Below are 144179 nucleotides of genomic sequence, written 5' to 3' on the forward strand. Positions count from 1 at the left end.
TAAAGCCGTGTATGGCCACTTAATTCAGAGATTATGCTTGTTTTTCCACAAAGAGGCTTTAATGAAATTCAGTAAAGGCATATCAATTGTTACCAGAGGTCTTGAACCAGTCACACAGACAGCGTGCAGATTTGGGCAATTTTCAAATTTAGGTTAAAGAACTAATCGTTTCTTAAAGGTAGGGCAAGTGGTTGGTTAAAACAAAAAGTTTAACTAAAATCAAAGCTCTATATTCTGATAGTAATGGTTGCTATATAGTTTGTTCAGTAACAGGCGTAATCAGGAAACAGTACCATTTATCATGCAGCTTCAATTTTATAGCATTCTAGTTCCAATTTAAAATTTGTCTGCACATTTCTTTGTGTCATCTCTTCCAATTTCATTTGTTTATCCTGTATGAGTTCTCCCTCCTAATTGCATAAAATTGGCATCCCAACCTGAAAATGCATTTCTGTTTACTAAAGAGCAGGAGAGACATGCAGGGAGACCCCCGTTACTGAACAAACAATCTATAGCAATGATTGCTATCACAATATAGAGCCTTTTAACACTTATTCTAACATAAGAGAATCCCTTACTGCACCTTTAGTTTAGTTGCAAGGATGCATTGACCTCATATCACTGTTTTGCAGTTAATTCATGATTAAAATCTATCTCTAAACATATAATTCATGTGATATTAGTACATATTCTGTCTGTTGAAGCAGATTCTATTGTTAAACTGATTAGGATTCCTACTATTCCTGTGAAGAACAGGTTTCTCTAAACTCTGTGGTATTCCACACATTCCATGATCCGTGGGAAGCCAGGGTGTGACACATGATATGTGGTGTGTGAACAACGAGCATCTCCCAAAGCGAGAAACAAGAGAGGCTTCTTTGCGATGATCCCAAAAAGAAGTGATCCACTGACAGTGTCGACAATATTTGTGGACACAGTGATAGCAGGCCTGTAGTAGGTACTTTTCCAGGGTTATGGGCACATTTTAGTTTCGATATAAAGTGTGAATACAAGATTCAGTGTGTCCAAAATGTCAACGTCTGATGCACTACAGGTTTTGCCTGTCAGACATGCAGCTTCCCGATTTCTTTCTTTAGATCTCCCTCTCTCATGATTGAACACGAAATAGGAATACATTTTTTATTATTATACCTATTGTAACACCACAGATTAGGGCGAAGCAATGTCAAAAGACAGTGTAACATATCAAATCTGTTTTCGGATGGGTTTGAAATTTTCTTACAAAAATAGTTATGAATCAGATAATTGTCTTGCTTTTTAATTAACACGTTTATTGACATCTACAAAACACAGTTAAAAGGTAGCATAAATTACAAAATGCTACTTACCGGTAGATTTAAACACACATCACATTATTTGTGAGAAAGGTGACTTTTCTAATATAAAACACAAATCATGTATATTATTTGCAGACAAAGAAAACAGATCAGATACCTGGGGTGCAGGGCCTGCACCCCAACACCGGTAATGAAATCAGACATCAAATGAAAGGGTGAAGTAAAGTGAGGTAAAAAAAAAAGAGAAGAAAAAGAGAAAAAACACTGCTTAGATTTGGTTCAATTAATACAATATCATACCAGATTTGTCTGAATTTCAAGCAAACGCCCACAGATTTGTGGAACAGATGATATCTTAATGTGGAGATCAATTAACATCAGTCACTTACAGTAGAAACATATAGTGTCATCAGCAGTGTCAATGGCCTATAATTAAATGTCCTCCCTTCATCAAATGGGGCCTGCGTTTAGTTGTTCACAGTATTAGCCAATGGCACTTGAGGAGTGCAACTAACAAGGTAGTTAAAGAGGTGAAAGCAGGATTAAGGTCCTGGCTGGCTCTAAGCATCTGAATTAGTTGGCTTGGTTATCCATGACCATGAGCACAAACACACAGCTGCTAATACATAAAGATCAACTCACAGGCAAGCACTGCCCCTTTCACACATAAACAGAATGTCAATAGAATAACTGCAATACATAATCATTGTGAGAGGAAAATGTAACCCAGCCATGCTCAGATATATTTTCCACTCTCAAAATCGTTATGCATCGGTAATAACAGTCTTCACGTTTTGAGAGATTGTAAAATACCTGTAGGTGATACATCTGGGAATAGCCGAAACTTTTCAGACTGAAACACAGAGAATGTGCTAATGAAAACAATATGCATGATGGTACATCTAATGAGATGAAAATGTATAAATGTACTATTCTTTATACAACAAGAAGTGTCACATCAGTGTAAGGCATATTTCCTTTCAAGGGTCTCATATGAATATATTGCTACCTGTACCCTGTTACAGAATAACAAGAGGATTATTTAATGCATTGTTACCGTACATATTCATTCCTAAGGCAAATACATGACAATAAGGCCTGTCTATACTTCGACCGAAATGTTCGGTGAGTTGTGTTTTCCGATGTGTACATTTCCGAACTCTCATTCGGTCTAATGCTTTTCAGAAGTCCCGAGGTACATAATTTTATGGTCGAAAAGGACCTTTTGACCGAAATCTTCGGTTTTGGTCGAATGTATGGACAGGGCTTTACAGACTTTGTGAAGAGAATAAACCCACTTGCTGCCCAATTTAGAAACATCACTGGGGCTGTCTGCATACTTTGCCACAGAGTTGAATTGAATATACGTAAACACACACACTAATTACAATGCATTAGAAGAAAGAAAGTGGCTTACATAAAGTTCCAGCAAACCTTTCTGCATCAACAAGCAAACTCTATTGTTTGTTGGTTTCTAAAAATGTTATATATGGAAAAAAAAAGGATACAGATCAGAAGATTGTTAACCACTCGAACCCTTTATACTTTGTTGTATGTCAAATAGCGGAAATAGCTAATCCACAAACTCACAATGTGTTCCAATTGCGTGAGTTTCTATATCTGCAATTTCTTCAAAATGTTTGCCTATTTTTGCCATATTTTCCCTGAATGTTATTTTTTGCAAATTATGACATGCCCAGAACATGGGCATGTTTGTACTAGGGTTCATATGGTTAAGGTCAATTAAATAGTGAACTTTCTTTCTCCATGAAAAAGATTAAGGATTAACACACAGTCTACAAATACAATGACAGAAAGATGGCATGTCATTTCTTACAAAGCCAGAACTCAATGGTCTACCTAAAACACTAAGTGCACAATTCTATACGCTTCACTGGAAACCGCATGGCAATTCCATATCTTTATAAACAGAATTAAATGCTTTTTTAAAACAATAGATCTTAAAGCAACTGACCAGAAATCCAGCAGCGGGGGTCTGACTCTGCACGTCACTGGCATTGACCTTTACCCTTTCCATTTCTCTCCTATAGCATCTCTCCTTGTAACATCAGTGTGATTTACTAGTCCACCGGTCCAACAACAGCAGATTGTTATCTTTAGCTCAATTTACGCAGAGCGGTGCTCATTATCGGTGACACAAAAAAACTCAGATGAACTCTTTTCAAAACAACAAATTAGGGCGGGGTCTGAAGAGTGAAAGCTGAAAGACTAGAGATTTAGTGGTCTTGTTTAACTGTCTGCTGCGATGGTTGGGGATTCAGGAACTCCCCCATCCAGACCAAAGATCTTTTCAGCAGGGTCATCGGGTCCTTCTAGACCAGGGTTCCCCAATTAGTTTTCCCCAAGGGCCGAATTATGTCTAGGGTACCAAGCCGAGGGCCACAGCGTTGCTTGGGGCGATGGTGGCGTTCCCGCTACTCCAGCGCCTGCGACATATCAGAATTCGTCGTTGGCGGGTGAAAATCTTGTATGTCCAAAACCATTCGTTTTGCATTTATCATTTAAAACATTATTTAAACTAGTGAAAACAGCCGATCTACAAGCACACAACGCCTCGCACCGTGAGGCGTTGTGTGCTTGTAGATCTGCTGTTTTCACTACTTTTGTGCGACAGCCTTGTATGATTTGCGAAAGAACCTACAAATTTGGAGATACGAGATTTCCACCCGACAACGGCGATATACTAGTGTTGTTGCTGCTCTTATACCACCATTATTACTGGGGTTGGTGTGGGCCAGACAGTAGCCCCCCGCGGGCCGCAAATGGCCCGCGGGCCGCCTATTGGGGAACCCTGTTCTAGACAGTGGTGGAAAAAGTACTCAAATGTTTTACTTAAGTAAAAGTATCGATACTGCATTGTAAGTGGTTCATGTAGGTTTTATAATATTATAATTTATATCTGCAAAGTAACTAGTAACTGTAAAAGTACAATATTTGGATCACAGATGTAGTGTAGTAGAAGTAATAGTATTGGAAATTGGTAATACTCAAGTAAAGTACAAATACCTCAAAATTGTACTTAAGTAATTGTACTTAGTTACTTTGCACCACTGCCTTCTAGACCACGCCAGATGACACCAGTCAGCTGCAACACTAACCTTTATTCACCTCCGTTTGGACTAAAGCTTTGTTCCAGCCAACAGCTTCTGACGTCTCTCCCTGTTCTGTACTGGCGCTCTTTGGTGTAAGTGGTATGTGACTGAATGGCAGGGACACAGAATACGTTCCTTAGCAATCTGCAAAGGCATGTGAAACCACATCGGTCGGGTAACCGGAAAAGGTGGAGGTGGAATTGGCCTTAAGGCAAGTTGTGTTCAATAAAACTATCACTTTCTTCCCTATGATAAAAAAAAAAAAAAAAAACAATAGCACAAGTTCAGGTGTTCTACTACAATATAGCACATGGCTTTTTGTCTTTGAAAGGGTTTTCCGAGGCAGGGATGCCCATAAGTAGTGGGTCGTACTTGGCTTGCTCTCCACAATAGTGCATCAGGTCTGAGGAAGCCTTGGACACCTGTGAACGAGTCAATGCATTCATTTACAATACATGAACACACACTTAAATTTGATTGGGAATGTGTTGAGAATGAGTGAAAGTAAGCAGACCGGTACCTTTATCCTCTCGATGCTGGCCTCTATTCTCAGCTGCTGAACTGTCCTTCTGGCCTGGGCTATGCTGTTGGAGTTCTGCATCTTCGATGACATTTCACGTCTTTACAAACCTGTGTTCCAAAAACAAGCACATAGTGAATTATGTGTAGATTACTTGGTGTATGTCATACACCAGGTAATGTATGTGCAACATAGATTGTTGCCCAAAACATTGCCTGGTGTATGTCATACACCAGGTAATGTATGTGCAACATAGATTGTTTCCCAAAACATTGCCCTACGTATCAGCCTTTCCAAAAGCTAGCATATAGTGTGTAGACGCAATTGTAGTCCTTAACGGCCATTTCTTGGGTCAAAACACAGGTGTTTCAATTGTTTGATTGCATAGAACTAATGCTATAGTCTAATCAGAACACCTGTGTAAGGCTGTGTTGACCCAAGAAATGGCCGCTCTTAGAACTACATTTGGCACACCCTATATAGCCTATATCTATCTATCTATCTATCTATCTATCTATCTACGGTATATATATATATATATATATATATATATATATATATATATATATATATATATATATATATATAGACAGACAGACAGACAGATACAGACGGACAGACGGACAGACAGACAGACAGACAGACAGACAGACAGACAGACAGACAGACAGAGATAGACAGATAGAGAGAGTTTCTTAAAGCGTGGCCAGCGCGTGGTGTAACTCTGTATGAGCACTCGTCCGGCAATTGTTTCCCACGCAATAGTATGTTTGCACAATTTGACGGTAAGTCTAAAAGAGGCTCAGTAAATGGCAAACCCAGAGTCCAGCAGATGTTATTGCACTACGCAACTTCTCAAAAGTGACAGTTGATTTACTCTGGAAGTACACCAACCTACGTAAGAGAAGGGGCTACTACTATGGCCCAATCACATTACAGACTCCAGTTTCACAACTCACACTTTCAGGACAGGAAGGTTTGCATCACTTGCAGCAAAGACAAGTCAGTGCCTGAGCATTCTCTCAAGAGGGACAACCCGAGTGGGCGTTCCCTTTTCTTTGACGATGGCTAGCCAGATTGGTGCCTGAGTGTTTCCAACAAGACAACAAGCAAAGGCAGGGGGAGTGGGGTGTTCCCTTGCAGGACAGGAAACTCCAGATGCTGAGAAGAAATGATCTCCCCACATCTGTGTGAGCAACAGCTATTGATCTGTAACATGTTGCTCTCTTATGCTGTGCTATTCAATTCATAAACAAATTACACAATAATACATGTCAACAACAAAAACAAACAATATATTTACAAAAGAGATGCAACATTTACATGTGTGTGTGGGTTGGGGGGGGGGGGGGGTCTTGGGTGTGTGTGTGTGTGTGTGTGTATGTATGTTTCTTTTCTTTTTCTTTGGGGGGGGGGGGGGGGGGGGGATGAAACAAGGACAGCTACGGTCCACAGCACAGAGAGCAGACGAGAGCATACATCTCTCTAATCCCCCCACCCACTCCTTTCCGCTTCCTCCACAGGAAGCAGCATCGCCCGTTCCCCTCAGAAGTATAAATGATTAAATATGGTGCGGCTGCTTTAAAAATAGAATCCGGGCAGAGCGCCGCAGAGGCAACCCCGTATGACCACCAGAGCAACACAAAAGCCATGTTGTAACCAACAAGCACTAGTACATTCGTATTGCATGACTTCTGGAATCTGGTGAAACTATTACATGTTACTGGCACAATGTCCTCGCGGTTGTCCTGAACTTGGAACAGTGACTTTGTACCACACGGACGTCCACTCATACGCAATCTAACTCTTGCATGTGGTTGTGCACTCATGGTACAAGTCCACTTCAAAGCACCTAAAGTCTCCGTCCCCTACGCAACAGTGGGCCGTCTTAACCGTCCGCTGTTCAGCCACCGCTCTGACCAGTCGAGAGTGGACACAGTAAGGGAAATGCAATCCGCTGGTTGCGTCAGAGAAGGGATGGGTCCCACCCATCCCGACGTGGACAGTGCCACTGCGTGACGGCAGCAACTATTCCTCTACAAGTCTGAGAGGAGGCACTTGAAGTGTAACGATCTGTGAGGGAGCGGCGACATTCCTAGCGAGGCTATTGTCTTGACAACCTCAGCGCTAAGTGTTTCATGTTTTACGAGGCTATTACTGTGGCTTGCAGCCTCTAATCGTGACCCCGAGAGTGACACGGGTGTACTGTATATGAATAACCTCGCCTACCAGGCTTTCTGGGGGAAAGCCTGGTGTTCGTTCACAACAGGCTGTTTGGTTTCCGCCTAAAGCGCGGAAACCACTAGAAGAAGCGGTGTCGCTTTGATTTGGTTCCCTCAGTTTGTTTCCCCAATCCCTATTAAAATGCTCGAGTAGCCTAGTGTAGTCTTGCCAGTCGGCAGTCGCTAACAGTTGGACTAAAAGACATATACCAAACAAAATTTTCAAAAGCAAAACTACTCCGCATCAAGGAGTTTATTAGGTAGGCCCTAAAAGTATGTCCTTGAGCGCAGGGGAATTATTTTGGGTTAAAACTGTTTCCGGTGGATAGTTCCGGCCAAATTGTAGTCCTTTGAGTACTACAAGATGACGTGTTGTGGTTTCCGCTCCAGACCGGTTACAAGCCCGAAAAGTGAAGTGATCCCAGACTAGTATATGAATAGTAAAGTTTTGGTTTGCGTTTCCAAGTTTTTTCCACTGCCCTTTACCCTTTTGAAAGATGCAAAATGGCAAGTGACGAGGTGGACTTCCTGCATCAAAGGCAAAAATTATCTAAAGAGAGATTTAAGTTTGATACCACAAACTTGACGGAACCGTTGGACTTTACTATTGAATTACGTCCAACACTTAGGTCAAAGCAGTTAGTAAAAAAATTATATTAGTTGCACATTTTATACAATAAAATGCATGCACTGCAATGCTGTTCAAATAAAATAAAATGAAATGGAACAATAAGTAAATTAAAGGTATTTGAAATTAAACCTAATACTGGTTTTATAGGTCAGTGGTTCTCAACTTGGGGTCTGGGGACCCCAGGGGGTCCCCACGCTAAATGATTGATAGTTATTGTAGGAACCAAATGGACCTTTATGGATCTGTTACTCAGAGAGTGTACAAATGGACAATTAAGACTTTGGGGTCCCAGAGATAAAAAGTCTAATCCATACTAATCCAGACTAATCAAACTGGGCGTCCTTAAAATAAAAAAATAGGTTGAGAATCATTGTTTTAGGTGGTGTTTGTCAGGAGTGGTAGGAGTAGCAGTTGTTCTGACTATGATGCCCTTCAGCTGAGGTACTGTATGCCACATGGTACTCAGTGGTCTGGCCTGGCAGAAGTGGCTGTCAGAACGCACACCAGGCTGCACCATCATGTTTCCTCCACCTGCAGACTTCACTGAATGTGTTCTTATCGTGGAGCTGTCTGATCCAGTGAGTCTCCATAGCCTTGAACCTGTGGCCCTTCAAATGAGCCACTGTTCTCCGGTGCAGGAGGGGCCATGGCAGACAGGGACGCCCCAAAACTATTTAACACGGCCACTTCTGAGGGACTGTAAACGTCTCACCTTACAAATAAACAACACTGGCGACCACCTCTGGCTTTAAAGCCTAGTTCAGACCAAAGAGTCGCCGACGAGACGACACCGCTTTGAGCCCGGTTTATACTTTGACGTACGACAGTGTTGCACACATACATATTCCGACATACAAGCTTGCAACACGTTGCATCCAGAACATAAACTGAGCATTGGACTGTTGCAGAGACAAATCTCAGTGGTGTGAATTAGGCCCAAAAAAAGCCTGGATGCAGCCACCCTCCAAAACCATCAAAGCAGGCAATAATAATGCAGAGCCATAATGTGTTTATATACACATAAGTGTGAGTTGACATAGAAGAAACCATACAAGGTCCTACAAAACAAACTACAGACAATATGTGCCCCCCCCCCCCCCAGTCCAAAGGCTGGACTGAGCCTTTTAAAACCATTCCAAGAAGCACAGCTAGACCCCTGTCTGCATCCCAGTGCCCAGGCAGTACCCTCTATCGTGCACGCGGCATGAAGCGACGCGTTGTGCGCTTATAGATCGGCTATTTTCACTACTTCTAATTATTATTATTTTGTATTTATGGAATTTCTTAGATGTGTTTGTTTTAAAATGTATACAATTATTAAAAAAAACTGTTTGGGAAAGAGTGCTCTATCGCAGTGATGTGATGTGAACAGTGTGTAGCACAGAGCAGCCATTGATACGAGTCATATTCATATTCATAGGTTTACCACAGAGCTGCTGCTTTCATGTGGTCGTGGTGTGAGCACAGGTGGCTTTCCACCGTAGTAACAAGAAGCAGGTCCTGAGGAGTTCAAAACGCCAGTGAACACATTGTATTACACTGTGAAATCAGGGGTGTTGTTCATTTCACAGTAACCCTGGTGTCCCTATTGTTATCGTTTTCAAAATAAATAAATAAATAAATCGTATACTTGCACCAGCAGAGCGTGCAAGTACTACTTTCGGTGCCGTCTGTTTCTGGTCGACAGTACAAAGGCAGGGCCATTAGCCAATGAGGGAGCAGCGTTCTTAGCGACGTCACCACCAACAAGTGTGACCTGAGATAACAAATATAAAGAAGGAAACAAGGCGCAAGTTGGCACCTCGACAGAGTGCCAACTTGCCCACCCACATACCGGTACATACAGACAGCACCGAACAGTACCGAAAGTAGTACTTCCATGCTCACAAGTATACAGTATGGCCACGAGTGCACAAGGCGGAAGTTGGCACAGAGTGCAGTCTAGTTAAGATAATTTTCGAAAATAACAGATCCACAAGCTCACAACGTGTCTCAAGCTCCAGTGTGATCTTATGGAAAGGCTATTATTTACTCTATCATCAGTGGGAATACCAGGCTAACCCTTCTCTTTCTGGACTGGAATAGAGGCCATTGTAATGGCATCAATAAAAGAAAAGTTTGAAATTACCGCACTGATGATGTATTTGGTTTCTGAACTGTTCACAGCCCACATCCGAGACGCAGAGCGAGTAGGCAGAAATGGTGCCATCTTATGATGAGCATTAAGAAGATAAGGTTGAAAAATAAGTGCTCCTTTAAGTGGTTTACTCTGAGAGCGGTAAAATGTACCTATAAGGGCCAAGGCTGGATCCCCTAATGACCTCTGCAACCAGGTTAACAGTGGCAAGATATGGGGTCATGCACACGTTAATGCGCTAGTTAGTGCACTGAGCACATGCCTTGTGAGTTGCAAGGTTTGAATCCGACTCCAGTCATACTGAATGTAGCATGTCTCCCCTATCTCTACCCTTAGTCTCTGTACACTCACTCTCCTATATAAATAAGACAAGAAGAAACACATTTGCATTCGTGCACCTCTATAATCGGAGAAAAGGCGCCTATCTAATGCAAACGAGCACAGTATCTGTTATAGGCACAAGAAGCTGTATTATCTAAAATAACAGACAAGTGTGCAACCAGGCCAGGATGCTGTTTTGGTTCACGAGGTGTTAATCAGTGACTTGACTCAGTGAAGACAGACCTGTCTGGGAAGCGAAGGCTAAACAATCAGTTATCAGCTGACCCACCGGTTCCAAACTGCCGTGGCCATGGGAGAGTAAGCAGCTCCATTATCTGTCCCTACCGCGCACTGCAAAACTGCTTAGCAACAAGGACAGCACTGGGCTCCCCGGTCCTTTGCGGGGCCAGGAACTCTGGACTCCACAATAAGCTCTCTGGCTTTAGGCGACAACTGAGAGGCATGGTGACAATGCCAGACATGCTATCGGTATTGCAGCACACTCAGGGCAGTATTTAGGGGGCATTGTGTGCAGAGTGGAGGCATGTTTAACAGCACCCTCATGAGCACTGATCTCAGACAGCCTGATGCTATCTGGGGAGACAGGTCCGCCCCCAGAAGTGCGGGTCCAGCCAGGCGTGCAAGAGCAGAGAAACAAGACTTTCTCGCAGGGTTCCATTTGTAAAGAGAAATAAAGGGGGGACAATGGGACATTTGACCTCAACACTTAAACCAAATAGCAAAAATAGCGGTTCTACAGCCTCAGGGGGGGGGGGTCTGACCAGAAGCAGTGATCAAACATATCCCTACCAGCCATGAAACTGATGACCAGAGGGCGGATATCAAAGGCAGAGGCATGGAGCCCACCCCCCCTCCCCCATAACCCCCAGCAAATCGAACCCTGCAACCAGGCATGCAATAGAAGAGAAGAGAGAGCGAGAGACTTTCTCGAACCTCCCACCACGAGAGAGACAAACAGCAGCGAGCGCCTCTCACTCAGAGACCGCCTGTATGACTAAATGCTATAACATCTCCGGCCAGCCTGTCATCGATTATGAGTTCTGGAAGGTTGACATGCTTTCAAAAGGCGCCGCGCGCCCTATTCAAATAAGCCCCCGGAGGACCTGCCGTGTGAAGGCAGGCGACATGAAAAGAGACACAGAGGGGAGTCGTGTTTACGCTGTGGACTGAAGCAGGGATTGGAGCCTTCCAAGCTATTGAGTCAGAGAGGTTGGGAGTTTCTGTCGAGACTCCACTGAGGCGCGGCCTGGAGCCTTTCCCTTCAGCACTGTACAGACACGCAACGCAACACCTTCTCACCCACGGTGGGGTCAGGCACAGGACAATTGATTTTAACACCGGTTTCTTGTCTGTCAACCAGTCCCCTCTTTTCCCACCTGCGCCCTTTGTGTAAACAGGTTTCCTTTATGTGTGTGTGTGTGTGTGTGTGTGTGTGTGTGTCTGCGTGCGCGTGTGCGCATGTGTGTGTACGCGCGCGCGCGTGTGTGTGCGTACGTGTGTGTGTGGTTGTGAGCGCACGTGTGCCTGTGTGTGCAACTGTGCATTCAGTCACATGTTGCATACGGTGCCTCAGTAAAAGTTCAAAGCTCTGTGAGTAATATCCCTTTGATTTCCAGAGAAATTAGTCCATGTATGCGCTTTCTCTCTCTCTGTGTGTCACAAACACACGCACGCACGCACGCACGCACGCACGCACGCACGCACGCACGCACGCACGCACGCACGCACGCACGCACGCACGCACGCACGCACGCACGCACGCACGCACGCACGCACGCACGCACGCACGCACGCACGCACGCACGCACGCACGCACGCACGCACGCACGCACGCACACACACACACACACACACACACACACACACACACACACACACACACACACACACACACACACACACACACACACACACACACACACCCACACACTCCAAGAAGTACAGTTGCTAACGTCCATGGATTAAAGTTCTCTTTGAAGTCTAGGCTGCTACCCTCTTTCATGTCCCATAGGAAGTCGGTGGAAGAATGACGAGTAAAAAAAAAAAAAAGCCCCCAAAACCAGGTGCTGCATAGTAAAATTCTCAGTTTTCATTGAACTCCGACAGTGTACTTTTCACACTCTCCCGGGTTAAATAAACACTAAGGTTTTTTACAGTCCGGCTGCTCCACTCTACAGTACCACACATCATCATCATCATCATCATGCATCAAGCATGTGCTCACATTCTCTTATGCGGCTCTCCTTTGATTGTTGTCCAGAAACTGCTGCCATTTGGCATTCTGTGAGGCCGCTTTGATTTGACAGAGTGAGGACAGAGGGAGAAAAACAAAGAAGAGAATAGAATTTGACAAAGAAAAGAAGTGAAGAAGAGCAAAAGAGAAATACAGTGTGCATGAGTACAAAAAGAATGAAAAAAGAAAAAGAAGCCTGTATGGCCAGATGCAAGGAAACATCCCACCAGCTGCAGCTGCTTCTATTAATAGTGCTCACAAATGCACACACAGCCTGCAATAGTGCTATACGCCGAAAATAGCTGATCTACAAGATCACAACATGTCGCATTGCACTGCGTTGTAGAGCTTGTAGATCTGCTATTATCGGCGTACCACACTACAGTCCAGCTAAATTAAGCCTCAGAGGAAGGGGTGTGGTGGGTGGGGGCTGTCTGTCCTGCCGCAGTCCTTGCATGCAGAGCAGTTCACTTTGAAAGCGTGCAATAAAAACAGCTATGCACGCAAAACAGTTGCCAGATCTCTTAACAGCTTTTTTTTCTTCTTAAAATACGTGCAGAGGGCTTTCTTTAGTATAATAATTCATAACAGAGATGAAAACGAGACCTTTTTAACATCACTGCTGCGGAGACATAAGCGCTCAGAGCATGGACACGTTCAACCCTGAGTGCTTGAGTGACATCCGTCTCTGTCCCTCCTCTTCCCAGTATCTTAATCTCCAAACGTGAAAAGCACACATAATAAACACCTCATAACCTTGCTGTCATCGGGACGGCCCGTCTCAAAATGAGGCGGTAGGCACTGGGCTCAGACGGAGCCTGTGTGCGTGCGGCTCCAGCAGAGAGCCCCGAGGGCTACGGCTGAACGCAACAGTTAATGAACCCTCAGTCAACCCTGTCTCCCGTCTGAGCCCGCCACACTGTCAGCCGCCCCGCCGCCTGTCTGTGCCTTATCTGGTGCATGCAGTCCAGCTAAAGACAACACAGCCTTGGCAAGCTGGCTCCGCTTGCCCAAGGGCTCATTGTTTAATCAATTTTTGTTCACCTTTTAATCTATGCACTCGTGGTGTTGAGAGGTCGAAAGTTGAACGTCTTGACAACTGTGACAAACAATGGCTCATCATACATGACTGAGTGTCAGTGTCTGCAGCTCTGCCATGAATGTGTCCCCAAAGCACCCATGAATACATGTGTGTCGAGCGTGGCCGTGGCTTTGCTGATGGAGCCAGTCAAAAAAAAAAAAAAAGCTGCAGAGTGCTGCGGACCTTCTGATAAATGCTTACTGTGCAAGGCGGGTCAGACAGCCTACTATATTTCCTGTCGAGTGGGAGACTTGAAAGCAAGAAGTGGAGATCTTTTGCTCCACTGCAACAAAATGCACCGAGCTGTCTCCACCCTATCATGGGAGAAAAACTCCCACCACAGAAAAAAAGGAAGAAGGAAAAAAATAAAAAGAAGAAGCTAGCAGCAGTTGACCCCATTTGTTTAAAAACCCCCAAGGAACGAGAAGTAAGCAGAAAGAGAGAGAGAGGGAGAGAGAGCAAAAAGTCCCCTCTCCCCACCAATGCTTCCTGGTGCCTAGAGCAGTCCTGGCGCTGCCTGGGTCTCCCCGACAACTGAGCTTTGTCTAGACAGAAGCCACGGCTCAGCTCACTGGATAGGAATTCAGCAAACCCACAGCCCCTCATTCTCACAGACTACCTTTAGCCTGCCTCTCGAATAGCGCCAAACAACTAACTCACAGCTCTCATTGTTGCAATAATCCAGCGCTTACCCGCAGCCAAATGCACCACCCTGTCATTCCCTACAATAACCGACAGTATAACTATACCATTATGAAAATTGGTCCATCTCGCTGAGCAGCGAAATTCTCAGCAAATCCGATGGTCTTTTCTTTTTCTAGCGATGAGACAATGTAAAAAGGGGTGCATCGAGGCTGAATGACTGTCTGGGAATGACATGTACTGGACCACACGTAGTGCAGTTTCCTGTATTAACCGGGATTAGCCCTTCAAGCCCATTCTGCAGCGTGAAACATGCAGCAAGCAGTTTGCGTTCATGTGCATCTTTCAGGGCCAGGAATGTGCGATTACAATAGAACTGCAGGATGGGGTGGGGTGAACTGAACAGTATCAATCCAGGAGGCTCACATGCTTAATGCACACAGTCAACTGCTAAAAGATTACCAGCAACTGTATTTGGCACCGGCCCAGCCGTAAAGTCCCATGCAAAGTTAAGATTCCTGCACAATCTCTTCAAGGTTACTAACACAAAGTGCAACCTTTTCCCTATTTACCCCCATACACACAGTCCTGGTTCTTACAAAACATTAGTAATGTTGTGTAATGTACACAAGGCTTTTTACGGCATGGCTCCTATACTGTATGGGCTGAGCCATCTACAGGAGGGTCTGTCTGCCTTTGTGTCTGTGGGAGTCAGGGGCTAATCTCGCAAACAATTTCTTTGCACTCTGTCAGTAGGCCAATGAAATAATTTTCACAAGACAAAGGGGAGGAAAATAACTCCATAATTGGAAGTAAATATGAGGCCACAGCGACATGACGTAACATTGATAACATGACATCATAACACGTCCAAGAGCCACATGACAGTTATAGATAGACCTTGTCTTGCCTTTACTTTTTGCCAGACCCATGAAATGGGTAGGCCTACATAAGCAAATGTCGGTCTGTCCTGTTTTTCTCCATAGATGGTCATGATGATGACATGATGATGTCATGAGGGAGGGATAGACCGACAGACAAAGCCTTCATGTCATCACAATGACATGAGGGAGGGACAGACCGACAGACAAAGCAAAAGGCTTTGTCTGTCGGTCTGTCCCTCCCTCTTTTCTCCATATTTGGTCACAATGATGTCACAAATGATGATGACATGAGGGAGGGACAGACAGCCTATAAAGGGACAGACAGCCTATAAATGTACCATTAAATTTATAGGCCCAGAGGGTTGGCAGAACCGGGGTCTGGCACAACCAGGTTGACCTGGTCTAGTTTATAGTCATTATCCCTGTAGAGTGACTTGTGAATGACTTCATTATGAACAATGGCAGTGCTAATGGTAGTAATAAGTTATACATGACAACTGTCCTATTATTATTAACCAAGTTGTGAACAACCCACCATAAATTCATTCCATGGGAAGACTTTCAGGTGCAGTGAAAGCACGTTCGTGGCAATGCTGCAAACTGTTAATTGTAGCACTGAAATAGACAAACATGCATGTACACAGGCACACATGCAAACATGCATGTATACTATGCAGACATGCTTGAAATCATGCTTGTACGCAGGCTCACATGCAAACATGCATGTTTGTGCACAGACACGCATACAGGGACACGTTCTTATCAGTTAGTCATCGTTTCATATGCATGCTCGGGTGCCTCATGTTCCTTTACCTTATCTCTCATGATGAGATACTATCTATCAGCTATATAGCACCACGAACTGCAATGTCCAGGTGAACTTGCCACAAAATGTTGACCGTGTTGGTGACTGTGATTTTTCCCATTCTGATGACAAAAGCCCACAGACACCAATGAGCAGAAAAACTGCTGGAAAACAAACACTGTCTCTTTTCAAGAGGTGTCGTCACTGTCATGGTTAAGTCAGACGGAGGATGATCTAATCATACAATGCAGGGTACTGTAGCCCAAACACTGCACCCAGTAAAATCCTAGGTGTTCATTTATCTATCTGCAACTGTGAAAGTTTACAAATGTAACCCTGCAAATGTATCCTGGACGAAAAATGTATTTTCTTTTTACTAGAGAGCTGAAGAGATGGGGAGAGCCCTGTCACTGAGCAATATACTAAGAATAGAGCGCTTTAACGCTTTCAAACAACAACAAAAATCCAAAAACACATCACTTTGATTGAACTTCTTTAAATGAACAATGAGGTTTTATTGTACAGTGAGGGGCCATGTTGATGGGATGAAATGCATGCAACCTGACTACTCCTTACTTACCAAAGACAGAGAGGAGGAGGACAAAGGTGAAAAAGAAAACCCTGCTTTTTCTCCCTCCTATCTGAACTTGGAACTTCCCAGAGACGAATATGTGTGCTAAATAATGCTTCTTAAGTTGTAATTCTTGGTGTGTGTGTGGGGGGGGGGGCGGACTTAAGAGCCACTCAGGGTGGATACCTCATCCAGAGAATGTCCTTTTAGGGGAGGAAGGAGCTCCGATTTCAGTGACATCTCCCTTGCTGCCAGGAAGCCAGCTGACCGTGACAATGCGTCAGTAGTCTGCCCTTCGGCCCAATGCCTCCAACTACAGCACAAGACAAGAGCTCCTCTCTGCTCTCAGAAGCAGTGCGAACACGTAGCATGGACATTGAGCTGAGAGATACAGAACAGTGACACAAACACCATCCCAGGAAATTTCAAAAAGCATCCCAACCATCCACCCGTTCCAGACAGGCATGAGGGTTATGCACACAAGGTGCAAATTTGCAACGTCTTCATTTAGGAAGGCTGTGACCTACTGGCCTTCAGTCTGTGAATGCTGCCTTTCATTCCAGCATTAAAGCTGACAAGATTGACATGCAGCATGCATACTGAATACTGATATTAGATAACTATCTTGGGGTGTGTGTGCCTGTGCTTGACTGCCTGTGCCTCAGTTGTGTAAAGGGCACTGTGCTGGGTGGTAATGCTATTCTCAGCTACAACTGGGTTGGACTCCCTGCCCATGCAATGCAGCTGCACTACATTTCACTGTGCATTCATGACAAATCAATAACAACAACAACATCATCATCAACAACAGCAACAATATAAAACGAACAATAATAAAAAAAAAATCAAACCTCGGTTCGAAGTGAAGCGGTGAATGTTTATTCTATGTGTTCTAGAGCTATGAATCTGTGTTCTACATTCTTCTGTGTTCTAGATCTATACTTTCTATGTGCTTCAGTTCTATATTTTTATGAATTCTGAATTCTGAATGATTTTATCTGGAGGGCCGAATTGTCATGTGAAGCTTGACCAATCCTCAATTCTGGACGCACGGGACATACATATTTTTCTAAAAAAAAAAGAATTGTCATGTGAAGCTTCAAAGTATGGTCTCATTGGACATTTTTAATCATCCAATCATCAGACCGGGACGGACGGGACACAAATATTCTGGATGTACGGGACAGATAAAACCTGTTCATTCTGGACCACTCCTTGGAAGCGGCTTTCACCGCTTCAGAAATAATGTTTTGGTGGATTTGCACACTTTTGCATGGTCTGAACAAAATGGATCTCTCGCTCTCCTTCCCCTCTTTCTTTCCCTGTCCATCTCAACCCTCTCTTCCTCTTGATTTGTGTAGGTTCATCATGTCCAATCAATACATATCTTTAATATTGTATGCGTGCATGTCCCACCATTAAACCTGTCTCTAACTCAACATCCGGGGACCCCTTCCCTGGAGTTTATGTGACTGTAATCACAGACCCCGGTAGCGGATCAAGGATATTATTTTGAACCTCTGGCTGCGAATCTAGGGTTTCCATTGAACACTGTTGACCACTATATTATATTATACCATTAAATTACAGTATATATAATATTATACTATTGTTATACCTACTATTGTTGCAATAATTATATTACTTGTTATTACTGTTATTGCTGTCACCCCTCTATCTTTTGCCCTCCCTCTTTCTTACCCCAAAATGGTCAAGGCAGATGACCACCCAAGGTTTCTTCCAGTTAAAGGGGCTTTTCCTTGGGGGTAAAAGTATGTATATGTAAAGTGCCTTGAGACAACTTGTGATTTGGCACTATAAGAAAAGTGAATTAAATTGAACTGACTGTAGTTAATATACAGCAGGATGATCTTTGGAATGTCCTGTTATGGATGCATGCCATGTGATTTCCGGCTCTTTTCTTGGAACAGAACCGTGTCAAGATGAAAATGAAAGTCCTTAAGTTTAGTTCCTAAGGTTGGGCAAAGTTCAATTTCCTTGAGATAAATATGAGTTAAACAAGCAGTGTGTGTGTGTGTGTGTGTGTGTGTGTGTGTGTGTGTGTGTGTGTGTGTGTGTGTGTGTGTGTGTGTGTGTGTGTGTGTGTGTGTGTGTGCGTGCGTGTGCGTGCGTGCGTGCCTGCGTGCGCATGTCTGTGTGCACGGCACGCGTGTGTGCATGTCCGTGTATGTGCCTATCCTTCAATGTAGGCCGTGGTGCAGAGTAATTGACTCCCACTCTAATGAGGTGCGACATAAACACGTGTACAGGTCTTGAGGAGTTCTTTCCTGTCAGATCAGATGCAGATCCATACAATACAGACAAACATTCAGGACACTCAGCTGCACAACACATGGTGTGCATCTGTACTGTCAGTTGAAAGAGAACAAATTAGAACTTGAGCACATAAACAAGAAAGGAATACTGCAGAAAATCTGCAGAATCTCTAGATAGTGCATGGTTGGGGGCAATGGTCCTTGATATGCCAATAAAAACAGAAATATATGCAGATAAATAACAGCGTGCTCACAAGCACAGGCCTGCACAACACATGCATGCATTCTAAGCTCCGAGGACAGGGACATCCAGTAACTGCTGTATGTTTGTTTAAACTTGCTGCTAGCTTACCAACCAGGAAGAGGGAACGCTTAACAGCTCAGTTCCTCGAAAAGCTCACATTGTCATATGCTACAGTAAATCATTCACCTGAGAGACGTGAATATGATCCTTGAGCAGAACAGAAACAAAGGGCCAGAGATCTCTGCATCGCATGGCATTGTTAAACCTGCTAATCTCCCAAAAGGAAATGAATAAGCCATTCACCTTCCCAAGACCGGTTCCCTACATGACCCAGGTTAACAGACTGTGAATGCAATTCAGACTGCACAGCAGAGAGGTCAAACAAGTCCTTTTCAAATGGTGGGCATTTTGGAACGTTATAATGCCGTATTCATTGAAAGCATCTACCAGGATCTCACAGGGAAGGTATTTGAGAGTCGGTTGCAGCGGTTTGTTTGGAGAACAGTGTAACTCCAATGGAACGCGGCTGCAATGCTGAGCAGAATACCGCCCTGTTCCTCCCCTAATGAACATCAATCAAAGGCACATTTTTACAGCACTTCAGACCACCAACTGCACTCGCTAAGCAATGCAATTAAAACTAACTTATTTCTGGCCTGGGCAAATATTTCCTTTTCCCCTGTCTGGCAGAGAAAAAAGGCTGCAGACGGACTTAGAGAAAAAAAAGAGAGAACTCAAAAGGCAACAGAAAAGGCAGTTTACAACAAGAATTCCAAGCATGTAACTAGTGGCTGGGCACATTTTTCCAGGCAGAGCCACACTTTCAGCTTCTCGCCACTTGCCGTTCTGTAGGAGCCAGAGTCATGAGTGTCTGTTCAGCGAAAGCCAACATTCCCTGAACGACTAGACTCCCACACTGAAGATGACTCCAAGTCTGTCTGGAAACCTCCTCTCAGACACGTGGCAGAGGTATCTCCCACTCCCAGTGCACAATGTTCACAGATAAAATAATGTGCACAGATAATAATTTAAAAAAAAAGTACAGATAAAGTGCTTGTGCATTCTGTTTACTGTCAAGGGAATGCAATAACAAACAGTAGTCAAACACAAGCGTGCGCCACACACACACACACGCACACAGCAACGCACGCATGCACGCACGCACGCACGCGCCACACACACACACACACACAGCAACGCACGCATGCACGCACGCACGCACGCACACACACGCAGACACACACCAAGTAACCTGGCTTTGCAAGGTCGCAAAGACCTTTAGGTAATCATTATCATAAGCGATGGAAAACAACATCGAAATGTCAAAGGAGTTTTCAATCATGCACAGAGGTCCAGTCATCCCCTGGTCCAGCAGGTTATTGTCATCAGATCTCCTGGAAACTAGATCTGCTCTGACACGTAGGTGTTTAGATAACATGGTGCAGGGAGGCAACAAGTGCATGGGGCCCATTTCCCCAGTTAACACTCTCCAGACCATGAATGCAGTTTTTACTATGGTGAATGAAATGCAAATGCCCTCTTTCCATGCCATACCTGAAGGCAGCATTCAAGAGAATTGCCTTAAGTCTCTCCTGAACTTGAATGCAGCATCTTATATTAAAAGAATGCGTGATTCCTCAACCCACCAGGGTTCAGTTAGGTTCTTGAAAGGAGCGTTAGCGAGCGAGTACGAGCGAGTACCGTGTCGAGCATTGCGACAGTCGCATGAGCCGACTCAGCGCCGTTACCGACTTAAGTGCCGTTATGGACAGAATAGTAAATCTTCACCCCCCCCCCCTACCTCCGGTTCAGCCAATTCAGTTAAGATCCATGGGGCGGATCTTAACTGAAGCCTGGTGTGAATTAGATACACGCTAAAAGAATTGTCCTCTCTCTGTGTAGTAATCTATGTTGTTACGCCACATCTCCAGTGTTCACTTGATTATGCTTAGTTCAGTGTGGTATCACGCACCGAAAATAGCCGACCTCCAAGCTCACAACGCGTCGCAGCGCTACGCGTTGTCACCGTTGTGAGCTTGGAGGTCTGCTATTTTTGATGTTTTCACCAAAAGGCCCTTTTCGAAATTTCAGCCCCTGCCTCTCTAACATTCTCTGCACGTCCCTGGTCTCTACATGTAGAGAATGCATTCACAGTTCACACCACTACCATTGTGCAGCTGGCACAATGTTATTTAAAATGCATCAGATACATACTAACAATTCTGGCACTGTTTACAGACTATATATGCTCTTTGGTTGTGAATACGCGTTTTGATAAGAATTTTCAGCGGAACCGAAAACAATAAAAGACTGTCTGGCTAATGGGGACTTCAGCTGTGATTAGAAGGAGAGAGAGAAAAAAGTGCTGTCCCAAATAGATTCTGTCTCTACTGCTGTAGCCTGACGGTGGCACTTTTTATGCGCTGTGGCGTTAAGATTGATGAAGCTGCTTTGTTCTACATTAGGCCCCTCATACTATAGGTCTATATTACAGCTGTGCAGAATGATGTAGCAGGCCATAACAGGCATGAGCTGCATAAATTAAGAGTGCCCGGAGAGAGAGGGAGAGAGAGAGAGAGAGGGGGGGGGTCTATCTGAGCCACAAACACACAAGGTCTGCAGCCTGCATCTCCAGAGAACCTGGCACTTCTGGCGAATGAATACCGTTAATCTTGTAAACCTCTAGATTAGAACAATGATTTTCAGAGTGGGTCCAGGGTTCCAATGCTTGTGTGTGTGGGGGGGTTTCACTACCATTTACATTGGTTCATCTAATCCATCTAATCTAACAAACAACTCCAGAGAAAATCTTTTCAAATGGTGGTCTATGGCGGTGTGTGGCCTAATATGAATTTGGGAGTCCTTGACATGAAAAAGGGAGCCACTGAGCCGAACTCTGAAAAGCTTTCTTAAAAGCCACATGTTGCACATCTATGTAGCCAGAAGCATGCCGGTTTTGTGCATGTGTGCGTGTGGGTGTGGGTGAGGGTGGGGTGTTGGCGTGGCCTTGCATTTGAGTGAACCACATGCTAAAGGCTAAAGTCTTCTATATACTGTGGTTTACACTCACTGGAACAAAGAGCACCACTGCTTGAGGGGCTGGCTGTGGTAGAGACTAGTGCATCCATTGCCTGTGTTACACTATCCCCTGAAATCAGAACAGGTTTTCCCAGCACCATTTCCAAGAAAGAGGGAAGCTTGGAATTACACGGACAGTTCTCAGAGGTGCTCAGCTGCACGTGAAGCAGCAGAGACCCCCCCCCCCCCCCCCCCCCCCTCCTCTGCTCAAAAACAAAACCAAAGTGTTGGCTCACAGACGTGATCAGAACAGGCCATCAAACAAATATTAACCACATTACTTCCTGCAATGGTGTGAGAGCCACTCCTGCCTGCAAGCCTTGGCTAACCAGCGTGAGGAGTAGAGTGTGGGAGGTGGAAAGGCTTGTTCAGGAAACGGATGTAGCGGAACCGAGCCAACAAAGCAGAGGTAGGAAGATGCCCATATATGAACAGATGCTTATGAAACAGGATGGAAGTCAGGGCTTCAAATCTTCCATTGAGTGAATGTAAATGTATACAATACAGTGCATTCTACATGCAGGCGCATCAATAACACACTCAAAATGACTCAAGTTCCATTTAGCCTGGGAGAGACTTTGATTTCACCCACTGACACTTATACCACAGTCTGTGCTGTTCAGAATGAATTGTTCACAGAAACCATTCTATTATGTAACGGTCACAACAATCAGGCCTTTCAGACACCAGAGATAATTGAGGAGATTATCGGCCTCAGGTAAACAACACAAACAATAGACCTCACCATCCTCTGGGGATGGTGCATTATTATTTATTTATATATACAGTATTTGTAAATACTTCTCATTTCAACAATGCTCCTTGAGAAATATCAACTAATTGGTTAGCAAAGAACCCTCTGGGCCCTTATTTTATTTCATAAATGAATGAATCATATGAATCTCTGTTTAATTTTAGATAAAGAAACATTTATTGGCTCCTCTTTAGGTGAAAAGACTATGTTGTACTCGTCAACAGAGAGTGCAGTGTCTGTTCCTTGCAGAGTGTGCAGAAGCCACAGAGGCTCTGCAGTCAATTAGCATCACACCTGCCCAGCACGAGAAAAGGAGCCTTTGTTAAACACCTGGTACTGGCACCGGGGCTGTAGATATTTTTCTACAATCTTGCTAAAATCAAATGAAATATTCTCACTCTCCACATGCCCATGGAGTGTTACTAAATGAGTGGGTTGGCACCCAAAAGGTGGTGTTTGGACAGGAGTGCAGGCAAAGAAATTTGGGTAGGGCTGGTGTGCCAGTTGTGTTTTCAAAAGATTTTGCCTTCTGTCCTAAAATGTATTGTGTTGGGAAATATACATCTAAAAGAATCAACCCGTTTAGTGACCAACTAAGGACATGATATTTTAAATGTACCTTTGGAGCAAGATAATCACCTACAGTACATCACATTCTATTCGCACTGCATGAGAAGATATAGCTGTGATATGCCATTGTGATTTAAACTGCATGGGTCAACTGAGGTGTTCAGCCATCCACCAGTTCATGCCACAAGACTGTGTCTTTATCAATAACAGGTTATAAGGATAAGGGCAAGGTTTTTTGGATAATAATCTCAGTAAACCAAACCAGGAGCAGATATGCTGTAGACTAGTGTAAACTGTATGTAGTTTCTTTCTTCCTTTCTATTTTTGTGGGGAGCAAAGAGAATACTGTATGTTACCCAATACTGCCATCATTTGGATGAAGGAATGCATAACAGTAAAACAGTAAAACAATTTTGTTCTGGCTTCTACATTATTCACACTACACATTAACACACTATAATAACCCTATATGACTAAACAACTTTATATTGATAACACGTTTTATATTGATCAAACAGTAGAACATCATGCCATGGACTGATCTGAGGTATTATCAAGGTATGAATGCCACAGATTTGCTAGAACCTTGTACTATTTCAAAAGGCAACTTGATGTCTGTAAATAAAGTAAACACCAAATAAATGGCTGGAGTACATTTTTAACAGCTTTGGATGTTGGTTGGTGTTATAACTAATTTGGGTCTACCAATAAAAAAGGGGAATAATGACAAGCCAGCTCACCCTCTGACCCCTCATGTCTGTCAAGTACATCACGTGCTCACAATGTCAAAGCCAGACAAACGTCTGTTATTGGCAGGCTGTTTCCGTTGTGTTAACCTGTCAAATTAGGCAGTAGATGTCCATCATGGCACGGACACACCACACTGTTATTCTACCTATCAGGGTGGATTCTGCCAATGCATTTCAATGGGAATGGATTTTTGTGGGGAAAGAAAAGTGTGCAGTGTGACCGTGCCCTCAGACTGGACATTGACAATATATGCTTTAGGAAGAACAAGGATAAAACATGTATAGTTACTGTTTAGTTTCAGTGAAACCTTCACAACACATTTTTGGGTCTTGTGACTATCAACAATATCACACAATGCCGCTTGAATTATTTGACCTGTTGATGCCTTTGCTGTTAATCTATCATCACTTCCATTTCTGTCAGCAGAGGGCAGCATATCATAGGGAACTCAGCAATGAAGTAAAACAGTGAAAGACATGCAAATAATGGGTGTGATTATTAATAATTCATGGATTGATGAAGTAATGTTTGAAACGACTACTTAGCTGTAATAATAGTTGAGTGACAAGCAAGCCTTTCAATGCGGGACAGGGACTGCCCTGTTTGAGAAGAGATAACGCATTTGTCCTATGCATTTATCCATCCTAACTATTAGGAGCAGTGGACCCTATAGCGCCAGCTGGAGAAGTTAGGGGTTAATTGCATTGGGTGAGCCGAGGGTCAAACCTGCATCCTTCCAATCCCCAGACATCCTCTTTGCCCTTTATTCAGCTACACAGCCGCTGTGTGAAATGGACAGAGTGTTTATGATTTGAGACTAGTGTAAAAACTGACCCTGTTTTTACACTCTAAGATAAAGTGAACATGTAGGATTTTACTGGGTTGCACCATTGATTTCTCAGCCACAACTACTAGCAGATACCACTTTCCTTTGTTCTTTCCTCTCATCAGGCTCAGCTAACGAAAATGATTCATGTAAACACAGTGATTAGTTCCCCCAGGAGAGGACAACCAGCAGCCTGCGTGCACACTGCACAGCCTCCCCACAGACTGTCTAATGTGTTTGATGAATGCCTAGATGAAACAGGTTTTCCCACAATTTACAAGGAGGGAATCTCAGAATCATGCTGTTAGTTCTAAGGAAGGTGCTCAGCTGTACATGCAGAAGCAAAGATCTGACCCCCCCGCCCCCTGTATTTCCACCCTGCTAAAGGCCAAAACCAAAGTGTTGGCTCATGGACTCTGATTGCCAGGCATAAGAACAGGCGATCACATTTTCTTTAACCACATTACTTCCTGCCAAGCAATTGCTAAACAGGGTGAGGAGGAGTATGGGAAATGGAGGAGTGGGTGAACGGATGCTTGTTATGAAACAGGGTGGAAGACAAGGCTATGTCTTCCCTTGAGTTAAACAACAATGGGTAAATGTATACAACTGTAAAATAAACACCCAAAATGACTCAAGTTCCGTAGCTTTCCAGGGACTTTGATTTCACCCACTGACACTTATACCACAGTCTGTGTTGTTCAGAACGGATTGTTCACAGAAACCATTCCAATTATGTAACGATCACAACAATCAGGCCTTTCACACACCAGAGATAACTGCGGAGATTATGACCCTCAGGTAAACAACACAAACAACAATAGATCTCACATTCCTCTTGGGATGTAGTTCTTTAATTGATGAACTGAAACAACTATGTTCATTGTGAAGTATGAACTATTGATTAGCGTAAACTCTCTGGACCCTTTTTTTTATTTCATAAAGAAATGTAAATCTATGAAAATAGACTTGACTGCAGACTGCCCATCAACAGAGAGTACAATGTCTGTTCCTGCCAGTGGTGGAAAAAGTACTCACATTCTTTTCTCAAGCAAAAGTAATACTTCAAAATAGAAATACTCTGTTAGGGTGCCCTCACACCAAAGTACCTATGAGAGTGGAATCCGCGTTCCGCCAATGCATTTCAATGAGAGTGAAGCGGTTTCATGCCAGCAGAGGATTTCTGCAAAAAAACGCTCCCTTCTCATTGAAATGCATTGGCGGAACGCGGATTCCACTCTCAGTGTGAGGTCACCCTTACAAGTAAAAGTCCGGTATTCAAAATGTACCAAGAGTAAAAGTACAAATGTGACACGTTGTGAGCTTGTAGATGGGCTACAGTGGTTAATGCATGTTTTATAATACTATCATTTATATCTGCAAAGTAACAAGTAACTAAAGTTGTCAAATAATTGTAGTGGAGTAAAAGTACAATATTTGGATCCGAGTTGTAGTGGAGTAGAAGTAAAAGTATTGGAAATTGGAAATACTAGTAAAGTACAAATACCTTAAAATTGTACTTAAAGGTGTAGTTCCCCCCCAAAATGTCCTGCTTTCTATTGATTACGCACACCGTGGAGACTTGAGTTGAATAATATCTTAGTTTTTTGTTGCATTCCTAAGACAATGTATTAATAAATGTACCGCTATTGATTCTGGATGGGGATCCGAATGCATTTGGGTCCCCATCCGGAATCAATGTATCCAGAATCAATGGGGTTAAATTCAATACAATCAAATTTTTGTCTTAGGAATGCGACATTTTGGGGGTGAACTACTCCTTTAAGTAAATGTACTAAAGTTACTTCACACCACTGGTTCCTTGCAGACTGTGCAGAAGCCACAGAGGCCCTGCAGTCAATTAGCATCACACCTGCACTGCTCCAGAAAAGGAGCCATTGTTAGACACCTGGCACTGGCATCGGGGCTGTGGATCAATTTCAATGGTGCTGCAACTAAATGGAATGTTTTCACTTTCCACATGCCCCTGAAATGTTTCTAAACCAGTGAGTTGGCACCCACAACGTGGTGTTTGGCCAGGGGTGGAGGCAAATAAATTCAGGGGAGGACTATGTCTCATTCAAGAATCAAGAATTCATGTTATGATAGATAGTAGATAATATAAATTGCCTTATGTCCCAAAACTGATTTTGCTGGGCAATATGGAGGCCCATCAGATAGAATTTACCCAGTTTTGTGTTGTTTGCTTTTCTTCTTTTTTCTTTTTACTGACCAATGACATCACATTTTAAATACTGTACGTTTGGAGCAAAATAGTCACCTACATCCCTTATCTTCTAACTACATTAGACATATAGCAGTGATGAGCCAATGTACTTTAAACTGGGTCAACTGAGGTAGTTTAATTTGTTTATTTATTTGTTTATTTACCACCCAGCCTACATACAGCCTTTCTCCAGTATATTATGGAATACTAGAATACAATTGAATACTATCAAACACATTGATGCGAATTCAGTTGCAAACACCCACCTGTTAATGTCACATAACTGTCCTACTCTATAACACAGGTTATAAGGATAAGAGCATTGTTTTTGCATATACTGTCAGTATGTCTAATGTCAGTATGTCAGTGTCAGGAGCAGATATGCAGTAAACTCAACTGTACATGGATTTCTTGGGCCAAGGGATTGATATGGTGCCCTATACTGCCATCATTTGGATGAAAAATGCATCACAGTAAAACAGCAGTTATAATTCAGGTTCCTTGAAGAAAAGTATGTAAATTAAGAATCAGAATAGAAAAATTGCTCTGGCTTTTCTACACCACACATCAACTAAAATAACCCCATATACTTACCAACTTCATTTATGCAAAAGAAATAATTCCAAACAATATTGACGTCATAGATATACCAGTAGCAAACTTTACTTTGACCAGCATTTGGATGTTGGCTGGTGTTAGGGCTCCATTGGGGAATAATACAGTGTTCCTACCAATAAACAAGGAAAATTAATTACGACAACAAACCGACGTGTTGAAAATAAGCCCACTGTCCTTTCGACCCCTCCCTATGCCTCCCCATCCCTTGTCTATAAAAAATTAAAAACATAACATCATGTACACAATGGACTATAGGATAGCAGCAAAAGCCAGACAAACTTAGCCATCTACAAGATGTTTCAGCTGTATTATCATGTCATGTCAAGTGAAGCGCTTGTAGAGATATTTTAAATGAACACAGTGTCCAGACCGGATTTTGACAGTACACGTCCCCCAAAGCATGGGGGGAAAAAACATGCATAGGTAGTGTTAACATGCATTTCTGTCAGCAGAGGGCAGCATCTTACAGAGAGCTGTAATGAAGGCAAACATGAATGAAAGACATACAAGGAATGGGCATGATAATTAATAATGCATGGAGTGTTGAGGTATGTTTGAAACTTGATTATGCCCTCTCTCAATTACAGTTTGGGCTGTGGTCACTAGTTGTAATAATAGTGACAAACAAGCCTTTCAACTGGGGACCAGGACTGACCTGTTTGAGAAGAGTCAAAGAATGTAGTCAAATGAAAGTCACAGTCAGATTTTCCAGTGAATGTGTATAGAAGGATTGTTGGGGGCGAGTGGGTGAAAGCTATTAGAAAAATATGTACAGCAACTTCCTGTGTGTTACAGGATTTGAGTGTAAAATGGTTGATTGACAATGTTATTTGAGATACATAAAGGTTTCCTGTGTAAAAAAGCTGGATCCCCTTTTAGTTGACCTGTACCAGTGAACTGTACCGTAGTGAAACTGTACCTTCCCTATAAAAACTACTAATAAAGTCTTCAATCAATCAATCAATCAACGATTTGTCTACCACAACTAGAAGAAATGAGTTTCCTTTGTTCTTTACTCTCATCAATTACAACTAATAAAAATGGTTTATGTAAACAGAGGGAATGGTTATAGGCCTTGTGGACCAGAGCTTTGGACAAATCAAGCTTACTTTACCAGTGATTAGTCCTTTCAGGAGAGGACAACCAACAGCCTGTCTATTGCACTGGTTCTCAAAGAGGTGTGCAGGGACCCCCAGGGGAAACAATTTAAATACGAGAGTCCCTAGCACAAATTATTATGAGATGGGGGTCTGTGGCTAAATACATACCAATTAGGGGGTCCTTGACGTGAAAAAGTTTGAGAACCCCTGGTTCTAATTGGACATGATATTGATGCTGATGTATTGCTTATTGTAAATGGCTCTGGATTAAGAGCATCTGCCAAATGCTTAAATTGTAAATTGAATTCATCACCAAACCACAGTATTTTGCATTCCAACTATTCTTGGTCATCCTGGGGAGCTGGTGACCACGGGTGGTGCTGTACTGTGGTGGGTGGAGGCGGCCATGGTTGCCAGTCAGCTGGTTAGTCAGACGACCAGCATTCTTTACCACATTCCTGTGAAACCAGTGCAATGTTTACGCCTGTGGTCTAAGTATCCTGTGTGGTTTTAATGCCTATATTTTCTATAGAAACAGCACATTCTGATATAGAATGCAGGAGAGGTTTCACAGCAGACGCAATATTTGTGCATGCTCACTTATCCAACATAGACATTTGCACATTGACTCATTAAGAACTGGGCATCAAGCCAGGGCACCGTGGCTCTTTCTACCACTTTTTCGAGTCACGTGTTCAAATACTGGATTCTTATTGGCTAAATTCCGGAGGTTATGACAGAACAACTGCCGCAAAGTTGTGTGAGGACTTGTCCGAGATCAATGCGCCTCAGTGTACATCCGGGGACTTCAGGAGGTAGTCGGAACACCTTTCCCCCAACCAACAAATGACCGTGGCAACGGTCCTATGTTTACTAACGTGCATGCTATAGTCGCCGATTTATTTGGATCCAATGCAATCCGCCAACTTTAAAGCCCCTTTTCTCTGAACCTATGCCTTTCTGGAAGCGAACAGCCTCTATTTACGGCCGGAACGGTACTTCTAACTGACGTTAGCTTAGCTGTAAGCTAGACGCATGGATTAGTATGGAGTTGGCGCCATCTGTTGGTGAGTAGAAGATGTTGTTGGTGGAACTATCTGCTGTCTCGCGGAAGTTTTATAGGCAATAATGATTGTAACTTAAGATCCTTGCAAGTTACAACTATGTGTTTTCTTTCATGTATAAGGGAAAAAGTGGTAGAAAAGCTATTTACCACTCGGGGTCGGACATTATGCTCTCATAATGTCCTGAGTGATGGTGTTATCGGACTCGGCTTCGCCTCGTCCGATCACCCCCTCACACAGGACATTATCAGAGCATAATGTCCTCTCACTCGGGGTAAATTGCTTACATATATCACTTCTGATTATAATTTCCCAATTTATTCACTGTTATCCAGAGCGACTTGCAAAGTCTGTAATTGAGCTATTTGAGTTGAATAGCCTCAAATGAGCCAGCCTTGAGAGCCAGTATTCCAATTTATAGAGTGATCTATGTAGCCAAGTTTATACTGTAGCACCCAAGGCAGAGATTACATACAAGAACATTCCTTACAGTACATCAAACTCATATATCAAAGTGACTGCTTAACGAGCAGCATTTTGCTACATGGGTTGCTACACTGCCTTTGAAAGGGACCCTATTTGACCCGGAATGCTGCTGTATGATGTTACAGATGGCTTTGGTCAGGGAAGTGTAGGGGTTGCTAAGAGACAGGGTGACAATTAGCTAAATAGTGACTTATATAAGCAGATGAGTGACAGCAAATCATCTGGTAAAAGATATTAGTGCTATGTAACATGCAAGGAAACATATAAGGCTAAGAGTCATCACAACCTTCTGGTGAAGACATTTCAGGGAGAATTCAGCACAGGTACAAGCACACAACATCCGATGATTATAAGCAGGAAAGCAAAGCACCCAATCAGTTAAATAATTCAGCTTCAATAATGATTAATGTGCAGACAGCACATCTATAAGCCAGTAGATGAAATGGTGTGTACAAGCAAGACAGACAAAGCTAGTGTGCCCACTTGGAGGACAGGAGCCATACTGTATTGGCTAATGCATAATTTATACTTAGCCGCCACCTTTTGTGTCACCATCGTACGACAAAATATAAACCGGGCTTTACTATTCAATGCCTGGCAAGTGGCAACAGACAAACAACCTGTCATAAAGATCTGAAACATGGCTGACATTGGCTGTCTGGCCAGCGGAACTGTCCATTGCTGACATGATCCAACCACTTTCACCATTCTCACTACAAGCTCAAAGAGGGATTTGGTGTTCTCTGTATACAGACCAAAATGGTAGGGAAAACAGATTCAACATTTTGGTCTCCAATTATGTCAATTTCCTAAGTGCCAGAGTAAATATGGGTTTATAAACTATTCAACGGTTTTGAATATAGTAGGTTCACACATTAGTAACAGACAAAACTGTACATTTTCCATGTCCATCTTATTGCTAATAGCCTAGGCTATTTCTGATTTTAAACCCCAAAATGGATATGGTTGGCTAATATGGCGGGTGGTCCCCAGACCTGATGTTAAGAACCAGTGCCTTGAACTGCGAGTGAGGGGTCTGTTATTTTACAAAGCTGAAACCAAAGATGTTTTATTACACACTGTGTCTCCCAGTTGCTAAGCAACCTCTTACTTCCTTGTCCGGCATATAATTTGCCAGAGGTGCAGTCCAATCTTGGTGTGGGTTGGTGGGGAATGTCGGTGTAAACGGCACTGTAACCACATGGCAACTACCTTCCCTATAATATAGACCCAGGCATCTATATATGTAGCAAGCAGCAAGCACTATACGATATTTGCATGGTTAGAAGTAATCCTACTGTACCAAGGAGTTACATAACATATATTTATCCAAAGCCTCACTAGCAGCAAAGTTATAGCCAAACTAAGTAGCTGCCCTCTCGCGTAACAGACACAATTGCTGTGCAGTTAAAGGTTGTTGTCTGTTATCTGAGCAGAGCCAACATCAATTAGAAGTGCTCATTACATGACTTGCCCGCTTTAGACAGCTCTAAGCTTTCGAATGGCTGATTTATACTTCGACAATAACTGATTTGCAACAAAGTAAAAGTATAAAGCTAAAAGATCCACAAAGACCAAACTGCACATGGGTGCTAAGCGAGTCTCACAGGGAGGCAATGTACCAGTTAACCGCCTCAGGGGTGAAAAGGACATGGAGGAGGGAATGTGATTAACCACTTAAGCCCTATTTCTGAAAATACCCAAAATAGCCAATTTATAAGCTCACAAGCATGTAGATCTGCTATTTTTGAAATTTTCAGACAATGTCTGGGGCGACCCGACAGCCGAGTGCATACCACATAGGCTCTGATGCCTGACTGAACCCCCCCGTTTGACTCCAGGGCCAGACAGACCATTTGCTGAATGTGACTCCCCTATGCTCCCTCTCACTGACCATCAATAAATGGAGGAAAAGTCCCCAAAATCAGGAAATATCATTTGAAATGTATCCACAATTTTCCCCGGGGGTTTACTGGAGACTATCAGGACCAAACATCCGGGTTTAACAGCAGACATACAAGCTCACGTCGCGTCGCAGATGCAACCCGTTGTGAGCTTGTAAATCGGCGGCGGAAGATCGGTGCAAACGTCTGCGCAATGCACTATGGGGCGTAGGAAAATCGTGGATAGATTTTTTTTTCTTTTTTTTTTTATTATTCTAAATTCTTGCTGATATGCCCAACATCAAGTTGAATGTAATTAAACTGAATGACTCTATGCTTCAGGAGACTCATTCCCTGGACTGTGGACACTGTGAAAACACACCTTGGAGATGCACCTGCAGGGAGGAACTGTATTCTAGAGGCCAGAGAGCACACAGAGGATACGTAGGCTCAGATAAGGACAAGTCTATAAATATTCTGTTGCGTTAACACGACGCGGTCCACATTGTCATTTTCATGGACTTGGTGACATCATACCATGGGGTGACTTTACATGTTCCCACACTGAGCAGGTGACAGAATGACCCACGACCACAAGGACATCATGCCAAGAGGAGATTTGCCGAGGCAGCATAATGCCACTTCTCCTTGAAAGTATCAATAGTTCAAACATTGACAAAGTATGACAAAAAGACAAACATATGATATAAGGATCTATCAGCTCATAGTCACATGGAGAGAGAGAGAAAGAGAGAGAGAGAGAGAGAGAGAGAGAGAGAGAGAGAGAGAGAGAGAGAGAGAGAGAGAGAGAGAGAGAGAGAGAGAGAGAGAGAGAAAGATTACATCCCGGCTTTCTTTGTCGCTGCTCAATGGACAACCGTGAACAATTGTTAATATATCCATACAACACCGCCTCCTCCGACACAAGGACGCACATGCTTTAATTGGTGCTTTAAATGAAGAACATAACTGAGAATGCGCAAGTGATTATTAAGTTATATGTCACAAGTGCACCTAGCCAAAGCGCAAGACTAATTCAATGGGAATAGACACTTTTATTGGTTTAATTAATGCAACGCCCCAAACACTCCCAAGACTAATTCAGAGCCTTAACACCAACCATTTCCCAGCGCTATAAAATAAAGCTGATAAATACATCTAACTGAATTACCCAAATCAATTAAAGGGGGATTCTATAAAAGGGAAGATACATTCTTGGACTGTCTGTGTGAATACTTAATAACTAAACCTTGCCTACGTTAAATGGATAACAGACTCCAAAAATAACATGTGTTCGTCATTCTCTCCCCTGTCTCCAATATGACAGACGAAACACTCCCAGGGGAGTAAGTCCTTTCAAGAGCATTCATCCCACAAAGCAATTTGCAGGTGCCTCTCACTGGGTGAGGCATAACATATGTCACTCTGTAGCTCCTGGCATTTCTAAGAGCTCCCCTGCAGAACAAAGAAATGCATTAAAATTAAATGGTCCAGCTATATTTAGATTGTGACACTTCTTAGTCCATGCTGTTTTCAGGCCAGCAGTTTTCTATTCATTTTAATCGGTTAGTGAGTCTAATCAAGAATGTCATTTATCAGAACATACTGTATGTGGCTGAACTTCATTCTTCTCCCATTAGCGTATGGGCAGACAGACAATTTGCATGTGATGACGGGTGTTTACAGAGACCAGCGCTAGCTATCGTGCTGGGTGCCAGCGTGAATAAATCGGCAGCATCCTGCTAACCCAATAACATGGACGCGGTGCCTTAATTCTGTCTATGCCACTCGGTTGTCCAGGCAACCCGCGTCTCGTTGACGTCATCACCCCATCCCTGTCCACCAGACCTTTCATTCTGGAGCAAAAAAAACACAACAAAAACATTGGGGGAATGCCCCTGCCTCCACCCACCTTCATGACTCGAGAATGAACTCTTGAACCCAGATGTATAGTCCGTCGTACGACAGTGTTGCATGCCACAAATAGCTGATCGGCAAGCTCACAACATGTCACATCCACAATGTGAAATGAGCTTGAAGACATGCAATTTTTGGCGCGAGACACAGTCGTCACCTTTGAAGGAGTAATAAATGAAGCATTACATCTATGACCCTGGTAACTAACTGGCCCCTTTTGTAAACCTCCTACCAAATGACCTGACAGCGCAACACTTTTTTCAATGTTTAGTAGTACTAATACGAAATACTAAAACATACTTGTATAATAGATCAAATCAGCCCACTCTGAGTCTGTTCTCACCTTCCAATTCAGATGCCGTCATTTTGAAAAGGGAACATCGACGGAGAACAAGTCCACTGAGAACAACAAGCCACCATGAATGCTTTTCATCAAGTGTTAATATTCAGGCTTCAGGGCATCCCGGTGAGGTGCTGGCATACCCAACAAGCCTGTTGGTATTTTCCTCAGATTCTGAGCCAGAGTCATAATAGCTGTTGTCACTTGTGTTCTAATGAGGACGGCTGACAGGGCTTTTGTCTGTTCCAAAGCAAGACATGTTGGCCAAGCATTGGGGGCTTGATGATGCAAGTTGATGATGGCAATTTCAATGTGTCGGCGAGAAGCATATTCTCTGAGGGGCTTTGTGACCTGGCTAGTGACGCAAAGACAAGCTCCCCAGAGGCCAGGCATGGAATTTGAGTAGACGGGTAAGGGGGGGTGGAACGGGGGGTTGCGCTCTCACCAGATTAACCCACACACTACGGTCTGCAAACTGTAACCAGGCAACATGACTAACCCCACGTCATCACCAAAAACCCAATCAGGTGGTCAGAGTGATTTGTTAGGGACTGGACAAAAATGGATCACCTCACTGTCATCTTCATAGACCATGCCTAGTAGTGAAAATGTCAATAACTCTCAAACTTAAAAACATATATATTGAAAAGTTCTGAGACAATGGGAGCTTTCGGGGCTGTCAGAAATCCTGTTAGGGCTAACCCTAACCCATTTTTACACAAGTTAAATTAACACACAGTATTTGGTGTGTGCTTTGTCTCTCTACCGATTGCTCACATTGAACGTTGAGCATTGGTTGTGGAATGGCATTCCTGAAATGCAGTGGACATAGATTTGATGATTAGTGCCTCGGTGAGTGCAGGGGCTGTTTTTGTGTTTATGCACTTTCCGAAGGTGATATGATAAGACAAGGAGGCAGAAGAGAGATGTCAGTGGTAAATGGTAGCCTAATGTAATCCACAGGTACAGACTGAAACTCATCAGACCACACTTAAATGCAGGGGTAGGCAACCTCAGGCACGGGTGCCAACATTGGCACAGGGCGGGGAAGTGATCATTGTCACACTGGCAGAAGTGTGAGAGATTGGATTTTTCTTTTAAAATCAATTAAATTAAGTCACCTAATTTGCAGCAAAGTACATCCTGCACATAATTCTACATTCATTAAAACTCAGAACTCTGACTGGGGAGGGAGTCGAGGGAGATAGGTGGGTTATTGCTAATGATCGTTATAACAATGTCCAGGCAATCAAAATATGTCTAAATTTTTGATGGGGTGTCATTAAAATGTATGTTGACATGGCACACTGACTATCTAGAAAATAAAAACAGTGCACTTCATTTCAAAAAGGTTGCTGACCCCTGCTTTGATGCCATGATCACAGTTTCTACTGACTCTGAAACAGAAAAAGCTCTGAGACGGCAAAGACAGATTTGAACATAGACCAGCAGGGATGCATGATTAAGAAGACCAGTTGCAATTAACCACTGTACTCTGTCACTGCCTTTTTCATAAGGCAGGGCATTATGGACAAAATCATTTTTTTTACCAAATGATATACAGGTATCGATATTGTGACCATATTGTTCCAAAATAAAAAAAAATTGAAGATCTACAAGCTCAAAACATGCATGTCACGATGCCATGCATCGTGAGCTTGTAGTTCGGTATTTTAGCCAATTATTTTAACCCCTTTTTCGTCCAATTTTGTCTTATGCCAACTAATTCCTTCCACTGCTGTTGTGCCCTTACTGGCTCACCTGCCAGTGAGGAGCTCCCACCAGAGGAGGACCTCTCCATCCTAACCGTTCAACAATCTCTGCTGACAGGTGCCACCCCAGCCCGTAGGACTATGTGCAGTGACAAACCCCCCCCCAGCCCACGCCCAGCTTCCCTCTCTCAAACATTGTATCCGTGTAAATGCTCAGACTCTGTGGTGGAGTGTGAACTTGAAGCTACTTTACCGCCTGAACCACCTGAGCACCTACTGTAAATATTCTTTGCTATTTCTGATGGTTTTTGACCATTTTGGAATATATAAAACAAGGCTTGATTGTGATTAAAGCCAGGAAAAGACAACACTTATGACATATCACAATATCTTTACCTCCAAAATCCCAGATGATATCCATTTAGTCTCATGATATTAATAATAATTATATTTTGCCCAGCACTGCATTTTCCAAAAAATCAGTGTGTTGAAAAAGGTATTAACGGATCAACACCATCTTGTGTAAATGACATAATATGTCTCGGTTAATGGCCTTGGATATAAAATAGTCGTTTTTTAGCCATGTTTATTTTGGTGTTAGTGACCAAAAGCAGCTCAAACCACCTCAGCTGAACTCAGTCCAGAGACAGTAAGATTCATCATAACTCAAAACTAAGACAAAGGCAGTGGTTAAACATGAGCGAAGACCAAGACTTTAACTTTGTCAAACCTTTAGTCACAAAATTGACTAAACCCTTCAAACGATGCATTAAAGAAGAATAACATTAGACAAAATGGATGAGCGAGAGACAAAAATACATCGATGTACATAGACAATCATAAAACTACACATATTATAACTAAAACAAAACTTTAAACTAAGGCTGGACCAAAGTCCAAGTGCCGAACAAGTAACAACAGATTGTTGTTATAGCCCCACCAATGATTCATTACATTATAAGGCTATGTGATGATGTGATGAAGGCTTGTGAGGATGAGCTATTGTACAACTGTGAGAAGTTGTGCATTGAGAAGGCAGGGTTCATGAAATTGAACATTTAATTGGAAAATCTCAAAGAAGTGCTCACACATAGCTGGTAGACACTTTGTTTTTCAGTGAAAACTAATGTTATTCATCATGTTGTCCAGACATTTTGTCCAGACCAAGAAGAGGATATATTTGTCCGGAATTCAACATTTATTTGAGTAGGTCCAAGAAGTATAAAAGTATTGGTATCAAAATTACTAAAAGTAGGCCTAATCATTATGCAGAATGTAGCCTACAATTTCACGTTTTTAAAATGTAGGCCTAAAAATGTATTTATTTGGCCTAAATGTATAGCCTATAGGACTGAAGTGGTTAATTTATGTTTTGTAGTAATAATCAAAATCTACAAAGTAACACACTTGAAACTAAAGTTTTCAAAAGAATGTAGTGGAAAAAGTGAAATATTTGTAGTAGAAATTGGAAATGCTCAAGTAATAATACCTCAAAATTGTAAAGTAAATGTAGTCTACTTAGTTACTTTCCACCACTTGAGAAGTCGTGGAAGAGACTTTGTCAATTCTAGTTAGGTCTATGAATAGGACAGCAGTACGGTAGGCCTACCTGTCTACTAGTGTCTACTCAGTCACGTGAACGAACCTGAATGAATGCGATAGCAATGCAATGCCAACTCCATCATCATGTAAATGTCTAATTCAACTCACCTGTCCGTTTATAGATCCAGCACTAGCAGAGACGTTATTGTTTCTGACGATAGGTTGTCTTATGAATTCGTTCGGAAGACCGCTCTCAAAATGACTTATGTGTTATGTTACAAAGGTTTGTAACAATTATAACAAAGTGATTGAATTCAGTCCTCCTGGCTGCTGTTCAGCTCCGCTGCATTTGGTGACCAACTGAAATCCTGGGAAGCCTTTTCACTGACTCTGTCTGCTCTCATCTGTTGAATGGAGGCGAATGCGTTTCATTTGGTAAAATAGAGGTACAAGAGCGTCCTCTGTTGGTCTGACCAATTATTGTGGTGGAAAAAGTAGGCCTACTCAAATGTTTTCCTTTAGTAAAAGTATCAATACATGCTGCAATGTAGAAATACTCTGCCAATTAAAAGTAAAAGTCCAGAATCAAAAATATACTTGAGTAAAAATAGGATACAAAAGTATTTGTATCAAATGTAGCCTACTTAAAGGGTTAGTTCACCCCCAAAATCACTTTTATTCTATCAATTACTCACCCCATGAAGACTTGAGTTCAAATATATAACAATAATATTTTTTGGTATTTGTTGCATTTCTAAGACAATAATTTGATAACAATAAATGTACCCCCATTCCGGATGATCTGGAATAAATGGGGGTACATTTACTATAATCAACTTTTTTTGTTGTAGGAATTTGACAAATACCAAAATGTTTTATTGAACTCAAGTCTCCATGGTGTGAATAAATGATAGAAAAGTCATTATGGGGGTGAACTACTCCTTTAAAGTACCAAAAGTAGAAAGTAGCCTACTTATTATATATACAAATGTATTAAAATGTTTTGAAAATAACAGATCTACAAGCTCACAATGTGTCGCATCGTGAGGCATTGTGAGCTTGTAGATCGGCTATTTTCAAATGACCAAAATTTATATAGGGCAAATAATAATCCAAATCTACAAAGTAACTATCCAAAGTTTTCTAATTATTGAAGTGGAGTAAAAGTACAATATTTGGATCTGAGATGTAGTGGAGTAGAAGTACAAGTATTGGAAATTGGAAATACTTGAGTAAAGTACAAATACCTCAAAATTGTACTTAAGCACTATACTTAAATGTACTTTGGCCTAGCCTTTGTAGTAGTAGTGGCCTTCATCACAATAAATTGGACATGTTCAGTATAGTCAAATGATGGACATAGCAGCCCACGCTGTCAGTAATCTGTGCAGTAACCAACATAGCCTACATTATAATAAATCTTAGGTGTATTAGCTCTGATCCAGATGTCATCTCCCTGAAAAGTCCATAGAGCTGTAACTTTCACAGGTTGAAAAAAAAAGGAAAGAAAATCCAGCTGTAGATTCTACAGGAATATTTCACAGGTTATCCATACTATTGTGTCAAAGGTCACGTCAATAAAAAATAAATACGTTTTCCCAGTGAAGTAGAATTTGTTTCTGACTTACAATATAATATAGGCGATTTGAGCATTGGTTACATGGGCGACACCGCAAGATGACCCAGAGACCAGGCAACTGCAGATGTTATTCAAGGGCCTCCAGTTTATTAGGCCACAGATGGTCAGTCCCATTTGAACCTTTTTTTTTTTTTAATCTCTGGTGGGTTCTCAATCTACACTGTAAATCCTCAGTCAGTGTTAATTTAACTTGTAACCTTGAACCCATTTGGTTACATTTTTACACTTTCAGACACACACAAGAGTCCATTTGTTTCCAAACTATTAATCATTTAGCTGGGGACCCCCTGGAACCTCTCAAGGAGGAGGACCCTTGTGACCCCAGACCCCACATGAGAAACAATGACGATGTGAGACTAATTTCACCCTTTTCTTTACACCTGTAAATCTGTGATGTCACGTGACAATAAAGTTAATTCTAACAATATGTGTGTGTGTGTGTGTGTGTGTGTGTGTGTGTGTGTGTGTGTGTGCGTGTGTGTGCACTAGGGCATTCACCAAATATTCGAATATCAAAGTCACTATTCGACGTTGTTCACCCAAGTCAAATATTCTCTTTTTTTTTTTTATTGTTTTCTCTTTAAAAAGTATATAGTTTATAAAGCTTGGCTAGATAGGAAGTCATAAGAATGAGTTGTCAATGCCCCTGGTGAATGAATTTGTTAATGCTCTATACCAGGGGTTCTCAAACCTTTTTAGGCCGTGACCCCCAAAATAAACATATTTGAACTGGGGACCCCCACCCTGACAAGCACTTGGAATTGTAGGTATTACATTTAAAGGTGTATTCAGTGATAATGAAAGTGGCCGGGGGTCATCTTGTCACAGCGTGGAAATGTTTAGTTTTTTATAGATTTTCTACACCATTATAATGTTCTCATTTTGATCATTAGACCCAATCACTGAATATCGGTAGGCCTACGTCTCCAGCTTCAGGATATGTATGATACTGATTTACTACGAGACTGTGGCATTTTATGAGTTCAGTAGTTTACAATCTAGACATTTAGCAGATTAATTCAGAGCGACTGTGGTTCTCAAAACTTTTATTTTGACCATCATAACTAAACATCATAACATAACTACGGCCATACTCTACCCTGATTGGTCGAGGACTGGCTGGCCACCTCTGAAAACGGAATATGCTCGCAACACAGGCCATGGTGGAAGTCCTTATATAGAGCTGAAGCAGTCCAGCCCATTGTTGGAGTTGCTGGGGTCCTTCAGAATCGGAATCAACTTCATTATTACATCACAGGTTTACAGGTGTAAAGAAGTGGGGGGTGCTCAGTTGTTTTCAGGAGGAAAAAAAGGTTGGGGGCACAGGGAGAGCAATGAGAAAAATAAATAAAACCGTAAAGAGAAACATGTCTATACTGTTGTTTATTTATGTAAAGCACTTTATGAATTGCCTTGTTGAAATGTGCTATACAAATAAACATGCCATGCCAAAAAGAACTGCTTCTCTGGAAATTAGGCAGATTCTCCCACACTTCAAAACTATAGCTCCAAACATCCAGGTGTGAGACAACCTTAATGCTGATCCATACATCAGAACAGACCATGTTGTGATGGATGCCCTTGTAAAGGAGAGATAATATATGTTTATATCAGTCAGTCAAGAATATTATGATCAAGTAATAGTATGTATATTATCTGTGCATTTAGAAGGGTTATTTAGGTGCCCTCACACCAAAATACATAGAGTGGAATCCGCCAATGCATTTCAATGAGAATGGAGCGTATTTTGCCAGTAGAGGATTTCTGCAAAAAAAAAAAGAAAAAGAAAACGCTCCATTCTCATTGAAATGCATTGACGGATTCCACTCTAGGTATTTTGGTGTGAGGGCACCCTTAAACTTCATCCATAAAAAAGTCAAAACTAGTAAATACATCGTGACTGGGAGCTAACAAAGAAACCAGGATGAATTTTCAATACTATATGAATGCAGTAACCTTTTATATTAAGCGGCTGCTTCTGTAAAGTTGGCAAGAGTAGGACATGAATCAACATGAAAATGCACATAAAATATTACTCCAGTTTGTTCAATCTGCATAACAGGTGAAATGTGAAACATTAGGATTCAATAACTACAGTATAAAGAGAAAGTAAAGAGGTGTCTCTATAAAACATGTTTCCTTTATTGCTTAAAGAATACAACTTTGTAATCAAATGAATGTGTATCAATTACAACTAGGTTATCCATATTTATATTAAGGATTTACCACACAGTCGCATTGCAAATGTTTGATAATACACCAGAGGTGGGCAAAAGAACAAATTCAGCCCAGATATCAAAGCATTTTACAAAGTGAAAGTTAACATCCTTAACATTGTGTACATTTGCTTGGATGCACTCTGCAGCCAAGCATCACATACAGTAGCACCTACACCTTAGAAAATCACTACTCAGGGGGTGTTAGCCTGATTCATACTTCGTCACACAACAGCATCGTATGACAACAATAGCCGACCTACAAGTTCACAACGCGTCCATTTGAGATGCAGTGTGAGCTTGTAGGTCTGTTATTTTTGCCATGAGACGGAGCATACATTAGGCACTAATCTATCCTGTCTTTGGTTCTATAAGTCAAACATAGTCTGATTCTGTAAGGTGTAGCTAGCTAATTAACAATACTGTGGTGGAAGATAAGAAGAGAAAATGCATCACAGACTGTGAACTAAAATAAAACAAAATATCCTTTTCATTTTACCAAAGAAATCAAATACATATTCACAACCCCTCCAAAGAACCCTCTGGTAAAGAAATATATCAGGAGGGGGATTAAAGAAACCTTTTTTTTTTAAATTACAGACAAAAAGGACCACAAGAAAGGTGTAATCGATTGCTCTAAAACAATTCCTGGAGCTGTTCTCTTCACCCACCAAAAGTAATCTAGCAAAACGGATAACAAACTTAATCTAAAGAAGCAGTACCCGAAGAATTGAACACTTGCTGCATTAAAGCCCAAAATTCACTGATATATCCTGCACACTTCATTCTTCAGTGTATCCATAATTCATCTCTAAATCTACAAATCACTCACAACATAAACAATTCCAAGACAAAATGAACATAACCAACTGGAAAAAAGGAAAAGATGAGATGAATCGAAAACTTCATAACAGCATCTTGAATCCAATTATTCGTGTGTTCAGGTACTGCTTTCCAAATAACACGTCAAGGCTAGTTAGGAATTCCCCTCAACGTTGATGACACTGTCCATGCCTGAAAGTGCATGTTTGATGCTGGACTGATGTACAACAGGTGTCCAAACGGATTTCACATCTTTCCGCCAACAGCAGTAGTAGGAGAATTGACGAAAACTGCCAGAGGAAAGGGATTTGGCCAGGTTTTTAAAACGGTGTCTGTCCTGGGGTCACATGTCATCCTCTTCATCTTCATCCTGGGAGGAACCGGCTTGCTGGGCAGCACTGGCTGATGCTGCAGCCATTTGTGCTTGCTGGGCAGCCTGTTGCATCTGCAGCCACTCCTGCTGAGCTAGCTCCGCTTGCTGCTGGCGTGCCTGTCATAAGAGACACATTCATGACATCAAACAGGGCCATTGAGATACACTAAGGCTTAGGGCTGTCACAATTATTACATAATCGTCTAATCGTGATTTTTGACATTATCGCAATTATTTTATTATAATTGTCATAATCGTGAATGTTGAAAAATGACAGAAATAGTGGAAATAGCAGATCTACAAGCTCACAGCGAGATGCGACGCGTTGTGAGCTTGTAGATCGGCTATTTCCACTATCAATGTTCTTTTTTAAGTAGTAAGTTGTCAAATATGTCAGTAATGTATTTGTTGGGTTGCCCTTCGGGCGGCCCAGCGTCTAGTCGGCGACCTGGCCAACTCGGGAACGATGTAAATAGAGAATGAATGCCCCGCCCTTTAATGCAAACCCCATTATACCTGTTGTCATAGGACCCGTTTTGACCATCTGTTTGCCTGTGTCCATTTATGCCCATATATGGAGATATCTGTATCTGTCTGTCTGTCGGCGTCCATTTTATGTCCATATATGGAGATCACTGCAGATATAGTTCTGGGTCCATTTTATGCCCATATGCCCATATATGGAGATATCTGTCTATTTGCGTCCATTTTATGCCTGCCCCACCCTTTAATGCAAACCCCAATATACCTGTTGTCATAGGACCCGTTTTGACCATCTGTTAGCCTTTGTCCCCACCCTTTAATGCAAACCCCAATATACCTGTTGTCATAGGACCCGTTTTGACCATCTGTTTGCCATTGTCCCCTTATGCCCATATATGGAGATCTCTGCACACACAGTACCGGTTGCGGAAAACTCTGATGTCAGACATCAGTTCCGCATACGGGCATTCATTTTATGCCCATATATGGAGAACGTGGGAAGAATGGTTTAGAGATACTCGGATTACATACATACATACACATTCACAGAGATTTTTTGTTGACTCATGTGGCGTACGTGATGTCAGAGCCTTTTATGAAGTGATGTCACAATGAGTCAGCGCTTCCTCCGGAACAGCCTGATGTCAACAATCAGCTCCGCATAAGGAGATTCCGAACGTTTCGCGCCGGTTTCGGAAAACCGCGAGTCGGGTCGGGTCGAGGCCCGGCACTGCACTCCGCGCGGCGGCGGGGAACGCGCGTGCCGAATCTGAAGCCGGTGGGACGAACGGTTCTCGAGATACGCGGATTACAAACAAACAAACAGACAGACAGACAGAGATTTGTCGCATTTATAGATAGATTTAGGTTATGTGTCATATCTGCCATTATGCAACTTCAAAGCCTAAAAGCCAAACAGAAATGTAATTATCAACGACAAAAACACAATTAAAAAGTTAATCGCCAATTATTTAAGTGATAATTAATCGTCATGTAAAATGTCATATCGTGACAGCCCTACTAAAGCCCTTTGCACACAGGCGCGTTTAACCGCACGGATAAAACGGACAATATAATTTTTGGAAAAGAAAACAATGATTCTCTATGACCTCATGCACACCGGCTCCGAATTAGCCGTGCGACGAGTGGCTGCCGCCGTGCGTTTTTTTCTCGATCGAACCCAGTTCGATTCGTGCGTCTTGTCGCATGCGGTAAAAAACTCATCACTCCTTTTATGACTCCTTTTTGGATCCGCAGCGCCGATTCCGCACAGCCTTGCACACCAAATCCAATGCGTTTTATTCATGCCGCAAACGAAAAAAACGCAACTGTCCTGTGTGCAAAGGGCTTAAGGCTTGGCAATTAACTGAAAATATATCGAAACCGATATTTAGAACCAATAAACCAACTTATAACCAAATAATCGAGAAGCAATGTTTTTTTTACATTATACATTTGTTTGTTATCTGTCAACGAATCAACACTGAACGATTCTGATTTGTTATTATTGACTAAATGAATTAGTCTGATTAACCACTTAAGCCTGTATTATGATTTTCTGTACAAGTGTGTGTAACATACAAAAATTGTGGAAATGGTAGCTGATCTACTCTGCAGGCTCACGGCTCTGTAGATCTGCTATTTTCACTGTATAGTCGTTTATTAATCTGAGGAACAATGTTTAAAAATGTATCGTGATATTCACTTGAAATCATATTGCCCAGCCTGAAATGCATGGCACACACACATTCAAATTAGAAGAACTGTGACCAACCCAAAACGAAGATATGCTCATACATTTATATCTTTCTTAAATTCTAAGACCGCACCTTGGCAAATAATTCCTGCTGTTGTCTGAGCAGCTCTTCCTCTGGAATGCCAAGATTCTCTAGGCGAGAGCTCGCCTTCCTCCTCTTCAGCGCAACGGTTTTACACTCTGCCAGGACATCTTTCACCTCTGTGATGTATGACGCGAAACCCAGGCTCTCCAGCGCTACAACGAGAAGGACACACACACACACACACACACACACACAGGAACTGAAAAACCACGATCAAAGACATTTATGAAAACGAGTTGCATGGCTTCACAGTAAAAATCCCCAGTGTCAATTTATTTGTGTGTACTACTGTGTACACGCTCGCATTTAAATCAACACTGTGAGAGCGACAGGAGCCACACCCCCCTGCCAACTGTCAACTGCACTACCTTAATGTGATTCCCCTGTCACACAATACTGTATTTTTCATGGGTTTATTGTATTTATTCTGCTTCATTGTATTTATTTTGCCGTATACTGTTGTGTTTTTGTTATAATTGATTGAATGAATATTTTATTAACAAGTTGCAAACAGTATAGCAAGTATAATCACACAAGCAATGCTAAAAGGATAACCCAAAAAGACTTGGTGGCTTGTTGTGTCCATTGTGGTCCTAAATTTTGGATTTAAAGCCTCAGTGACTCCCATTTGGAGTGGTATTTGGGAGTCTGGATGCATGTTTGTTTTATGTAGTTTTGTCTTGTTTGGTCCATTTTATGCATGGACCATGTGTAACATGTCTGCCTCTTGGACAGTGTATACTTTCAAAATAAACGTTGTTCCAGTCTTTACTCTTTACTGGTTAAATGACGGTTAGATAGGTATGGGAAGCAAGCGAACAAGGACTGACCATTGATGACATGCTCGGGAGATATGGTCTTCTTCTCGGACTTGTTGCATATCTCATTGGCCTCTGACGATATGAGGTGGATGAACTCCGTGCAGCAGTTCACCACCAGCTCCCTGGCGTCGTTGGCAACCCGCACATTGGGGAGGGTCTCTTTGATCATCTTGTTGATAGCTGCCCTGGGGATGGTCAGGTCATCATCGTTTCCAGAGGAAGAAGCCATCGTGGCAAACAAAACTACAGCAATAGGTGTTTAAAAGAAACAGCCCAGAGGCTCACAGCTGACCGAGCGGGTCCTCGGTGTTTCACGTTTATCTACACTACACAGATATCAAAACTACAGCAGTCTGGTGGTGGTCAAGTTGAAGTTAGCTCAGATGCTGGAGAACATGGCTAGGCTAACAATGATGAACGCTCCCCTGAGTCTTCGTGGATCACCATGTGAGACGCCGACCGCACCAGACCGCCGCCAGAATACTGTGGGTTTGTTCTTTCTACCGCGGGCCCAAAAGAACCGACCGTATCACCCCAACCTCACTACTAATTCATCTCTGATGTTATTCCATTGTGGGCAACATTAGCCCGAAATTTGTCCGGATGCAACGTCACACAAAAGGCGGATATGCTTCAGGGGTCTTTGACTAATTTGCTTCGTGTGTGATACCGCCATCTAGTGACCATTCGAATGCAGCAGCAAGATTTGTGAACTGTTGCGATAAAAAAGGATAGAGTGGAACACAACCACGGATAGAGCTGCTACCTTTAAATGCATTTAAACTGTGTATTGTTCCCCATTTTCAACTGTTTTTATTTTTGACACATGCTTTGGCAATGTATTATGTTTTCTCATGCCAATAAAGCTCCTTTGAATTGAAAATGTAATTGACCATTCACAGAATATTTAGTGTGGTTGCCCTGTACTTGTTCTTTCTAAAATTACTCATGCAGAATGTCCCATTTCAAATTTTCAAATGTATAAAAATATTTTGAAAATGTTCAGTGTTGAAATGGTTCATGTATGTTTTGTAATAATAAATCAAAATCTAAGAAGTAGCCTAACTAAAGATTTCAAATAATTGTAGTGGAGTAAAAGTACAATATTTGGATCCGAGATGTAGTGGAGTAGAAGTAAAAGTATTGGAAATACTGAAGTAAAGTACAAATACTCAAGTAAAGTACAAATACCTCAAAATTGTATTTAAGTAAATGTACTTGGTTACTTTGCCAACACTGTTTATGTTGTATGTAAACCGAACTGTGTTAGGCCATGTTTCCAAGACGGTCATCTGTCATGTATCAGGGCTAGTAAACTCAATTCTATGTTGTCTGACTTTATATATTCCTATTCTTAATATAAAATAGATAATGATTAAAACTACAGAAATAAACGAAACAGAAAATAAATGTTACCCAACATGTTTAAACAATTTTAAAAAAACAAGAAGTTTGTGATAAGTGCATATTACTGTATGTCAGCACCAGCCCCCAGAAGACCTTTTACGTGTCCGTAACATGAAGGTTGGTTAGCAAAAAAGAAAAATATTAAAAACTTTTATTTCTGAGTGTCACCCTCTTTATTTTTAACGTTGTGTTTTTAGGACCAGAGTGCAGTGCTAGCACATAAACAGAAACAACACATTTTTCATCAAAAGTAAGACATAGGAACAACACAGGAAATACAAAATTAGGAAAATAAATTCTCAGGAAAGCCTCCATTATGAACATTTGGAAGACACTGCAAAACATTAAGGCCTCAACACAAATCAAGAAGGCATAAAACCTTTAGACCTCCTTCCATGACATAACTAAATTTATAGATGAGTCTAACAAACGCAACTTAGAGCTGGTCACTATTTAACAAGAGGTCCCTAATGCACACTCAAACATATTTCAACAAACATTAGTAGAGACTGGATATATATCTGATATCAACATTGTGAACATTTTCTTCGAGTCTCTCAGGGGCTCCTAAAGTAGTTCCAGGCCCCGTCTGTAGTTCTTCAGGACCCTCACTAGAACAGGTCCTCAAGGAAGCTGGACCTGGTGGAGGTTTGACGAGTGGACTGCAAACCAAAGAGGAACAATTAATTAGTTGTACATAAAGTGGGGGGTTTTATACTTTTTCCATATCAAGGATTGTCATATGGACTTTCATTAGGCCATGGACCCCCCCATGTCAAATGACAATGTCCTTCAGACCCTGAAATGGAAAGATTACATACGTATATATCATCCGCCATGTCAATATATACTGTAGTGTTAATAACTAGTGTTAATAACAGGGTGAAAATATACATTCCCTGTTGGGTGGAGAAATTGGAGAGGTGGCTATGATTGGTTGGACCTTGGTGCACTAGCAGCAAAGTTGAGGTTTTCTTGAAGCTACACCTTGTGTCCCGATGCAGTAGAAAGTGGCAAGAAGCTCATCTTGCATTGAAACTTGATGCACACTCTGAACATAAAAGTGAACATTTAAACCTGTGCTTCTGGAGGTCCCTTGCACAAAAATCCTTTCAGATGGGGGTCCGCGGCCATGATGTGCCGTTTCTCATTCTAAACTGCGACCTTCGGTCGCAACAAGTACATATTTACACACAGCCATGCATTACCAGTGTATGTCCACTGCAGTGATATGTGATATGGATTTTTGAAGTGGTGGCCGTCTAAATTCATGACGTCACGTGCGCGTGAGCGATTTAAACTCTTTATTTCAACACGCTGCTTCGTTTTTCTTCCACGCTTGAGAAGTAAACAGATGAGAGACCAGTATAGGACCTTTACTTTTTGGATAAAATGTTCACAAAAAGGTAACAAGTGTTCGCGAACGGCGGAGCTTCCACGCAACGGACCGATTGTGGATGACAAGAGTGAGGACTGAGAAACCTCATCTCTGAGCTGCATAGCGGAGGGAGAGGTTCCGAAAGGAGCTAAAAGTCTGCAAAGAATGCAAGGCGAACGTGCTGCTGGCCGTATATACAAGTGTAAATGAGGAGAGTATTGTTATGCAAACAGCCAGGTAGGGGATTGAAGTGTAGTGTTGACCGCGGCGTCACACAACTTGACGACGTGCGTGCACATGCGCGCGTGTGTGTGCGTGCATGTGGGGCGTGCGTGTGCGTGCAGCTTGATAAGTCTGGGCTCACAACCCAGCCCACGGCATCTCACCCCTGGTCCACTGTCAGAGTTGTTATCGATGTCTTCAATTGTAGGTTGCTCTTCTTCCAAATCGTCAAAATCCTCAATCATAGGTTCCTCTTCTTCCAGATCTTCATCTTCCTCAATCAGAGACAGCCTGGAAAGCAAAACACAAATCTGGCATCGATTGTTTGCTGACCACCCGAGTGCAGTGATGCAGAGTATGTTTCCAGAAACCATGATTTATATATGAAGAATCTCCAAAATGACAGATCTTATATTTGGAAATAATATAAAACATTTTGGAATTACATTTAGAGAATTTAAAACTGACAAGATAATTTATAACACAGGCGTAAGACATTTTAGTGGTAGTAGCTTTGAACACAACTTAAGCCGTTCACCAACAACATGACATTCAAAGACTAACAAGTTGCTAATGCCCCCTCTTACATTGTGACCTCCTTGGAGAGAGATTCAGGTAGTCTTTGGGTATTTGCACTGCGCATCTGGGACCTAAAAAAACAACATGAAAACACATAATAATAATATAATTTTGCAATCTAAAAAAGAAAAGAAAAACGACATCAGAAAATACTTGATTTCATGGATTGTATATGAAATCCACTCTAGGATACATGATTCGTTTTAATTTAATTATGTACTTATTAACAGGCCATTTGTCATGACCAACGTGAAGAGGACGGCTACTTCTCCTCAGTCCTCTCCTCATACACACACAAATTCCACCTCCAACACTGACAGAACAAGCAGCAACGCAAGATAACACACAAGCCCTTGCAGAAGCTGAGGCACACAAAGCCGAGTTCATAAACAATTTACTTAATTATGTTCAATATGAGTGGATGGCACAAAATAAAAACATGTATAAGGGCAACGGGTCCATTTGGTTCCATCTGAACCCTCACAGAGTTTTGAGATTTGAGATTGCGACAATGTAACGTTAACAAGCAGGGAGATAATACTCAAAGACAGATGGCCTGTTACTGCGGCTCACGTTACCGCAGTAACCAGTTACCAACAGCTGCCATGATAGCGAAAAACGCCACAAATAAAATCGAGAGTTGGATCAAGAAACTGTGGTGGTTCTGGGCTAGGATTGCAAATCCAATATTTTGCTACACTTCTAGCAAATGTGAGTACAGAACTACCTTCATTTTATTGATATCGTAGCATTTTAGTGCCTGCGGGTGTGTGTGTGGGCCCCTGCACTACACTATTAAAAAACAAAACATACCCCTCAACGAACTCTTCTTCAGACTCGGGTTCGGAGCTGTGTCCGTCCAAGCCTAAGAGATTTGTTGGCTGTGGTTGGAGAACGGTGGAGCTGAAAGGTGGACTTCCCAGGCTGCTCGGCAATGAGCTACTACTGGAAGCCCCATCCTCTGCCCCATTGAGCAAAGTGGAAGTAAAGTTTGGCATTTCCACGACGCTCGGGAATGGGATACTGCTCTCTGACCCAGAAGCAGCCCTTGGAGTACTGGGTTCTTGGGGATAAAATGACAATACAATGACTTATACATGTATGTGATCCCTTAAGAACAGAATTATTGAATGCTTTAACCAGTGAAAAATAGCAGATATACAAGCTCACAGCGCGGCACCGAGTGCCGCGCTGCGAGCTTGTAAATCTGCTATTTTTGAAAAAGTCGTGAAAATGTGTGCAAATATTTGAATATATGTATTTTCAAAGCGAACGTTTGTAACTCAAATTTTGCTTCTGGGTGGTCCCTGGAACTAGATATTTTGAAATGGGGGTCCGTGGCCAAATAAATATCATTTTGGGGGTCCTTCACATGAAAAGGTTTGAGAACCACTGACATAGTAGTCTCTCAAGAACAGACTAACTGAGCTCCAGTTAAGTGAAAAGGACCTTTTCTTTGACGATGGCTGGCCAGATTGCTGGCATAGAAACATAGGTTTTTTCCAAAAATCTTAGAAGGATTCAAAAGACACTTATAGAATCGGGTCAAAATTCTAATTTTCAAGATTTTTCAAAAATAGCAGATCTACAAGCTCGCAGCGCGGCACTCGGTATATCTGCTATTCTTTTATATTTAAAGCATAAAATATTGCGTCATAATGTGTTCAGGCCTAAATGGGTTAAGACAAATCATGCGCCTCCTTCTCACCTGGGCTGGCGGCCCTCCTGCGTTTGGGCTTGGTAGGGCTCGTTGTGGAGCTGCTCAAGGAGCGATGGTACTTTCTGACAGATGGCCAGCGGAGGGCAGGCCTGGAGCACTTGGCCTTAAGGGCGGCAACTCTGTTAGCATAATAAGGCAAGTGAAAAAAACAAACAAAAGACTCTTGGTTTAGAAATGTCATTTCCATCCTTGTTAAAAGTAATTACCGTAGTACTTTGCAACAATTGGAATGAAGAAAATGATGCACGTTTCTATGTAGAATTGGGAATTTTTACAGAGTGGAGCTTTGGTTGTCATCCTGTCAATATGCAAGTACACAGTGGAACGAAATTGCTTTCCTCCAGGACTACATATAGTCGATGGCAACTTGTGTATAACCTTTTTCTAAACTATTAAAGCTTGGGACAACAGACTTCCAAATTCAGTGACTTCTGGATTTGTCAAAAAGGAAAGAACCTTGGATGTTATTCACTGAGCATGTAAAGGTGTATTCATTTTTATAATAAAAGTGACTGAAAACATGGGGCACAGCCACACATGGTAATGCAAGTGATAATGAGTGTATAATGTGTGTCCTTAGCTTCCTTTGATGAGTGTGCGTGTTGTGTGTGTGTCTCCTCACACATGGGTTCGGTTCTGGTGGAGAACTTTAAAGCTGAATTCACTGAGGATCTCCAGAAACAGCAGCTTTATGGGCTGGAGCCCTCCTTCCACCTCCTGTATGTCATGGAATGCAAAGCGTATACCCTCCCTAAAGCACATGCACACACGCGCGCGCACACACACGCACACGCACACACACACACACACACACACACACACACACACACACACACACACACACACACACACACACACACACACACAAACACAAAATAAAAATTGATGGTGTTTTTTGTTAGAAATAGGCCATGCTATTAATTTTGTTCAACTAATTACATTTTATTACACTAAATATATTCAAAAACATTTTTGAAGGCTATTGTAAGATGATGCATGAAAGCATTTGTGCCAAATAATTTAGTTAAACAAAAAAAATGTGGGGCAGATCGGACATTGGTCGTTTTAGTTTTCACTGTATTTGGTGCCATCAATCAGTTCTTAGTTTTTCCAGGTGGAAAGACCTGCTGCTACATTGTTAACCACTTAAGGCCCTGACATTACAAGCGTCACACGTGCGTTAACAATGGCTGCAGCCACACTGAAGGCATCAAGTGGATGCGTCAACCTGGGGAAACATCTTTCAGAGCTTGGTTCTATGCTGGAGCGTCGACATAAGGTACAGGCCAGAGAGAGAGAAGAATAAGAGAGTTAATTGAACGAAGAGACCAGTCCGGACTCTGTGCATGTGTGTGTTTTGTCACTTAATTAGGGTCTGTGTGACATGGTTCAAATGATCAGTAACTGCAGTCTGTATTATTTGCATATGCATATTTTATCTGTATAAAAACATTACAGATTGAGCTTGCACAAAAACAAATGTCACCCATTTCATAACACCTGTATACCTGTGATGTGACAACAACATTGATTCTTCTATACTAGGCCCTCTTTTTACCTCTACAACAAACCTCTTCACGTCAAATAACCGATCTACAAACTCACAATGTGTCACATTGATGCGTGTTGTGAGCGTGTAGATTTGCTACTTGTTGAACGTTTGTTTGAAAGTGTACTAGGGCAGTGGTTCTCAATCTTTTCAGGCTGTGACTCCCCAAAATAACCAGATTTGAACTGGGGACCTCCCAACCCCCTGATAAGCACTTGGAATTGTAGGCATTACATTTTGCTTGACTCGGTTCCACAGATAATTATTGTGAAAATAGCAGATCTACAAGCTCAAAACGCCTCGCAAATATTTGCAAAAAAATTGCCTCTTTCTTATATTATTTAACAATTTGGCCAATGTTTGACCAGGTTTTATAGTTTAGATTGTTATTTACTTTTGATGCAGTAATGGTCTTTTTCTTTTTTCAGGTATTGAAACGGTCTTAAAAGACATTTCTATTCACTATCATCTGGGGACTCCCTAAAAAAGAATAAGAAATCATGTGCAGGTTGAGAACCACTTGTGCTAGGGTGTGTTTGAGTCTCTGTGGAGAACATCATCAGCTAAATGCAGAACAAGGACAGAGGAGGAGGGACTAACGTGTGCAGGGCCTGCAGTGGCTCCTGGATGCGAGGTAGGTTGACACCCAGGCTCATGGCAAACTTCTTGGCCAAGTCTGTGATCTCTTCAAACTCCCTCCCAGCGTTCTCCGTAGGTTCCATGGAATTGAACATCTGGAACGAATGCGCGCGCACACGCACACATTTTTTACATTTAACAACCCTAGTGCTTGTTATCATTGTTTTAACCCATTAAGACCTGAGGCAGAGTCTACAAATGTCTTCTAAATACTAGAGATGAGGCCGAATATTCGGCGGCGAGAATTTTCGGCCGAAAATCGCTAAAAATGCATTTTCGGTTTTCGGCTGAATAGTTTTTAACGCCGAAGAAATATAACCGAATATTGAATTAGAAGACACAAACAGCAAAATCCAAGAATCAGTGAAACGCGATGCAGAGAAGCATAGAGCAGCAGCCGCAGCTCCACAGTGGCCGCACGGAGGCACAGACACGCTGCCTCTGTAGTGTAGCCTGTTGAATGGAGACGTACACACAGAAACGGTGCGCTCTCTCCAGGCTTCATTCCACCCCGCCCCACCTCCTAATATCATGGAGCCATAGTGATTATACGTTTTGCCATAATCATGTAGCTCTACAGCAGAGGCAGAGCCAAGACAGCATTATTTCCCCCTTTTTTTTTAAGTATATAGAGCCTATATATTATTCGGCTATTCGGTATTCGGTTTTCGGCGAAATGTTTCCAGTATTCGGTATTCGGTTTCGGCCAAGAATTTTGCTTTCGGCACATCCCTACCAGTTTTCTGAAAATGTATGTTGCTATTTCAGTGGTGCTAAAACCTTTTCATGTCAAGGACCCACAGAATTCCATGCATTAAGACTTTGTTCCAGGGACAAAAAATATATATAGTCTAAGATTTGCGCTAATGTTCGTGATTTTTCAAAAATAGCAGATCTACAAGCTCATGTTAACCACTAATGTCAACCACTTAGGCACTATTTTATAAGTCGGTTATTTGAAAATAGACGATCTACAAGCTGACAACGCATCAGTTAAATTTGTTTTGGAACTTTCCATAAATACTGACATACCTAAAACTGGGAAGCCAGGATTAGTGAGGTTAAGAATCACCATCTCTAAACAAAAAACACTAATCTCTTACAAGCATTATTTGCGGTATGTGTCCATTGGTGAAATACAAATGTACTATTCAAACCAGTTACGCACATCAATAATAAATAAACACACACTCACCTGCTGCAGGCAGAGACACAAAGTCATGGCACTCTGGACTGGATCGATGGACTTGCTCTTGTTTAGAAACAGTTTGATGATGTCACCAAAGTCATTGTAGAACTATAGTGGAGAAGGAATGTAGGAAAGGAGGTTTGTCATTATTCATTTCCCATTCACCTTCCTCTGTCATCTTGGCCATGTAGGGCAATCAACTAAATGCTGTAGACACAATCTTGGCTTTATTTTACCAGGCACACTTGTAATACTAGTTTCTTGACCGGCGTTTATTTTGTTGGGTTGCTCATTATATCAAACATTTATTAGTCTTATCTTGGATAATTCTCGATACAAAAGATCTGTTGATTCCAATTAATCTCAAATTCAGAGCAGAAATATTTGTTCTCACTCCCCTCCTCTTTAGGGCGGATTCACACTGTGGTCTCGGGTGCGTACTCGAGACTACATGACAGATGTTTTGATAGGTTGAAGGCTGCATACTGTTACCCGAAACACCGTACCCGAGACCACCTCCGAAGGTAGTCTGGAGACCGCATGATGCGTCCTCGAGAACGGTGCGCTGCAATGTGAAGCTATCATTCCATAAACAAGGAAGTGGTGACACTTCTGTTAGGAGTCCAGGCTTAGAAGAATTTTTGCCAATGCGAATGCTGGTCAGCAGGGACCAGGCAACTGTTTTCGGGAACAGTTCGAATCAATCGGACCTCAGTGTGAATCCGCCCTAAATCACAGCTTCCTTCATTCCTTAATTATCTCACTTTTTTTTGCCTTGATCTCATCTGTTTATTTCCCACTGATCACATCACCAGTATTGAGAAAGCTGGTTTCCAATTTAAAAGGTCAATAATTACATTGCATACGGAAGAGGACTCATGTAGCACAGAACATACGAGTTGCTTTTTGGCATTTTCTCCACCTTGTCATAATACTTGAAGACATCTGTTGCAGCCTTGAGGTCCAGCACTCCGAAGAGGATCAGTTTGCAGTAGCCAGCCAGCTGGTTGCGTTTCCGTTGGATAGCGGCTAGCTTCAATTCCTCCTCCTCATCTGGGTAGGGGAGGATAGGAAGACCGAGGGTTAATCACCAGAGAACTGCTGATTGGGCTGCAGTTTTCCTGACAGAGAGAAACCTGTAGGAGTCCGAGTCAACACTGGTCAATATTGGCCAATATTGGTGATGAACCGTGTAGCCCAGTGCTGTGTGCTACTAAAGGGCGAGGTCGCTTGTCGCCCTGAGGCGTCTTACTAGTACTTGGATATACGCTGTATGCTGTGAAGATTTTTTTTAGAAGGAGCATATGCCCTCGTGAACCTTTCAAAGTAGCGTATCTGATAGGCATTATGCACTGGCGTATGCCCTGGCAACAGGAATAGCCACGGAGCGTATGCCCTCAAATAGTCACCTGAAGGAGGAAAAGATGGAGGCGAAGGAGAGAGATGATCAAAGCAACAGATGAGGTATGAGGAATCGATAAGGTTTGAATATATATAAATAAATATAATATATAGAATGGACATTTCTATTCATAGCTATGATGTGCTTCCATGTCTAGCACGAAGAGGACGTAATCCATCTATTGGGGCCTTTGCGATTCACTTGTTCGATATGTCATAAGCGCCATTGTGTCTCCCAGAAAAATATGAAGTAGAGCGTTAATGAATTACTTATACTTTACATACATTGCCGTAGACTATCAAGTTAAAAGGAAATCACATGTTCAAATCTGGCAACAAAAGTATACAGTACAACAAAAATATAAGAGAAAAAAAGAACAAAGCCGTAAACGGTCATAGACAGGCCCTGTTTTACACGTGGGCGCACCAGCATGCTCGTCGTCTTGGGGGTCGGTGAAGATGAAGTCGATGAGGAAGCCAGACATCTCACATCGGAGGGTTTGAGGGCAAGAACAGCTTGGCATGTTGGGGTCTGCCTTGGAACGAACCACATACCCGCTGTACAGTACCAGCATGTCACACAGCATTTCAAAGGCCTGGAGGACGGTGCACACACACACACGCACGCACACACACACACACACACACACACACACACAATAATTTTGGTTATGTCTTTTTTTGTTGTCGCAGTTTTTACTTCATAGATAGAATAGAAAAGAGACCAGGAACGATGCAAGTACTGTATGTGGCACATCTGGAGATATACCGGCAAGCCCCCCCCCCCCCCAGTTTGGGCTATGTCTCTAAAGTGTCCTTTACTACGACCCATCCAACATTTTAACTGCCCAAAAGTAATCAAGATTTGATTCTACAGTGAAGGTCTGACCTTGTCTCTGATCTCTGCCTGGTTGGAGGACAGGCATTTCTCAGACACTCTGTAGAAAGACTTCACCGCCTTCTTCAGTTGCATTGGCTCCATCTGGAAAAGAGGAGGAGTTGGGCAATTGTTGTGACTGATTAACACAGCTTAACCACTGGAGTCCATACTTTGGCCAACCTGGAGTCCCTACTTAGGCAAAAACGGTGCAAGTAGCAGCAACTGCAGCAGACGATGGCATTTTATTTTCCACTGTGAAAAGATTTGGCTTCTGAATAATCATTCTGTATTGAGTAATTTTAAGGTTATTAGTTTATTTATTACTTAGTTATTAGTGTGTGCGTGCGTGCGTGTGTGTGTGTGTGTGTGTGTGTGTGTGTGTGTGTGTGTGTGTGTGTGTGTGTGTGTGTGTGTTTGTGTGTGTTGATTACCACGGCAGGAGAGGCTGGCACCCTGGCCCAGTACAGGTGGGAGGCAGCAAGGTGCAGAGCTGCAACCATCAGCTGGAATCATATGGAGGAAGTCAGGTGTCACACAGTGTGTTTGTGTGTGTTTGTGTTTGTGTGTGTGTGTGTGTGTGTGTGTGTGTGTGTGTGTGTGTGTGTGTGTGTGTGTGTGTGTGTGTGTGTGTGTGTGTGTGAGAGAGACAAAGGACAAATCCAAACAACTTGCCAAATACTGTGCCGTTTCATCTGGCTTGGCTGTGTGTAGAAGCTATGCATAATTGTAATTGTAAATTATTTCAATTTTAGGTTAATTAGTTCTAAACTGATAGCGATTTGTTTTCAGTTTAAATGTAACCACTTAAACCCTCTATACTTAGTAAACTGGACCTGAGTTGGTTCTCTACTCTGAGCACCCCCCCATCTAAAATGGCCAAACGTGTGCTTGAAGATCGTCTATTAATGTTTGCCTCAGAATATGGACCAACCACTCAAAATTGACTAGAATGTGAATGGTGGCTGAGGTCAACGTCCCACTATGTGTATGACTGTAATGAAGTATGAGTGAAAACAGTCAGGCAGACACCTGCTTGTTCATGTCTCCGGACTTCACACCCTTGTTCAGCAGCTGAAGGCAGGGCTCCAAGTGCTGTCCCTCGATTATATTAAATGATCTGGAACATGACACACACACACACACACACACACACACACACACAATTGTAACACACACCTTGTGACATACTTGGATGCAAACATGCACACACACTTACTGCTTTTATTTACCTGCTGAGAGCAGCAATCTTGGTCAAAGCCGCGGCAGCAGCATACTGGTCATCTTCATTAGCAGTCCCCTAAAACACAGTCACTTTCACGCTTCACAAATTTCATGACTATGTGCAAGGTCTAAGACAGCGACAGTGGGCTACAGTATGAGGATATTGAAAGTGGGTCCCCAACTAATTGGCAAAACACTGTGTCACTGTGTTAAGTGGTCAGATGGGTGAGCCTCGAACACTCACTTTTATTCGGATGGAGTTAAACTACGTGAGATGTGAGATGTTGTGGTCGCTATCATGTGCATGAACTTCCACTAGAGGCCAGCAAGGAGAACAGATCCTAAGTGCCAGTTGGGGTTGCTTTCAAGTAACCATCAAATGTAATATTTCACCATTATGTAGTGCAAGTCTTAAAGATTTGGTGTTTGGTGTCAGTCATGGTGATGGAAGGCAAGTAGTTTTCAGTAAAAACCTTTTAATACACGTTTGAAGCTCTAAACATGTTACTGTCCAACTACTGAGGCATTTTCTTTACTTTGCTATTTTATTATGTAAAGTAGCATGTGATGTGTGTGTGTGTGTGTGTGTGTGTGTGTGTGTGTGTGTGTGTGTGTGTGTGTGTGTGTGTGTGTACGGTACCTCCAGCACGATGCTGAGTAAGGGGTTGAGGCGGTCTGCCAGGCTGTCCAGCAGACGGCTGATGGCCGTCTTGGAGCGAGCACAGAAAGAGTATTGCTCTGAGCACAGGGATCTGAACAGACATGCGCACGCCTCCAGCACACTGGCATCAGTGTGTTTCATCACAATGTCACACATCTGCTCCAGCAGAAGATCCAGGTACTGTACACAGAGACAGATGGAAGATATATACAGTACCGGTATATATAGAGAGAAAGAGACAGGATAGAGGAACTGTCAAGTCACCCAAACAATTACTAATTTTCTATCAATTACACTACCCATGGAGGAATCGCTTCGTTTTTGTCGCATAACTAAGCCGATAATTTAGGAGACGGTAGGAGACTCTAAATAAGAGTATTCTGTGAGCCTCCTATTGACTGATGTCAACTAATTATTGGCCCAGGAATGCGACAAAACCAAATAGATCTCCATGAATGCAAGGCTTCATGGGGTGTGTAATTGATGGAAAATAAGTCAGTTTTTGGGTGAACTACTCCTTTTTTTAAGATTTGTTTTTGGGGCTTTTATGCCTTTATTGATAGGACAGTAGACTGACAGGAAATGGGGGAGAGATGGGGAGTGACACGCACACGCGGCAAAGGTAGTCCGGATCGGGAATCAAACCAGCGACAACGCCAGGCATCCATGCCTATGTGGCAATGCCTAAATGGTATGTGCCTGGACCAGTAGGCCAGCGGGCGCCCCCGGTGAACTACTCCTTTAAGCCAAACTGCGTCACCAGGGAACCTGACTTTGTGGGTGAACAGTTTGTTCACCTTGTCAAGTTGTCCATTGGTGCTGTAGGTCTGCAGGTCAAAGTAGAGAGGGACTTCCAGGAGGAGGCTCACATTCTTAGCGTCTGCAGAGTACTGGAGGACAGAGGTAAAGGAAAGGATTAGTGTAGCCCACTGGTTCCCAAACACTGGGTCGGGACCCATTTTCATGGTCCCTTAATTAAGATTTTCGTGAATTTAAAAACAAATTCAATTATCTTTTCAGTAATTTCATGACGAAATAAAAGAAAATTCCTTAAATTAGAAAACAAATGTTATAGCTGATCTAAAAGCTCACAAGGCAGCGCAAAGCATTGCCTTGTGAGCTCGCAGATCGGCTTCATGCAGAAAGAGAGGGGGCTGACACTCTGTTTACTGGGGTACCATGGAGGAATCAAAAACATCTCTACTGTGGTGGTACTTCAGCCCCGCTCTACCCAGATACTTCCACTCTCTCTTGTGTACCTTGGTCAGTAGCTGTGGCAGGACTGGGATGAAATGGCTGGTGATTCGCCTCCTGTCTTGATCATGGCTTTGCTTATCCTTCTTGCTTAAGACCTGATCACACACACAGCAATGCAATGGTAACATGACAACAGATGTACAGTGTAGAGCAAGGGTCTTCAACAGGGGGTCCTCAGAGTTACTACAGGGGGTTCTCCAGATCTTTGTGTAATAGAAACTATTTTTTCTCCTTTTTTATATTAACCACTTGAACCCTAGCGTCCATATTCTGAGATCTTTAGACAAATATAGCAGATATACAAGCTCACAACGCCTCGTGCTGCGAGGCTTGTAGATCGTCTATTTTTGGCAAAGAGGTTTGGTCTGAGGGGAAAAAGAGTAGCAGTAGTAAGTACAGAGTGAAAGGTCAAGTTTATAAAGTATTGACGGTTCAAGTGGTTAAATATTTGAAAACACAAATTGAGATGAATCCAAAATACACTGATGATTTTGCTGTCAAACGAGGAAACTATATGGAATCTATGAAAAAGTTGTGGGGGTCCCTGCTCAAGTAAGGGGTCCTTGGCCTGAAAACGTGGAAGACCCCTGGTGTAGAGCAAAAGATACAAAACGTATGCTACAGGCCATTGAGGAGAACACAGAAATTGTGTGTGTGTGTGTGTGTGTGTGTGTGTGTGTGTGTGTGTGTGTGTGTGTGTGTGTCGTGTCACTCCACCTTCTTGGCCTGCTCTCTCCCAACAGGGCGTTTAGCCTCAGCAGCCTGTCTGATAGCACATATCATGAGATCTATCAGAGCACCCTCCTCTTCATACTGCAGACCTGGCACACACAGACAGATAATCAGACCAACTGTACATTTAAAGCTATTAGGAGAAGAGGGAAGGGGGATAGGATGGATATTTCTAGGCCTTTTTCTAACCCACTCTGAGGATGTTTCTGTGTGTGTATATAGTACCAGGCTCATGCAGTAGCAGGGAGGTCATGGTGTTCCAGTCCCTCAGCTCTGGGACGCCCCACAGACTGTCCACTAGGTAAGATCCATGCTCATGGAACTGGAAGGGAAGGAGGGAGAGAGAGAGATCAAAATGTAATGTCCAATTGCCTGTTCGCTATCTGGCCACTATGTTGAATGTTAGCAGCGAGAAACATGAGTGAAGAAGAAAGAGGGATGGGCGGTGGTGGGCTGCTTTTCTTTAAATATTTAGTATTTAGACTTGGGAAATTCATTTTCTTTGCACTGTGGTGTTAATTAGAATATGAATGACGTAGCTTGTGATACATGTGAGAAGACTCCATTTCACCCAGCAAAAGAACTAGAGAGCAATAATGACAGAGAGATGGATAGAGAGACAAGGACAGAGGACTTACCTCAGACTGCAGGAAGAAGGTCACCAGGAAGTGATAAAATTCCTTGGTGTCAATTTCGTCTCCAGCAACCCGCCGTTTCCATCTGACAAACACACACAAACACACACTTAAAACTAGAAAGAATTACAAAGAATGGTACCGGTATGTTGCAGATTTACACTTAATTTGTATTATATATTGTATTGTATATTATATATTATATTGCAAATGACCTAAAACTAGAATAGTGTTGTACTACTGACACATATACATATTAGCATTGTAAATATTGACAATATTGACTTATTGTTCTATACTGTAAAAGGGAGGGATGTCATGTTAGCATACATACATGTTGTAGAGGATAGTACCAGCACCAGATGTCATGTTAGCATACATACATGTTGTAGAGGATAGTACCAGCACCAGCGGCCAGTCCTCTGTTGGAGGCAAAGACCATGGAATACAAGTGGACACACTCTGTGTCTGTCAGGCCTCCCTCTGTCTGCCTACAACACACATAGACAAGAGCAGTATGATATGCAAATCCCCAGCTTTATACATGGTGCTGGATCCAAAAACGCTCACGTGAATAAAAAAGGAAATGTCCGCACTCGATAAGGATGCTCTCCCGTCTTGTTTTATTTTTTCAACCAAACAACATGTCGCCACTCCGACAGTGACTTCTTATTGTCGGAGTGGGAACACTTCCATAGAGGTTAAGGTTAGGGTTAGGGTAAGAGATAGAGTTAGTGTCTGTCGGAAAGGAGACATGTCGGAATGGAGAGATGCACCCTATATATATATATATATATATATATATATATATATATATATATATATATATATAAATGCTAAATCGAAAATATTAAAAGAGTTATATTCCGTGAGCAAAATTCTAATTTCTATTATTTTAAAAAGATAATGTTCATGATAAGAGTTTTTGTCAATTTCATCCAAGATTGATTTCCATTGTTTGTTCCAGTTCGCTTTCATTTACTTCTGGAGTTTGAGTTCCTACACCAGCGCTGAGTCAAGGGCTGTCCATACTGTCTCCGACCACCGAACTCTTCATCGGTAATGTCCGGTTCAACTACAAAATAACGTCACTCGCAACTTCTGAAAAGCATTAGCCTGAATTAAAGAGTTTGGAAAGCTGCACGTTGGAAAGTCGTAACTTTCCGGTCGGAGACAGTATCGACAGCCCTTGATGCTTGCATTCTGCAGACTCACAGATAGATGAGCAAAAGCAGCTGCATGACCTCAACAGCCACATCCAACTCCTTGTCTAGCGCCATGCACAGAATTCTCTCCTGCACACACACACACACACACACACACACACACACACACACACACACACACACGCACACACGACATACAAGCGAGCACATACACACATTAACACAAACACATACATACATGTGAGAACATTTGTACACAAGTGTGTATGCCCACAAAGACATGCATGGATGTAAAGAAGTGGTTCTCAAAGTGGGGTCCGGGGACCGCCAGGAGTCCTTCAGGGGATCCCCAGCTAAATTTGTTAATACAGCATCACAATCATTTTAACCCCTTTTATACGTTGGCTATTCAAAAATAGCAGATCTACAAGCTCATAGCATGTCACTTTGTGCCACGAAAACTATTTTTAACTCTTGTCTTCTGGTGCTACTTTTTCAAATGGAGGTCTGCGGCCAAATACACATTGTGTTTGGCCGCGGACACCCATTTGTTTGAGAACCACTGCACTATATAGAACCAAAAGTCACTTATTTTAAGAATGACAATCCCCAGTATGCTCCCAAAGCTCCCACACCCAGAAAATGGTTTGTTGAGATCAATGAGGAACAGACCACAACATTATCCAACACCTATGGAATCAATTAGATCCCCAAATGTGAGGCAGTCCTAATGGACCAAACGATTCCTCACTAATCTCAAATAACCATTTTGGTACGGGGAAGTGTGGGGCGCACATGGGGATTGTCATTCTTCTGCAACATTAAATATCCTTCTGCAAAACTTTGGAAGCACACCATTAGACAGACTAATTAGAAAGGGTGTAAATCCACTGACGTTTGGTCATAGAGTGCACATACAGCATGCATGCAGAAATACTCACGCAGACACACAGTATCCACAATGGGGCACGCACACGCACACACAGACACACGCACGCACGCACAGACGCACACACAAAAGCAGATGGACAAAAGGATGAGAGGAAGCAAAGCTGGGACAATAACCAGACCATATATTCACATTATATCAATATTGTAGATATGAGACAAGATTTTGGATATTGTAATCACTTAAGCCCTATTTTATACTTCGATAAAGGTATTTGGTAAAAAGAAAAGTCAAGAGAAAAGGACAGGTGAGGAGAAAGGAATGGTAGTGTGTGTGTGTGTGTGTGTGTGTGTGTGTGTGTGTGTGTGTGTGTGTGTGTGTGTGTGAGTGTGTGGAGGGGTGCTATCTAGGGTGCTAGTGAGTGAGAGAGAGAGAGAGAAAAGATCCTGTCCAGTGAGGATTGCTGACTTTGAATCTGCTGGTGAACATCTCCATGTGTCCACTGAAATTCTTCTCCTGGTACAAACCCAGCAGCACACGCACACACTGCAGACGCACTGAGCCTTCCTGGAGGGACAAACCACACACACACACACACACACACACACACACACACACACACACACACACACACACACACACTTAGTGTGAGCAGTCTAATTTTTGAGTTATTGCCAGACCCAGGGGGTCGGCCTACAAAAGGCTTTGTCGGTCTGTCGGTCGGTCGGTCCCTCTTTTCCTCAGTGTGCCTGTGTTTGCCTCTGACTGCTCATCTGCCCCTCCCTTCCCTTGCTCGGCTGATTGCCTTGAGTGCCGTCACCTGTACAGGACCAGCTGAGTTGAGTTGGCTGACGAGCTGCTGACACTATAAATTCCTCAGCCCATCTACAAGCTCAGAAACATTTCCAGCTGCTCAGCCTATACAATCCTGTGTGTTCATGTGTTAGTTCAGTGCCATACTAGTGAAAACAGCCGATCTACAAGCTCTTGCTATTAAGTGTTGAAAATGTTCCGCCCCAACTCTGTCAGAGTTCCCCTTAAATTTGTTAACAATACTTGCGGGTCTGGCAGAACCAGGTGACCTGGTTTAGTTTTTATTTATGTATGTTGGAACTTGTTCAGGAGTTCAGGAGTGGAGACCAACCTTTGCTTATCACAGCCACTCTCCATATTTTCCCTATCTACCACGCCTTTCCTCACTCATTAGCCACGCCCCTTTCACAATCAACCATATTCATTGCACCTGCCTCCACTCACCACAGCCAATCCTTGTTGCAATCACCTCGGTATAAAAATACACCTGCGTTCTCTCCACTGGCTTTCTTGTTCTGCTAGGTTGTGAGTACTGCGTTTTTAGATCGCTATTTCAGCTATTCATTGCTTTAAAATGTTTCATCCTCCTCCACCCCAACCCCCTCCTTTCTCCTCGATTCTCACTCTTCTTCCTCGATGTTCTCTCTTCTTCCTCGATTCTCGCTCCGATTCATTCTGTCTCATATTTCTCTAGTAATCCACATCCAGGTGGGCAGTGATGGAGCAGAGACGACCGACCGCTCCCCGAGTAGAGAAACGATGGCCGTCAGCTTCTGAGACTACACCCCCACCCCGAGTCTCGCCCTATCTTGGGTTCCTCATCCCATTCCACATTCATCTCATGACGTTGCAATAAATCGTTAAACTTTAGAGGTGTGGTCTCTTACTAGTGAAGTGTCTGTTAATGCATGTGTTCAAATTGGATGCCAGGGGAATTTCATATCATTCTACTCCTAATCCAAAAATAAAATAATGCAAGTGTTTGTGTGGGGTTCACCGTGTCATGCAGGATCCACCCCAGGTATTTGAGGTATTGGTCGTTGAGGAAGTTCTCCGGGTCGTCTGTCATCCAGGTGCCCAGTTCCTGGACGCAGATGGCCCTGATGGCTGGCACCACGTCCCGGTACCGGTGGACAAACACACCACTGAAAGTGCTGTTTATCATGGCCGTCAGCTCCTCGCGGTTCTCTCTCAACTGCAACACACAAACATAATGAGATGTGTAAGTAAAGGTGTGTGTGTGTGTGTGTGTGTGTGTGTGTGTGTGTGTGTGTGTGTGTGTGTGTGTGTGTGTGTGTGTGTGTGTGTGTGTGTGTGTGTGTGTGTGTGTGTGTGTGTGTGTGTGTGTGTGTGTGTGTGTGTGTGTGTGTGTGTGTGTGTGTGTGTGCGCGCGTGCGACAGACACCTGAGTGATAGTGTTCTGTAGCTCTTCCAGTCTGGTGAAGTCCTGGTCCAGGACTGGCTTGTTGCACTCATTTTCGTAATGCCGACGGGTGGTCTGCAGTCGAGCGGACACCTTCACCGATGCATCCACTATCCCTGTCATCAGCTTCATGGCTGAGACACACACACACACACACACACACACACACACACAGTGATAATATCTATACTATAATTTTGCGAATGTCTGAGTGAGTGAGTGAGTGAGTGTCTGTCTGTCTGTCTGTCTGTCTGTCTGTCTGTCTCAGCGTTTCTCCTCGGTGGCTGGAGCAATTGATCTGAAATCGCATCACCATCAGCATATGAACACACCTGACATAACTGTGAAGCCCGTTTGTCACTTTCACAAATCGTATGCTGTATATTTGCATTTTTATGGTGTATCTATATCTATTTAACCTACAGTACCTTTTGTGACCACACATGTTAAGGGAGGGGCGCTGTTGTTCAGGCCATTAGCACAATCACACACAAACCCCCACACACACACACACACACACACGGGGGGGGGGGGGGGGGGGGGGAACGTGTGTGTGTGTGTGCAGGCGGCCGGGGGGGGGGGGGGAATTCTGGCCCTGTTACAGATGTTGTCCAAAAATCATGCAGATCGGTACACAGTATCTCTGTAGCCGTTAAATGGAACGGGTATTTCTTTCATTGATGCTCCTACATATTAGCATGCAAGCACCAGTTAAAGTTACTTTCCATCCCTCATATACTGTGTGCACAGTGCACATCCCATAACCCACACACTGCACATCATTTCGGAGCTCATATCTTTGAACGGGTAAGGGCTAGTACTCCTAATTCATGACTACCGGGAGCTCCGCCCCCACCTCTCCGCCGAGACCTCCGACGAGAATCACAGCCGCACCATTCACTTGAATGGATATACAGCGGATTTTACACATTAAATATTAATTCCGTTTTGGACCCAGAGCTTCGAAATCTCGTCCAATCCGTCAACAAAGGCCTGGATATGCACTGGAAAAATATATAGACCTTTAAACTTTTAAAACAATACGACAAAGGAATATATAAGGACGCAACAGCAGAATGAGGAAATCGCCTGTCTGCTGGACCTATACAGAGCCGTTTTCACTTTTCACTGATTAGTTTAGAGGCTATTACTCTCCATTACACAAACAACCAACCAGAATAAACTGCTTCCGTGGGCCCTGGTAAGTCAGTCCCACTTTTCCCCCCCTTGTGACGCCCCTACCCACAGCCTGCAGTCGAAAGCAGAGTTGAAATACAACACTTCGCGTCGCTACCCCTGTTCATTCAGACATTCACAGACGTACATTACATATCAGTTGCTATTTAACATAACAAATAAGGTGTTTGTAGTCATGGGTTATTGTCGTTTAGGCCAATACAGTCCATTCATATTTAAATTGGTTTGAAACTGTGGTCCAGCAACCATGGACATGTTCCTTATTCCTCTGCTGCGACCTTATATATTCCTATGTCGTATTGTTTTAAAAGTGTAAAGGTCTAAATATTTTTTCCAATGCAGATCCCGGCCTTGTTGATGGATTGGAAGAGATTTCGAAGCTCTGGGTCCAAAACGGAATTAATATTTAATGTGTAAAATGTGTGTACAATCCGCCGTATTTCCCATTGAAGTGAATGAAGCCAATAGCGGCGCGCTGTGATAGTGGCGGAGGCAGCTTTTGGAGGGGGCGGAGCTGGTAGTCGTCCATTACAAGGCAGATGACTATGCGTTTGTGTGTGCGTGGTCGACTCACCCAGCAGTGTGCTGGTGTGTCTGAAGGCTCGGACCTGTGAGTCAGACAGGCTAGTGAGCAACGGCAGCAGAACGGAGAACAGGTAATCATCATACAGCGGGCCGTTCTCACACGAGCGCACCAGAACCCTGACGAACTCACACAGGCTCTGGTTGAAACGCTTCCACTTGGCTCCTATGGAGCACAGAGGGTAGGACGGTGTGGCCTGGGGAACAGAGGTGGGGGAAATGCAGTTTTAGCTGTTAAGTTGTGAATTAAATCATAAGAAACCAGGTGAAGAGAAATGTGATTGTATGACCTATGGTTATTAGCCAACACGTAAAACCTGGTATAGTGCCATTATGAGGCCGATTTGAAAACATTTGGGGGGAGTTGTGTTCCTGGAGCGTGCAATTTTGCGGCCAACACAAACAGGTGAAAATATAATCTATGTCTCCCAGCATGGCAACCTGACAGAGATAAAAAGAGATTCAAACTCGTACCTCCTTGAAGTCTCTGGTCAGCCTGCTGATGATAGTGGTGTTGTCTGTGGTGTCTAACATGTTTCTGCTTACAACACCTAGACAAAAACACGGGACACACAACCTTACTTACCTCAGGATCGAATAGGAATGGTCTGCTTTACTGCCCATTATAGCAGATCATTTCTATCCGATCCTGAGCAGATTAGAATACACCAATTTAAAACAACATTACACCGATGGTAAGAAAAGCAATAAATAAACGTTTTCTTTCCTGTATGATCTTCGTTGCCAGCATACATTACATTCTACCCTATTCTGCTTTCACTGCGTTTCACATGCATGTCACCAAGACTTCCTGAATCCGGTCTACACTGAAGCCACCCAAGTGAATTGTGCAAGTTTTTTATGATTACTATCCCAGCTGCATAATTGCTTTATTTGAAAGGATCATACCGATGGAATACTTGTTTAGTGAGCCAGTACTGCCAAGCATTTTCCAAAGCATAAAGACTTTTGATAGATTTTGGAATAGATACAAGTTAAAATGAAACTTTAAAATGTCTATTTTTGTCTAGCTAATGTTTTGCGGTATCATTGTTTTTGATGTTTTTTGCCTGACTGTTTTTAATGTCTTGTTGTGAATTGTTATGAAGTGCACAGAGACCCCTTGGGGTGATGATTGCACTATAAATAAAAATAAACTGAAACTGAAACTAGCTAGACTTTGCCGTGCATTGTTCGCAGTCAGCAGTAGCACACAAGCAGATCAATACAATAGTGGCATCCAAATCCAGGCTTATACTGAGATCACGTTAGAAGAACTGTTGGAGTCTCTCAGACTCCAACTGACCTTGGCAACCGCAGCACTGGACAATGAAGTTGATGAGCACTAGCAGCCCCTCCTCTCGGTCCTGCTTGTAGCTGTCCAACCACTCGTCCACCATGGTCTGAAGATTGACAGAGAGATGTAACCAATGAGATGTCTGCAGTTTGTTCATTGGTGGCATTATTTTGGTCTGTTACGATTAACCTCAACCTCTCATTGTGCCGATTCAGAAACAAATGTAAACCGTGTACACACAAATCAGTGCTGAAACCATTTGTACAATACCAACATTTTAAGCACAAATCCGGGATTCATCAATGTTTTCTTACTTGAATTTGTTCTTACTAGACAAACAACAACCGAACCCATAGTCCCAATATTCCTAGTCATACCCTACAACACTATCGCCCTTCATCTTCCTATTTGCACCTCAACAAAAAATGCAAAGGCTGCTCATTCTCCTAAAACACATTTTCCTGGCTCAACTCTCAACAAATTACAATTCCTACCACCTTCTTCTAATGATGCTTCACTCACCACCATGGCAATCTTCGGAGAGAGAACAGCTGCAAACATGTCCTCTGGTGTGATACCCAGTTTCTCCTGGGTCTCTCTGCGCCCACGGACAGGGGAACCCTGCCTGGACATAGACTGTTGCAAGCTGGACGAGTCGTCTACAGCAGTGGGCATGCTGACAGATGCATTCTCTTTAGATGAAGCATTGCTCCTTCTTGTAGACGAAGCTTTGCCCCTTCCTCGTCTTGTAGGTGGCTTGAGAGATGAAAAGAGATATCAGATGGCAGCCCAGTAGGGGATTCCCTTCATATTTTAAGAGTTAGGTCATTCACTTTTTTAAGCTGTGCTAACGGCTCCTACATCTGGTTTGTCTGTATGTATGTATGTATGTATGTATGTACGTACGTACGTCCCACACTTAATGAAATTAACACATAAAAAGCACTGCTCACTTCACACTGGGTGTGATTTTAGTTTTACACTTGCATAGTTAAACTTATTCTATGATCACAGACAGCAATGTTACTTGCACTACAACTAGAACATTGGGGGCTAGGCGTCTCCAGCCCCTATCTTTCACCATTCAAAACAACAATCTTGGAACCTGTGAATCTTTTTTACTATACGCTTATTTTTCAGAAAGGAACCATTGGGAGTTAAAAGGAGTCATAATGCTTTAAACTCGAATATTTTATTCATGTAATTGTTCTCCCACGGGGCATAATAAAGGATAGTTCTAGTCAAGGGTTCGCCCTAACGCTATGTCACTAATGACTGTAATGAGCCCTTGTGCTCGCATTAGCGGCGGTGTGCCCACTCGTCTGTGGTTAAAATAAAAGATACAGTTTCGCTACTCACCACGAAGGCAAAATCTGGTCAATGGACATTTCTATTGACAAGATCTGTAGAGGGCGGTGTGGAGTAACTAAAACCTCCGGTGAAAGGGTTTTTTTCTCTGGCCAAAAAGTGTATTTTAGACGTGGGGTGGGGGGATCTGAGGGTTCCCACTAAGGAAAGTAGGCTTTCAACTCCTTAAATCCGTCTTTGTTTTGGTGAGTAGCGAAACTGTATATTTTATTTTTTACTACGGATGAGCCCGATTGGCAGGGCTGTTGTGGGCTGGTTCTAACTACTAGCCCCCATACTAACTATGGGGGCTACACTTGCTTGTTATGCCAGTGAACTAGTAACTTATTCTACACCTGAGCTGACCTGGATAGTTGCTGGATAAAACATTGATGTACCTATATGGCATGGAAGCAGGTGGACAAGGCTTATTTCAAATACTGTTGGTGTCTAGCTGTAGCTCCAAATCTCACTACACAGACCTTTGAACTCTAATACAGAAACTATTCGCACTCATCTGAGAGGCCACAACGATATTTAAATAGGAAAAAGAGGTTTTACAAAACCATTGTTTTTTTTTTTTATATCAAGCTAACATTGAAGGTGCTTCTTTTGGTCAACCACTCTAGATTTGCTCATGTAGATAATGTACCGGCTGGCGGCAGCCAAATAAGGATTGAGTAAGGTGGTACAACAGCTGTGTGTACAGTGTATTATCATTTCTTTTTAAAATACATTTAAAAACTAAATTTACATCATTAGAGTATAAATGAGTAAGAGAAGGATTGGCTTATTCAGTGGTTCTCAAAGTGGATTCCAGGGACTCTGTGGGTTCCTTTAGGGGGTGGTCTAAATTGACCCATACAAGTCTGTAACTCTGACTTGATTGATTGAAGACTTTATTAGGAGTTTGCATAGGAAAAGGTACAGTTTCATGACCGTGTACAAATGGAACCAAATGAACTAAATGGACATTTACACTGTCAGAGATAAGGGGAGACCTTGAAATGTGAAAGTTTGAGAAACACTGGGCTTATTTACCACAGCTTGAGGTTTAGCTGTACCCCTTCCTCTTCCTCTTCCTCTAGACTTGGGTTGGAGTTGGACCTCATCCATCAGCTCATCAAGACTGATAAACAACATGGACAAAATTAACCATGTATGGCCATAAACACAGATTACAGATTATAAAATGATGACAAAAACGACTCCCATTCAACATTGTTTACAATAAGTGCAAGATAGTAAAATTAGCTTTAGGTCTGAATCTCTTCTCTTGGGAAGTGAGAAAGGCATGTCTTGGGAGTGATTCAATAAGGCATCTCTAATATTGATACGGCCGTCATGTTTCAGGGCTATGCTAATATTACCTGTCACGTTCAACATCTGATTGACGGTCCATTGTTGTTTAAGCCTCCAGAGACGATGCTGTACAGGATAGAAAATCATATTTATTTTTTTAGTATAACATTGAAACCTTTTGAACCCTCACCCCAGCCACTCAAGAGTCAGACCAGCATGGTTACGTTTTGCATTGCTAACGGGTTGCTAGCTACACATTCATCATTACGTGACGCTTTAGCTTTCATATTTTTGTAATGGCAAAGTAGTTCAACAAACAAAAAACTAAAAGTAATGTGACCAAACATTGTTGTTTAAACTAAGTATGCCTTTTAATCGTGACGTTACCAAGTTTGTAGTTGAAGTTGTCCGTCTTTCTTGACGATTCCTCCACCACAAAATGCTTATTGCTGTGGTGTCGTAGAAAGAGCGCCAAACGAAACAAAGAGTTGCCGGATGATTTCACCCAACACCATCACAATATGACCTTGTGTTCATATGGTCATTGGGATCTAGATTGGGGTCGATTCACTGTGCAGGTTGCTGATCCGGTCTGGCTCCAAAGCGGATACGGCAACACGGTGCATGTACGCATTTGTGTGTGCAAATGACCGGAAATGGCAAGCAGGCTCAGGACCGAATCACACTGGGTTCGAAATGAAAACCCAGGCTTTGCACCGTCCTGGTGATCTGCTATTTTCAAAAGATTTGTATACAACATTCTATACATTTGAAAACTTGTGAAATGGGACATTCTGCATAATGAGTATTTTCTACTTTTGGTTTTAAGTAGGCTATTATATTATTTAGGTATTATATTTTTTAACTTAAAGGAGTAGCTCACCCCTAAAATGACTTTTTTTTCTCCTATTGATTTCTCACGCCATAGAGACTTGTTGAGTTCAATAATATCTTTTTGTCATTTTCGCAAGACAAAAATGTGATTATAGTAAATGTACCCCCATTGATTCTGGATGGGGACCCAAATGCATGGCCCTTGGTGGGGAAACCATCAGGGTAAATTTACTACTAGTAAGCAACATGTGACCAAGACATGCGCCAATCCTTGGCCATCTGGCCAGTGATGTATATCGGCCCAGTTGGAGATCCATGTAGGCCTACTGTATATAGTTCATCCCTTTTATGCCCATACATGGAGATCCCTATCTGAACCAGCCGCACAGATATGGGCTGTCTTCCTCCATATATGGGCATTCCCATATGAAGTCCTGTTAAATATGGGCTTAATATTGATGATTGATTGATCAAGGATCTCCATATATGGGCATAAAATGGATTCTGTTAGAGTGGTTCCCACGACATACAATATCTTTCATGCCCATATACATGGAGATCCCTATCTGAACCAGCCAAACAGATACGGGCCATGTCTTGGCCATCTGACCAGTGATATATAATTGATGACATCAGGGATCTTCATATATGGGCATAAAAGGGATTCTTGGGAATACCATATATGGACTTTTGCATATAGTTGATGTCGCCTTGATATCACCTGTGATGTCACAGTGATGTGTCAAGGGAACCACAGTGACCTTCAGAGATACACAGATACGTGGACAAGATGTGCCAGACATCACAGTGACATCAGAGCATGATGTCAGAGCCAAAATAGACCCATGCCAGTCTAGTTTTAAGAAAAACATTGTAGAAAAGTACAAATTAATTAACAATAATTAAACCCAGTTCAATTTAAAATGAAAAATATGAATCACACAAGCAGAAATTGTTAATGACATGGCAAACCAGAACATATTGTTTCATTCAACATTTGAACATACTTTGGGTATTAAAAATTACATTATAAATATGCAATACAGCATAGTTTAAAAATCTATACACAACATCTAATAGCATGCACAGTATATAAAACATATCTTATAAAAACAATGTCCTAGTATTAGCATTTCCTAATACAATTCATAATTTAAAAGGTGGACCATTCCTTCAGCTTCACCCAGCTGATGGCTTCTTAAATGGTCATGATGACCACACAGGGGGAGCTGTTAGGTGTCTTTCAACTTTAAGCATTGCAGAGTCAGGGTGGTAGGTCTGGTGATGCGAGGTTATCTATTCATTAATAGATTATATTATATTCAGATTATATAATAGCAAACGATAAAATTGCTCAAAGTATTGTACAAAGCATTGACCTTGGCTGGCATCAATGAATATAAACACTTCAACACATCACTGAATCTATGTTGTATTGTATTTTTTTGTTCTATCTAACCCTAACCCTAACCCTTCCTTTGAATTGTTGTCAGGCTCAATCAGAGGAGACAGCTGAATCCCAGATTAAGATAGGCCTATTTGTAATCAGTGTCAGTGAACTTGTTGCATAATCAAATCTGCTTTGTCTGCCCTTCAACAATGTTAAACTGTAAAATGTTTTTTAAAACTTAATAGCTGGCAGTTATAATGCCTGGAATACATGAGCATAGACACCATTGAATTATTTATTTATTTCTAAAAGATATACGCTTACCTCTTCCGATGTAGGCCTGCTGACCTTATCAATGCCCTTCACAGTTTTGCTTACTTTTCATAGTGGTGTATATGAGCTTTGGTGGCTTAGAGAGTTAGGATACTTAGGTGGTCAGATTAATATACAGTATGGCTTAAAGGCTTCAGGAAGGTCTTAACGAGTCTAAATATATAGATATGTCATTCCATCTAATTCAGCCCTTCCTACTTCAGGGTTTTTGATAATCAAGAATTCATCAATTGTGTCCCTTTTTACTTGTTGGAGTATTTGCAAAGTATATTTGCACATACCTGGGTTATAGCCCCTGCATTTACTGTGTATGCCATTAATAATACACCCATGAGGGTAATATATAGAGAGCTCTGACAAAATTATCAATAAAGTAATAATACAAAAATCACAAAATAGTCTAAAGTCAAACTACACAGAGAAAAAGAAGTGGACAACATTAAAGAAAATATCACAAATGTAACCCAAGATTAGAAGACAATAGGCTGGCTCTAATTGTTCTTGTCCTTATCCTTATCCAATGTGAAGCTCTTACGACTTCTCCAGCGCAGCAGTTTGAGAAAGTTCAGACTGGCATTGAAGACCTTGTCATGTTCAAACACCATCTTGTAGAAGGTGTCGATAGGGAGATCACCTTCTGGGTCAGCATATTTCAGGGTGGTCATGGGAGTGTACAGCCTGTTCGTCTGGTGACGGAATGGTGGGTCGGCCATAGTGATGATCTTGTGGGTGTGCTAGGAAACAAAACACAAACTATAGGTTAACTGCCTCAACAGTAATACCCTATGTGGGCCTTTCTGTGTGTTTGCATTTTCTCCCCTTGTCTCCTAGGGTAGGTACCCTCACAAAAAACATGCAGTAATCCTGGTCTCTATACTGCCTCCCCCTGGCCAGCCGGGGTGCCTGGTGGAGGGGAAAGGAACTGGTTGGAATAAAGTTCCTTCCACGCGCTACGTCCAACCAGGGAATCTCTCCCCTGTCAGGTGAAAAGAAGCGGCTTGGACTACTCATGCATAGAAGGAAGCATGAGGTCAGTCCATTGCTCTCCCCAGGTTGGCAGAGGAAGTGTAGCGCCCAGGATTATATATATTAGATAATTGGCACTGGGTGAAAAATGGGTTAAAATGTTGAGAGAAAAAAAGAGTTGTTCAGCGTACCTCTGCGACATCTTCAGGTGTCTGTCCAAGGCTCTCAAAGATCTGTTTGTAGTTCTTCAAGTAGATGTTAGTGAACATGTCAGCAGTCACTTCATCAGCTTTGCTGAGATCAGTCTTCAAACCATCCTCATACACCTTGCGCTCAAACTCTGTTATCACAGGCCCTGGCTCAATGAGGCTAATACTGAGGAAGCAAAAGGAAGTAATGTACACTTACAGCATGGGTGTGATCACATCACTTAACTCAATAAATGTGTTTTGGTGTCTAGGTTAGAAAGATAATAGAAAGTATAGTTAAATTGACTGTAAAGGTGGTAAAGGTAAACATCTACACAATTAGTGAGCAGATGTTGGTGACGTTGACAACTGGGCCACAGGTGTTGGTCTGTATGCGTGCAATCAGCTTCCAAGAGGAATTATCTGTTAATTACTAATCCTCCTGGTCTCATGAGGCCAATTTAAGCCACAATGTACAAACAACACTAAAATGAAACCAGCACGTTTTGTCCGTGTGTATTTACCTGAAGTAGCACTTACTTGAGATTAAACCTCAGGGCTTGTACTGCCAAGCTTTCACAGAAGCCCTCCACCGCAAATTTGGAAGCAGCATAGACGTCGTTGAACAAGATCCCTGAAAAACAACAAAACTGTGTGTTAAAGTACTTAGTACCATTACAACAAATAATTACAACAAATTATTTTTTTCATGCATTTCCTTTCTCACCCTGGATGCCCATGACACTGCTGATGACAACAATATGGCCTTTTTTCCTCTTCTTCATATCGGGGAGGACTTCCTTGAGCAAGCGCACCAGGCCAAAGAAGTTGGTGTCCATGACAGCCTTCATCTCATCTATAGACTGACACTCGACAGGCCCAATCAAACCCATCCCAGCGTTACTGACTGTGAGAGGAATGGTAATGAATGGTGAGACAATTGTACCAGCTCATTCATTTAAAGTTAATCCTGTTACAGTCAACATGGTAGTGTATGTAATGTAGCCTACTCAAGAGTCCATATCAGGATACTGTCTCAAGGCACTTTACATACTTTATAGAGCAGAGCCAGAGACACGTTTCCACCCTAAAGCAAACAGTGGCAAGGAAAAACCCCAAGCAGAACCATCTGACCACGCTGGGGGAAAGGTCTACTGTTTTCATTTTGAACCAGATAGTTGTGACTTACTAATGATGTCCACTCGACGCTCAGGCAGACTTTCCACACAGGCTTTAATCGATTGCTCATCACACACATCCAGTTGTTTGATTTCTAGGGTCCTCCCCAAAGTACGACCTGCTTCCTCGACAAGGTGCTGACCTTTAGACAGGTTCCTCATGGTGGCATACACTATGAAACACAGCAAATAATCAATTTAACAAACCACCAATCTGGTTTTCTTACCCACGATATGCATGTGCTGGAAAGGGACACAAACATCACATGGCTACACTGGACAAATCAGTTTAATCAGATACTGCCTATATAGGCTTACTTCCAACAGTAAAAATAGCGGATGTATAAACTCACAAAGCATTGTGAGCTTGTAGATCTATTATTGTTGGTCATTTTTGTTTTGTTTTTCAATTTGAAAAATATGAATTTAATATAATATAAATTATTATTTTTAGTTCAATTACTTTCTTTTCTTCAATCCTTACCCATGAACCTCTTCTTCTCATCCTTTGCAATGCGGACAGCCAGGGCTAACCCAATGCCAGAGGAACAGCCTGTGATGAGCACTACCTTCTGGTTCATAGTGACTGAGCGTTTCTCTCAGCAGATAAGACTGAAACATAAGATGAGGGGGCAAGTAGGAGTGCTTTAACAGCCCTGTTCCTTAATCTGCAAGCATGCAACTCAGCACAACTGACTATACATGCCCTAAGTGCATATAGCTAATGTACGCACATAGGGGCGGCATAGCTCAGGGGTAGAGAAACTGGTATTAGAGCACGAAGGGTATAAATCCCGAAGGGTTCCCAGTTCGAATCCGGGCTCCCCCTGAATTAATGTCGAAGGGTCCTTGGGCAAGACTCTGAACCCCTAATTGCCTCCGGTGAGTAGGTTGGTGCCTTGCATGGCTTCCTCCGCCACCGGTGTATGAATGTGTGTGTGAATGGGTGAATGTAATGCACAATCTATGTAAAGCGCTTTGGATTAAAAGCGCTATATAAATGCACCATTTACCATTTACCATTTACATTATCAAGCATGGCTGACACCTGGCACGTGGCTCTGAGTTACACTCACTGAGGGTTTAGGGCGGCTATATGACATTAATGATTATCTGTGTGATGATTGACAAGATTTGAGATACATCCCCTCAGTGGTGACCCAAACATACATGTCCACAACAGAAATCAAGATGAAAGAGACTCTATGAAAGGGAGGATGGCTAACCGCCCGGATTTGGAATAGGAAGCAATTAACCATTAATTTGACCTCTGCTCTGAAACATTTTGAGTTTGAGATGAAATCAGTTAAAATCAGAAAAGAATACAGCAAGAAAAGAGAAAATACTGACTGTGCAGAAGTTAGAAGCCCACAAGGGCTTATGAAAGAATCTCCCCTGAAATGACATTGCTAATTATAGACAAGTTACTGCCCAACACTGCTATTATATCCTTTAAAACAAATATCTGAAACAGTATGTATGTATGTATTGTATGTACCGGTATGTATGTACTGAATGTCAAACAGACTTTAATCTATTCTTATTTGTAATAGCAAGTAAGCTATAGCTGTAATAATATGTAATGTAATAATATGTAAGCTACTAGAAAAAAGCAAACAACCTTTTTATTTTTAAAAGGAGGTTTTATTAAAACAAGTTCATAGTCCAATTTTGAAAAAGTGTCCTCCACAACATTTTCTTAATGCAAGACAAAGCTTAATGCATCAAAACTGACCAATACTTACAAACTTTCTAAGACATCATAAGGTCACATATTTGTGGAATTAATTCAAGTAGCAAATTGTTCCAAAATCTTCTATATAACTTATATGACAGGATATTCTATTTTGTTATATCGCGAGCTCCATCTTTAAGGGAAAAGATTTTCTACTTAAATCCTATTGTTTTGATGTGAGGAGATACCAAATATATAGTGTGGTAAAAAAAAAATACTGTCCTCTGTGAATTTCTTCTTGACATATGACATTGTGAAACAATGTAAAACACAATGTAATTTCAGGCATACATCCTGTGTGCTCGATGAAGTGAAACAAAGGGATTTAGGTTGAAAATGGGCAACGTTCACCTTTTAAGATTATAAGAACTAGGTGCTTGCAGATACAGTAACTTGCAGATGCGTTTGCGTTGTGCGTTTCTGCTGAAAAACTCTAAGCCAAGCATCAGCAGGTACAGGAGTGTGGGTGTGCATGTGACTGTGTTTAGAAGTTGGCCCGGATACGCTCCAATGGGTCTGTGTCCCACATCTTGGGGTCCCAGGCCTGAAACCAGCCAGTGAAGGTGGGTGGCTCCGCCCCCTGCTTAATTGTTGTGATGGGAATACCAACACGACCGGAGGGGTCAGAATCCACATAGTCTTTAGCTGTATAAAAAAATATATAATAACATTTTTAAACATTAAAAAGGCATAGATGAGTACAGGCATCTTTTGGTAGTCACAGTAAGTAATCAGGAGAGAGAACGCATATAGGATACAGTGCAATCGAAAGTGATGACACAAAGAAACGAGGAGACAAAATTGGAACTGAAACAATATCTGCTGATAAATTTGTACTCTACTGATTGGTTTAAAATGTGCAACCCACCCGGAAATGTATTTTCTGTTTATTAAAGAGCTGGAGAGATGAGGAGACCCCCTTTACCAAACAAACACTCTATGATGATGATTAATGTCAGAATACTAAAATAGCTTTAATCTTTTAACAAGAAACTTGTTTTTACCCCACCTTTAATATATAAATTAATGTTGATCAAATGCTATTTTGTTGTTTTCTTTGATTGTGAATAAATGGCTATGGGAATGTGATAAACAAATCCTGGGACCCCTGACACCATAGAGGCCCCTCAAAATAAACATTGTTGTGTTTATCCTACCAATTTTGCCTGCTCCGGTTCTCTCCACGTTGTTGGCTTCGTTGCCGATCCAGAGGAAGATCTGGTGTGGCAGGAGACAGAGGAACAACCACATGAGATTCAGGGATAAGGAAACAATAAAAGATCTCAGGAGAGCATGAACCACTTCCTGAATATTGATGGCATGATGGCACCAGGGAGCTTACCTGATCCCAGGTGTCCACAATCATAACATCATCGGTTGCCAGATCCATCTGCGTGAAATCCCCAGGCACCTCTTCTGCCTGACAAAGAAATAGAATACATTATACTCTCTGATTTCAAATGCTGCCTCACAGCACTTGCAAAACAAGAAAGTTATATACTCACTATGAGTCTGCCAGTTTTGTTTGAACAGCCAAACAGTCGAGGTGGCTTCACCACCTTCTGCAGGCTCCTGGATGTCTGGTAATCCTTCTTCCCTCCCAGTGCTGACCAGAAAGCAGCTGGGGAGAGTGCAGTAGTACTGTATGAAACACACTTCTATCATACTATCATCACAGAGTAAAAGACCATTTATATTCATAGTATTCACCTGGCTCCTTTCCCTCATCCACTGCAGTGACACTGCCTCCAAGCAGGCCGGTCACATACTTGGCCGCATTCATCTCCTCATCTGTGGCCCCGACTCCCTTCCACACGAACACAGAGTCCAGTGACTTCAGCACAAACACATCGTTAGTGTTCAGAGAGGAAGCAGAGGGCTGCACCTAGGTCAGTGAAAAGGGAGACAAGAGAGATTAAGTTTAAATGGGCTTTTTGCAGAATTTGAGAAAATGAGCATTGCTTGACACTGATCATCCACCCATCAGTATAGGTTATATGAAGTAATGGAATGGCCTTCTCTAGCTACATGTAGACTGTTACAGTATATGTATGTGTTTTATCTACAAGGCAATCCTGTCTAAATAGCCCAGTTATCTTTGTAGCCCCTGTAACTTTGCAGTCCAGCAGGCAGTTACTTTTAAAAGTTACCAGGGTTGTTTCCATATTAGGAGGTTCTGGTACCACTTAGGGAGTTCAAGACCCTGATTGGAGTATAGATGTTGACAATAGCCAGTTTTCTGTTTGTTTTTGTTTTTAAATGCAGGTGTCTTGGAAGATGTTTTAATATAATGTGTCAATGTCACTTTTAAAAGAAGTTCTGCTGCCTTTCATGTACAGGTCTAGGTCTCCCTTGAAAAGGTGATGAGAGTCAATGATATTTTTTCTGGTTAAATAAAGGAGTTATAATAAGGAGTTTTATATACAGTATGTTCAATGTAATACGTTGGGCGTACCTCAACAGCCCTTGTGGCTTTGGTGGAATTCTGGCGGATGTGGAAAAGTCGTGTGCCACCAGCCTGGCTCTGGCCCCCTTTTCTAGACGTCCCACCCAGGTAGATGATCAGAGGCTTCCCCCTGAACAGACTCACAAAGTGCGGTGGCTCTTGGCCATGAGTGACACGTACCTGTGGGAACAAAAAAGGGAAACAACCTCAACAAACCCATTTTACCTACACATACAAATAGAAGACAGGGTCGTTAGGAATAGCATAGCTTTCAGCTTTGTACAGGAATCTGAATTCTGTCAAGTCAGGCCTTAATATTTAGAAAGAAAATGTTCCTCTGTTAAAAGTTAATCGTCTGTCAGACCATGTTTGGGTCCCACTTTTAATTAAGGAACACTGTGCATTAGATTGAATGGAAGTGATATTCACAAATAATAACCGTATATGGTGTTGTGTGTGATAAATGTCTTACCTGGACAGGTGATCCCCCCATGGAGTCGTCCAGTTTGACGGTGAGGAAGGCTGAGGCAGCCAGTTCATCCTGTGTGCACTTCACCCCTTGCCTAAGGACAGCAAAACCGCCACATTTTTTAAAATGTATGTCAGAAATGCTTGTCAATATGGGAACTGAACCCTCAACGACAACGTCAACTAGCTGTGATTATGGTAAGCATTTGATATCACACACACCATACTTTAACATTCACTAGACCCCCCCCCCCCCCCCCCCCCCAAAAAAAAAACAAACAAACAAAAAAAAACAGTATATTTCCGCGGACCACAGTTGAAAACCCACGGCCTAGACAAGAGCATCAGTGGATGTGAGCCTTTTTATCCATCTAGACCTAGAGTATATTGTGTACTTAAACGTATACCTATGTGTACATAAAGATAAATAATACATTAATAATGTTTTTCTTTTTTTTGTAGAGCGACTTATAAGTTTGATGTATTATTATTATTATTAGAGGCGGTGCCATAGTTTTGTACTTTTTCTGGTTTTCATGTGTCTAGGAGGTTGACATTACTTCATTAGACCCCCTGGTGTGGTTGTTATAAGCAATTATGAATTTCCTTTGTATTTGGGATTTCTTCCTGGAGGCTGACACCTTGTGGGTCAAAAGTGCCGATCCAAAAACACAGATAACTAACCAGGTGTAGATGATGTGCTGTTCTCGTCCTCGTATATTGTAGGTGTACAGTACCAGATAGCAGTCCCCTCCATAGAACTGTCCGTAGCTGGACTGGTCCACAGAGACCTTCTCGCCCTCCTCCACACGCCAAATCTACAGACACACACCGTTGCCATGGGTTACTATATAATACACACAGTACTGACATCATCAAATGTAATCCTGCTAGTTGACGCACCTGGACTTTTCCGGAGCCATCGTCCACCATGCCATGTTGGGCAGCCATGGTCTCATTGCTATGCAGGGCGGACGCATCAAAAGGGATCTGCTCCACCCGGGCAATACGGCCCACGGTGTGGGGCCGCCTGGGGCCCGTGGTCTGGTCCTTGTCCATCCAGTTGCAGAAGAATTGCTTGAACAGGGTGGTCTCACTCCCTGCTGGCATCACTTGTATCTGTATAGATAAACCATTCATAGATGGAAACTTTGATTTGCAAATGCTGTTTTCCAGCACAGATCTACTGGAAACAGATGTAGACTTCATCATTACAGAACTGTACCTGGGTGTGCTTGGGGTAACCTTTGTCTTTAATGAAATGCTCTGCAGCCTTGGCAGCAGCGCGGCGCTCTGCTGGGTTTGCATCGGGTCCTGCAGTTTACAGTAGGAGTATGGTTCTTTGGTTAGAGACCTGCCACTTATGAAATGCAAGTCATTTCACATGAGTCATTTTCCTCTTTTTGTCAAAGCACATGGCACTCTTCTAGCGCCACCATGAGGCAGATTCTTGCCAAACACATTTTTGCACTGCTCCTACAGATTTTGCCCTAAAATCATGCAAAGCGGTACACAGTATCTCTAAAGTCATGTCATCAACATGGATATGTCCCATTTCACATATTTTCTCCTGATTGTCTACCATTGCCTTCTAATGTTTGTGTATGCGACCTGACGGTTGTTTATCTCCCGATTAGGAAGTCTTACTGGTGAAATGCAAGTATGAGTCATTTTCCTCTTTTTGTCAAATGAAAAGAAATACAGAAGCCACAGTAACCAAGGAGCCTACATTTCAAACGGTTTGAGCAGTGACCTTAGTAGGGGGGAAAAATGGTTTGACTGGATAATATGTTTGACATGAATAAAATCATTAATAACTCAATACCTTTCCAGACAAAGATCTTCTTGTCTGAGCCATTATCCAAGATGTAGCATTCACTGAGGGAGAGCATTTCTTGACTGAAAGGGTTGGTCTGAGCTACCACTGACATCTTCATGGAGCCAGCAGCATCAGAGATCTACAAAACACACAAAAACACCTGTATCAGTATTCTGGTAATGGAGTTCTCAGAAGATCTAGTATACATAGTGAATTTACAAAACTATTTACTTTTATTAATGTAAAACACAGTTTATAATGCTTCTTACTTTACATTGTGTTAAAGCACCATGTGCCAAACTCACTTGGTAGAGAGTTCCCTTTTTCTTGTTGGCTGTCTCTGCGGATTCATCATCAGGGCTTTTTGATGGGATTTCAGGCTTTGGTCCAAGAGCCTATAAATAAAACGGGCACAAACAAATCAGTGACCCTATAGACACAGTCCAATCCAGAGTTTCACTGGATAAGAGCTCACTGACATCCTGACATGACTCAGACAAACACTTGTTGTCGCAAAAACACCAGCTATTCTGCTCCACACAAGGGAAAGGTTGACTCACGTTCAGGAAATCCTCTGGTTCACTTCCCTCGTCGATCATATGCATCTTGGCACGGCCTTTCCGCTCGTTGTCCCTAATATCGATGGCCACTCTCAAAGCCTTCACGCGTTCAAAGTGGTTACATTCACTGCCACACCAATTGTAGATGTCCTGTGATCCGAGAGACATCGTACACATGAGGGTGAGATTAACATCAGAATCATCTTAGTAGTGTTCTTAGTAAATGTTTTGGTGTCTGATACATAGGCTACCTATTGTCACTGGTCCCACCTGAACTCACCTTTCCCAAGTCAACGATGAAGCAGTCTCCTTTGTTGAAGCTGGCCCAGGACATGTCCACCTCTGTAGCCCTGATGACCCTGCGGCCCTTGACATGCAGCAGGCGTTTTACATTCATGTCGTTGGTCACCACATGCTGGAAGCCCGAAGCCACTCCACCTTGCTGTGATACAAGTCAAATAAATAAGGCATTAGAACCACAGATATAAAAAGCTATAAACCTCTTCTGCCGCTGGAGTTCATTGGAGCGACCCGTCAAACAGGATAGGAGGAAGTGCAGAAGTGCTGAAAGCACGCTGCCACTCAAAGTGACTACTAGCCAATTAAAGTGCATGTTTTCCGGGACTTCAATTCAATTCAAAGGAACTTTATTGGCATGAGGAGACAAACATTTACATTGCCAAAGCAAGTGCCTCTGGGAAAGAGGGAGTCCTGCCTCTGATTAGCCTGCTGAACGTCCCCCTTTGCCTATCCTCCAAGACGGACGCCCCAGAGCCGAAGGAGGCGTCTACCTTTTTATGTCTATGATTAGGATAATCATGGATGTTTTTTTCTAGTGCTACCATTTACATCATCTAGATTTAGGATCTATTTTGATTAAAGGTTAAGCTTATCAACACAATTCCGGTATCAGAGTTGAACCGTAGAGACATGGGCAGATATACTGTATAATTGAGATTTATTTTGCTTCATTCATTGTCTTGTCTAGATTTGGTCATTACAATTTTCAATTTAAGCATTTAGTACACTCTTAATCCAGAGCGATTTACAATAAGCACATCAAATGTAAAGAAATAGTAGGCAAATCTAAGAAAAACAGGTAGCACAAGCACCTATTCAGTAAAAACTTCATAACAAATTATAATAACATAAAAAATGTAAAATGCTATCTAAATGACTATGGACTAAGGTGGAGTCTGAATAGGTGAGTCTTCTGACGACGGCGGAAGCTAGGGAGTGAGTCTGCAGTGCAACTGGGAGTTCATTCCACAGTTTGGGGGCCAGGAGGGCAAAGAGTCTAGGGCGAGTGGGTCGTTATCCTGGGGTTTTTAGCAAAGGTTAGGGTGGGGTTGTAGGGTTCATCAGGCTTTGAAGGTATGGAGGTGCTATACCTTTGGTGGCTTTGAAGGCCAGCATCAGTGTTTTGGATTCTGTGCGGGCAGCAACCGGGAGCCAGTGGAGGGAGCGGAGAAGGGGGGAAACGTGAGAATTTTGACTGGTCATTCTGTGTGTATTATTCCCTGGTCTAATTTGCTTTGTTCTATGCTCCTGTCTGCCTCTGCTGTGTCTCATTTGTGATCCCCCCAAGTGTATCAGTCCTGTTCCCCAGTTAGTCCTTGTTGGATCATTGCTGTGTCAACTGCATTAAAACATCCAGTCCTGGGTTTTTGATCACTGACTACCTGCCTCACTGTCCTGCACTTGGGTCCTCACCATACCAGCACGCAACACAGTGGAGAGGATTCATGAATGTATTATGCTTTGTCCCGAACTCCCGATAGTAACAGCAGGAAACTCAGTGTCCCTGTCAGATAACACTGACAGTCACGGCAGCACTGTCTGCAATACAGTATTAAAAGCTCTTTCTGAATTTGTATTGATAAGAAAATTAGGTAGCGATGTAGGTGTTTAATGTGCGGTACAACAATGTTACACCACATGTCTACACCAAATCTTGTGAGCTTGTAGATCATCAGCATCTTACCTTGTACTTGACTCCAGACTTGAAGTAGCCCAAAAATGTGAGTGACTCATGTTCTTGAACATCGTGGAATTGTACTGGTCCTCCGCCCAGGAAGTCATCAAGCTGGGTGGCAAAGATGGCAGCCGCGCCTTTCTCATCCTGGGAACTGTCTGCTCCTATGGTAAAAGTGCTACTTGTAAGAATATAACAGGAAATCATCGGGTCCATGCATGTAATCCACTTGGAGGAACCTACATTACTTTACAAGCAAGAGTTAATTTGACAATAAGTCATCATCTGAATCAAATCGTCAAATTGTTCTCTTACCTAGCCACATATGAATGTTGTATGAGAAACCCGCAGTGGTGTACAGTAAGATGTAGGCATCGCCGGCGTAGAAGTCTCCATGAAGCTCTTTAGGAACAAGCTTCAAATCCATCTTCTCCACCCGCCACACCTGCAGGCCGGGCTCCTTCCCTGCCACCTCAAACTCTTTGTGATGCAACATCGCTCTGATGGGCAAACAGGGGCGTCACAAGGGGTAGGAAAGTGGGACTGAGTTACTGGGGCCCAAGGTGGAGGGGCCCTAATAACTTTATCTATTGAAAAATAGCAGATATACAAGCTCACAGCGCGGCACCGAGTGCCGCGCTGCAAGCTTGTAGATCTGCTATTTTTGAAAAGTTGTGAAAATGTGTGAAAATCTTTGAATATATGTATTTTTTTAAGCGAACATTTCTAACTCAAATTTTGCTTCTGGGGGGTCCCTGGAACTAAATATTTTGAGATCGGGGTCCGTGGCCAAATACATATCATCTTGGGGGTCCTTGACATAGGTTTCTTGCACACATTTTCATGATTTTTCAAAAATAGCAGATATACAAGCTCGCAGCGCGGCACTCGGTGCCGCGCTGTGAGCTTGTATATCTGCTATTTTTCAATAGTTAACATTCATGGGGGGCCCGCAGTGAATCCTTGTACCCAGGGCCCAGAATTTGGTGTGACGCCCCTGTGGGCAAAGAAGAAGAAGATTCACACACACTGAACCATGTCATTACACAAACTTCGTACTGTACAAAATTGTATTTTCACTTTAATTTATTCTTTTTTAAAAATCAACCTTCCAGGCCTATGTAAGGCCACTATCACTAACTACTATGTTGTTGAGTGGAGTCCTTCAGGCCGATCTATAAGCTTACGATGCCGTTTTAAGCTTGTAGGTACAGCAAGGGTTTCTGCAAGGGTTTTCCCCCAGAACATGGATGCTGGGGTTTAAGTCGCTAATAAGTCTCAAAGGTTTACCCTCCCACTTGGAATCCTTTCAAAAGCGGAAATTAATGTTTGCATGTTTTTTGTGCAATGTAGCCTACTCAGTAGGCCTGGTGAAATGAAAATGTAATGTCATTATCCTGGCCAAAATTATTCTGATTCACATTATATCCTGACATTCATTCAAATATTCTTTTTAGATGCCGTTTTGAATTTGCAATTCTCTGTCCTCCAAATGTGCCATATAAAACTGCACATGCACATGTTTGTTGCATAGTCTAGTCTGTAACCTGGTTTGACTTTACCATAGGGGCGGGGGGCCTACTAGCCCTGAATACAGGACTCTCATATACATGAGAGTCCTGGTGCCGCCTCAACATGAGGAGTAGTGGGCAATCGAGCCCTTAACGGTTTGCGCTAGGAACGTCAGATTTCAAAAATAAAGTGCTTACCTAAGCCAACTTTGCTAACAATTTGACGCCGCACAACGTTCATTACACGCCGCTACCGGATTGTTGAATAAAAAGCATTTTTGTCCGAAATTATTTTGCTTAACATAGGACGTCCGCCTCTAGTGGACAGTCGCGTCATCTCCGGTTGATCATTGTAGTGAACGGAGATGATGCGATGACGCGACTGTCCACTAGAGGCGGACGTCCTATGTTAAGCAAAATAATTTCGGACAAAAATGCGTTTTATTCAACAACCGGGGAGCGGCGTGTAATGAACGTTGTGCGGCGTCAAATCGTTAGCAAAGTTGGCTTGGGTAAGCAGTTTATTTTTGAAATCTGACGTTCCTAGCTCAAACCGTTAAGGGCTCGATTGCCCACTACTCCTCATGTTGAGGCGGCACCAGGACTCTCATGTATATGAGAGTCCTGTATTCAGGGCTAGGGGCCTACATACAGTAAATCATTCATAATGTATGTTGAGGGTTGAAAGTCACAGCGGGTCATCATGTCATTAGAGATAGCATCATAATGATGGTATGATGCATTATCTATTATAGCATTTTAAGAAACATTTCTCCATGAGCCAGAACTGGATAGCCTATTTCTACATATTCATTAAGATCATACGTCATACCTTTGTTTTTATCAATGACTATGACTATGAAACATAATGGATCCCAGGTAAATGTTCATGTGCATTTTTCTTAACGCAACCAGGCTACACAGTTGTTAAACTTATTCAATAACCAGTTTCTGCGGAGAAGGCATATGAGTAACACGCAAAGAATTCAAGGGTGTGTGAAGTAGACTCGACTAGACCTGCTGGCACGTGCTGGAGAATTAGAGAATTAGCTCAGAGCTGCTCAGTGACAGTCAGGGTGCCACAGGGCAGAAAACACTGTCATTTCACCATTGTCAAATGAGCTAAAATAAATAATAGGATATATTTCTGACAACCATTCGACAACTATATAGCATGCAATGAAACAGGCAAAATGTCCTACCTGCAACTGCAAGAGAAAAGTAATCAGAACTCAGAAGCTGACCGAGTGACCAACTCGTGTGCAAATGCAAACCAAATCTGTTATATAGCCTGGAAGGCTGGAAAAACGGCATCATTATGCTGACAGAAGAGGCGTGTCTAGCCGCATCCCGTCCACAATGTGTGGGATGGGTGTGTTGTTGCTGCAGACGCCCTTACCAAACCAAACACGTGGCGCGCGCGCACACACACACACACACACACACACACACACACACACACACACACACACACACACACACAAAAGAGCTTGGTTAAAGGAAAAGTGAAGAGCTAGCCCACTATTTTTCATACACTACATTATAGACTACCGGTATATGTTGAATGTATTCTAATATAGCCTACCAATTTGTTTGTTGAACGTTGACAACATGAAATTACTAAAACGAGAAAAAATACAAAAGAAAAGAAAAGAAAAGGTTGTTCTGTGCCATCACAGGGTTGTGCATGTGCTTGATTTATACTTCCTTGATGAAGTATAATAAAAATATACTTAGCCTAATAGTACACCTGATCTACAATCACAATATGTTACAATGCAAGGTGTTGCAAGCTTTTTTTTTTTTTTGACAGGTGACATTATGTACTGGAGCATAACATAAACGTGGGCTATGGCTGCATGATTTGAATGACCTGGCTGCTGTCTGTTAAGCTTGAGACTGGCACACAGCACAATTAAATCTGGATGATGCACAACACGTACTGAGTTGAATTAACTACTCCCATGATTTTGTGTGCAGTGGACAGTGGTGTGCCAGAAAGCTGTCAACAGGTTGGGTATTATTTGGCCTCTCAGATTAGGGCCAGCTCACTCTCCCTACCACACAGCTGAGTCAGCACATTCTACCTCATTGTTTCTTATGTACACAGCACACACAGTCCTTGTTGAAGCCATCTGCACACACACTTTCATTCATCCATCCACCTATCTCAATCTCTCTCTCTCTCTCTCTCTCTCTCTCTCTCTCTGTCACACACTCACACATACACGCACACACGAGCATGCACACGCACGCACGCACGCACGCACGCACGCACGCACGCACGCACACACACACACACACACACACACACACACACACACACACACACACACACTTCTCCTCCAGCCACAATAGATTGCATAACATGAAGTCTGCCAGCTACTATGTTCTCACTTGATTGGGCTTGGGCACATAACTGTGGTTCTGGTGGTTTTGCACAGCTGTAGTTGCTGGTTATTGTAGCCTAATTCTGGTGGTTTATCTAAAGTGCAGGACTGTAGCATTCATATACCAGGCTTGAACACATTTGTGATATGTATGTATAGCCTACTCTAAATGTACCTTGGGCAGGTTTCTCTTGAAAAAGAGATTTTGGCCTTCTGTGTTCCGGCAGGTCTTTTTGCAGTACACTTCAATGATAACCTCCCACCACTCTTTAGGGCTGTGCAAGTTTCATCGTGTAGCATAGATGAATATTTGGATGCAGCATAAGATCAAAATCTCCCACAGTAGGCTACACTTCAGATTCCTTCAACAGACATTGTACTTGCATGAAACAGGAATGCAAATCACAAGGACCTCGTGAAGGAGTTGAAAGGGGACATGACAACAAAGGTTACTGTCATAACTCTTTTCACTGTCAATTCCTGGAAGAATTGTAGTCTGACTACTGAGCCTTGGCTAAGGTATGACAATATTGATAACAGTCCCATCCCAAGGATATGATAACGCATGTATCAGGTGAGTATTGTCATCATTGGCAAGCTATATGCTAACACATTCGAATGATATTGCTGAAATGTTGTTTGATATCCACTTGAACTCAGATATTAAGTCATAAACCATATACCAGTTTGAGCTTGTACTGGAAATGCTGTGTTGGGGGGGGGCAAACCTTTTCAGTTTATCTGAACTGCTGGTGTTTTTCTCTGTTATCTTCTAATAATATAGGCTACATAACATGTGTGAAGTAACCAATATCTGGACAGTATAACTAGCATCTATCAAAAATCATTAAGTATAAAGTACTTTTAAGCTGTAGCTCTCGCACAAAACAATTATACTAAACCATATTGTCTGGAATGTAGTGGAGCTGATTATCTAACAGTGCTTTACATAATATTAGACAGCTTATTATACATGACATGACATGGATATTAAAGATAAGTTATTATTCAAATTAAATAGCAACAACAATTATACAGTAGTATCAGTAGTGTGTACTGTATGTATGTGTATTTTTGTGACCGTCAGGTCGCAGTTACTATCAAAACCTCGACCAGCTGTCCATCAGTCTGTCCGTCAGTCTGTCTGTCACACGTCTCACTTTTGCCCTGCTCATATCTCCGCAACCACAGATATAAAAAGCTAGATACCTCCTCCGCCGCTGCAGTTCATTAGCGCGACTGGTCAAACACCTCTGGCGGAAGTGCATAACTGTGGAACTGCGGAAGGCACTCTACCCCCTCCAATGGGAAAGAGGGAGTCCTGCCAGTCCTGCATCTGATTGGACTACCGACTGTACCGAGCTTCCCATTCTGTGACGCACAAGGAAGCGTCCTTCAGAATTCCCAAGAGCCCCGCCTCAGAATTCTGGAGGCTTGCGTAGAGTTATTGGGAGGCTTGCCAGCGGTCTTGGACCAGCACCCCCCAGCCGGAAGAGGCGTCTACCTTTCTATGTCTGTGTCCGCAACCGTTGCCCCGATCCATGCCAAATTTTGCATACACACTCCTTGCCATCAATTCTCACATGACCCTCTTCTAGCGCCACCATGAGTCTGATTCTTGCAAAACACATTTATGGACACAGCTCCTACAATTCTTGCCCTAAAATCACACAAATTGGTACACAGTATGTCTACACTATGTCATCAACATGGATCTGTCCCATTTAGCGCCACCTTCAGGCCGATTTTTTAAAACTCATTTTTGGACACTGCTCCTACAGATTTTGCCCTAAAATCACGAACAATCGGTACATAGTATGTCTACACTCGTCTCATCAACATGGATCTGTCCCATTTAGCGCCACCTTCAGGCCGAATTTTTCAAACACATTTTTGGACACTGCTCCAACACATTTTGCCCTAAAATCACGCTGCGACCTGATGGTCGCTTATCTCCCGATTAGAGAGTCTTACTGGTTTATACTGTGTGTGTGTGTGTGTGTGTGTGTGTGTGTGTGTGTGTGTGTGTGTGTGACACACACACACACACACACACACACACCCCACACTGTCAGAGGTCCCCTGCAGGTGAGTGTGTGAACATGCGTTTAGTCCCCATAAGTATAGCTAGACAAACTCACACACACACACACACACACACTGTGTGTGTGTGTGTGTGTGTGTGTGTGAGTTTGTCTAGCTATACTTATGGGGACTAAACGCATGTTCACACACTCACCTGCAGGGGACCTCTGACAGTGTGGGGACAAAATAGTAGGTCCCCACAATGGTTAGGGTTAGGTTTAGGGTTAGGGGTTAGGTTTAGGGATAGAGGTTAGGGTAAGGCCACAGGACTTGCATAAAAATGAATGGAAGTCTATGTAATGTCCTCACAAGTGATGTAAATATAGTGTGTGAGTTGTGTGTGTGTGTGTGTGTGTGTGTGTGTTTGGGGTAATTAAATGGTTGGTAATACAAGTCGGTTGGGGTAGTTAAGGTAATTATAGGTTTAAGTCAATAGATGGTGGCCATAATACAATTTTAACTGCTAATATTCCTGGCATGTATAGGACAACTCGTTTTTGCACTCCCTTTGAAAAAGAACACAATAAAAAGAATGAGAACATTGGTGTTTGTGGTGAAGAAATAATTTCTCAATATTCTTTCAAATCAAACTTTTTTGCATAAAAACTACTTGGGACATGTTCTGCATTAACATGGTACTAATTATTTGAATAAAATCAAGATCCAAAGCCACCAGAAGGGTCAAGCTCAAGGAACACATCTTGTTAATACTTTGCATGAATCAAATATGTTTCCAGTGTCTTACTTAATAATACTTTGTAAAAACTTGTAGGAAATAGACATATGAGCCTCTGTCTTATCTGAGAAGTGACTTTGCTTCACTTGCATGGCTTTATAAAGCTCTTTCTTTGACAGTGGTTTTCAAAATGTTTGTCAGTTCAAAATCTCATGACACACCTCTATTCATACAGCAAAAGTAACAACCATCTCACGTCCCGTGAAATGATGTAAGCTTGTATATCTGCTATATTCACTATATATTATGTAACAAAATAATAATAGGAAGAAAAGGTCGCACCAATAATCAACGACATACCCAAAACAGAGAGGCGGTATTATGTATATAATTTTATAGAAGGAAATTTGTGAGCACAAAGTTCTGTTTATGTTAAATAAATAAAAACATTCATAACTTAGACTAGAGTATAGTAAAATGTGTGGTTGTCACTAAATCCCAATAAAGGCACACCTGGACTGGTCGCACAGCCCCACCGATATGCTGATCTACAGTACACACGGATCCACTGCAAAGCAAGTCACTTTGAGCATGGTAAATATGTAGACCTAGGGAGGAATTATACAGACACAGGGACATCTGAAATGTACTTGACGCATACACTAAGGAGCCACACATTCAAACTGACACAATCTAATTTCTACATACATAAAAGCGAGGCAATTTACAGTATGTTTTTCTAATTTCTAAGTAGCTAATGTACATCATTATTCAAGATCAAGAGAGAATCAAAACACTTTAATTAATGAATAACACAGACTAACAGCATGTGATAGCCTGTGCTAAATTTAGTGTGCTTACATCTTTGCCACAGGGACAAAGATGAAAATAGGCCTATTCAGCTGACTCACCACATGGCACAGAACACACTATTGATCCCAGAAGCTGTTAAAGAGAAAGATTCTTAGTTAAATCTATGATACATTTCTACCATTTTAGAAATATTGCAAAAGAAATACTGGTTAAAGATAAGATTGCATGAGCTCTAGTAGATATGACATTGAAAAATAATTAAAGGAGGAAAGAAACAACACCAAAGCAAATATTTAATGGATACATTTATGCAATTGGTTTTCTTACTTTTGTTGCCCAGTATATTGATGAAAAATATTATTATTACCATGAACACCTTTGTGTGTTGCTATGATGATCATTGGTGATTTAGGGTCAGGAGCTGCTGATCGTTGTTTGGCACACAGGACATACAAACACTTGGATAATAAAAGCCCAAACACAAATTCACAGTATTTAACAACACCCAATTAAAAGGAAGACATTCAAACAGGGTGGTTATTGGCTACTAGGGTAGGAAAAGCCAAAAGATGTGGGGATGCTCAGAAACAGTAGACACGTATCCGTTGTCAGAAGCAGGGTAATGAGCATCTTGGTGTGCCGAGCTTTGATCTGAGCAGTCATTATGTTAAGCAGAAGGTGCACGTCGGAGCCGTCCGAGCCAGCACGATGCTTCATTTATACTTTGTCGAACAACTGATTTTCAGCGTGTCACAAGACAAAGTATAAATTAAGCTTAAGAAGTCTCTGTCCTATATCGTTTACTATAATTTACCCTCTTCCATGGTTCAGTGATAGGATCTCTTGGAAACATTGAAACTTTGCTTTAAAAAACCAACCGCAAGTTAAGGTCAACGAGGCAGCCCCGCGGCCAGCTTCTCCATGGCGACTTTGCGCTCCTCCGCTTTCTGCTGTGAGCGGCGCAACTTATCCCGCAACTCCTGCAGGTGGTCCAACGTGCCCTCCAGCTCGTCCTTCACCGTTTTCATCTGGCTCTCCAACATCTGTGTGTGGTGCAGAGAGCTTCTCCGCTGGCGTCTGCTGCAGCGCACCCTCTCCTCCAGGTCCTCCACTGCAGCACACACAGCACATAACCAAGGATAATACAGTTACTAACAGAATATCTCAAACTACAATTTCTTAACTGAAATAAAAAATTAAAACAAGGCTTTACAAAAAGTAACTGAAACTGTTTACAAAAGAAAAGAAATGAATACGAAATATATATAGGCCTATATAAAAAAAAAACTAAAACTAAGCCTTAAGAATTTACTTCACTAAATGAGCAAAACAAAATAAAAACAAATGAAAATGTTTAAATATACACACATACTACTGTATATATATATATATATATATATATATATATATATATATATATATATAACCTTGCACATATGAAACACCATGGACAACACAAACACCCTTTATGACACTGTCCACGCTGTTGTCAGATCTGATCACTTGCAAGATCAGATCTGATTACTGTATTTAGACATTGCCATAAATAGCAGATCTACAAACTCATAATACTGCACTTTATGAGCTTGGCCATTTCAAGCAAGTAACAGTATCGTACAACAAACTATGAAGAGTGTCCAGACTGAGACACACCTTTGACATCTGATTTGAAAAAGAAACACTGATAAACCCAATCTGATTCCAATATGTAAGTCCAAAAACATTGATTTGGGCAGTTTGAACATAACCAGACTCAGCAGAGTTGCTACGCTATATTAGGACCACATGCAACACATACTGATACAGACCCATGTTGCCCTGGTAGTCTTGGCTTTCTGTCCCCGGCTTCTTGTCTAGCAGGCTCCTGGTCTCCTGTAGCATCTTCTCCATCTTGGCAAGCTCTGCGGCCTTGGTGTCACTGTCTCGCCGTATCTTGAGCATCTGCCTCTCCCTCTCTGAAGGCTCTCCCCAATCCTTGCTCATGTCCTGTGTCACACAAAGCCTGTACAATACACCCTGGAAACCGAACACGACGGCACTGCTGATACGATGGCAAAACACTGCGGTAAACACAAGGCACCTTAATGATGAGTGAGCAATTGTTATGACGCTTGCCCTGTACACTAGCTTTGACGAATCACATCCCTCTCAGAGTACAATTTGGAACTAGAATGCCCCCTGTCAATAGCTGGTCTTACACTTCCCAACCAAAAAAAGTCAGTTCTCTTCCCAATAAACTGTAGTTCTAGTGATAGTTGGTCTTAAGCCTCAGCACGTCAAGCGATTGTACAAAAACAGTACACGGCACGCCATGTCACAAGACTCGCTTCACACAGCCCTGAAGCAAAAATACATTTTACTCAATGAAGCCTAAGTTCTATAGGGGGAAAAAACAGTAGGTTATGTGATAAACCATTAGAAAACAAGAAAGGGAAACTCTGATGTGGACAGCCAAAGAAAGTATCAGTTATTCAGATTGGTGAAATGTTCATTTATAAAACAGTAATATGTCTATGCATGGGCCTACAGTACAGTGTTTGGAATAATAGATAATATATATCAGCAGTCAGTCACTGTAGACCAATTCAAAGCATAACAGCAGGTTTGAAGCAATTGACTATGGTCGTGCCAGTTTGAGGGAGGTTGTTTGGGGTAGGAAAAAGGTGGACATTGCACATCTACAGCAGAGGTACAGTTCAGTACAATGCCATCTCTCCAGCCATATTTTCAGAATCAGTAATTTACTCAATGTTTACTGACTCTCTACTTCTGTTCCTGTCACTCCCCTAACTTGCAATTCTCCACTCACCCACCAGATGTCCTCCTCAGGGATTTCTCCATTCCCCTCAGCATGTCAACCATAAACACTGGGAAGTTAGCGCTGGGGGGGGAAGACGTGTACAGTATGAATCTTTGAATGACTCAGATCCCTTCAGGAAAATAAAAGACCCAAGATCACACAAAGATTTCCTATGTATTGGTTTTTAATGAGAAGATTATGTAATTCTATTTAAGTAGAGCCAAAGAGCACAGAGGAGCCCACTAGTTACTGACTGGGTAGTCACTCAGAGCCAACCAAACAACTTTAATACATCATGTGCTGTTAATTTTGCTGTAATTAACATTACCAATTCTGCAAGGAAGTGAAAGGTATTATCTGCAATTAGGACTCATTACTTTGACTCTTCCGCCGCCTCCTGATATCAGCTACCGGAGATTTCTGACAACTGAATGTGCTCTCCACATCAAAAAACAATAGATCATAAAACAACAGTGATTTGTATTCTTTTATTTTATTTGACTATATAATATGGTGTTTATTCATAGCAGATCTAAAGGATCACAACACATCGCAATGCGACACATTGTGATCCTGTAGATATTTTGTTTTTGAAAGTTAGCGGGTGAAATACGGATGCCAGGTAATATATTGTTTATTTCCTCTGTATTGGGAAATGAGTGCTGTCACAAAACAAAGAAAGTATAAGTATTGCAATAATAATGTGTGGTTGGCAAACCTGGACTTGGCTCACAGCACACCATTTGGGAACCACTAGCCACTGTAGCCAGTGATCTACGAGGTGTACATCACACTGGTCTTGGTGGAGTGACCATTACACTGGCACTGTAGTAAGTAGACTAGCCTGGCATGGCCATGACAAATATCACTGCGTAGATATTAGTCTGTAACTGAGCGGTGCCAGACTAAATCCGCAGAGGAATTTGTTTGCAATGGCAGATTTGTCTGGTTTCCAGGCTACAAGTAGACAGGCTTAGTTCGAGCTTGTAGAAAACCTACTAAAACATCTATAGACAGATTTCTCTGAGTGGCAACCATAACTGCGGTGTCAAGCGGCACTTATGTGTGCTGTGCGCCGACACTGCAGCTACATGGCAGCGCTCTGGAAAAAGGTCTATACTATAGGTCCAAATGTGGTTATTTCACAATTTAAAGAACACGTATTGATGAATGACAGATAACAGTTGTACAACATTGGAGTTACTTTTATTTTATTAGGCTTTATATTTGAGGTAAATATGACCCCATCACAAATAGGGCATATAATCATACATTTTACAAAGCTAAAGTTATGAGTGTGCCAAAGCCCAACCCCTAAGTATCTTGAGAAGCATCAGACTTCAGTAACAATCACAATAGGCTGTAATGTCCCAATAACAATACAAAAAATATTAATAAAAGAAATAAAAAATAAAATAGGTATCTGCCTGGCTACGTTGTCTAAGCAGGACTCGCACATTTTGGAATGCAATTATAGAGAATTGGAAAGGTATATGATAAATCTGACTCATATATCTTGATCACAATACAGTTTTTGTGAGTTTTGGACAAAAGTTGTCGGAGTTAAGCAGGCTGTTATAAAGCTCCACCATGAGGCGGATTTGAAAATTTGGGGTAGAGGTTCTTCCTTGGGCAAAGGACAGACGGACAGGGGCGAAAACCGTCCGGACTAGTGGAGACAAAAATACAATCACACACTCGCAGTATAATGTACTGTATATAAAAATCTGGTTCTTCCTCAGACCTGGTGGCTCGAAACGTTACATAAGTACATTAGCATCTGAGAGAAGCAGTACTGGTGTGCAGATGTTTTATTGTTATACTGTTTTTAATCCAGCACCAGCCTAGTAGGTCTGGGATTAAATAAACATAACATATCAGGGTTGAGGTTACATGGTAATAGTGTGTATACAGTAGGTAACAGTATGGTTCAGCACTGTTCAGTTTTTATTATAAAACAATATGAAGTTTTAGATAGAAAACAGATTTAATTTGATTTAGGAAATGTAAAATAGGGGTAGGACCTGATAAGCTTAGGCTTCTTTCCTACTCCTTTTCGAACAGTTGTGTTATTGAAATTATTATTATTATTATGCAATATTATTGTGCGTTATTTTGTGTTTTACATTTGTTGTTTTAATTGTTTTTAATGCATTATTATTATTATTGTGTATTCATTTGTATTCTATTTTTTTGTCTTTTTTTAAATGTTCAAAATAAACATCCATGCATTCATTCATATCATATAATACATAATATATCAATCCACACATATATATAAAACAAGGCTCTGTAACCATACTCATTTCTGTCAAGCTAATCAGTTACTTTGGGCATCTTGGATCCCTCTGCAGAGCCATGCTCTCTCTTCTGTCGTTTTGTCTGCCCCTCTTCTTCTGCTCTGAACTGATGTCTGTTGACAAAATAAACACATCAATTATATGCCTTATTATACAGGACAGATAGATTAAAATAATCTATACATCATCATAAAGTAATATTCCTCTTTTTGGTAGACTTTTGAAATATTTTCCGTTTAGACTTTTGGATGAACGACCAATAGCTCTTGAAAATTGGAAATTGCAAGTGTGGTTGCCGTGACGCGAGACACGCTTGCAAATGAATTCCGTCTTACCATTTGAATTTTCCCCATTCAAGTCAATGGGGAAAATTAATTCATTAATAAATTAATGGCCATGTATGGAGATATCTGTGTCAGTCCCTTTTATGCCCATATATGGAGATCCCTGATGTCATCAATATTAAGCCCATATCTTGCAATGCCTATATATGGACATACTGTGTCAGTCTCATGTTGTCTATGATGTCAGCTATCTATGATCAGGGCTTGACATTAACCTTTTGAGGTACTAGTCCTTTGGACAAGTACATTTCCTATTCACTTGTCTGGGCACAAAAGTCACTTGTCCGGATAAAAATTAGACATTTCACAGTCATTTCTTTCTTAACACTTATGTTGCAATGATTTTTTCTCTTCAATGTCTCGCGTTGCCATGGTTACCATAGCTTCCATGTAATTGTGCAATTGTGTAAAAAGTGCACGCCCATGCCTAGATGATGCACCACGTGTGTAGATGCTGTTCACAGCTTTCAAACAAAAAAATCCGCTTGGAAATCCGTTCAGGCATTCATGATTTATCAGCCATTATGTTTTCTTCAGATGTAAACAAACATGGCTGCCATGTTTGAAAGAATGAGTTGGTATGGGGGTTAAACATGCAATTTCGCGATCGCGATCATGCCTAATACATTTCTGGAGGTCCAAAAAAAACTTTTGAAAAAAAAAATTTGAAAAAAAAAAAACTTTTTTTTTTTCAAAAACGGCCCAAACTCGGGAAACTCGGGGTTGGCACAGCGGTAGTACCAATACAAACTCGTGAAACTCGGGGTTGGCACCATATGTGTTAAATGCATGTATAGGAGTCAGATGAAGCCGGTTGATTTGACATACATGTATGCCCCAAGTGTGTGCCACCAAAACTGTGGAAGGAGTAGCACAGGGAAAAAAAAGTTTATCTTCTAGAAAGATGGAAGGAAATAAAGTGGGTTAAGTACTATAGTCTGGTACTATAGGGGTAACCACGCTAATTAGACTGCACTCTGTCCAGGTGTCAACTTGCAAAGTATTTGCGCGCTCTGTTGGCACAAGTAATAAGTGAAAATCTGGCATTAACTAATTTTTGAGTGTCCAAAGAAATGTAACCGTTTAGTCCCATTTCACTGGTGCTCTGATCCATTGTCACTTAGTGTAACCATAACTGCGAATAGTTATGGGTTCATGGCTGTCTCAAGGACACATTAACGTGATTTGTATCCGATACCTTTCCATTCCACCTCATATTTACTCATAATCACGTTTCACTCATAGGCAAAAGCAGGTGAAAACTGGTATCTAAAAGACATGTATGCAGCTAATTGTTCCCTGAAAATACAATCTACAATACAAGGTGAATTCTATTGTAACCTTTCAAAACACTTGTCATTCATGAGTCAATCTGGCTAGCCATCATCAAAGAAAAGGGAAAACAGCATTCTGTTCTTGAGAGTGAGCTCACCTGGACTGCCAGCGGCGGCCACTGTTCCACACTCTACCAAAAGAGGGCAGCCAGTTAGCGTCTGTCTTGGAGCTGTGGTCAAAGTTGGCCCCCACTCTGTTAGCAGGCAGTTTCCTCAACTTCTCCTGTTCCTCTGGAAAAGAAAACAAACAAACAAACAAATAAATGACCAGGGTGAAGGCCACGGACATATTTAATATAAAAGGATGTTCAGTAATTTAATCAAATTAATCAGTTGGTATGTTTACATACCAAGTGTAGGTTTGTATTAATGTATTAATTAACTCCCCATAACTGTACCTTACCACCACCAAACCATGCCTAAACTCAACCTAGTAACAGCACCTAAAACCTGAAAATTAATTAATTATTACATCACTCCAAAACTGTGCATAAATTGAACTAAAATGATTGAGGTAAACCACAGCAAAACCATTGGTCGAGGTGGCCGTCCACCATTCTTCATTCCTACACCCTCTGGGATCTAGTACTAATTGTGAGTATTGTATGTTGTCAGCTGTATGGCACCAAGACTCCTGGAATGCCAAAAATAGGGACACCAGGTTGAAAGAGGTTAACCTCCCTTATGGTGCTGGAAACTAAAGTGCATTTCCTACTCTGTTTCAGGAAGTCTTGCAGCGATGGGCCGATCTCCTGCTGCGCTGCCATCCCAGGGTTCCCATCTCCGAGATCCTCCTGTAACCATGGAGGAATGGCCCCTACAACACACAATGACTACACTCATTTCTGGAACTAATAACACATATTTCTCAAAAGATTCGAAGCAGACACAAAATAGTAATAAACATATCATTCATGACAAATGTCATATAGTGCAGAAAAGGTGAATGTCTAAATTTAATGCATCTCTTATAGGGGGACTAAGTGACTCAGCAGGTGGAGCAGAGGGTTGGCGGCCGTTAAGTTGCTGATTTGAGCCCTGGCTCCATCTGCCTGTGTCCTGGAGCAAGAGACTGAACCCCCAAACTGCTTCTGATGAGCAGGCTGATGCCTTGCATGGTTGTACATTGTGAATGTACCTCCAGTACATTTGAGTGTTTGGTATGACTAGGAAGAAGCACTATATACAGTACTGTAAATGCTGTCCATTTATCATGTATAGTTCAACAAGGAATAATCAAGTAATCAATGTTACAAACAAGCCCAGTGTTCTCATGTACAGTTAGTTACACAGTGAATAAAGATGCAGATTATATCCACGAGTTTCCAACGCCCCATAGTGCATTGCGCAAACGTCTGCATCGAGGTTCCGCCGCCGATTTACAAGCTCACAACGGGTTGCATCTGCGACGCGACGTGAGCTTGTATGTCTGCTGTTAAACCCGGAAGTTTGGTCTTGATAGTCTCCAGTAAACCCCCGGGGAAACTTGTGGATAAATTCATAGTTTCAAGTTTATTTTACCTGTGTGAACATTTCCACTGTTTGAAGAATCCTGTAATAGAAGAAAAGTGTGATCCATCAAAGCTATTACATTTTAAACAACAAACCTGTTTAAACAAATGTGTTATGATAATAGATCCATGTAGTTTTGATGTCAAATCGGGGATCCTTTGCTTTCCTCACAGTGGAGACCAATGTGTCACATGGCATTTTCAGTTCAGACGTGCAATGATGTGCTTGTTTGTCTATACTATGGATGTTGCGTCATCGGACTAAGTATGGATATCTAGTCAAAGCTTGTCACACTTTTGTGTCATGCAGGTGTAAAAACAGTGACATCTGTATGCTAAACTTTGTAATGCTTCTTTTATGCTTTTCAATGCAACTGAAACCCATTAGAATCTATCTCAACAAATATAGAAATGCATGGTTGTGTCAAAAGAACAATAATAAGGATTATTTTTGGATGCAGTTGGAGGCAATCTCTTTACTCTTTGTTAATGACAGAAATGGTGTATTTAGGCAAACAAAATGAGTAATCTAAGATATTGTGAGTTTTAACAGTGATACCTGGTAACCAATGAAGGTCAGGCCTTGTCCCGGTCCTGGCCAATGGCTTTCCACCATGGAGTCTACCCGGCTAGGTCCCGCCTGTTCATCTGATCCTGTGGGCTTCAAGTGAGAGCTATCCCAAGACAATATCAAGCAAAACCACATTTGATTATTATAAAAAAAAAAAAAAACAAGACCTGCTCTACCAAAATATCTGTCTGATGTCTTTGAAAATCATTTGTGAGCAACATACACAGTTTAATATAAATACAGAGTTCATATTTGTGTTTCATTCAAGATGTTCTGATGGCCTGGCTACACTAGGCTTTTGAAACACGCATCTGTGCATAGAATTTACTACGAGCGTACAAAGTATAGTTATTGACCATGACGGAGTTGCGCCGTCTCAGGCGACCTTGATCCACGTGAGACACTTCCGCGCGAGCGGTAGCGAGCAAGTCGCCGTGTCGAGCGTTGCGATGGTCGCATGTGCCGCCAGAAGTTGTAAACCAGGGGGCCAGAATAGTAAATCTTCATTTCCCCTACTTTTGTCAACCCACTGAATGATGACAAAAACCTACTGCCATCAACGCATTGAATGGTGACGATCTCAGCTACTGCAACATTCAATGGTCTGAAAAGACGTGACAATTTCCCATTCAGTGCGTTGATAGCATTCGAAGCCGCTGATCTGACACCGTTTATGAGGAAAAACCTGCTTCAAGGTGACAACAAATGAATAGTCAGTCTATTCACATATGAGTTGGACCTGTTTCACATCCAAAACTCATGAGGTATGCTATAAACATTGTTTCTTTCCTTCCCAAACCAATGCTTTTATATATTTTTGAGCGGTGGTAGACCGCTCCATAGCATGGCCGTGTGTGTATCCGTGTATGTATCCGTGTATGTATGTATGTATGTATGTGTGTATGTAGCCTGAACTACCACTCAGTGACCAGAGAGGGTGCTCTTGAGTCTAGTCTGAGCATCAACTACAATATTCTCTCTCTCTCTCTCTCACACACACACACACGCACACACACACGCACGCGCGCACACACACACACACACACACACACACAACCACCGCTCAGTTCACACGGGTGTGATTTTTTAATTTAAATGTAATTAAATATACCTAGCTTCGCGCTGCGTTTTGAGCTTGTAGATGGATTTTTTTTATTTGTCTTTTATTTATTAATGAAATTACTTAGCAAAATCATTTAATTTTTTTATTCATGAAAATCTTAGCTTTTTTTTATGTTTTGAAATAATAATAATAAAAATATTAATGGACCCACAAAAATGTGTCCGCGACCCACAAATGTGTCCCGACCCAGTGTTTGGTGAACAGTGCTGTATGTGAGGGTCATGTGACTCACCTGGTTCCCTCCTCTACAGAGTTACCCAGGCTGTGGCTTCCATTGGGCAGCTCCAGCTCCTTCTCAGGCTGATGTTGATTCAGGAAAAGCCAACAGTGTTTCACAGATAAAGGCTGATACTGTACTACTCATCATTAGGGATGGGACGATACGAAAATGTCATGTCACGATTATTGTGACCAAAATAAAATGTGATTTACAATATTATCGCGATAATCAAAATATCCCCAACATCCGTTATCCTGGGGCGGAAGATTTGACCAAAAATAGCAGATCTACAAGCTCACAACGCGTTGCAACGCGACACATTGTGAGCTTGTAGATGGTATATTTTTTGGCAAAGAGTTTTGGTCGAGAGTGAAAACAAAAGACTATCAAGTATTTCTGGTTTGGTTTTACCAATTATAGAGGGCTTAAAATTCATTGTACCAGATATATGCAGCTCGGCAAATAAAAGGTGAATTGATCCCGGTGCATAACAGTGGATAATTTCACGATAAATTCACATCTCCACGATACGATTATTGTGAGTGTTTTTTAATCACGATAAACAACAAAAACGACTATTGTCCCATCCCTACCCATAATGCCATTTTAGTTTAGCGGTTATTAATGTCAAACTTAATCACAGACATTTCAAGTATCTCCCCTCTTCAACAACTCCCTCCAAGATGCGGAAATAATGCAGAAGCTGATGTAATATTTCAACATAACTAACAATGAAAAGAAATGCAACTAGTGCTAGTCCACAGTGACGGATACTGCCATCGCATCCTGGCAAAACAAACCTCTTTAAGGAATGACTGGAGGACCTCCAGACGATGTTTCTCCTGGGCCCGGATATGGTCAGCTTGCTGGAGAAACAAGAACACATCACAACACTTACGGAAAGCGACTGACTTTTTCATAGTTTTTGGTATTTTTGGGGATTATTCTAAAATGTTATCCCAAATAAAAGCCTGAAAAACTAACATACAGGGGTTTATTTGTGGTCAGGGGATTTCTGAATAATGAGAAATTACAGGCCTCTGAATAGCCTGTGGAACTGTTACGTGATTTTTGGTTACTGTTCGTGACAGAGGGCAATCACACCCATCAGGAAGAAAAGCAGAGAATCATGTCCTCCATTTAATTTGACAGACATAATGAGTAAAACATCTTTTAAAACATTTTGGAACTTGGAATGACCTCTTGAGACCTTTGACATTTGGTCTACCTTGATTTCAAATCCCATCCTCATTGAAGGAATGGTCTAAACCTCTATGACCAGAAATTAAAACAATCTTTAAATAAGTAAATATATCAAAACAAGAGTGAGATTGTGTGTCACCTGTTTGATGTGTTCATCCTCTTTCTCCACAAAAGACTCCAATACTTTTTCCACTTCAGCTTTGAACCTGAAAGATAACACAGTAATCACTTCAGAGCAGCCTTAATAACCTTGTGTCACCAAGGTTTTCCACATGGCAGAAGACCTGCTTTTCTGTTCCGAACTGAGTAGTGTGATCTAGGCTAGACCACAGCTACTCTAGAAGGACACCAAAACATGGACATACATTTATAGTTACACTTTGTAACGAGTACCCACTGGCACCTACCTTTCGGTTTCCTCCTGTGTGATGATGAATCGGTCTCTAAGCTTTGGGTCAGCCTTATTCTCCCACCAGAACTTGTGTGTGCTCTTCCTATGTTCTGCTCTGAAATGACATTACAATTACATTTGAATTATTTTGCCAAACTAATAGAGCACTCAGGTCAATTGCACAAAGTGTCCATATATGCAACATGTTATTTTAAGTGTTTCCGCTTTAACTATTAAAGTGGAGAAAAGACAGGATAGTGGGTGAAATTAATGCAGCCAAATACAGATGACATTAATAGCAAGAAAATCAGCTCTTGTCAGCAAGCAGGCAACACTTGCAATACTAGCTCCTTTCGGAACCACTCGCTCCGCGGCTATGCCTGCTCACAGCATGCCCAAATGAGGTTTCTCCGGGGGTAGTTCACCAGGTTATCAACCGCTCTTACCGTCACCAAGCGTTGTATCCAAAAAGAAATGGTCCTAATACCAGTCTCTTGCATCTCTACTTTTTTAGCGGCGGGGGTAATCCAAGCGATTTGTTGAAACAATACTTAAAAACGCTCACTTTGTCAGCCCGGTCTGTATTTTTTGGCAGCCTGTTGCCATTTCTCGCAGGGAAATCTCGCGACACGCTCCCATTTCTCGCTTGAGATTAATGGCGAGTCACGTGGTTGCTTCCATAACATTTCACTGGGAAAACACAGACCGGGCTGAAAACTGATGAATGAAACTGAAATGAATAATGATATAGTAATAATATCATTTGATTATTTATGGAGTTTCAAACATAAATGCCGCGAATCAAAGTTTTAACATTAAAAGCAGAACATAAAAATCTAATGAAAGATAAAAGTAATAAAAGGCAGGATCTAAAAAAAAAACAGAAAAAAAAAGAAATGTTAAAAAGGGTTAAATCAGTTAAAAGGATATCAATTGAAGGTGTTTAACTGCCTCTTCAAACTATCAAGTGAGGTTCTGAGAGTGAAAGTAAGCAGAACATCTTACGTGGCCATGTGTTCCAACAGCCCCCCGAACAGCACAGTCATGTTACCATCAGTGACGTTCCTTTCAACCTCCATCCCACAGCAGTAACACCAGAATGTACGCTGGTGCTGAGTGAAGTCACATTTCTCAACATAGGGCTTTTTTATTGTCCGCCGGGCTTCTTTCACCTGGAAAAGTTCAGATTGATTGAATACTTCAACAGTTTGCAAACAGTACAGCAAGTACGATTACGCAAGAAATGTAAAAGTATAATACAAAAAAAGCCTTGTTTCCATTGTGGTCCTATGTAGTCAATTCATAGACATACACATAGAAATCATCATCAATACCAGGAGCAATAAAAGGAATATACAGAAAGCTGCACAGATTATGGACAGGTGCTCTTTTATGGTGGGTTTGAATGAGGATAGGGAGTCGCACATTTTTAAAGCACTCGATTTCAATAATTCAACGTCTTGCTGCCTCCTCGGAACAAAAGTGGTGTACGCAGGACATACATACCGATAGATAATCTCTGCGCATAATAAGTAGCTCATAACATGTCTAGGTGGATTGTTATGAAACAAAAACTTGACAGAGACAAAGAGGATAACCCTGTCACCTTGTACAGGTGCAATATTAATGAGTTTATCGTTGTTTAATACAATCAGATGGGACTTTCTGTTTCATGAATGGACTATCATGGGAGGGTATTGCAACTTGGATGTAGCATTTATAGCATCTAACTACATTATTTGAATAATGTTATGCAATTTACAGTTAGCAAGATTAGTCAGTCAGGTTCATTTCGTAAGTTTAAGCAGTAAATGTTTAAAGTGGTTAGTTTAATTATAGAATGGTTCAACTGGTTAGTTTAATCAAATGTATTAGTTAAAAACTGTGTTATGTGAATGGTTATGCTCATTTAGTTTAACCAATGATTGGCTATTTATTTATGGTATGTTCAAACTTTTGCCTGATGAAGACGTAAAGTCGAAACGTTGCAGCCAGTTGCCTATAATAAAAGTAAGTTTTTTGGAGCATATGAACAGTGTGCGGGCGTTTTTCTCCTTCCATTATCTGATACCTTGATGTCCAGCACCTGGCCTGAATATAGGCTTGAGATGTGCACACAATCTTGTCTATGAAATGTTCAAATTCATAAATATACTTTAACCAGTGGATGCAAGGATATCTTCTAGCTTTGGATCAAGACTATCTATCTGTATTTGATCGAGTCTGACGTTTGCTTTCGAAGACACGACGGCAAAAGTCAGACTCGATAAAAAAAATACATCTATGATCCAAGGTAGCCCTGAACCATGACGGTCGCTGATCAGCGACCGTCATGTTTCAGGGCTAGATCCAAGGCTCGTTAATTATATTATATAACTTAAATGAACCAACGAACCTTTTCTGAGAATTTAAGAAGGACGACTCTGAGTCTGCTTTGATGACTTTTCCCAAATATGTGTCCCTTGCCAGAGAAAGACGTTTGTCTACATACAGCACAGTAAAATGCAGCCATGGGTGAAATCTGCAAGAAACCGTGATATTAAAGCGTCATAGTTAAGTTAGTAGAAGTCGATAAAGAGCTTCAGGTATTCCCAAACGCCGAATTCTTCTGTGTGTAAACCATGGTGTAACTGTAAACACAAAGAAATAGGAGACGTGCAGCAGAGACAAAGGCTCGGGTTCCACTTAGTCTCACGTAGTCTCGTTCCGACCCGACATGTCCGCTTTAACATTCAGGTCTGACGCTGACCTCTTTACACATTTTAAGTATATATATTATTATTTTGTATCTGGTATGAACATTTGATTTAAGTGATGTCCATAGTGACGCGATACACGAACGGCAACCTTAAGAACTCAGATTGAATATACCTTCTACAGTCTATGATAAATACATACAAAAATCGCCGGTGTAACTGTATAAAGGGTCCTAAAAAATATATTCGCTTTCCCAAATGTTTTTTTTCCATTCTTTTTAACCATAAACATTTAATTTACTTACTCGATTTTAACTACATTTATTGAATAATGAACCTTTTAAACAACTATGGGACAGTTAAGCCAGCTTTTGTGAATGCATGATACATTTTTAAAAGGCAGTCAAATATGCTCACTGTCTCACCTTCAGATTTAATTTTTTTAAATATGTTTATTGATTTTCCCCCATACACACACACATAAATGTATGTATGTTTCTTTATAAAATAAAACCTATAAAGAAAAAGTAAAGAAAATTACAATACCAATAATATAAACTCAGCACAAAAAGAAAGGAAACTTGACTTTGGTCCATTATATCTCCCCTTTAATAATACCAAATTGTATTGTGTTTTATATAATTTTCATCATTTATTCGTCACCTTTACAACTAGGTACAGATTGTAAGCAACAGGCATTCGAAGCATGAGCTCCACAGCCAAACGTGTGGGTAGCGCTGACCACAATTTTGCCAAAATGGCTTCCAATACTGTTCTGCTGGCATTTACTCTTGTTTTGGACTTCCCAGAAACTGAGCTTAACATTAACAAAGTATAAAAATGGCCAATATTTGTTGCTTTTTTAAATTTTCTTTATTACTGTGGGAGAATGCAATCATTCAATGCTCCAAGGCTCCAAGCAACAAAGGTGAACACCAAAAGAACAGTATTGCAGGCCTGCCAGGCGATTTTCAAATTTTTTGGATGGGCTCTACCCACACGTTTGGCTGTGTTGCTCATTCCAAGAATGCCAGATCCTTACAAGCTGTACCCCGTTAAAAAAGGAGACAAATCAACGATAACAATGATATCAAACACAATACCATTTGGCATAATTAAAGGGGAGATATAATGGACCGAATGTTGGCAAATTTTGGGTCAGCGCTACCCACACGTTTGGCTGTGGTGCTCATTCCACGAATGCCCGATGCTTACAAACTGTACCTCGTTGTAAAGGTGACAAATCAACGAATGATATAAAACACAATACGAATTGGTATTAATAAAGGGGATAAATAATGGACTGAAGTCGAGTTTCCTTTCTTTTTGTGCTGAGTTAATTTCTGTAAACCATGTTTACGTATACCATGATGGAGATGGATTGGTTTGTCTTTTCAAGGGTAAATGGCATTATGACTGTGTTTTATGTGAGTTCTCTGAACACTTCGAGGTGGTGGTCTCAGTCATTCAGAAGGGCCTGTACCCGGCCCAACACACCGCATTAGGGCCCTTCCATGGGGCCTCTACACCAGTGCATTTTGTGTATCGTCATCAAGTGTCCAACTCAGTGTAGATGTGCAGCCACGCCCTCATCTCTGGTCCCACTAGGAAGAGGCCCTCCACTGAAGTTCTTGTGGTCGGCAGTCTGCTGAAGCTCCCTGTACTTGCATGCTGTGCTGTCAGCCATAGGCCCCACTTCTTCATAGGCCATTTGAAGCAGCCGACCCCGGTACATAGGCGGTTCAGCAGGGTCCATTGCGGGCCATGGTAGATCTTCTCCTTCAATGCCAAATAATTCCTTCTACAAAGGCTCAATGCGATTAATGCGACACAATACAAATCTACCTGACAACCAACCCAGCCAATCACAGGGCGGCCTGGAGTTCCTTATAGGACACGACAATACCGTAACCTTTCATTAAGAGGAGGCAATGGAAATTACTGTATATATCTGACTGTATCTATCCGGTAATCAATTTAGATCGATATACTAGTTAGGTATTCGTTTTGTAATTGACACACCCTAGTATTTATGTTTTGATTGTGAAGTTTACATTCATCTCCATATATGAAGATCATGACACTGACCTACATGAAATTAGGATTAGGGCATTAGGCTACACTGCACAGATATCCCTGATATTTTTTACAGTGATATTACATGTGGCTAGTCACAAAGATGGAAGAAATGATGTAGTCCTGTCAACTTCAAAAGGATCATAATTCTGGTCATTTGAAAGAGGTTAAACCAATCATTTGACCAGGATATGCTATGACTACCTCTGATCTAAAATCTTACAACAAGTTTGCAACAAGTTTGCACGACTTTGTACTGCGGTGCAATCAGGTGTGTTATAGTGACAGTGCTGCGTGCCATTATATGCTCAAGCAAGTAGCAACATACTGCGCACAGTTATGATGTTATGGAACAACTGCCATTAGCTGTGTACCTTTGTGGTGAGGGTGGTTCAGGTTGAATAGTGCGGATCTCTCCTTTTTCAAGTTCTTCCCGTCTTCCTCCAGTTCATGTTGACTGAGCGCAATGTTCAGGCCACTGGACAGATGTGCCAAAAAGCTCCTCTCGAACCACAGCTGCCGCAGGAACACGTAGAGTGTGATGGTCCACACAAGGAAGGTCAGGAAACCCATGTAAAAGGAGAACTTGGATGCCAAGGCCTTCATGCTGGAGCACTATAGAAATTATGGATAAAAGACCATTTCTTTAGCAGTGAAACATCCCAGAAGGATAGGGTTTTCCTGCAGGGATGCATCTGTTTTACTATACTCCACACCAATAAATTATAATGATGCCTTATTTTTGTGTTTAGCATTAGAATGTATGTAAAAAGGATATTTGCTTTCATGTGTTCATTTAGCAGGCACTCTTCAATGGATGAAAACATTCTATGATCTAGAATCAGAGTTATGTAAGCAATTTACCCCGAGTGAGAGGACATTATGCTCTGATAATGTCCTGTGTGAGGGGGTGATCGGACGAGGCGAAGCCGAGTCCGATAACACCCTCACACAGGACATTATCAGAGCATAATGTCCGACCCCGAGTGGTAAATAGCTTTTCTACCACTTTTTCCCTTATACATGAAAGAAAACACATAGTTGTAACTTGCAAGGATCTTAAGTTACAATCATTATTGCCTATAAAACTTCCGCGAGACAGCAGATAGTTCCACCAACAACATCTTCTACTCACCAACAGATGGCGCCAACTCCATACTAATCCATGCGTCTAGCTTACAGCTAAGCTAACGTCAGTTAGAAGTACCGTTCCGGCCGTAAATAGAGGCTGTTCGCTTCCAGAAAGGCATAGGTTCAGAGAAAAGGGGCTTTAAAGTTGGCGGATTGCATTGGATCCAAATAAATCGGCGACTATAGCATGCACGTTAGTAAACATAGGACCGTTGCCACGGTCATTTGTTGGTTGGGGGAAAGGTGTTCCGACTACCTCCTGAAGTCCCCGGATGTACACTGAGGCGCATTGATCTCGGACAAGTCCTCACACAACTTTGCGGCAGTTGTTCTGTCATAACCTCCGGAATTTAGCCAATAAGAATCCAGTATTTGAACACGTGACTCGAAAAAGTGGTAGAAATATGTAGTAGATGTCACTGAAGAATAAATTGATCTGCAAAAGAAATGCATTGAATGAGACCTGACACAGTATTCTTTATACAGCATTATAATAGGTGTGTGATATATGAGAATTCTCTCAATGTTACGGAGGAGCTGCTACTCATCTTCGTCAGCTACATGGCTCATCATTAGGCTTTACAGGTCAAGTCAAGGCAAGTTTATTTATATAGCACGTTTAAAAACATTAGCAGTTGAACCAATGTGCTTCCTAAGAGACATTAGCAACATATAGACCGTAGTCCATTTACAAAGCAATAGGTTTAGGTGCCAGCACTCTGCATGTAGGAAAATGTTTTGCATAAATGTGAATTATGCTAGTGGTGTCATTCTAACCATTTCCATGTGGGACTGTATTACATTTTTTTTCAGATACCCCTTCTCAACTCATAAGATGCTAAGCTGTAGTACACTGATTTAAACACTAGATGGTACTGTCTTACCAAGGTGGATTCCTGTTCATACAGAGAATTATGATTGTTTATGGTCAATAATTCAGAACAGCAAATTGAAACAACATCTAGATTCACCAGACAGTTACAGTTATATAGCTTACTGTTTAAATTGTGAGTTTGTCATCAAGAAGGTTGCTCTTAATTCATTCAAATCCAAAACAGTATTGATTTTCGGTCCAGGTAGCATATATTTTAGGAAGCAGCACACTTGACTTTACTAAAACATTTTCAAATAAAATTTGAAAACTACTGTTTTTGAATTTGTATCCACAAATAATGTTTGTATTGTCATGGCCTGGAGTTTAGTTAGGCGTGAGGACTTTGAGAATGTTTCTCAAAGTGAATAGGAAGATATCCCTGCCTAGGGTCCAATCAAAACATGACAACATGTCAAGCTGTTTACTACTGTAATTACCCACACTGTTTTGTATCTGGAGACTATACGCCAATTTAATTATAGGCCAACAACCTTTTTAATGTATGTAACCACAGGGATTAGTTTAGAAGAAGAATTCTCACATCTATGAGTTCATGCTAAGTGATATACAGTAATGGTCCCTTACAAGATTTAAACTCTGAGAGTTTACAGAAGACTGGTGGTGAGAAATGAACTCACCAGGTCAGAACAGAACTGTCTGAAGGCCTGGATGAAGTGCTGGGCTCCTATCTGGCCTCTCAAGAAGTGGTGCCACACTCCGTCCCGAAGAATCCCGAAGACGACCACCTCGCAGGGGGGCCGGGGAAGGGGGTGTGGGACAGAGGAGGAGGTGTGTGTCAGCTGACGTCCTGTCCAACGCAGCGAGCACAGCCACACCTTGTGATCACCCTGCACATGCACCGTCATCATCATCCTCACTCACAGCATCGACTCCCGGCACATATCTTTAACCTGTGAGGAAAATCCAAACATGAGTGATCAGAAGCAGTAGAATGAAACATGTAATAAGAGGAGTAAACTAGGGCTGTGTGTGTGTGTGTGTGTGTGTGTGTGTGTGTGTGAGGGCTAATAAATAAAGCTGTTGAAAACCAGTGCAGGCCTACCCTTTTTCCACAATAAAAAATTATCAGGAATCAATGAGGGAATCAACAAAAGAATTGGACCGATCAGCAGAATCGTTAATGCAACTGGTATCAATAGTATCATAATAATGTGAATATTCTCATCCCTGCACACTAATGTTCAAGGTTCAAGACAAGTTCAATGTTGCTTTATTGTTACACTGTGTACAGTGTACCTAATGGCTATAAGAGTAAAACATAGTTATGATATTGTTGGAGTAATGTGGTTTTAAAAAATGTAATCAATAAATGCATTGAATTAAAATAGCAACAATACCACATCTGCAAGACTACAAAGCAAATACAACAAACTGTTTACTTACTCTTCAGGAATGTAGGCTACTACTGTCGATGAACCACAGTCTATAACGCTTTATATTATTACAGGTGTTATAATATAATCTTTCCCCCGGAATTTCAGGCAAGATGGCTGATACCGAGATCAAGAAGAAGCGTACCTTCAGGAAGTTCACCTACAGGGGTGTTGACCTGGACCAGCTTCTGGACATGTCCTATGAGCAGCTGATGCAGCTGTACTGTGCCCGCCAGAGGAGGAGGCTGAACCGTGGCCTGCGCCGCAAGCAGCAGTCTCTCCTGAAGCGCCTGCGTAAGGCCAAGAAAGAGGCTCCCCCCATGGAGAAGCCCGAGGTTGTCAAGACCCACCTGAGGGACATGATCATCCTGCCTGAGATGGTTGGCTCCATGGTCGGCGTGTACAACGGCAAGACCTTTAACCAGGTTGAAATCAAGCCTGAGATGTGTGGTCACTACCTGGGGGAGTTCTCCATCACCTACAAGCCAGTCAAGCACGGTCGCCCCGGTATCGGAGCCACACATTCTTCCCGTTTCATGTAATTGGCCATAATTTGCATTGTGCAAAAATGATTGCAATCCCAGAGACTGTTTATCTCTGGTAAAAAATACTTCTCTGTTTACATCTTAGACAAAACGTCACGCTAGGCAAAAAAAAACTTCTAGGCAAACGTCATCGTGCGACGCTAATCTACAAGCTCATAACACTTTACGCGATGCAACTCCCTGTGAGCTTGTAGATCTGCATCTCAGTGGGCGAAGTGAGGAAACGCCTGTTTTTGTTTGACAAGTATGGCGGCCAATCACAGATCGGCTCCGCGGCTAACGACGGAGTTGACTGGCCAATCACAGCTCGCTTCTCCGCGCGAGCCACTGTCAACACAAGCAGGCCAATCACAGCTCGCTTCTCCGTGCGAGGCCAAGATCTCAAACGTCAGTGTCAACAAAAGTGGTCCAATCACAGCGGGTCTTCGTTTAGCCGGTTAACGACTTCACGGTTTCAAAGACTTTCTGCATCATTCATCAATAATCACTGCTCATCAACAGTCGCTCTTCAACTTGCTCACGTTCTTACAGTTTATAGTTTCTACTTTCTATCCGTTTGAACCAGTTAGTTTAGTCCGTTTAGTTTACAGTTTTTTTCAGTTTTAGATCACTTTTTATTTTGCACCTCTGGTCGTCAACTTTGCTGAAGGATTACGGTATGGTTGAAGAATCAACGGTTGCTTCAAAACGCTTCACAATGGAGAAGAAGAGACAGGTCAAGAGACCTGATGGACCAAAGGCTGAAGATGACTGGACTAAGCTCACCTGGTCAAGTCATTTCGAGCCCATCACCGGCAGGGTGACTTTGAAGGGCGTCCCCGTTGTTGCATCACCACCTGGAGAAGGAGCTCCCAAGCAAACGGCAGAGCCTGAGTCTGACCGAGAAACTCCCAAACAGCAGGTGTCCATCATCCAGACGAGCGGCAGCAACGGTTCGACGGTAGCTGGGTGCACAAACCGCCAGTCAGTGACCACTGACAACGAGCACACGCACAGAAGGAAGAGGAGGCCCGCTGCTGCTTGGAGGAGGGTGGTTAAGATAGCAGCCTTCATACAGAAGAGGAATCCCCCTTCCCATCTGGGCCTCTACAAGAGACCAGCTGGTGTGCCTGGGAAGCCACCAGTCCAGCGTCCACGAAAGGTTCCAGAACCAGATGACACTACCAGCCTCAGGAGAACAAGCATCCTGATGGACGCCCCCCTCAAGGCCCCCAGAAGGTACTAGTAGGTACTGACTCCCCAGCAGCCACCAACGGCTTATTTATTACATATTTTATATTGTCAATTTTCTTTGTGTAAAATGTATATTTAATCATTAATTCATATTTTACTGTTATTTCAATCATTTTCTTATGTAAATAGTGTAAATAGTGTGTATTAACTAGAAATACTGTTCCTTCGAAACAGTGTGGGCTCGATTCCAACCCAACAAATAGGATACTTTAAGGTACTGTAAGGTACAGTACCCTACAGTATTGTACTGTACCTTACTATACTGTACTGCACCTTACTGTACTGTACTGTACTGTACTGTACTGTAACTTACTGCACTTTACTGTACTCTACTGTACTTTACCTTACTGTACTTTACTGTACTCTACTGTAACTTACTGTACTTTACTGTACTCTACTGTACCTTACTGTACTGTACTTTACTGTACTCTACTGTACCTTACTGTACTGTACTGTACCTTACTGTACTGTACCTTACTGTACTGTACTTAACTGTACTCTACTGTACCTTACTGTACTATACTGTACTGTACTCTACTATGCCGTACTGTAACTTACTGTACTGTACTCTACTGTACCTTACTATACTGTACTTTACTGTACTCTACTGTACCTTACTGTACTCTACTGTACTTTACTGTACTCTACTGTACCTTACTGTACTGTATTGTACTTTACTGTACTGTACTTTACTGTACACTACTGTATCTTGCTGTACCTTACTGTGCTGTACGTTACTGTACTTTACTGTACTTTACTGTACACTACTGTACTGTACTGTACCTTACAGTACTGTACTTTACTGTACTATGCTGTACCTTACTGTACTTTACTGTACTCTACTGTAACTTACTGTACCTTACTCTACTGTACTTTACTCTACTCTACTGTACTGTACCTTACTGTACTTTACTGTACTCTACTGTACCTTACTGTACTGTACCTTACTGTACTGTACTTTACTGTACTCTACTGTACCTTACTGTACTATACTGTACTGTACTCTACTGTGCCGTACTGTACCTTACTGTACTGTACTCTACTGTACCTTACTATACTGTACTTTACTGTACTCTACTGTACTGTACTCTACTGTACCTTACTGTACTGTATTGTACTTTACTGTACCTTACTGTACTGTACTCTACTGTACCTTTCTGTACTGTACCTTTCTGTACCTTACTGTACTTTACTGTACTCTACTGAACCTTACTGTACTTTTACTGTACTCTACTGAACCTTACTGTACTGTACATATTCTATGTGTTCTAGATCTACATTTTTGATTCTGTGTTTGGGAACCAGCAACTGTCAAATGGACTCCAACTGTAGTGGAGTATATTGAGTGCATATACTGTAGGCTAACAATCCCAGATCACATCTGTCCTCCACTATGTCTATAACCAAGGCGTTCTTCTATGTGGCCACTCCAGACTGAGGAGTGGAGCATGGCTTTTATTGTGTTTGTGGATCTGACTTGGAAATGCATTGGTTTTGATATCTCCCTGACAACCAACAACAACCACTAATATGGCTGACTGTCCCTGCGGGCTCTAGGATATATGGCTATGGGATTTACATCCCATCGCCCAGACTTGATTCTTGATCACAGCTGTGTAATCAGTAGAGTGGAGAGGGACATTTATTTATAGTTTTAACTATAACTATAGTTTTATACATCACACAGCTTAGACATTTGGATCAAATCAGAGAGCAGACCTGTGTGAACGCAATGATATAGATAGCATATCTGAAGTGTGAACACTGCAGCCACAGCGCCTTAACATAAACATGGGTCTATTATCCTTCTCTCCACTCACTAAACCCATTGGAAATGCATTGGGTGCTTAAAGTTAAACATTTTTATTTTTTTATATTTATACTACAAAACATTTCAAAACCAAAAATACAAGCACACGTGTCCTCAGTAAGCTGAACACATAAAAATTTGAATGGTGTTGAAAGGTGTAAGCGTTTAAGAGATGAATCGCGCCAAAGTTTTGAGGATACTGACTGACTGATAGATAAATAATGAAGATAACATACGTGTGCTCGCCTTCCAGGCGAGCCCACAATTATCTGTCTTAAATGTCTTTAATATACTGTATATAATATAGCCTATATTCCTTATAATAAACATCAAACCAAGAACTGACATTTGTTTTTGGAAGATTATATGTTTCTTGATAATAACCAGCGGTGGACAAAGTTCTCAACAGCACTACTTGAGTCAACGTACCGTATAGGTACTCCTGGTCAGATATTACTCCTCTACTAGTGAAAGTTGCTTGGTCAAATTTTACTTGAGTTCAGTTAAAGTAGGTCTACTGAAGTGCAAAAGTAAATGCTTAAATATTCATTCAATAGAGTGCAAATTACAAAGTACATTTTCTATTGATGACATCAGGGATCTCAATATATGGGCATAAAAGGGATTCCGGGGAATACCCATATATGGACTTTTACATATATGGAGATGCAGGTGATGGTAGTCAGCTCCACATAGGGATCTCCATACATGGGCATACAAGTTATTTGGTTCCCCTAGCAACACAGGGATCTCCATATATGGGCATAAAAGGGATTTGGTTCCCCTGTCATCACAGTGATGTCAGAGCATGAGAGTCAATCAACAAAAAAGACAAGCGTTACACACACGGACAAGATGTGACGGTTCTGATACTAAACTGTGACCTACAGAATCAATGCATTGATGTATAAAAGTTATTCAAACGTTATACAGAACTTTTCAAAAAACATCAATAGTAGATCTGTTCTTTCCACTGCTCTTGGAATACTTTCAAAAGTACAATATTTGTCTTTGAAATGTATAGTGTAGTGAAAGTCACAAGTATCCAAAAATATAAATAAGTAGTAGTACAGATACTCGAAAGATTGACTCAAGTTACATTACAGTTAAAAGTGTTGTTTTCTCTCCATACATCTATTGAGAGAACATTCTGGTATATATATATATATATATACACACACACACACACACACACACACACACACACACACACACACACACACACACACACACACACACACACACACACACACTGTATATTGCTAATGTGACAGAGATGCTGTTCTGGGTTGAAAGGTAACAAAGTTGTAAGTATGCAGCAATCAGCTGGAAACACAGGAGCAGGTGTGCAATGATCACAAAGTAGATGTATTAGCAATCATTCACTGTACTCATTATTGTGCTGTAAATAATGCATTTTGCTCTGTGAGGAAGCTGAACTAGTAGGATCACCCCCACTCCACCACCATAATGTGATGTTGTGTGTTTGTGTTCCCTCCAGCTGCTGAATACAGCTCATGTCAGGAGGACCAGTGATGTCAGGACTCCACACTAAGCTGGGCAGGAAGAAAGAGGTGCTACACAATTCTTTGTTTTTAGATGGATTTCTTCATATTTTTGTTTCTGTGGATTGAACATCAGAGTGCATTTTTAGCTGATTTAATTTATGTTGCAATAAGACAATCGCACATTTTTTCTCTCTTTTCTTTTCTAACTTCAGCACCAGAATAGTCAACCAGAGCTGCTATGTCCAGGCCTCAGTCATCTCAAAACTTGACTACAGTATCTCCCTCCTTCCTGGCTCCCCGGCATGCTCACTTAAGCCCCTCCAAATGATCCAGAATGATGCAGTATGCTTGGTCTTCAACCAGCCAAAATGTTCACGCCTCCATTGCAGTCAGAACTGCAGGCTCACTCCCAAATTTCTTCCGACCTCACCCCCTAGCACTGGGGACTGCCCATAAGTCCAAAGGTTCATTAGTCCGAATTTAGTTGGGGTTACTGAGGTTAGGGTTAGAGTTAGGGTTAGGCATAGTATTCTTAACAAATTCGGACTAATGAACCTTCGGATTAATGAACCTTCGGACCAATGCCATGGTACCCTAGCACTGACTCTCCCTGTACCCCTTCATGCCACTGTCTGCCTCGAATGATTCGAGCGATTGACCGAGACATAGCTACCATCCAGACATATCTTGGTCATTCGTTCTCATGTTTTTGTTACTTAGGCTTGTTTTTCTTGACAATGTTAAGATTAGATAGCAGGTTATTTAAACAGTTGCTAGGTCCATTGTTTACCTATTTTCCTGGTATTCTTTGTATAGATTATTTTTGATAGTGTATAATGTATATATTGTTTAGACTGATGCTTGGACCTTGGTTTACATGTGATCCTCGTTTACAATGGCACTGCACTACCGGCTCTGCATTCTATGTATGTGATTACCTTATTGTAAGTTGCTCTTGCTAAGAGAAGCAATTAAAAGCACCCCATTCGAATGATTTGGTGCACCAAACTATATTTTAATATCTTCTCAAGCACTTTTTAAAGAAGCATCATTCCAATCAGTTTACAACTCAGACATTGTATGTCTTGATGAATTGAATACATAGGATCACAATCGAAACAAGCCCTCGGCTCAGGGCTTTTTGTGTTATTCTTTTATCATTATTGTATAACTGTACCTTTTTGCAATCTTTGAGACACCCGCCCTTGATCTTTAAGGATATTTTTAATGTTGGAGGTTTGTGCACTAGAGTCAGGTATTTAATTATTGTAGTAAATTATTATGGACAGGTTCATGCAGGTCCGCATTGAATGTTTTATTTGAGTTTTCGTGTATCCATGGTTTTGAATGCTGGAAATGTATAAGGTGTCCTCCCCACAATGAATTCCCTCTGACAACCACTACTGCTGTGACCTAATAGCCTACTGCCACCTATTGGCGGTGCTGGTTACAATAAACAGTAAACATCTTACTCAAGGAGGTAAATATTGTGAACACAAATAATATCAACTTTCTCTTTCTTTTACAGACACCATTAACCTAATAACCAGGTTGGTATGATGCCATTTCCATTGTGTATAGGTGAGATAGGTGAGTATTTGCAGTCAAGCATAATCCTTATAGGGGCTACATTATGTTATGTTGTAAATAGTAACATGTCATTTTGCACATTGAGTATTATTAAATATTTAGTTTGAATAAAACTTTAACAGTTCTGTAAATAATTGTGTGTGTATATGTAAAGTATTATATGAGATATTTTTTGTTTTGTTTTCAATGAACAGTTTAAGTTTGTTATAGCTTGTGTAATAAATAATGCATTTTATATGATATATATATAAGCTTCGTCTTGACTTGTTTCTTCTCTTTGGCTTTAATGTGAAATATATGCTATGCAAAGCTTTCCATATTCCAGTAACTGCAATATGAATTGTAGAAAAATGTATGTCTGAGATTTAGAAAAGTTTTATTTCAGGCTTCAGGTTTTGACAAAAAAACTGTCAACCGTACTGCCTCCCTGCAGGCCTGGGTATTGGAGTGAAATAGTAGACTACATGTTACAAATGAGGTTTTTAATCAGAAAATGTGAAGGTCGGGACCAGGGGCGTCACAAGGGGTAGGAAAGTGGGACTGAGTTACTAGGGCCCAAGGTGGAGGGGCCCTGGTAACTTTAGCTATTGAAAAATAGCAGACATACAAGCTGGGGGTCCGTGGTCTAATTCATATCATTTTGGGGGTCCTTCACATGAAAAAGTTTGAGCATCACTGACATGGGTTTCTTGCACACATTTTCAAAAGATTTCAAAAATAGCAGATCTACAAGCTCGCAGCGCGGCACTCGGTGCCGCGCTGAGCTTGTATATCTGCTATTTTTCAATAGTTAACATTCATGGGGGACCCGCAGTGAATCCTTGTACCCAGGGCCCAGAATGTGGTGTGTGACGCCCCTGGTCGGGACTGATACATAACTTTCTCCATGCAGGGCCAGGTCAGCTCAACTCGATTATAGTAAGCGGTCTGAGGGGGTTCCGGGTGCAGATTCAAAGTATAATTCAGTGAAAAGTTATAATCCGCACTCACAATGTCTGGTATAAGAGTCTTTTTTAATGCAGTTAGCATCAGCAGCAGGCAAACAAACAGATGCGTTTCAGGACTGATACATATTCAGAATGACTGCTCAGTGCTCATTCTTCATTCATATAGCCTATAAAAATGCTCATGTAAACACCTCAGAATGGAATTTCCATTCCATACACACATACAGGCCTACTGATTGTATATAGTAGCCTACTGATGCTCCCCTGCATACTTGATATCTAGGCCTATGTGAAGATATACAGTACAAATATACAATAGTATCGGCTATGTGAAACAACAAGCACAGAAGCACTTGTAGGAGTATGCAATGCATGTCTGTCTACATTTTCTGTACCCAATTCTGCCCAGAGTACTTGGAGTCTTGGACTGTCGTGTGGGGCCAAACTATGATGATGTCAGTCAGGCATCTATGGCGTCAGCACTGAGATGGTAGTAATGTCATGTGACGTCAGGCATGTCCATAAATGGGCATATTAATATACAGACAGACAGACTCTCTCAGAGAGACAACTTCAAAAATACGTAATAGCAGGTTGCTCCACTGCACAGCAGGGGCTGCTCTTTCTCAACATGAGTGCAACACAACGTTACCAGGCGGTAGGTTTTGGGAGAGTATTTTAGCAGGTCGTTCAGTCCGAGTGTATCAAAGGGTGTGTTCGGAAATGCGCACCGGGTGTGTTAGATAATCACCCGCGTCACGGTTACTGAGGTTAGGGTTACGGTTAGGCATAGTTTTACTGAGGTTAGGGACTAGGGTTAGGTTTAGGGGTTAGGTATGGGTTAGGCATAGTTTTACTGAGGTTACTGCACTCAGTCTCAGTGCCACTCACTACACTGAGCACACACCCGGTGCGCAAACTGCGCATTTCCGAACGCACCCTTTGATACACTCGGACTGAACGACCTGCAAAAAACACTCTCCCGGTAGGTTTTTGCCTGCAATTATCAATATCAGTCTATTTAACTTCATTCGTGAATATATTTACATTATTTTATATCGTTTATTTTTTTCTGCTTTTACATTACAATTTTAATTTAAAGTAGTAGTAGTAGTAAAATGCAGACGGGACAGGTGGGTCGCAATTCAAGGCAAAAAAGGTACCCTATGTAGAGTGCAATCGCGATATTTCCGCATCTCATCAGCTTTCCTATGGTTTTGTCAATGGTGGATACGGACAGTCAACTGATCGCTCTTGAAACATCAACATTGTAACCCCGGGAAAGGGCAACTTAGAGGCGGGTAGCTTCCCTGTCTAACCAGGAGGACTGACTGAATGTCCATTGGGTCGCCAGGAGGACGAAAGACGCTGCAAATGCACAATGAGTGCAGGTTGCTAACAAAGTAGCTAATCTGTATACTAACATTTAGCTTGCCTTGGCTTGGTAACATTAGCCTGCTAAAGTTAGCAGCGGGCAACAAGACCTACAAAGACAGCGGGGGGTTAAAAGTAGTCCGAAGAAGTTTGTTTTTTCCCTCATCATGAAGGCGTCGTGTTGATTATGGACAATTAAGGAGATCGGATCGTTGGCCTAAAGGTAAAATCATGCTTTAATTTATTTTACACCAAGAGTCAGTCGTCTGAAGTTAGATCTATCTAACAACACTGGGCTGCTAATGTTCATGTTGGCTAGCGAGCGGCTCGGAGTGGGACTACTCCCTTCAACTATGCGACAATCTTCGCAAATAAAGTTTAGTTGAAAAGGGCCATTACTTGGCGTATAGCACCTATAGTCCTAGAACCTTTTTATATATAAATACCTGGCAGATAAATGATCGTCTAACTTCATAGAGCGGAGTCGGGTGCAGGATCACTTATATGTAGGCTATGGTGCACCCGGTAAAAGTAACTGTAAAGTGTAAGTTCATGTCAAGAAATAATTGTGTGCGGTTGAAAGGGTCTGTCGGTTGTCTGAAAGATACATTATTTTAATTATTTACTGTTTCAGTGTTTCAATGCAGTTGGTTGGCGATTATAAAGCAGGTAATAACGTAATGGTAACATAGGCTGCTAGCGTTGCTAGCTATTCAAATGGGTGTTTGTTACACTAGCAACCAACGACCAACCACTTGGTGTACGTCCTTGGTATTATAATTAAACAAATAACTGTTGACTTAATGTGATCGACACCTCTGTTCAACAAAAGCGTTTTTATTTTATTTTTATTAATACATATATTTGTATGTATAAAGTTACCATCCCCTATCATAAAACAGCTAGCGTCAGCTTTTCTTGTTGGTCAGATGACAGTTTCTTGTTGCTTGGAAGTGATCTACAGTCCGAACAGGATGTATGACTTTAGATTTTACCCTTTGAGTGCCGAAGGGCATCGATACTGCAAGCTCTGGTATGATTGATTTCCAATAGATCGTGTTGTTGTTTGTGGGGGCTTTTCAGACGTTCTCGCGCTGTCGCGCAGAACTTATTCTAAATCTTATGCAACTGTTGTCCTGACATGAACACCTCACCTGCGTCATACGTTTGTTATGAGCAAGCCGACATGACGTGGAAAGGAATGACTGGAGTGTGAAATATGAGATGGCTGAGCAATCCCTGTATTTTCCCCGAAAACACAGATAAAAATACCTGTCGTTTCTGTTGTGCATAAGCCTAGAAAGCCAGGACTTCCTGGTTGCAACATCCAGTACAGGCTGATTGTATATCAACAGACCTGGCTAGATCTACGGTTTAGATATCCATCTACTACATCTACAATATTCTTGATCAAAGGCTTGTAAATAACTTGAATTAACACTTAGGCAGTGTCCACTTTGCTTGGTGGAATTGTGGAAAGCACAAAAAAGCAAGGTGAGAAAAATGGATACACTGCTTGCCTCACGAGGCAAATGCACCAGTCAGAACTCAGAACAAAAATCAGCCTTATTGTTTCATGAGGTTCTGCATCAAAGACCAGGGTAGGTAGGTCTGCTTCACTCCAACCTGACTGGTATCTTAGGTAAACATCACATGCTTGGCATGTGGCTGACTCCTCTCCTGCTCATCTTCCCACATGGAAATCTTTAGAGGAATTTGCTGCTGCTGAACCGGTTTTAATGGCAGGATATCTGCCTAGTCAGCAGCCTGTCATTAAAGATGAATTATTTATTCAGCTAAAAGTCAGTTCAGAATGATGCAAAATGCCAACTTGTCATTTAGGCGATGGGCTCTTGACATACTTTACATGTATGGGTTTCAAACCGTTGCAAATATAAGATAAATATTATTGTCACAATACAGTATTATCCTCCTCAAAGTATCGATATTGAGGTATTTGGTAAAGAAAAAAACATGATATTAGCTGTATTTTCCATATTGCCCAGACATACTCTCAAGGGCTTTCACACACACAGTATTGCTAAGTGGTTTTCATGTACATAGCCATTGTTATTGTATCTGAAAACTCTGTAAAGTTACCATTTACCATTAATACATTATAATTGCCATTTAAAAAAAAAAAAGTGCATTATATGACTTACTTTCTCTCTTTTTAATACTTTGGGCTTTTGCCTGTTTGGTTCTTCCACTTTTTTGGGATTAATAATATTTAGTTGTTAGAACTGGGAATAAAGCATGGCAGTGGACACAGTGGATCTCCAGGGCAGCTAATGGTCGAGGTTGTGTTGTGTGCATGATGGAAAGTGAAAATGATTCGATTGCAATGCTATAGACAATAGCATATCCTGTGATATCATTCCTCAAATGTGTCAGTGCGTGTAATGTAATGTGCCTTATGTTTTCCTGCTGTCTAACCCTGTGCAGGTGAGCAGGAGAGATGAGGAGCAGCAAGACGGCTGAGGTATCTCTCAACAGCTCTTCTCAGCAGCCTTCTAGCCTGGACAATGTCAGAGGTGCATATGACATCTATTCTGTTCTTCTCATTCTTTTGCGTAGTACTTATCCTAGTGTCCATCTGTACACCCAACACATTTTAATTTATTTAGTATTAAACAGATTATATTAAAATTAGTTGGTTGGGGGAAGTTGTCATAGAAAGAAGTTCCCTAACTGACATCTTGATTTGTTTGTGTTGTTTCTTTCCCAGATCATACAGCTCCATGGAAAGGCCTGGCTCACTCCAAAGCTGCTGTAAGTACATTAGAGAGATGCTTTGCTTCTTAAAGTTTGCTTTGGTATTTAGTCTGCTTCCTACGGTGAATAGCCATTTTGGGGGTAGAAATTATGAGCCGTTTGAAACAAATCTCTTGAGATGACGATGAGGTGATAGCTCTCCGTCCTCCTCGTTCATATCCGGATTATTTTTCTTCCAGTTGCGGCACATTGAGAACCGACTTGAAGCAGCTCCAGGAACAGGGGTTTTCCTGGCCTCTGTTATGGACCACAAGAAGAGTTCCAGGAAGGTCAGACGCAGAGGTAATACAGAATGAGATATTTTATTGACCGTGTTCACATGGCGGCCATCTTGCCATTAATTCAATGAAATGCCACCCCAGTTGCCACCCGGTGTAGGTACAGTTTTCAATGCAAATTTCAAACAAGGCCGCCAGGTGAATATGGTCAATAATGTGTTAGCTAAAGCCCAGGCAGTGGACATGTGGGAAATATACACACTGTATACAGAATACAATTCCTTTTACATTTGCATATATTTTGAGTTTTTCAACGTGAGATTTAACAACCATACTCCCACCTCAGATGGCCGACAAATGGATGATGTGGGAGGAGGGTCATCCAAATGGAGGGGGCGAGGACACCAGAGCCCAGAAAAGAGCAGTTCTCGCAGCCCACTGAGAAACACCACCCAGGACAGCAATGTCTGCAGAAACAACAGTGTGGAGTTCAGAGAACCACTGGCCTCCTACAGGTAAACACTGCGACCCTGCCATGGGACATCCAGCGCCACCTGTCTTTGTAGTCTTTCACGTCAAGTAGTGTTTGTGCTTTGTCATGAAGAAACTCAATTTACAAATTACAGTTGATTTCACTGCAGGATGTTTTTTTCCATTTGAATTATTGTGTCAATTGGTTATCTTTTGCTTTTAGACTTTGGACGTCGAAAGAGCTCTTTTAGACAAATAACAGCCTGGCCCTGAGGTTCTTTAGTACACAACACGTCTATTCACAGAACATATGCTCTTGACACCCCCCACTTGAATAGCTTACGTGCCTCTGCAATAAGAGGTTTAACCACTCAAGCCCCATTTTATATTTCATTGTACGATGGTATTGCACAGCGAACATAGCCGATCTATAAGCTCACGACGCGTCGCTCTGCATAATGTTGTTGTGAGTTTATAGAATGGCTATTTCTTTCTTTTTTCAAAAAGTGTCTGCCTAAGTGGTTTAGCTGTGTTTTACTCAAGGATCAGTGCAAAGCACTGGACACAAGTATTTCCTTTGGCCTATTACACAAAAGGGTAAATCTATTAAACATTTGGTATTACATTATTAACTTGGGTTGTTATAATATCTATTTGCTGCATGTAGTTGATTATTTGCTCCAAATGTTCCTTCCTTCTTGTCCTCGTATCTTGCACGTATGCAGTTAGTGTATCAGTAATGCAATTAGATTACGAGTTTGAATCGAAGTATCCATACTGGTAATATTGGTGAAATCACAATTGCAGGGCAAAAGCTAATTACATAATGCAGCTTAGTCTAGAAACCAAAAATGGAACCATCAAAGGAGGAATAAAAGAAGAAGTCAGAGAACCACAACTTCTCCATTATTGCAGCCATTAACAGAAACATGGCTTTCAGAAGACACAAAGGTGTTATGTTACTCTCTGTAACCACAGCTGTGTAAGTCCAGTGGCTGGAAATCTTAACAAACCTTTTTTCAGACCCCCATCACCTTGTTGTTGTATAGAAATGAGTGTGAAATGGGGTAATATTTGACCCCATTTCCCCATATCTTGATCGATTCAGTGCAAGTTTTGATCATTCAGAGTGACGAATGCATGCGTCCCCTGCACTAGGCCTGGGGCGGTATCGACATTTTGTTACCGCGATTACCGTCTTCCCATTTACCGCCGGTACTGCGGTAATTACCGCACCCCCGTATCTATTAATTAAGGTTCGGCGATAAGCCAAAATATTGCAATCATCTTCCCAAAAGTCGCCTCCCCACAGCCTGACTGCCCGAGTTATACTTCTCCGTACAGCACAGCGGGTCTGGCTTTAAAAGGAGCAGATCTACAAGCTCAGAACGCGTCGCGGATGCGACGTGTTTTAGATCTGTGCCCTGTCGGGTTACCATAGTAACATAGGCTCCGTACTTTTCACACAGCTGCGTGTGAACAGGGGCGTCAATTGGGTATGGCAGGGATATGCAGCTGCCTTACCCTGGGTCCAGGGGGGGGAAGATAAAAGTTAGTTCTAAATGTAAATCCATAAATGTCTCTTTGTCTATCTGTACTGGTTATTATGTTGGTAAATTACAGTAAAATAACTACAAATGCAAAATGTAACAAAATGGTCACTTTAACAAGGTATTATAATTATATTATGGGTATATATATAATTATATATTATATGTACTTCTTAAAATAAATATATCATGCCTGTTGCTAAGGTATGGCAACACCAGTCATGTTACCATACCTTAGCTTTTTCTGAACTGACGCTACTGTGTGTGAACAAACCAGAAGAGAGAGACGGGTAGTCAGGATCGTGTAGGCTACAGTGATTCTGTAAACTCCATAACTCTATGGTAAACTCACGTCTCAAAACGCAGTGATTGAGTGCTGATACAGGTTTTAGTTACAAGACTTGACAGAAAAGGTTATAAAATCGCCGACGGGGCTCATCGCGCGTCGCGGTTGAAAAAGTAAAATAGTTTCATTTTCGGTTTTAGTCCACGCGGCCCGCGCTCCGCTCGTAATCCGTATGAATAAAAAAAGAAACAGCCACAACACAAGGTATGTATTAACATACTTGTGTCGTGGATTACAGAGAAAGTTTACTCTGTTCCGTACTCCCCTACGACGCTGCTGCTGCAGGGCAGCAGCCAGTGGCCACTCGGACAGTCACGAGTGACGTACACTGTATGTGGCTTCCAAACTGTGGTATACGGCCCAGAGCAGAGCGGCATGGAGCGCATGCGGTCCTCGCTTCTCCCCTGTTTTAAAACTCGCTTGTTTTCAATAAAAAAATATACTATTTTTGTCTTTTTTGACTGCGGTAAGGACCATGACACCGCGGTAGGCCTCGGTTTACCGCGGTACGGCGGTACGGCGGTTACCGCCCCCAACCCTACCCTGCACCAACACCCTTTGTCCACTTATCCATTTGTACACGCTCAGATTTAAATGAATGCTGAGGATTTTACTGAGTGCGTGATTTGATTCTTCCTCCAGGGAAGCTAGCCCTCCACCGCTTCCCCCCTCGCAGCCAGAGCCTGCCTACAGCCAGCAGTCCTACCCGGCCTCTGATCCCTCACTCAGTCAGCTGGTCTACCAGAGAGACACCAGAGACAGACAGACAGACAGGGACCTAGACAGCACACACTCCTCGGCTCTGGAGAGCACCGAGGTCCGCTACCTCAACGACCGGCCGGCCCTGGACGCTCTGAGGACTGTGTCTCACAACACTGGGGGGAGAGCCGGTGAGGACGGCAGGCCTAAAGCACACCTTGCACATTGCGCGAACAGCCAGTCGTCGGCCACATCCCTAACTCCAGGCCCCGCCATAGACCGCGCTGTGGGGGAGAGCTCGGCCTCCAGCAGCCCTGGTTCAGCCTCCCAGCGGCTGGAGAACCTGCGTCGGCGACAGCCCGACGACAAGCTGGAGAAGCTGAAGGAGCGCATTCGCAAGCAGAGGGAACACCTGGAAGAGGCTGCAGGGAGAGACCGGCTGCTGGGCTCTCTGGAGCAGCCTATACAGGGAGCTATGGGAGGCACCACCACCATGCCCACAGCGACAGTACGCAAAGTGGCGGCCGCACCACCTGCGCCTATATATAAAGGTAGTTTTGTATTGTACTGTATTCTATTGTATTCAGCTCATTTAAGTTTTGGTGTGTGACCTGTATCAATGTAACACATGTGAATAACATACATTAGCCGTCACCGTGTTAGTTGATAGTTTTCACAGTAGAGTGAGTCAGTGTAAAGTATTCTAGACTTACAGTGCATTGTAAAATTCCTGCATCTATTCTATCAGGTTTCAACTGCAGTGAGACGAAGCTTCAGACTCCTGATGGGAAAGTGTGGAAGGAGGAGGAGTTCCACAACCTCAGCAGAGAAATCTATAGGGACCTGTCACGACAGCTTGCTGGTGAGCCTGCAGAACACACAGTCATTAGGCTCATAGATTCCATTTAGAACTCTAATAAGTCACACTTGTTCTTTTTAAGATAATCTTCTTTCTACATACTAAACATGCCTGCTGAGGATCTATTGTGTGACATTGTGTAGTGGTTAATTTAGAGTACAGTCCTCCTAGTGCAGAACAAAACAGTTTTTGAGCTCAGATAAACAGTAGACTGCACTGTTTTTCTTTTCATTAGACATAAAGCTTAACTAACATGTCAGGTTCTGCGGTGTAAATATCCAGACTCTTTATATGTTGTCTTTTCCCTGCTCTATAGTCTAGCCTGTGATTCTGGCAGGGCTTTTCAAACTACACTAAAGAGGCATCTTACAGAATTGAAAATGACATCTTGTGTTTGTAAAGTTGTCCACTGTCAAGGCTTTCAAAATGAAAAGGATTGAATGGAAATACTTCCCAACAGAAGCCTGAGTTCCAAGCCCCTATAACTTGGGAGACGTTCTGTCCTGTACGCTAGGGCATTATGAGTGTGTGTGTGTGTGTGTGTGTGTGTGTGGTTAGGGTTTCTATGCAGCACAGTTTCCAGGCATGTTGCCACAACCACGGCATAGCAGCAGCACTGGTGTCTCTCACATACTCAAAGGGATCTCATTTTCCTAGAATGTTCTCAGTCCTTGTTATCCCACTTGAATCTCTGTAAGCTCCTGGACATCGCTGTTGGCTGATTTCTTTCTGAATAAGTATAGTAGAATCAGATGATCGGTAAGGATTGGGAGTCGGTTATGAGAATGAAGAACTTTTCCATCCACAAATTAAAATGATGCAAACATTGTTTTCACCAAATGTGCAAACGACTGCAGCAGTATAAATCTATTGGCAGAGTTTCTTTATCAAGAGTTGAACATGCCGGTTGTTGCATTTGTGTTTAATCTTCACACACTTCATTCACACTAAGCTTATGTATGTGTTTTATCCAATTGCTGTCTGTTAATTTAAGCTGTTTATAAGTCAAAATCGTATTACTGCACGCTATTTAAAAAAAAAGAAAAAAAACATTGGTCCCTAAGTTTCCGCTGCTGTACCCTGTGGCTCATTTCCTGTGTGTGTATGTGTGTGCATTTGTGTGTGTGTGTGTGTGTGTGTGTGTGTGTGTGTGTGTGATTTGTGTACAGAGAGTACCAGATCCAGGCAACAACAGCAGAGGGACCAGAGGCCAGAAGATGCCTCCAAAGAGAGAAGGCCTCCAAAACCTGTCAGGAAGGTCCATAAAGCTGATCCAGACCCAGACACCAAACAAGGTAGAAATTCTCCCTTTTATTTGCATTCCCCCATTGTCCCCGTTAAGCCTGCAGCATACTACAAACGGGATTTCAACTCAGATCCTCGCTGGTTGTGTTTGTTGTTTCTCATAGAGAGATTATAGATTAGTACCTCCTAATATCTTAAGAAGACAACCTTTCTTCAAAACTGTCCACAGTATATTGCTGACAGATTGCAGAAACATAAATTGAGTGTCTGGCCAATCACTTGTGATGTTCGGCTATTACACATCTTGTAGGTGTAAGAACTGACGAACCAAACGCTGGCAAGTCACTGACGAAGTTCCCCCCCCCCCCCCCCCCCCCCCTCATCTCACCTCCCGTAACACTTTCTCTCTCTCTCTCTCTCTCTCTCTCTCTTTCTTCTCTCTCTCTCTCTCTCTCTCTCTCTCTCTCTCTCTCTCTCTCTCTCTCTCTCTCTCTCTCTCTTGATGTAATCATCGTTGGCTGGTGGCATGTCGGCAATTTCACAGCCTGATGTACATCCATTAACACCAGGAATCTCACTCTGGGGAGACAGCACAAACTGATAGCAGAGCTGGATGATAAAGTTTCCATGCAGCCTACCCAACCCGTTTAGAAATAAAATACAAAGAGGAGCAGCTTACACTCATCTCCAAAATATGTTTTTGGGCTGTACCTGACTCAGAATTTGTCATGCTGTAACAGTTAGTCCATGCAGCAGTCAAGTGTCTTCATTTGGGTAGGGGAGATAAATCCAGTTTGCATAAAGGTACAGTACTACAGTCAAACACTGCGGCCAGCTCACTGCTTTGAATGGAGCGCTTAACAGCATGCTCAATGAATCCTGACGTTTTATTGGCCAAAGGGGGACATCATGCCAGAAGCAGCACAACACCTTTAAAGACAAACTTTCCCCTTGGTGGAGGTCTGTGCTGTACTGAGCACATTTTCTAGTTCCGTTTTGTTGTAACATTCAATGGGGAACCACTGTCAACACAGCGGTAGCTGTCCATCCACTCCATTGTGCCATAACATGCCGTGAGTGTTCCAATACCTGAACCAGAACCACTGCTGGCAGTGCTCAGGCTGTTTTTCTCCAAGGATAAACGTCCAGTATGTTTGACATGCAGATTCTGACCGGCCGCTTAGAGGCAGCCTTATAGTGGAATGTAGAATGGCAACTGCTTGCTGCTTTAACCTGGTTGTAGTGGAGCCCTGACAGCTGAGAATACTGACCCTGGCAAACTCAAAGAGATGTCCCTCAACGCACGCCACGCATGCCAGACACATACTTGTGCACACACACGTAAGCATATAAACACTTTCCTCCTCTCTTTTGCTCTCTAGGACACACACACGCACAGCGCACACCCACACACACACACTCACGTCAAGAAAGAGAAAGCTTTATCTCAACCAATGCAATAGAGATCATCTCTGTTGTCAGGACAAATACAGGACATCTGTCAGCATCACAATAAGCCATTATGAAATAGACATGTCGGACAGGGGCTGTTAACAAACCTAACTTAAGAGTATTGCAGAAATACAAAAATGATGTGCCGTTACTAAAATATAAAAATAAAAAAACAGCCGGTCAAATAAATATATAACCATTCCTTCTCTGTCCTGCATACATTTTTTTTGCTTCCACCCATTTGTTCCGTGTTTCAGTTCTATATCCTGTTTTCTAGCCAACAAAACTGTTTTACTCTCTCCTCTCTCGGCCTGGTCTAGTCTATGCTCCTAGCAAGAAGTATAAATAGCTCTCCAAAATCTGTGATCTAGTTCAGCCCTGTGTTGGCTCATCCTCCCAACACAAACAGCTGCTTGGGTTGTCAGCTTCATTACCAGCCACTGCTTTACTCTGGTGTGCATGGTGCTGCAGTGCACACACGTTGCAGGCAGCGGTGGTGCTTGGAAGGTCAAATGAATTTGAAAGGCAGAATTGGATGAATTTGCATTCAAAGATATTGCTGTCCTTTTGTATGTGTTTATTGCAGATGTCAGTGTGTTCTGTGTTTTCTTTTTTTTTCGTCTTTTCTTCCTTCTTATCGTTTCCTTCAGCCAAAATTGATCCTCGTTTGAGTAATTTTGTAAACTCAATTATACTTAAATGTAGGTCTGCTTGTCTTTTCAAGGACAGTACAGATTTCCTGCAGTTAAATGGCTCTATTAGTGCTACTGAATGCATAGAGGCCTATTGTATTATTTGCATAAAAAGTATAGTGTATGTACATCCAAGTGCCCAGGTACAGGACAAAACAGCACATAAAAGAAAATAAGGTCCACTGTTTTATTTCAAGCAAACGTTGAACACAATAAAACAGAGGAGCTTATTTTCTTTCTTGCCTGTATTCATTGTATGTTCTGTGTGTATGTTTGAGGTATGTGCTTTTGCATGTGCATGCGTGTCATTTAAGTGTAACCATATATACGTTCACAGGGCAATCATGAACGATACAGAATGTCCTCTCAGTTGACGCACACTGTACAGTATTATGGCCTTTGAAACACCAGCGCTTTATTAAACTGTAGGGGTGTTAATTACCATGATGGTATGTACTCCCTGTGTTCCCACAGTGATCGGCCCATCGTCGTGGCGTGAGGGCCAGAAGTTGGTGAAGATGGTGCTGGGTCCAGCTCCCAGGCAGCCCAGTAAGGATAAGCCTCAGTCAGCTGACAGACTGAGTAAGACAGGTGGGCCTGGAGACCTAACAGTACACCCTCACTATCTCTATACACGCTACTACACCCCTGTCTTATGTTACCATGTTCATCGTTTTCACTGCACTTATACTGTACATACATTATCCATCTACTGTAGGACGTCATGTTTGAATGCCAAAAAAAGAAAGTCTAAGTTTATTGATTATTGCAATTTACAAAAAGAAAACAAAAACAGTTTAGCTAAAGTTACTTCAGATGTCCACTTAATGGTATTCTGGTGCTAGGCAGAATAACACTAATACAGAACAATCTTCCTTTCCCTAGTTCCTTTCATAGTACATCCATATTCTCCTCCTTTTTCCTGCACAGCTGTCTGTACTTGTGCCATTTACTGTCTCGTTTCTTTCACCTCTGACCTGTCAATCTCACATTTCCTTCTCCTCAGCTCTTTACTCTACTGGCCTGTTGAACCACCTCACACTAAGTTCAAACTTGGCCTAGTTAGAGCATGAATGGATTGTAAGTCAAGACTTAAGCATTTCTCAAATTAAAGCTGTTGCACCACGCAAATTACCTATAATGTACTCTAAATATTTACGCAAGCCCTTAGGCAGCAATAAAGTCTACTTACGACGAACACTTTTACTTCTTCAACAAATTGAATAAGACAAACAACCCCGTCATTGCTAATGCACTTTGCCATGGTTTGCATCTATTGTATATTTATGATGATGCTGACATTTACGTGAGACTCCACTTCAAAAGAGACAGAGCCACAAAACCATGTTGTGTAGGGCAGTGTGCAGGGTTACACTAGCCCTGTAGAAGCACATAGGTGATCTCAACACATGCCATAACGTTATCAAATGAGAGAATAACGTCTGAGCCTCTCCGTTTACTCCTCGTTTTTACAGGTTGAACCAGTGTTTATTTGATCGAATGACTTATGCCATTTCCTGCAACTTACAGTATGTTATTCCAGAAATAGTCATGATGCAACATAATGTAATAACCCACTAGTTAAAACTAACTAGTGGCTACTACGACTCTCTAGTGGACACCAGAACTTACAGTAGTTAAGTTCAGATGGTGCAACCCATCGGTGGTCCTTTTCACCATTCTTTAAACATTTCCTGTACTGGAGCTAATTCATGTCACAATCTACTGTGTTTTGTAATAGTTGTGGAGGTTATTAATTCAGTGTGACTGCCAGACAGACAACAACCGGCCAGCCAGACAATTATTATCAATAAATAAAGAGAAGAGCTAAAGAGTTGCACACATACTGTAGCCGCAGTCTCTCTTTCTCCATCTCACCAACCCTCTGTCTGTCTGTCAGCCCTTATCTTTTCCTCCTCTCACTTTCTCTCTTCCTCTACTTCCCCTCTTTCTCTGTCTCATGTAACCCAGGCCGTGCTGGCTGCCAGTGACCGGAAGTAATTGAGATTGACTGGCTGGTTTCTGGCTGGCTGCACATTTCAACATGGTTTGATTTCTCCAGGGTTGCCCGTAGTGCAGGAGGCCTGCATCCAGGGGTAGTGGCGTGCAGATGCTTCATAATGACTGCTGCTGTAAAAAAGAAATGTAGTTAGAGTTGCCATCCCAATCTGTCTCTTTCTTTCTTTCTTTTTTCCTTTTTTCTCCTTTTTTCTTCTATCTTCTTTTCTTTTTCTTTTGTTTTGTTTCCTTTTCTTTTTTTCTATCTTTCTTTCTTTCTTTCTTTTTTTTCATGTACAGCTAATTGTCATACTGACCCTTTGGCAGATCTCAATTAAAACATGACAGCACAGCAAACTGTAAAAAGCTAAAAACACAACAGGACACATAATAGCACATCACACACACCCACTATGTCAGTTTCTCTCTTACACCCCTGCTATTGTAAATCTGTAAGGCCTGGTGTGGTTCCCTCTGGGTTGAAGGAGTTGAAAGTTTTCCAAGCAGCCATACACTTTATTTTCTGCTCTCTCCAGGGACCCTGCATCGCTCCACCTCTGACCCCAGGTCAGATTCAAACCAACGATCCCGTCCTAACAGCAGAGAGAGGCCTCGCAGCAGCAGCAGCCGGGGGCGAGGCAACAACAGCCACGCCACGGCCGCACCCCTTCCTCCATCTGCAGCTCAGGTCTCTCCTAGCAGAGAGGTGTTGTCAGCTGACATCCAGGGCATCCTGGACGACTTGCAAATGGAGTGCCGAGCAGCCGAGGAGGAAGAGGAGAGGGCAAGGCAGAGGTCTCGGACAGAGCGCGGTAGCAACCGTGGAGGGAGAGGAGGGTCAGGGTCACGGACGAGGACCCCCGTCTCTGCCTGGGGGGCCCCTTTGGCGGCCAGCGGCTCCGTGCGAGGCTCCCGTAGCACCAGTCCTGCCAAGCGCAAACCGGAGCCCACGGACGCCGTGGAGGCGGGACAAAAGAAGCGCAACTACGACGCCGAGGCCGTTCGCCAGTACATCTCCCGGCAACAGGAGGAGAGGAAGAGGCGTCAGGCGGAGGAGCGGAGGTCACAGCGGGAGGAGACGGAGAGGAGGAACCAGAGACTGCAGGAGCTCTACAGGAAGCAGAGGGGAGGGGCCAAACTGGTAGCCCCGCCCCCCGAGGCCCCTGTGCAGAAAGGACTGCAGGAGACCTACACCAAACTGCTGCTTGGAGAGGAGGCCGTCCAGATACCACCTGCTGCTACGCTGACCTCTAATCAACTGGTAAATACTATTAATTAAGTCATAGGATAATTTCTTTACAAGGCATTGGTTGCTCCCTGAGGCCCCCACCATAAAGGAATTGATAGACTTGGTAAATGATATACAGTATATGTTATGGAACAGATCACTTTCTCTCTCTGCTTAGAGAAGGAGACATTTATTAGGTTTTGGTCTAATTGGGTCAAATACGTAATACCTCTGCAACCAGAGTTTGTGGAGGCAAGGATTGAGTGATTAAAATCACTGTCTTACTCATGTAACCTACTGTATTTAAACTAATGCTCACAGCTACATATACTCTCTCATGTCTTCGTGTATATTCTACTGTTCTTTATCTTTAATGTACACACACTTTTTATCTCTCCCAAATTATTATTTTAATTTTTATATCATTTTGTTGTTGTTTTGGTTTGAATGCATAAGAAGTTAAAAATGTATGGACAATGATACAATTACTATTACTTTCCCCAAATAAAGAATATAATTTTGTTTTAAAAAGTCATGATAATTAGGTAGGATTGCGTGTGAATCTAACACTGTCGATGTGTCTCTGTGCGGTTGTGTTTGTTCATTTGTGTGCACGCGTGCGTGACCTACAACAGAGGCCGGCGTACCAGCCCTCTGGGGAGTCAGACAAGGAGAACAAGCGACTGGAGGCACCCCAGAGCCCCTCCAGCAGTGACATGTCTCTGTCAGAACAACCAGCCAGGTTAGAACACACAACTCCAACATCCAGATCAACAAACTCTCCCACTCTATGGGGCGGCATAGCTCGGGTAGAGAAACCGTTATTAGAGCACGAAGGGTTCCCGAAGGTTTCCCAGTTCGAATCCGGGCTCCCCCTGAGTTAATGTCGAAGGGTCCTTGAGCAAGACTCTGAACCCCTAATTGCTCCCGGTGAGTAGGTTGGTGCCTTGCATGGTTTCCACCACCACCGGTGTATGAATGTGTGTGTGAATGGGTGAATGTAATGCACAATCTATGTAAAGCGCCTTGGATAAAAGCGCTATATAAATGCACCATTTACCATTTATTTATTTTACCATTTACCACTCTGTTGTCACTTTAACGTGTTAAGACCCGAGGCCGATTCTACAAATGTCTTCTAAATCCTAAAATACTTTCTGAAAAAACGTATGGTGCTATTATATCAGTGGTACTCAAACTTTTTCATGTGAAGGACCCCCAAAGTTATGTGTTAAGCCGCCCACCCCCAAAAGCAGATCTACAAGCTCGCAGCGCGGCATGAAGTGACATGCAAATCTAAAATGATACAGATGCTTTCCTGGTCTTAATGGATAAAACGGCGACAACAGAGTCAGTGACAACAGAGTCAGTTAAATCGTAAAAAAATAAAGAGTATTATTCTTGCCATCGGTCTGCACCGTGAGGTACATAATTACTAGTGACTCACCTGACAGTACAAACAGAGGAACTGTTTGTTTTCATACAGTCAGTTTCCATGGCCACCTCCTTTCACCTCACGAGTGGTGTTATGGACGCTGTGTTTTAGAGCAAGAGAAACTGAAAATAGAGGGCTTTGTATGCGAGAGAGATAGCACCTCTGAGGACTTTCTGTTTGCAGTATGCTCCAGGGTTTGGTGTGTAATGGTGCAATTTCAACAACACAAATCATGTTTGTTTTGTAGGTTGTTTGTAATTGGTACTCTCCATCTAAGTCATTTTCTCCTCTATTTATTTACTTCATGTTGGTGGTGGTGTTGTTTTTTACGATTAAGCTCACGCAGCTACTGTGGTTATTGATTTTAGCTTGGTCTAGCTTAACCAATATGAGAAACCCTTATAGTGCTCTGATTTTATGGGATTCATTTCACCCTTCCGGAGCCCTGATTTTCATGTTACCGAGACGCATGGGAATAGTAATTGCTTTGAAGTCCAAGCAGTTGTTGCATATTTCTTTCACTATAGAGGTTTGGTCGTTTAATTCCAGATCTGAGCTACAATGGACACGTTCCTTTTTAGATGTGATATATTTAAAAGCCATTGTTTTGAACTGGGATTTTGCTTGATTGTGATGACATTTAGTAGGGATGTCTCGGTGTCAGATTTTTAACACCGTTAACAACAGTCGCGCTCCTCGCGAATAATAACTATCGCATAGCATGCTGTAATAATAACAGGCTTACATAACACAACGTCTTAAACAACAGGCCTGCAGTGCATAGCCAAGTAACCCAACAATGGACAGTGGCTCTGTACAAACGATACACACCAAATCCCCTGCATTCTCCATTGCTTGTCATCTTGTTTAAACTGCACTGAGCATGCCTTCTTCCTTCTTGGTGGACACATGGTTGTTTGTTATTTTAATTTATTTTCCTTCCCAGGTCTTAATCACCTAATAGTTTACGCTCCCTGTTCATTCCTTTCTCCATGTCTGTTGCAGGACTGATCTGGGTACAGCGGTTCCCTCCTGGCTTCAGCCCAGCGTCCAAGTGGGTGCTGCCAGCGGCACCGACGGTAGAGCTCTGGCTCCCTCTGGTGGTGACCATCTCTTCTCGCAGCTTCTCAGGCTGGAGAGCAGGGTTCTTCCTGGAGGACACAACCAGCATCAGTCAACCAACGGACTCTCCAACAAGTCCAGGTCAATGTTGACCCCCCGCATCGAGGCGCTGAAGGCCACAGCCATGTCCCTTTCCAACCGCATAGAGAGTGAGGCGCGCAAACTGGCTGGCGAGGGGATTGACTTTGGTTCAGGGACTGCCGCAGACGCGAGCACGAGTAACCACAGGCACTGGGCAGACGATTTCAGCCCCCCGGTCCGAGAGACCGTCCAAACCGCTGGTACAGACACAGACGACCTGGGACTGAGGATTCAGAGGATCCTGAGAAGTGCGGGTCAGAGTTCATATGACAAGGCCACTTTGCCGGGCGTGGGCAACCTGCACGCCTTCGCAGGGCAGAACGAAAAGAGCAGTGCCCAGATAAACCCCACCAGGACACAGACCGCTTCTGCTGCCGCATCACAACACCTTTTCAACAGTCACTCGCATGAAGGGAGGAAGCCGGTCAATGGCCTGGAGAAGATTGAGAGAGCTGAGTGGTCCGGACAGAAGAGAGGATATGGATTTGTAGCGGAGAGAGGGGAGGTGGAGGAGATGGATGGAAAGAGGACGGGTCTCCACAACTCCAGCGGAAGCTCCATCAGCGAGGGCCTGCTAAGTGAAGGGAATCTCTCTGAGGACGACGCTGGTCCCCTCCACCCTTCCACCAATCACATACCGAGACCGGCGGATAGCCTGGGGGCTCCGGGCTACTGTGTGGACCAGAGACGAAGCTATGACCCCCTCTCCCAGTTCCAGAGGGAGGCAGAGAACTACCCGGCCCTTAGCTCCCCTTTCGTTACACGGGATGGAAGCAAAGCAGCTTGGGAAGAGCTGAGCAAAGGAAGCCCTCACAGCGTAATCAACATTTTCACCAAGAGCCTACACAGCCACCCCAAAGGTTAGTTTGTACATTAACCCAGGCGATGGTGCATGCACATCCAATCTCTAATCCAGGTGCTGGACAAACAATGATCAACAGTAAAAGTAAAAAAAAAAAAAAAAAAAAAGTCTGCACACAGCTTCTCAGCTTCACTAGTTTATTTCAATTTCAATCTTTCTCGATCTTGATCAGGAATTTGTTCTTGATGAAGATCGAGTAAGAATAACATGGGGGGCTGAGAACTAGAATAATTTGTCTGATTTTAACATTCTAAATGAGCATGTAGATGGTACAGGAAACTTCAGAAGGCTTGAATTTTTAACTCGTTGCTTCCCGTGTTCCATCCTAAGTGGCTGAGGACAGGCCAGAGAGGAGCCCTCCTTCTGTCCAGTCAGGCATTGGCCCTGGAGATGCAGCAGCTTATGAGGATGACTTTGTGTCATCCCGTAGCAGCGGAGGCAGCGGCCAGTCAAAGAGGGGATCTAATGGAAGAGGGTAAGCGGACTAAAGTGGACTTGTTCATAAACTGACCACTGGGGGGCACTCAAGTTACACACCTAACAGGCAGCTCAAACAGCCTAATTGTTGGGTGTCAGTGTATTGACTGTTTAGCTGTTTAAGTATTTATTATCATACATTTTGAGGTGAGATGTTACCTTTGCCTGGCATCGATCAAGTTGATTTCTGTAATACTTTCTGGAATGCCCATATTACTGGTGATAGATTGTATATTATATTTATGTATGCCTATATTTATGTCTATTAATAGTCACTTAAATTACACTTGCAGTGTCCAAGTGAATATGACTTTACATTTTCTGTTCATTTTTGATTACTTTACTTTACTGATTTTTCCCCCTCGGGATAATAAAGGTATCTATCTATTACTTACAACATTTTTATTTTCATTTCTGAATCTTAGTTGTATCTCTCTTCTCTTACCGTGATTCTGCTATGACACCTGAATTTGCACATGGCAATCAATAAAGATATACTGTATATACAGACCGATACATCTACATTATGGTCTAACATGACCGTAATATCCTGTCTCATAATAAATGATATCTTCACGTATTGTTATATCCTCTCTTGACAGTGTGAACAGTCACTTTGAGGAGTTAATGAGGAGGTCTCCCTATGAGAAACGGACAGGAGATTTCACCTCCCACCACTCCTCTGTTCACTCCCCTCATCTCTCCTCTGGCTCCACGTCTGGCTCCTCGCCCCGCTCCAAACACTCCACAGGAAAGAGAGGTCAGAGTCAATATTATTATTATACAGTATATCACTCAACATGCTGTACTGACGGAAGGTTTCACTCTGATATTGCAGTGTTCACGTTATTGTAAATCGCAAATGGCCAACATCACTGACGCTGCTGCGGTTCCCTAACACTCTTAGCCGTATCCGGGAGGCTCTCTCCATTCCGACATGTCGCCACTCCGAAATTGACTTCTTATTGTCGGAGTGGCGACACTCCCATAGGGGTTAGGTTTAGGGTTAGGGTTAGAGATAGGGTTAGTGTCGGAATGGAGGCATGTCGGAAAGGAGACATGTCGGAGTGGAGAGATGCACCCACCGTAGCCGTGTGTCCTCAGCTGATCTGATAGATATCCCCATATGTTTTATTTATCATTGAGTTGTCACTAGTGTTGTCACTTTTCCAACATTAATATTTAACTAGCCCTTACCCGTTCAAAGATATGAGCTCCAAAATTATGTGCAGTGTGTGGGTTATGGGATGTGCACTGTGCATACAGTATATGAGGGATGGAAAGTAACTTTAACTGGTGCTTGCATGATAATATGTAGGAGCATCAATGTAAGAAATACCCGTTTCGTTTAATGGCTACCCCCAAGCTAGATGCAGAATAGATAGTAGATACACCATAAAAATGCTAACATACAGCATACGATTTGTGAAAGTGACAAACGGGCTTCACAGTTATGTTAGGTGTGTTCATATGCTAATTGTGATGCGATTTCAGATCAATTGCTCCAGCCACTAATGAGAAACACTGTTTCAGACAGACAGACAGACAGACAGACAGACAGACAGACAGACAGACAGACAGACAGACAGACATTCGCAAAATGATAGTATAGATAGTTGTTTGCATTTGAATATTGGCCAATCAGTACACCTGTCCAGCCCCTCTAATCGTTCCAGAGGTTTCTTCCTTTCCCCGTCAAGGGTTCTTTCTTGGGAGTTTTCCCTCGCCCGAATGAGGGCCTAAGGACAGGAGTGTTGTTTGATTCCTTTTAAATGTGGACCTCTAAAACCCTTTAGGAAAGTACCGTTGATTACGAGCTGTTCAAATAAAGTTGAGTTAAATCTGATGAACCCAAAAAACGATCTCTTACAACCGTCTCTTGGCCTCTAGCTTCGGAAACCCAGGCTTCTTTTGGCGATCGGAAGAAAAAGAAGCCTGGGCGATCGCGTTATGATCACTGTTGTAGGAAGTTTAGAATTTCCCTAACCAATCAGATTGCAGAGAGCGTCGCACCGAATGTGTTGACGTCATGACGCAGCAGCGTTCTCTGCGCTCAGCAGAGGAGCAGAGGGGGGTGGGGGGGGGAGAACACATGCTATTGGCCGGAGACTTGCGGAGAGTTTCGCCACGCCCGCCCATCTGCCTACACAAACTGTCTGCGTTAGCTCAGAGTGCTTGGCCTCTAATGTCACGCTGGTTGACGTCTCTCTTCAGGTGGTGCGTCGGACCGGAGCGACGCCACTCTGGTGGAGGAGCAGAGGAGCCCCTGCTCGCCATCCTCAGAAGCCCTGTCTGCTGACTCCAGGAGGAGGAGCTCGGAGAAGAGCTCCGCCCACAGCCAGGCCAGGAGTGTCCGCTCTGACGGCCCCCTGGGGGGAGGAGCCTCGGGGCATTCCCTTCTAAGGTAAACTCAATGGATGAGGAATGAGATGGTTTTGTGAAGTTGACTGATCTCAAATCTCAAAACCTGCCTTTTCAGAGGCTTCTTGGAGGCTCCCATTCAACGTTCTTTAGAACCAGTGGTTCCCAAACTTTTCAGATCGAGACCCAAGAAAGAGATAGACGTTTGGCCGGGACCCAAACTAGGAAACGGCAGATCTACAAGCTCTAAACGCGTCACTTCGCACCGCATTGAGAGCATGTAGATCGTAGTGCAAAATGAGGGCATTTCATTCTGTTAATGTTTTTTGTTGAAAGACATTACTTCCTCCTACTCTCTTCTTGGAGAATGTGAGGGGGCAGACGAAAACCTTTTTTTCTCACTACTGCCTCCGCGGCTGACAAACGTCGCCACAGGTACTACATGCTGACTTACACATACAGACACATTCAGTACGTCGAGTTTAGTGATGTACGTAAATTGACAGACAGCGAGAGGACCGGACAGAAAGACGGACAAAACGCACGAAATCTCTCTCCCCCTCCGTTTCTGGTGGTCAACCGGCGGTTCATATGTATCACCAATAATGCCACTTCAAAGGGAGGGCAAGTGGAGATTCCTCTCTCCTGTTTGCCTCTGGTATTTCCTTCCTCCCTGTAAACCGTAGGGTAGCACTTTGTGGGAATGCTGGTAGCGCTATTGGCTTGGAGAAGAACATCTTACTATCCTTTAAGTGGTTGGGGATAGTTAAAAGGAGTGTGCCTTTCATGGTAAATGAGTCTTGTTGTTACTTTATGTTCGGGTACTGAGGTGATTTATCACCATGTTGGAATGATAAATTGCACCTTTCATTTTACCACTGCACCTCATAATGTTGACTGTGTTAAAAAGGAATATCTGAATCAACTAGTTGGATCGCACACTGTTTGCTTTCTAAAGTATTTCCAAGCCAAGATAGAGTGGAATCTTTAAAACGAATGGTGGGCAGAAAGGGATCATTGGAGCAATGGAGCATCCCTGCTGTTCTAATCTGATCCTCTGTATCTATGATCTATCACCTTCACTCCCCAGTACCTAATTACATGGTTAATTTATTTGGACATGACTAAGCGTTAATTATTAAACTGCTTGGACATTTACAGGTAAGGACGCCAAGTGAAACCATATTGCGGCTAGCAGTGCTATTGAATGCTCAAGGGCTTTAACGGCAATGCAGAAGCTGCCAGCAGGGTTAGACTGCAAATTGCTGAAGAACAGAACACTGGCTCTTTTGTTCCTATGGTCCGCGAGGTGGTTGGTCTGGGAGGCCATCCTCACTGCAGCTTAGGCATGTTGCCAAAGGAAGAAGGGAGAAGAGAGAGAAGTTGTTGGTTTTTTTTCCCGGTTGTGACATTCGAGCCCTCCAGTAGCATGTTTCTAAAGCCCAGGTGGTACATTCCTGCCATTCCTTCCAGCCTGTCTATCATCCAAGGTCGATTGCAAGGAACACAAAAGTCCAGACTTCTGTCTATTCGAGTGCCATTTATGACGCAAGTTGTTGTTGTACTTGTGTGCTGACTCAACAGTCTAACCTGATGTTATTATGAACAATAAAATGAGCTCTGTTCAGGAGCAGCACATTGATGACTAAGCTCTCCATTATGCTTTTGTATTCCCTACTTAAAATATTTGAGAATGTCTTAGCGTGATGGCTAACTGCATTCAGATTAACTGAGGTTATGTTAAGATTGTTGTATTTCACCAGGGTACCAAATCAGTTGGTCATTTGAGAGGGAAAAGAGGTGCTTTTGTGTATTCTGCTGGTCCCAGGGAGCAGGATGTACATCCTCGTCTCTCTCTAGACATGGTGCTTGGCCTCTGGACTGTGCTGCTGGCTCTGAGCAGCACAGTCCTGCCATTGATCCAGGTTCTCTGTGTCAGGCCCCGCCGCCCCGCTTCAGCTCTAGGCTTTCCAAAGCTAGGGGCCCCCTTTTCTTTATTGCTCAACCACCCTGCTGGCCTGTGTCACCTAACTACCGCTATGGAGCTTGCCACAGGCACAGTGTCCTGATTCAAAACAAATGTAAGAAATCACTAAATGTCTGGGTACGTAGGGCTGTCACGATTATGACATTTTACATGGCGATTATTTGTCACTCAAATAATTGCGATTAACGATTTAATTGTGTTTTTGTCGTTGACAATTATATTTCTGCTTTTAAGTTGCACATGGTAGATATGACACATAATTACTGACATATTTGACAACTTTATACTTAAAAAAAAAAGAACATTGATAGTGGAAATAGACGATCTACAAGCTCACAACGCGTCGCGATGCGACGCGTTGTGAGCTTGTAGATCTGCTATTTCCACTATTTTTGATCTTTTTATTTAAATATATGAACATTTTTCAACATG

The 144179-nt window shown here is 42.3% G+C and overlaps 9 protein-coding genes across 12 annotated transcripts in view; 2 read left to right on the forward strand and 7 right to left on the reverse strand.

The window, feature by feature from the left end:
• Nucleotides 1-4707: 4707 nt before the first annotated feature.
• gng12b (guanine nucleotide binding protein (G protein), gamma 12b) lies at nt 4708-5024 on the reverse strand (the record flags this gene model as incomplete). Its single annotated transcript, XM_080723124.1, has 2 exons — nt 4708-4833; nt 4932-5024. The coding sequence occupies 2 exons, from the start codon at nt 5022-5024 to the stop codon at nt 4708-4710; spliced, it is 219 nt and encodes a 72-aa protein (XP_080579250.1).
• A 36626-nt stretch (nt 5025-41650) lies between these two features.
• dr1 (down-regulator of transcription 1) lies at nt 41651-46665 on the reverse strand. The gene is made up of 3 exons (XM_080723970.1): nt 46071-46665; nt 45229-45392; nt 41651-43033 (listed from the first exon to the last, which is right to left on the reverse strand). Exons 1-3 carry the CDS (start codon nt 46288-46290, stop codon nt 42887-42889), a joined length of 531 nt encoding a protein of 176 aa, XP_080580096.1. The 5' UTR covers nt 46291-46665; the 3' UTR covers nt 41651-42886.
• A 1414-nt stretch (nt 46666-48079) lies between these two features.
• On the reverse strand, nt 48080-69573 carry LOC308287308 (cohesin subunit SA-2-like; the record flags this gene model as incomplete). Its single annotated transcript, XM_080728430.1, has 27 exons — nt 48080-48130; nt 49233-49359; nt 50461-50710; nt 51356-51486; nt 53517-53650; nt 54751-54852; nt 55667-55797; nt 56573-56681; nt 57035-57127; nt 57457-57528; nt 58055-58142; nt 58255-58322; nt 58887-59087; nt 59681-59797; nt 60167-60259; nt 60882-60985; nt 61122-61218; nt 61535-61616; nt 61915-62022; nt 62747-62826; nt 64055-64153; nt 65397-65594; nt 65805-65956; nt 67594-67798; nt 68076-68152; nt 68908-69004; nt 69421-69573. 27 exons carry the CDS (start codon nt 69571-69573, stop codon nt 48080-48082), a joined length of 3219 nt encoding a protein of 1072 aa, XP_080584556.1.
• Nucleotides 69574-74595: 5022 nt separating this feature from the next.
• On the reverse strand, nt 74596-77017 carry LOC308287319 (retinol dehydrogenase 8; the record flags this gene model as incomplete). Its single annotated transcript, XM_080728442.1, has 6 exons — nt 74596-74838; nt 75262-75445; nt 75799-75892; nt 75986-76165; nt 76448-76609; nt 76921-77017. The coding sequence occupies 6 exons, from the start codon at nt 77015-77017 to the stop codon at nt 74596-74598; spliced, it is 960 nt and encodes a 319-aa protein (XP_080584568.1).
• Nucleotides 77018-78224: 1207 nt separating this feature from the next.
• LOC308303375 (scinderin-like) lies at nt 78225-85935 on the reverse strand (the record flags this gene model as incomplete). Its single annotated transcript, XM_080747729.1, has 16 exons — nt 78225-78816; nt 79329-79389; nt 79514-79591; nt 79677-79792; nt 79882-80056; nt 80627-80797; nt 81090-81180; nt 81770-81903; nt 81989-82204; nt 82311-82399; nt 82911-83043; nt 83210-83299; nt 83465-83614; nt 83745-83906; nt 85449-85603; nt 85755-85935. 16 exons carry the CDS (start codon nt 85933-85935, stop codon nt 78656-78658), a joined length of 2163 nt encoding a protein of 720 aa, XP_080603855.1. The 3' UTR covers nt 78225-78655.
• A 7869-nt stretch (nt 85936-93804) lies between these two features.
• LOC308287323 (uncharacterized protein) lies at nt 93805-94897 on the reverse strand (the record flags this gene model as incomplete). The annotated part of the gene is made up of 2 exons (XM_080728459.1): nt 93805-94025; nt 94723-94897. The coding sequence occupies 2 exons, from the start codon at nt 94895-94897 to the stop codon at nt 93805-93807; spliced, it is 396 nt and encodes a 131-aa protein (XP_080584585.1).
• Nucleotides 94898-96908: 2011 nt separating this feature from the next.
• cenatac (centrosomal AT-AC splicing factor) lies at nt 96909-107324 on the reverse strand. The gene is made up of 11 exons (XM_080724350.1): nt 107107-107324; nt 105717-105883; nt 104728-104826; nt 104460-104526; nt 103918-103983; nt 103130-103197; nt 101763-101877; nt 101214-101244; nt 100408-100509; nt 99791-99923; nt 96909-98127 (listed from the first exon to the last, which is right to left on the reverse strand). The coding sequence occupies exons 1-11, from the start codon at nt 107221-107223 to the stop codon at nt 98031-98033; spliced, it is 1062 nt and encodes a 353-aa protein (XP_080580476.1). The 5' UTR covers nt 107224-107324; the 3' UTR covers nt 96909-98030.
• Nucleotides 107325-112976: 5652 nt separating this feature from the next.
• LOC308287331 (small ribosomal subunit protein uS19) lies at nt 112977-113424 on the forward strand (the record flags this gene model as incomplete). Its single annotated transcript, XM_080728470.1, has 1 exon — nt 112977-113424. Exon 1 carries the CDS (start codon nt 112996-112998, stop codon nt 113422-113424), a length of 429 nt encoding a protein of 142 aa, XP_080584596.1. The 5' UTR covers nt 112977-112995.
• An 8330-nt stretch (nt 113425-121754) lies between these two features.
• cep350 (centrosomal protein 350) overlaps nt 121755-144179 on the forward strand; it is a 48731-nt gene continuing 26306 nt past the window's right edge. For all 4 annotated transcript variants that reach the window (XM_080736004.1, XM_080736006.1, XM_080736005.1 and 1 more), the window contains exons 1-15: nt 121755-122112; nt 124335-124423; nt 124618-124661; nt 124844-124946; nt 125229-125397; nt 127892-128499; nt 128697-128810; nt 129977-130102; nt 132671-132787; nt 134731-135455; nt 136058-136164; nt 137863-138920; nt 139253-139397; nt 140002-140159; nt 141614-141803. In XM_080736004.1, coding sequence (XP_080592130.1) covers nt 124348-124423; nt 124618-124661; nt 124844-124946; nt 125229-125397; nt 127892-128499; nt 128697-128810; nt 129977-130102; nt 132671-132787; nt 134731-135455; nt 136058-136164; nt 137863-138920; nt 139253-139397; nt 140002-140159; nt 141614-141803 — 3740 coding nt within the window. In that variant the 5' untranslated portion in view covers nt 121755-122112; nt 124335-124347. The remainder of the gene's footprint in view (nt 122113-124334; nt 124424-124617; nt 124662-124843; nt 124947-125228; nt 125398-127891; nt 128500-128696; nt 128811-129976; nt 130103-132670; nt 132788-134730; nt 135456-136057; nt 136165-137862; nt 138921-139252; nt 139398-140001; nt 140160-141613; nt 141804-144179) is intronic.

This window comes from Nannobrachium achirus, assembly GCF_963921795.1.
Source record: "Nannobrachium achirus genome assembly, chromosome: 1".
NCBI lineage: Eukaryota > Metazoa > Chordata > Actinopteri > Myctophiformes > Myctophidae > Nannobrachium > Nannobrachium achirus.

Bases quoted from the DNA above. Each gene is read 5' to 3' on its own strand.
- dr1 (XM_080723970.1), bottom strand. From the start codon at position 46,290: ATGGCTTCTTCCTCTGGAAACGATGATGACCTGACCATCCCCAGGGCA. The intron at 45,393-46,070 runs GTCAGTCCTTGT...TTCTCGTTGTAG, and splicing joins TCCCGAGCATGTCATCAATG to CGCTGGAGAGCCTGGGTTTC. The intron at 43,034-45,228 runs GTGCGGTCTTAG...CTCTTATGACAG, and splicing joins AGCAGGAATTATTTGCCAAG to GCACGCCAGCAGCAAGCGGA.
- cenatac (XM_080724350.1), bottom strand. From the start codon at position 107,223: ATGGCTGCATTTTACTGTGCTGTATGTAGACAAACGTCTTTCTCTGGC. The intron at 105,884-107,106 runs GTTCGTTGGTTC...GAACTTTTCCAG, and splicing joins TTCTTAAATTCTCAGAAAAG to GTGAAAGAAGCCCGGCGGAC. The intron at 103,984-104,459 runs GTGACACACAAT...TTGTTTCTCCAG, and splicing joins AGGATGAACACATCAAACAG to CAAGCTGACCATATCCGGGC.